The sequence below is a fragment of the Conger conger genome, chromosome 9 (genome assembly GCF_963514075.1).
Source record: "Conger conger chromosome 9, fConCon1.1, whole genome shotgun sequence".
Taxonomy (NCBI): domain Eukaryota; kingdom Metazoa; phylum Chordata; class Actinopteri; order Anguilliformes; family Congridae; genus Conger; species Conger conger.
Genome location: NC_083768.1, coordinates 32,419,450 through 32,563,628, shown reverse-complemented (window position 1 = coordinate 32,563,628; position 144,179 = coordinate 32,419,450). Strand labels below are relative to the sequence as shown.

At 42.8% G+C, this 144,179-nt stretch overlaps 4 protein-coding genes across 7 annotated transcripts in view; 3 read left to right on the top strand and 1 right to left on the bottom strand.

Moving 5' to 3' along the window:
- Positions 1-9,782: 9,782 nt before the first annotated feature.
- LOC133137268 (rho GTPase-activating protein 18-like) lies at positions 9,783-40,353 on the bottom strand. 3 transcript variants are annotated; one of them, XR_009709591.1, is made up of 16 exons: positions 40,112-40,353; positions 21,985-22,172; positions 21,410-21,630; positions 19,181-19,265; positions 18,748-18,875; positions 18,443-18,608; positions 18,233-18,324; positions 17,607-17,684; positions 16,389-16,548; positions 15,922-16,004; positions 14,638-14,835; positions 13,218-13,355; positions 12,075-12,205; positions 11,718-11,776; positions 10,755-11,086; positions 9,783-10,448 (listed from the first exon to the last, which is right to left on the bottom strand). XR_009709591.1 is itself a non-coding variant. In XM_061255441.1 (15 exons), the coding sequence occupies exons 1-15, from the start codon at positions 40,237-40,239 to the stop codon at positions 10,995-10,997; spliced, it is 1,947 nt and encodes a 648-aa protein (XP_061111425.1). In that variant the 5' UTR covers positions 40,240-40,353; the 3' UTR covers positions 9,783-10,994. The 3 variants fall into 3 exon arrangements, 2 of the variants coding, with proteins under 2 accessions (XP_061111425.1, XP_061111426.1); XM_061255441.1 differs by having other exon boundaries at positions 9,783-11,086; XM_061255442.1 differs by lacking the exon at positions 40,112-40,353 and adding an exon at positions 27,114-27,284 and having other exon boundaries at positions 9,783-11,086.
- Positions 40,354-56,862: 16,509 nt separating this feature from the next.
- LOC133137150 (lethal(3)malignant brain tumor-like protein 4) lies at positions 56,863-117,493 on the top strand. The gene is made up of 20 exons (XM_061255222.1): positions 56,863-56,968; positions 61,438-61,514; positions 61,982-62,039; positions 62,504-62,558; positions 62,672-62,763; positions 64,345-64,449; positions 64,893-65,028; positions 65,496-65,587; positions 65,790-65,941; positions 66,132-66,208; positions 67,957-68,042; positions 68,964-69,074; positions 71,098-71,212; positions 73,184-73,286; positions 81,356-81,526; positions 83,953-84,102; positions 87,031-87,107; positions 107,694-107,860; positions 115,085-115,147; positions 115,990-117,493. The coding sequence occupies exons 3-20, from the start codon at positions 61,989-61,991 to the stop codon at positions 116,143-116,145; spliced, it is 1,959 nt and encodes a 652-aa protein (XP_061111206.1). The 5' UTR covers positions 56,863-56,968; positions 61,438-61,514; positions 61,982-61,988; the 3' UTR covers positions 116,146-117,493.
- Positions 117,494-120,495: 3,002 nt separating this feature from the next.
- LOC133136132 (transmembrane protein 200C-like) lies at positions 120,496-129,301 on the top strand. 2 transcript variants are annotated; one of them, XM_061253377.1, is made up of 2 exons: positions 120,496-120,577; positions 127,402-129,301. In XM_061253377.1, the coding sequence occupies exon 2, from the start codon at positions 127,435-127,437 to the stop codon at positions 129,028-129,030; it is 1,596 nt and encodes a 531-aa protein (XP_061109361.1). In that variant the 5' UTR covers positions 120,496-120,577; positions 127,402-127,434; the 3' UTR covers positions 129,031-129,301. The 2 variants fall into 2 exon arrangements, with proteins under 2 accessions (XP_061109361.1, XP_061109362.1); XM_061253378.1 differs by lacking the exon at positions 120,496-120,577 and adding an exon at positions 121,315-121,440.
- A 14,164-nt stretch (positions 129,302-143,465) lies between these two features.
- Positions 143,466-144,179, top strand: part of LOC133136551 (band 4.1-like protein 3) — a 68,350-nt gene continuing 67,636 nt past the window's right edge. Inside the window, exon 1 of the mRNA XM_061254144.1 lies at positions 143,466-143,645. The gene's annotated coding sequence lies outside the window, so the exon portion shown is untranslated. The remainder of the gene's footprint in view (positions 143,646-144,179) is intronic.

Sequence of the window (144,179 nt, the reverse complement as noted above, 5' to 3'; positions counted from 1 at the left end):
GTTGAGTACTGTACTCAGTGGTATAGCAGCTGGGTTCCACCAGGGTTCTAACCACCATCTTACCACTTTGCTGGCTTGTCCCATGACTGCTGTTGGATCACAGTGTAAATCAAGGTATTAATAATTCTCATTTTGAATCAGTCAATGCGTGTTGACAGGTTGCTGTAATGCAGGGAGATTTGAGTATCTGTCTGTCTGTCTGTCTGTCTCATCCCAGAGCCTGTCTCTGATCCTCACACTATGATCCACCAGGTAGTCCCTTCAAATAAATAAAATACAAAAGTAAATACCAGTACACACATTCAGCTTGGCCTTCACTGCTGACAAGCCATATCCAGCTCCAGCCTCACATTAACACTTACCACATCTCACTAGTGTCTTAATGCTGTTTTAAATCTACCTCCATCCACACACTAACACTTACCACATCTCACTAGTGTCTTAATGCTGTTTTAAATCTACCTCCATCCACACACTAACACTTACCACATCTCACTAGTGTCTGTCTTATTGCTGTTTTAGATCCACCTCTATCCACACACTAACACCTACCACATCTCTCTCCACCTCCATCCACACATTAGCACCTACCACATCTCATTAGTGTTAATGCTGTTTTAGATCCACCTCTATCCACACACTAACACCTACCACATCTCTCTCCACCTCCATCCACACATTAGCACCTACCACGTCTCATTAGTGTTAATGCTGTTTTAGATCCACCTCTAACGCCGACCACATCTTAAAAGTGTTAATGCTAGTGTTAATGCATTATGGGAAGGTCTGTCAATGACCACTCTCTGTGCACCTGTCCCCTTGGAAACAAGAACGACCAATGTCAGTCTTTTATACGGCTTGTAATCTTCAGACACATTGCAAACAGGTCTCCAGGAGAGGGCAGCAGAGTGTTAGGAACATGTGTAATGCTGTAAACTGGATTTGCACATTTGTATACAGTATGTATTTACTGTATTAACGGATGGCCATACTAGGCCATACAGCCCATAACAACTAATCATTTCACTTGCTTGCCTAGGGAGCATCTCATGTCCCAGTATGTACTCTGGTTGTGACCACCGGAAGGGTTTGTTTCTACAACCTGTCCAGTTCTTCAATGCATTATATGTTATGACATTACATTTTAGGTGTTTTGTAAATAGTTTTATCAAAAATGTCATACACAGGTGGATGCACTGCAAAGATGCTTTATTGGATGATACAAACATTTTGCCTCAGTTTCTCACACCCATAATCTGACTTATAACCACATGATCTCTGTAAAAGTTTCTGCCTTTGCATTTACAGACGATCTTGTTGGGGTGCTTGCCATTTGATGGGTTAATCTGCCAAATCCGCAAAGTTCATTGTCAGTGCTCTGAATATTTGAGGTGTGTGTTGTACTGTGCAAGGCTGCCTCACAATACCCTGCTTGGCACCCTGAAGTAGACTGTGCGCAAGTAGACCAAAAGGGAGAAATGAAAACGCATGAGCATAGAGTACGTTAAAGATCCGCATTTTCTCTCATATGTTGTCAACAGTTTAGAATTTTGCCAAAAAAACAGTTTTTCCATCCCAAGCAAATTAACTCCCCATACATCTGACATATGTGATGCATTGCAAAATGTGATTACTTGGCAGCTTTAGCAGTAAAATAATTACGAGGGCTTGTATCTGGTATCAGACCCGGCTGCCCATGGGCTGTCTAACCATCTGCGTGCTCCACATCTGAATTACACCCCCGCATCCGAAAACACAGCTAATTCTGCAAACGACTGGCCAATTTGCATTCGCGTTCATGGGCCTGGTGGCGGGTGGGTGCCAGATCAGCTTTGCGGCTCTGGAGGTGCCTTATGGGAAGGATCCGTGTCCTGGGGTCATGCTCAGCTGGAGGACCCCAACATCTAGACCAAAAACAGCATGTGACATCACATCCACCCCACCAAGTCATCCCTAGTTCCTGAACACCGTTAGTTCTGACATTCCTCAGGATCTAATGGCTATGAATGTTTTCTTTTAAGGAGAAAAAAAAACAAGCAAGCAAGTATTTAACCTGACTTGCTCCAGTCAATATGCAGCTGTAAAAATAAAACGCTAATAAGCTTGTAACAATAAACTGTATTATTCCCAGGATAAGGCAGCTAAGCTAAGCACATAAGTGTAATTGGAGCCATCATACAGACCAATTTCTTCTGTTATTGAATGAAGTTAAATATAGCCAGAGTATGACATTCTCCTATGTGAGTTCAGCTCTTTAGGAACCTGTCGCCAGTGTGAGTGTGAGGTTAACAGTATAGTCTTTGTCTCTGTTGGGCCTCAGGTATGGAAAGTGAGGTTCTCTGATGATACAAAATGTGATCCCAGATGAGGGGACTGGGGTGAGAACTGCCACTTCCGCATTGCTGGGTGTGAATCAGTCCGCTCCGGTCTTTGTGAGGGGGTATTGGGGGGAGCTGGAGTTCCCTGTCTGTCACTGGGGCCCATTCTTGGGTCTCTCAGCTCTCCCTGTCCCCTTCATTAAGGGCTGGGTGGAAGTCCCCAGCAGAGATGATGGCCCATTTCACCAGCTGCTGGAGTGAGGTGTCTCTCAACAGGAAGGGCAATGTGGAGTCTAGCAAGGCTGTGGCAGGGCTGCTTTCTTATGTATAGTAGGTTAGTAGGTCCTGGGCAGAGCACTGTGGAGTGTACTTTTCTTTGTTATGTTGTGAGTACACTATTTTCCGGACAGTCAATGGTCTGACTGGATATTCAGCGCCTATGTTCCTTCTGTCTGTACATTAATGATTTAATGGAGCTGCAAATTAGAACCCTTTCAGCATGAAGAGTTCTGACATTTGCTGACATCTGACATTTGCTCAGAGCGTATGTGGTAATGTCCTTCTGCACCTACCATTACATGGGTGTACGTGTGCGTGTGTGCCTGTGTGTGTGTGTGTGTGTGTGTGTGTGTGCAGGCTTGTGCATGCATGTGCATGTACAGTGTGTGTGTGCGTACATGGGTGTGCGTCTGTGTGCTTGTGCATGCCTGTGCGTACGTGTGTATTTGTGTTATGTAAAGGAACATTTGTTCTTTTTGTGGTTTAAGCATTTCAAACTCGTATAGACACAACATTGCTTTTTAATGTTCTTATCTCTAACTGCAGAGTGGAATGTAAAGCAGGGATTTTAAATTGATAGGTGAAGAATTCAGAGCACTGTGGCGAATGCTCCCTCCTGCGGATGTGTTTATGCCTCAGTTAAGCTTCATAGGTCAGGTCAGGTTTATTAATCACTGCTTTTCTTGACGTCTGTAATTGGATTGCATGTCTTGCCCACTTGAGAGGGCCATGTTGAGAGAAGACAGTATCTGGTGTAATATTTCTGGGGCTGTTTTATGATTTATAGTAGGCATGTGTTTGCCAAGGGGAGCTACAGAAGAGAATTGTAAAATAATGAAGGTAAATCTATCTTAGCGTGATTAATTCCACATGAGCCTGCTTGGTGATTTATCGAACCCGCATCCCTGACCTCCGCTGGGGCTGTAAAACAGAATGCATCTGACATCGTGGCGGGGCGCCTGTGAATCAAGAGAGCGATAAAGACAAGATCTCCGAGCGCAAAGGATGCGGGCTCTTGCTCCGTAATGGTCTTGTGAAAAGGGCGATCGTAAACCAGGCCAAAGTTGCTTGTTTTATAGAGCAGAACCCTTTGAAGGCCTGAGCACACTTGTCATCTTGCATGCAGAGCCTTGGCTCTTGAAAGACACCAGGCTTTGGGAAGCCATTTTTGAAATGTGTGTGTGTGTGTGTGTGTGTGTGTATGCATGCATGCATATTGCCATGTGTGTGCATGTGTATGTGTGCATTTTATTGAAAATAAGCCTAGTTTCTTACCCAAAAGCTACACCAAAGTCATTGTTTTAGTAGCATTACTTTGCTACAAATTTACTAGAGTATTCCTCAAAAGGCAAAACGCATCTCATCTCAGTCCTTGGGTGTCCTGGTAGTGATGCATCTGCATCCCCACCTCCCCTGCAGAAATAAAGACCTCCTGGGGGATCTACATAGGTGGGCTGCCCCAGTCTGTATCCACCAGGTACCCAAACACCACCCAACCTACACGGTAAACAGACCAGATTGTACGTCAGCCTGGAGCAACTTTCTAATCCCAGATGACAATTCCCTTTGGGCGGTTGGGCTGGAAGTAATGGCAAACAAGCATCTGCCAGGTTGCTCTTGGCTCCAGATTAGTTTATGGATTAGTCCTGGCTTCTCTTCAGCATGTGCCCAGTAACAGAAGGGAAGAAATAACACTGATTACAGGGACCCTTCACAGCTTTAGTCTAACCAACATGTGCTTTCTTTAGTTTATTATTTTTCTTCATTTTGTGTCCCCACATTCTCTCTTTCTCCTAATTTGGAATGCTCAAAATAGCAGTGGTCTGTGTTATGAAATTCCAAACTGATAGAATTATTTTTTCCAGATGAAAAATGAAAGTACAGAAAGATAATTTTCTGTAAAGCCCATGGATGAGGCCGACATTAAATCCAGACTTCATGTGTTAATTAAGAGCTCAAGGGAATAATGACATCACTTCCTGTTCCTGCTTCTTCAGTGGAGTTCTCAGCAGACGACCATGGGTGTATATAAAGAAGCTAATGAAAGAACACAACAGTATATTTGTTATTTTCTCTGAACTCTCTAAACTCTCACACGATGTGGGAGAGCTGATGAATTTGCAGGAGCCAGGTCATCTCATGGCCTTACCACAGCTGCATAAAGACATGGAAGACATCAGACAGCCTTTGACCTGACAAGACATGTGTTTGGCATCAGCAAAGGCCATGTTTTACAGGGATAATCTCAATCTACCTGCAAGCTGACTAACCCATGTCACAAAGGAACATATGAAATACATGACACTGTATGACATACGAAGGCATAGGGTCATAGAAATACTCTTGGCAGAGTAAAAAATTTAGACACCCCCTACATCAAAGCTTTTACTGAACTTTTCTCATTTTCTATTTCTTTATCAGTAGCACCAGACTCAGTGAATAGCTTGACGCTCCGTATGGCACTTGAAAAAGGCACTTGCCAAGATGTCAGTTTTTCATGATGCCTGTTTCTTTTGATAAAGAATTTGAAATTATGAAAAGTTGAATAAAAAAAGACTTCTAAGCACTGTGTTGGAGTGTGTCCTAATATTTCACAACTACGTGACAGTGCACTTCATTATTCATCTGCAAAAAGAATATGTGACACTAAATCATCATGGCAGGCAAGTATTCAGAATTCACGATATGGGACAGACTGAATACAGAAATCGAAGGCATGTATTATAATTTATCATATATTAGAGTTTTTAATCCCAAAAGGAAGCTACTAAATGAGTGTTCTGATTCAAGAACGATGTCTGCTCCTACACATAATTCCTAGTTACGTTGGGGTTCATGAGCTTTCTTAATGTGGCTGGTATGCCCCCAGTGACTCCCCAATGCTGCAGCCTGTTCATAGTCTGACAGTCTGGAACAGTCTGGAACAGTCCAGATCAGATTCTGCCCCTGCTCTGACACTGGTCTCTGGAAATCCCTTACCTGCTGGACGTCCACAGCACAAACATTGTCCACTGCCTGCTTGAGGTGAAGATAAAGCCCCACCCATCCCCCCTGCCATTAAATCAGCCACCGCTCCCTGGCTGAACAAAAAAAAACATCAAAAAGTCCAATAAATGTGCTGCCAGGATATCCCTCAAGCATTACAAAGACAGTTTAAATCCCTTCCACATTGCATGTTCTTTTACTTGTCCTTACGTGGGGTAATTTCCATGTCTCACATGTACTCGTCCTTTGTTTAAATGGCTATTTAGGGAAGGAATGTTGGCTAGGTACTTTTCTCAAGGGTGAAACTGCATAGCAGAATGTGAACCCGATGCTCTTATGTATGGTATTTATCTCCTTATGCAGTTTGTTTGTCCTGGAAGGGGGGGGAGAGGGTCTCTCGGTATGGCCAGCACAGAGTCTGAGATGATAAATTGCTGTTTCTATGAAGAGCAGAAAAAATGGCCGTCTGGGGGAATGCGATATCGTTGTTGGAAGTATGCTTTGTGCGCTGTTTTCCCTGATGAGGCATTTCTGAGCGACTGTTCTTTATTTTGGAGCAGCAGTTTGGGATGAAAGAGGAGGGTGGCGTGTTACTGTGTGCTGTCCTGCGCTCTCACACATCCACATCGATCCACAGCGCATGTCCGTTACCCAGGACGGCAGTGTCCTGAGACGAGCCAATTTGGCCTGTCCAGACATGTCACATGATTACACCACCAGTGGTCAGCCTGTCAGGACAGGCTGAGTGTTTTACCCATGAGCCTTTTCTCACACCACTCAGTGAAGCTGTGATGCTGGCAGTATTAAATTAAAAGATTAAAATGAGAAAGAAATAACATAACATCACATAACGGTGAGAACGGGCCATTCAGCCCAGCAATACTTGCCTTTTCTTCCCACTGAAGTGTACCTAAAACCATAAATTGTATCTGTCAAGCCTGGTCTTGAAAACCCAGTGTTTCCTCCTCCGCTACATGTCCTGGCAAGCTATTCCACACAGTGACCACTCTCTGTGTGAAAAAATACTTCTTAATGTCTGTGCAGAATTTATCCTTTGCCAATTTCCCTTTATACCCCCTTGATCTGCTAACCAAACTCAGGAATGAGAGTGATCCACAACAGAATGTGATCATACTGGTAAAATTCATGCTTTGTTTACAGGGGCAGTTCATCCAAAAATCTAATTGAAGTATGTTTCCTCTTACCCAGAGTACTATCTATCCATCCAGATAGTTTTGCTGAGATGTGAGCAGTTTTCTCGATCAAATTACTTTTTTTTAGACGCAGTTCGCTGTGATATAATGGACCTCTATGGACCTTTTTATTTTGGGTAATGAATCCACCAAAATACCACAGTTACTTGTGAACATCCACAGAGCTCAAAAAAACACATTTTAATCCAGATCTATTTCTTCCTCACAAACAGAAATTGATCCACCAAAGCACACAAGCATTGCTCTCCCTGATTTTCACTGTGTGCTGTTCAGTATTTTATTATGCTAGCAAATCTAATCACCTAAAATCTTTAAGCTTGTGTCCTATGTGCCTGCGATCATCAGCAACAACAGCTCCCCCACGTGGAAAGCTCATGGTCATTACACCCACTGTCTGAAGGTAAGGGCAGGCTTATTGCTGGGTCAAAGGTGTGGCAGGCAGAGGATGGAAGGGCTCCTGCTACCCAAGGGAATACAACTGTACTATTTATTTTTCTCTTTTCTTTATGAGGCAGTGTTGTACAATGGTTATGGAACTGGACTGGACAGCAACCTGAATTCATAGCTGCCAACTCTCACGCTTTCGGCGTGAGACACACGCATTTGCCTGTTTTCACACGCACATGCAAATGCGTGTGTCTCACGCCGAAAGCGTGAGAGTTGGCAGCTATGTGAATTGCTTCAGTAAAATACCCATCTGTGTACATGGACTGTATGTGAAAGCATGTTACTCTGTGTATAAGTGCTGAATGTAATGTATGTTTCAGAGAATGTGTATTATATTTTCCGCTGTTGGTTCCCTTTTTGATCTGATCTGATGTCTGATGAAGGCTGTCCTGTTTATTCATGCCGTGACCTTTCACCTCAAAACAGATCACATGACACAGAAATGCCTTCCTATCCAAAGTGCATGCGTGACCTGTGACATCAGGGGTCACGTGACTGATCCCTCAACATCACCACGATTTTTGACCTCCAAGGCATCTTCCCCCAATCCTGTCCAGGCTGGTGGTCTGACCTCACCCCATTTTCAGTTCAGCACATTTCCTTACATAGTTAATTAATACACTCACTTAGCACTTTATTAGGTATTTATTAGACTATTATTTTTTCTGCTGCTGTAGCTTATCCACTTTAGAGGTTTGACTCATTGTGTTTTCAGAGATGCTCTTCTGCATACCACTGTTGTAATGTGTGGTTATTTGCATTAATGTCACCTTTCTGTCAGCTTTGACCAGTCTGGCCCTTCTCCTCTGACCTTTCATTAAAAACGTGTCTCTGCCCGCAGAACTGCTGCTCACTTTTTTGTTTTTTGCACTATTCTCTGCAAACTCTAGAGACTATTGTGTGTGAAAATCCCAGGAGACCAGTAGATACTCAAACCACCCTGTCTGACATCAACAAGCATGGTCAAAGTCACTTAGATCACATTTCTTCCCCATTTTAGTCTGAAAAACTGCTGAACCTCTTGACCGCGCCTGCTACATGATTGGCTGATGAAATATTTGCATTAACAAGCTGGTGTACAGATCCACCGAATAAAGTGATCACTGAGTGCATAATGCCATTTAAATCATGCACAAACTATTTCTGAAAGGAACTCTGTGAAATCAGTGCATCAAAAGCACTCCAGTGGGCGTCCATGTCCTAAACCCCACACAGAGTGTGTGTTTGTGTGGCATGAACTCCCATGCCATACTGATTGCTCATAAACTGCTTTAAATCTGGCCTGCTGACTTAAAACAATTTTTTGTAGTGCACTAATCGGTGATGAAATACAGCAGACTTACCCCCAGTAGCGTTTTACAGCATTATTTAAAGGCTTTCTTTATTCTTCAGACAGACGTTCCTCTGCACAGGAGAGAAAGTTCCTACGAAAGAAGCCATGTGGGATCTGTGGCTCTGAACAGCAGGGAAAGATATCATTCTGTGATTACACTGCCCCCAGTACAGAACCCCCAAGTGCTACACATTCAACTTCATGCAGGCTGCAGAAAGGAATCTTTGTTTGAGTGAAATCACATGTTAATGCAGGAGCTCTGGCCGGCTCGCTCTGTAGCGCCACTGTGCTGTGATGATTACCATACAGAGCGAGAACACTGCCAAAAGCCCCGGCTGGGGGGGTCTGACGCACGAGGGCCACCTCCTACTGAGCAACGAGCGGAATTTACCGGAACACATAGGTTCCAGCCACTGGTGAGGAACACCAGGTTTGGGGCATCAGATTTTCAGATTTTTCACTTGATGGTTGAGTGAAATTATTGTGGTCTTACCACAATAAAGACCTGCATTGTGCCAACGATTTTTTTCACAGCTCATGTGCAGACACACATACACCCCCCCACCCCCCTTCCCCCATCAGCCTCCTTCCCCTCTGTGGGACAATAACCTTCAGAGAAAGCTGATTCTTAAATGTGTCATATGGAAATGAGAAGTGTGAAAGACCACCCCTGAAATGTAGTGCATTCCACGGGCCAAAACATTATGACCACACACAGGCGAGCCTTCCACGGGCCAAAACATTATGTGAGTGGTCATAATGTTTTGCCACATCTGTGAGTGGTCCTAATATTTTGGTGCATCTGTGAGTGGCCATAATATTTTGGCTCATCTGTTTTGGCACGACCAGTCCTTAAGTGAATAGACAGCAAAGTCCATTACTGTGCATGTTGGTGTGTGTATGTGTGTGTGTGTGCGTGTGTTCTCTTTCCAGCGTTCAAACAAAGAGTTGGACTAGTGCCCTTCCAACTAATCAGTCCAAGACCACGTCAGACCAAGCATGACAAGTAAGACTGAAACGATTTGTGTACAAATCTCAAACCCACTTTTGTATGTGTGACTCACTGCATGTGATTTCTTCAAGACCTGAGAAATAAGTGGAGCTGATAAGATTACCAGGAGCTGATGAACTCACTTCACTACAGGTTCTGAGAATCCAAATAACAAAATAATAGCACAGCAAAAGAAGAAAAAACTGCTTCTGCAGTATTATAGAAATGTGATTTATACATATATATATGCAATAAACTTTACAAAACATACTGCAATTCACTTCCTAGCTTTGGTTGAAACACTAGTACATTTTCTAGGCAATGTAGTCAATGACAGACTTGCACGTGCTGCCATTATAACTGATACAGCTTGACCAACGGTGCAATACACTTTGCTGAAAACACATCACCCCACTCAACTTACCAGTAATAGCAGGAAACCAGTAAAAGAGTCTCTGCTACATATATGTTACACAGAGGAGTGTCTTGGCTAGTTGAAACCCTGCAATAAATGCATATTGGGCCCCTAAAATAGCCTAATATTGATGGATATCCTCCACTGAATGAGACAGTATTACAAGTGTATAATGGCAGAGTTCATCCATAGTGGAGACTTTAAGTGCTTTTCTTTTGCCTGTTTTCAAAGACCACGGCTGAAAGCAGTGCAAACGAGTGGTACCCCAGTCAGTGGTTCATTCCACGGGCCGTTTGAGGAGGGGACTTAACAGGCTGCACACGGCTGTCCTCAAAGCCTGAAATCAAGACCAGCTCAGTCCAGGCTCCACTCCCACAGCGGCACACGTCTGTCGCCAATCGTCCCATCAAAGGCACCGAGGCACTGCCCGGCGCGTGACCGTCGCAATCACACGGCGCAAATCTCTCTTCAAACGGCAAAAAACGGAACAACAGACTTAAAAAAACATGTTGTTTACACTTCACGGTAATACAAAAAGTGGGATAAATAAGCGGTATAAATATTGTTTGTACACTTGTTTACACTGCTGTTGCCTCGCTGTCGGTGAAAGGTCAGCGGAGCAGCAGGGGTCGTGGCTGCAGTAACACACGCGTGAAATCGTGCTTTTTGGCACCGTAAAAATCCAGATGGCCTTATTTTTGACCGCGGTGGACACGGCTCACCGAATCAATTGCTGTTATTAAAAATCCCTCCGTCAAAAATCAGTACGCACCAGTGCCCCGCTCCCAGAACTTCAGGTTCTCCACAGGATAAGGCTTTTACACAGAGACAACAGCCCAGCTGTTTATAGACCGTGAACGAGGGGTTCGTGGTGGAGTCCAAATTGACATCGAACCACAGGCGCCTTCGGTAATCCCGGCTCAATGAATGCCCTCACGCGGACGGCCACCAGAGGGCGACAGCTTGTATTGATGGTTTATTTTTGCAGTCTCTTACTGCTCCGGGGGCCTCCTCAGGTTGTTTTGGGCTTGAAGACCCATGTGCAGTTGGGATTGACACGGTACAAATCAAGAAGATGCGTCTCAGGGTCCAAGCATCTCTCTCCTAAAAATGATAACAGTCAGATCAGTCACCGTACAGCAATTTATGTCACAAATAAACATGGAAGTATATTTTGAGGACACTTATTACCAGAAATATTACACTATTCATTCAACGGCTAGACTCTGGTCAGCACTTATTCCGATATCATGTAGGAGATTAAATAATTGAATAAATGGGTGCCAGACACACAAGTATATTTGACTGCAGGACAGAGGACGGTTGAGGAGCCCGCATCTAGTGAAATAGGTGTCGCTTTTTAAGCAACAAACAAATGACGAATTAAATTTGCTTCCTGTGTTCTCCAGCACCTGTCCCTTTTCCTGACGGGGGTGCTGCTGTCAAGGCAATATCCGCTCATGCCCTCAGACAGAGTCTGGGCCTGCTAGGCCGAGTCTGAATGTTCAATTCTCAGCTGCACCACTACCGTTTCTGCCCTTGAGCAAAGTACTTAAGCCAAATTACTTAAGCAAATATCCACCTGTATTACTGGATTGTATGTCTTTGTAAATAAATTCCTCGGATAAGAGACTCTACTATTCAACTGAGGACCTGGACTCATAATATGCGGTACAGTGTCTTCATATAATTGAGAGTGATTAATGTGAATTGTGTTGCAATCAGATGATCATACCTATGTTTCCCCCGACCTCAAATAAGAACTGCCTGGGCTTTCTGCCAGAGACACGGGACCTGTAGATAATTAGGGAAGAAAAATCAGCTGTGTCTAGACCAGAGAATACACACATTCTAAACTCTCACACACACATGCACGTGCACATACAGACACATGTACATACACATACGCACATATACACACACACACAGACACACATACATACACACAAGCACACACACACACACACACACACATGTACATACACACACGCACACACATACACATACACACAAGCACACACACACACGTACATACACACACACACACACACACACACACACTGAATGAAATGCACTAAATCTCCACACTGACCCATTCTCGCAGTCGAAGCGAGCCAAGACATCCTTAGCCTTTGTCTCGTTGTCCAGCAGTATCGCCATGGAGACCTTGGCGTGGAGGGGCGCGTGAACGCGGATGACGTTCTCACGAAAAAGTTCTGAGAACTGCAGGACAGGTGCACAGGAGATTAGAGTCACACCAGGCTGGGGTGTGTAATAATCATCATCAGCCACTGCTTAGGGCCCTGCCACCACCAGGGGGCCCCTAATTATTTTTAAATATATGTATTAATGATGTTGGGTTAGTGGGGCCCCAAATCAAATCCTGCTTAGGGGCCCTCAAAGGCAGAATGGCAGAATGCACCAGGGCCACAGTGGAGTATAATGGCTATGGGACTCCAAGGTTGTTCTGTGGGTTTGATTCCCAGGAGGGGCACTGTTGTTGTACCCTTCAGCAAGGTACTAAATCTGAACTGCTTCAGTAAAAAACAAATGGATTGCATTTAATTAATGTAAATCTGTGTAAGTTACTCTGGAACAGAGGCTAAATGGCTAAAATGATAAAAAAAGATGAGTAGCTTCAGGGGGCAGTCAGCAGTGACTGTTATGCAGCTGCAAAGGCCTCCTCCTGACCTCTGATTAATGAGAAATTGTATAATTAGAGACAGGCCAGCAAGGCAGCCTCATTCAGAGCCCAGAGAGCAGGCAGAATATGGAGAGGTTGTGATCTGTGCCATTCATTTAGGAAAATCGTTCCATTCTCCAAATGATTTAATCAATTGAATTAATTGGATTGGCTAAATAAATTAGCGAGGACAATGCAGAAGGGACACAGAAATGAATTAATCAGGACGCAGTGAGAGAGAGCTCTCATTGCAGAAGAGGCTCTTTGTTATAGAGGGTACTAGAGCGAATACCACGACACATGACAATATAGACGGAGCTTCAAATATTTATAATTAAGTTATTAGTTGCTCCCTTTCAATTACTCTGTAATCCATCAACTTTGATGCCTTGCAGTAATTGTGTTTAAGAATGTAATTGTGCAAATGTAATTGTGTTTAAGAATGTAATTGTGTAAATGTAGTTGTGTTTAAGAATGTAATTGTGTAAATGTAATTGATTAAGAATGTAATTGTGTTAATGTAATTGTGTTTAAGAATGCGTTCTGCATTACCTGAGCTTTCTCTCGTTTGTCGCGGTCCATGGTCCATCTCCGCAGCAGTTTCCTTTTGGTTTTCTCTGAACTCGGAGGCTTCTTGGTCACAGACGCCTCGTTTAGCTTCCGCAGGTGAGAGATGAGGAAGCACGGCACCTGGAGAGAAAGATAGAGTACGAGAGAGTGAGTGTGTGAGTATGTGTGTGTGTATGTGTATGTGTGTGTGTGTGTGGCTGTGTGACAAGGCCTGGGCCAAGTTAATGTCCCCACTTTGGCCCTGAGACCACAATCCATTAAGAGAGGGTTTACACTCCATTAAATTTCACAGCTGTAATTTGCTTTGTGCTTCAGGGTTTCAGGCAGCCAAAACCATAAATCAGGGCATCTCAGCCCCCCACCCAGGAAGCCTACAGTCCAGCAGGGATCACAGCACTTCATAAGGCCAGCAACACTCTCAGGACTCAGAAAGCTCACTTCAGTGAAGATCAGATCTGTTTAACCAGGCAGATACAGTACATGGCTTAATATCAGGAAAAGCCTGTTGAAGAGTTGTGAAGAGCGGTCGTTGAGTAGAGCAGTAGTTCAGTACAGTGGTACTTCAGTAGAGTGGTAGTAGAGTGGTAGATCAGTAGAGTGGTACCTGTGTAGAGTGGTAGATCAGTAGAGTGGGACCTGTGTAGAGTGGTAGATCAGTAGAGTGGTACCTGTGTAGAGTGGTAGATCAGTAGAGTGGTAGTTGTGTAGAGTGGTAGATCAGTAGAGTGGTTCCTGTGTAGAGTGGTAGATCAGTAGAGTGGTAGTTGTGTAGAGTGGTAGATCAGTAGAGTGGTACCTGTGTAGAGTGGTAGATCAGTAGAGTGGTACCTGTGTAGAGTGGTAGATCAGTAGAGTGGTAGTTGTGTAGAGTGGTAGATCAGTAGAGTGGTAGTTGTGTAGAGTGGTAGATCAGTAGAGTGGTAGTTGTGTAGAGTGGTAGATCAGTAGAGTGGTACCTATGTAGAGTGGTAGATCAGTAGAGTGGTACCTGTGTAGAGTGGTAGATCAGTAGAGTGGTTCCTGTGTAGAGTGGTAGATCAGTAGAGTGGTAGTTGTGTAGAGTGGTAGATCAGTAGAGTGGTAGTTGTGTAGAGTGGTAGATCAGTAGAGTGGTTCCTGTGTAGAGTGGTAGATCAGTAGAGTGGTTCCTGTCTAGAGTGGTAGATCAGTAGAGTGGTAGTTGTGTATAATGGTAGTACAGTGGTAGATCAGTAGAGTGGTAGTTGTGTAGAGTGGTAGATCAGTAGAGTGGTAGTTGTGTAGAGTGGTAGATCAGTAGAGTGGTAGTTGTGTAGAGTGGTAGATCAGTAGAGTGGTAGTTGAGTAGAGTGGTAGATCAGTAGAGTGGTAGTTCAGTAAAGTGATAAGAGCTGGTTACAGAGGCACTCAGGGTGACGCTCACCGTCCACAGCAGGTCCTGGTTGGTGATGAGGAGACACACCAGGCGGGCGGTGCCCGCAGCCCCCTGCATCTCCTCCAGCTTGGCACTCTTCCCACGGATGATGAACAGGTTGGGAGCCACAATCATGGACACATTCCACAGGCCCATGCGGTTCTTGTCCTCATGAGCCACCACCTTCCTAAGGAACTCCAGCAGGGCCTAAGGACCAGGGGCAGGAATATGAGCACCCTTTAGGCTCTATTGGGGAACCGCAGCCTACATTACCCTCACTGGGGATGTGCTTCAGTTATCCAGGATAACGTTTAGAAATTCTATTCGTGCTATTAATAAAAGTATGTCATTAAATATAAACTATGCCTTAAGCAATTAGCAAAGGCTAACAAATTAGACCAAACATATGCTATAGCAAGAGGTCTGTGATACTTTTCCGCCTTAAACACAACTCTAGGTCTGATAACTTGAGTGTGTAGAGATCAGGATTTAGCAGGGAGTGAAGTGAAATTGAATTTGCAAGGGCTTGAACTTGTGGATTTGCGGATTGTGCTGAACAAGGTATGAACTTCACCTCCCACAAGCCCTTGTTATACATTATAACCCTCACTCATCCAACAGTGCTCCTAAATGAGGGGGGGGGGGGCAAAATGCCCTTAGTTGAGATTTACTGTACATGGGAATAGTTGTTTTATTAACTGTCCTTGTGACATTTCGAACTACAATCCAAGAACCCCCACTCCCTTTGATAAACGGATTGGCCATGTATACAACCTGACCAGTGCTAAAGACTGGGAATGCACAGTAATTAGCTGATATATGATATCTGGACGCCCATATGTTTTCAATGAAATGAAATGCAAAGTAAAATAAGTATTCATCTTGGCTACAAGAGGTTGATGGATGTTAGATGAGGTTAAAGGAGCTTTAACTGCCCTGGACTGAGACTGCCCAGGACTCCAACACAGCCTGTCGTGAATGATCTCACAACACTACAGACATGGGAGCATGACATAGAAATATAGTTACTGCTGATTGGAATATTGCACTATTTCAAACACAGTCTGCTGAGCAGGTGTTTAGAAGCAGCCCATGACCACCAGCATGAGACCGAATCACACAATGCCACATGAAAACAGGGAATTTCCACTGCTGGTCTGTGTGGTGAATCAGTCACTTTTTTCCAAGAATGGTTTCCACAGAGTTTTTCTGGAAGTGATTGTGTGCGGTGGAGAAAGAGGCAGAGCTCTGACCGGGAGGAGCCCTGACGGTGTGGGGGTGTGGAGGCCCTACCTTCAGCATGTCTCTGTTGGGCTCCGGGAGCAGCATGATGAGAAGGTGCAGTGCCTGGATCTGATGTTTGGACAGCGGCATATCTGACCACGGCAGCCAACAGGAGGGAAAAACATCAGTATCACACTAAGAGCTCTCAACACCAGCACTAAGCTTAAGAAAACAACAGAACAATGAGACGTTCTGCAGCCGGAACGTGAATCAACGCAGCCCTTGCAGACAAAGACGTAGTGCTCATAGTCACCAGAGGGTGGCAGTATTTATGCAATAAATGTAAAGCAACTGTGGAGAGTAATGGAGCTCATTAATCTCTTCCTCAGTTTGACAATATGACATTAAATAGCCATTATCAGAATGTGAAAATGCAGCAGCGCAGAGTGAACGGGCAGCGGATACGTGAGCAGACGGGCTCGGTTGGAGACTGGCCCGAGGGTTCTGAGCGGTAATGTGGCAGGAGGAAGACTCACTGAGCACGGCGATGAAGGCCGGGAGGTGCTGCAGCGTCAGCAGGGGGTAGGGCAGCTCCCTGATGAACATCTTCAGTAGCCCGGCCGCGTCGTTGTGTCGGACCTGCTCCCAGTCGAAGCGGTCCTCGTAGAACTTGGTCTCCAACTCCTGCCGTAGGTGCTGCCCCCAGAACACGTGACATTGACATGTGAAAAACAGGCACCAAACAAGCATAAAATGCAAAACTCCCTCAGCTCTTGCTCATTTTAAGGGAACGTGCTATGAGAGAAAACAAACCCAGGGAAAACATTTGGTAGGCCAGACTAGGCATTTCTAAGACTCCTAAAGGAGCACTGTTCAGGAATGTGGTCAGTGCTCTCAGCTCAACTCTTTCCCAGGAATGTGTTTTGCGGCAGCACTGGCCTTTCTGAGGAAAGGTATTCCAGGCTGCAATTAGACACACATGGCGAATGGGAATGGGAACTGTTAGGTGAACGACGGGTGATTTGAACAGAACAGAAGGTGCCCTTTAATGCGTCTGCTGTGGAGTGAACCTCGGCCACGCCAGGGCAGACTGCTTTCCTGTGCTAACCGCTTCCATGTGCCACTTCCTGTCCCACAGGAAACTCAATACCTGCAGGCTCTTTTACTTTCAGATGGGCTGAGCTTCATGGCGACGGCTCTGACCCACTATGGCTCCAGACAAATCAAACTGGGCTCCAAACAAATCAAACCACCCTAACCCTGGTTCCTTTCTAAAACGTATGTTTACAGCGAGGGCGGGAACAGGGCACATGAAAACTGTTCCTAATCTCCCAGAGATTTTGGGTCATTAGGCCCAACCTGTAGGTTCGATTCCCAGCTGCAGCTGTGCGTTAAAAAAAACTTGTAAAATATGCTTTGCCCCCTCTCAAAACAGCTGTGTTAAAAAGAAATCATAATGGGCTGGTTCTGAGAACACAAATTAAGGGCAACATTTTGTGTTCCCTCTTTGTAACATATAAACAGTCAATGTGACCACTTAACACAGTTGTAGTCACATTGACCCAAAATGTGTTGAAATAACACATAAGTAGTAACACAAAGTGTGTTTGATATTAAAACATGCTTTTTGAGAGTGCAATATACTGTACTGTATGTACCATGCTATATTTGAATAATTTATTCATGTTTTCACATGGTTGACAGGCACTGTAATAGGACGGCTAGGTTGGCATGGAGATCCAGTGTGACCTCACCTTGACCCTGGAGGCTGACCCAGGTACTCTCAGAATGCCCTCTGTCTGCAGACCTGTCTGCTCCAGCTTGGACAACAGCTGCAAACACACACACACACACACACGCATACACACACACACACACACACACACATACACACAAGCACACACACACACAAGCACACACAAGTTCAGTGTTTGCTTTGGTTGGTTTGTGCTGCACACATTCCACACAGATGAACTGATATCCGAGTCTCTTCGAAGTACAGATTACTGAATATAGGCTTGTAATCAGAAGGTTTGAATTCCAGGTTTACGGCTCCCATTGAATACCTGACCAGAGTACTCTATGTGCCTTTACTGCTATCAGAGGATATGGGGGCCGGTTGAGAAAATATGTGAAGTTCTGTAATGTCAATGTGGAGGAGATGATATGACACTCAGTGCACTTAGAAACATCTCCTTACTGAAGGAGGAACTAGAGCATACAACCAGTCATGGGGGAAGTGTTTATCTGAGTAGATATCCAAAAATACCAGAGTACGATCAGAGATTTCCAGTCAGTGTTTGTGCGGGGATCTACAGCCTGATTTAAATCCTGATCCGCAAAAGCTGTTCCGGGATTGAGCACGGTGGCAGCGCCTTACCTTTCTGAAAATCAGCGGAACTTTGGACCCAGGGAGTTTTTTCTGGTCGTTTTCTAAAAGCGTTGCTAGGGGAACTCCAAAGATGCCGCTCTCTGAGGACAGGAAGAGAAAGGGCGTTCAGCGCGGATTAGCGGCAGTCACCGAGGTGACGGTGTCTGCGAACAGGTGCGTTTGGACGCACCGCCGCCGGCCCCACCCTCCTGGACTCACCCCGAGCCTTGCAGCGCACCGACCGCCTCCTCTTCAGCTCCAAGCCCAGCGCGTCGTAGAAGGTGGTCAGCTCTATCAGGGAGATGTACCCGACCTTCCTCATGTCTTCAGAGGACAGGTCGTCCACTCGGGTCAGTCCAAGTTTGGGACACGGGGGGAGAAATATCTGAGAGGGTGAGACATGGGAAGAGAAAGAGGTTGGTGAAAAGGGGTAAGGGGGATTTGCGGTTCCCCACCGTGGTGGAGCTGTGCTTCAGGCCTGGCGCTGAGGGCGCTGGGGTGATGGGAACGGGAATGTGACTCACGGGCGGGGGGGAGTCCTCCCTGCTGACCCGGCTGCAGTCCTGGCAGTTCCCCTCCTTCCTGCGGGCAGCGACGCCCTCCGAGTATGGCACATCAAACGCCAGGGTCTCCTTCACGGGCTGGACCTCCCCTGCACACACCCAGACATGAGGAATAAGCACACACACACACATGCACGAGTAAACACATACAGAATGACACACACACATTTACAGGAATACATACAGAAAGACGCACAGATGTGCATATACAAAAAGAAGCCACTGAAGTTCTGCACCCCTTACACTAGACTAAGGGCTTCTGTGTGTTCATGTGGGCTTTCAGTGTGGCAGGAGTGTTCAGCACTGCATGCATTGTACCGGTCAGTGGGGGTGGGGGGGGGTTGTGGTTTAGTTCTGCTCACTGTAACAGACAGGGGCACCTGGTGTGACTCACCTTGCACAGGGCTCCAGTGGGGTATTTTGAGGGGGGACTGGGTGTTAGGGGGGACTGGGGAGACGGTGTCACTGGCACGTCCAGACTGTGAGAGAAAGAGGAAGTAGTACATACAGTAAGTGAGTGCAAAAGTGCAGCCATTTCCCTATGCAAATGAACAATGGCCGCCATTAACTGTGTTTCTTTATTAGGTATAGATGTAGCTATTACTTTCTGAAGTAGCCTTAATTAAGCCAACAAATTCACTGCTGTGGTGGTCACTGATTTCCTAATACTGCATATTAAAGCTTAAAGGCAAAAAGAATACACATGTAATTATAGGTGCCCACATTTATCATTTTCACATTTGTGTATGTTAAATTTAGTTGGAAAATGAATTGCACTACATGTACATGTACATAAACTACATGCGCACAGATAGCAGTATGTTTCGATGTGTGCATTTTTTGTGTAGCATACGCAAATTGTAGGCACAACATTGACCTGATGAAATACAATACAGAATACCATGCTGATAGAATCTACCCCTCCCTGAGCTACAGCCAATTATATAAACCTCCTGCAGGACACACAGCCAATGTTAGCTCTCCCATGGTCGGAGAAGACCACAGCCACATTTCAGTACTACACTTGAGAGCCCCTAAAGAAAGCATAAATTATTAAGCTGTAAATGTCTCCATCCCAGTTTTATTACTCCAAAATACCATTCAACGTTCATGCTTCGGCTTAAATGCGAATGCCTTGAACATGAAGTCAGACCCTAGAGCTTTCACTTGAGCTGGGCAGTGGAGCCAACTGGCTACTACTGGACTCCTACAACTACCACACATTTCACCCACTTAAAAAGGCCTTTTACTGAAGCAGAGAAAGATATGAAACATTTCTGCGTGCAAGAAGGGAAGGAAAAAAAACCTCACATTCTTTACTTTTTACTAAAATGACCTTTTTGTGAAAAATCTTTTCTGGATGAAAAGCCTTTGGTCATCAATCAGGGCTTTTAGCGTCTTATCAAGTTCCAAGCAGCTAACAAGACAAAGCAAATCTGTTTGCCTTTTAAACAACTTTCAGGAAATGGGGGTTTCATTTACACTTTGGTTGCCAATCTCAGATCAATCGATATTACGGTCTTTCACCAGCATGTGTTCAAGCCAGACCTACACAGTCTACAAACTCTCTCCTTAATTGCACTCAGTGTCGACGGTGTGGACCATGAGAATGGGAAGGGAGGGGGGAGTTATCAAGCCCCACTGATCCCAGACCAGCTGTGTGTGAGTGAGTCATCGGACAGTCACGCCTGCCCATCAGCTGAGTCAGCGGTAAAGCTGACTGCTGCAAATACCGCACATGTCTCCAAGCTCCGCCCCCCTGAGCTCTTTCTGTCAGTCTCTGTCAATGAAGACAGGAGGGCCCTGTCAACAGCTTTACCTCAGAGAGACAAAACAAGGGCAACACTCACGCCTCCTGCACTCAGCCACCCCTCTACTGCTCTGGAATTCAAACGCTGTCAATCACAGCAGCAAGTATAGAAGTACATGTTGCATCTGGGACTAGATTCTTTCCCTACTTCTGCGGGATGGAATAAGCAAACTGGATTGGATATAATGAGAATGAGGATAGATACAGTAAGTGGTTTGGATCTAATTAGAGTGAGGATAGCTAAATGGATGGGATCTACAGAGGGCATATATGGATTTGCACTGTCACATCCCAGTGGGTTTCAGAGCAGTGGTCTCAAGCCATGGTCCTGGAGGGTTGGCATCCAGTTCAATTTATTATACACAGAAAGGATAAGACTTCTCCACAACTGCCTACAACGGGATTGTGAGAACGAAGATGCATCAGAGGGAATCTCTGCTGTTTCAAATTAGATTTAGACCAATAGAGTAAAAACTGGATTGAAACGGGCAGCTCCTGACTCTTAATGATGTTCCTGGCACAGGACACAGGTGGCCCACAGCATCCATTACTTTTCATTCCGGTGCCTAAGAAACTAATTTCTCCTCTTATCAAATGAACCTGTCTGAAGAGCAGGTTGGATATAAATGTATGAAACATTACAATAGACATGTAACAACCATGAAAAAACTGAAACGGAGATCACCAAAAAGAAGTGAGTCCATGAGACCTAGCAGTTTACCTAGCAGTAAACTGCTAGGTCTCATGGACTCACTTCTTTTTGGTGATCTCCGTTTCAGTTTTTTGGGAATTTGCCAATGGGCAGGCGCTCACCAGGGGTTCGGGGGTGGAGAAGACATCACGGACATGGCGCATGGGCTGCTTGTTCCTCTTGCGCATGGTCTGGGTGTAGTTATCCAGCCGTTTCTTGACGAGGGCGGCTTGTGTGCGCGTGAGGGTGGAGAGCAGGGCCTCCGCGGGACCGTCTCCCGGCGCTCCGGACACCAGCGTGGACAGCCCCGCCTCGTGGAGCCAGGCCTCCTCAAGCTCAGCCTCTGCAAAGCCCCCACAGCACCCCCTGTGTCAGTTTACCAGCCATGACAGTTTATCAGCCACGAACGACACAAAGCAAATGCCACACATGCAAAAGAAGAAGAGTCTTTCAAAATCTGGAATTTAGGTCAAGGAATAACAGCTGTGGGTGGTACAGTAATGTGCTGACTGCCTCTGAGTCTGGTGTAGAAAGAGACCAGAGCCTATTGCCCCACGGACTGCCCCAGACAGGCATCTCCGATCCTCTCTGAGGCCTCTCTGATCCTCTCTGAGGTCTCTCTGGTACATGTGTACCAGATTAAAGAATGAATGCGGGCTCCCTTTCCCAGAAGCCTGTGGGGCAGGGATCGGCGTACCATCGACGCTGCGTTCCAGGAGCTCCTCCTGACACCCTTGGCCGTTCTCCTCCATGCTCTTCACCTCACTCCAGTAGTCCTCCATGGAGGTGAAGTCCAGGGAATTCTGGGACACTGAGCGCCCCTCGGGCGGAAGGCGCAGTGCCTCCTGGGATATCATCCTGCCGGACACTTGGTAGCACGGTTTCCTGAGGACAACAGGAAGTGGACAGTAAGTGGATGAGCGCTGCTGTAGTTGATGCTTGTGGAGTGGTAAAGAGCAGGAAAAACCTGAGGTTTATGCAAAGGAGCAAATTAGTTACAGCACTGTGTAGCTGATTCAAAATGTTCCCCTGGTGTTAATTCTCCCACACAATCCATCCTCCCTCAATTTCAACCTCCATCTGGTTAAAGTAATATATACCAGAACCAGAAATTATGTCTACAATTATCCATCATTGTGTTTAAAGGATATAAGTATGAGATGCTTTGAGCTTTATGATTGATAACATACGATACATGCAAAACCACCAACATGCATACTGCACGCATGAGTACGCCCACAAACACTGCAAGCAAAGACACACGAAACCAGACACATATGTGCTCACATACGCATGGTTACTGATACTGCAGCATGTCTGTTAAATTTAAAAACAGGGTTCGCCTAATGCTTCACACATGGAGCTGGATATTTATAGCCCCAACCTCCACAGCTCAGCTTTTAAGTGGAAAAATTCCACTTCACAGACGAGAAACTTATTTGTATGGAATTACTACACACTCAGCAAATGAGTAGGTTACAGTTCAGCCCAGGCCCCTGTAGATTAATATTCAACCTTGACCAATATGATGACTTCACCACGGCGCACAAGCACCCTGTCACTGCTAAGCAGCGTATTAAATCACCAAAACTGTGATTACATCGCATGTTTTGGGCCTGAATCATCCTTCGGGGTGTTGAGTGAAAATCAAACGCAAAAGTCAACCCGGGTTGAGAGAAGACTGATTCATATAGGCTGTGTTTCAGCTCTGCCTCTGTAATCTGTTTACGAGAACCTGCCAAAGGCTCCGTGCTCGCGCTGTACAAGATTAGATCTTTTTAAGTGAGAAAATGGCAGTGTGAATCGTAGCCGTGTGCAACAGCACAGACAACAACGTGGTTTGAGGACCCTCTGTGTTCATTGGGTTCCCAAAGCCCTGCTTTCAGGGGTGGCCTGCCACCCATTAAAGAGCCATAATTACCAGGAACACCATGACATCATCAACCCTTTTGTCCTTAATGGGGATTTATGGTTGGAGGGGAGACATTAACCTCCCAAGCCTTACTCCAACGCTCTGCTACAGCTGATCCATTTAAGCAGGAAGCAGACCTGTAGCCAGAGGGAGGGTACCATCTAAGAGCCCCGCAGTGAAACAGAAACAAGTTTAACACCAGGCACCTCAGGTCAGACACAGCGACCAACCCCCATACGCACAGTGTGGACATTCAGTGACCTTACAAGAAACGTTTTTCTACAGTGCAGAACCGGAAATACGCACTGGAAATACGCTTCAGGGTGCATTTCCATTACAAGCTGACGGCTGAAGAGTCAAAGCCATATATTTGAGTGCTTAGGTTCACCAGGCCACTGGGTCAGTGGAGTAAAATGTGCTGCTTAGTTTCACTTCCTCTGACCAACAAGAGAAAAAAATCCAGCACTACCTGTCATATAAACTTAAGCCGTCCTAAATACCTCAACAGTAGTAGAGTGCTGGGGAGAACCACAGGCATAGCGGTTAATTTAAGCAATGCATGATGGGAGCAGGGAAGGTGTTCTGGTGACTGAACTCTCTACAACAGTTTAGAAATAAACTGTTCAAAATTAAATGAGAGGTGCCATCTTAGGCCTGTATTCTTCGTATTTGGTCAGCTTTTGGAAGAACTGGTAGTATCACAAATGCCTTCAAAGGACAATTTAAAGCATGATGAAAATGAAAAGGTTAAAAACACACAATTATATTTGAATGACATCCATTGAAATTAACAGGGAGGGCCCACTTCTCCTTGTGAATCTGGGTAGAATATAACCAGTGCTTATGAACTATTAAATGAACATTCCCTTGGGTGCAGTTTATCATTTTTTATTGCCTATAGCATCTGTCTTGCTTGTATCGACATGGTCTTCCTGACCTCCAGTTGTGATCAAATCAACAAAACATCACAAACATTCCTCATCGAGAACATATGCTGGGGGACAATTAGGATGACCCCTGTGGTAAAACAGAGTAAAATACGATCCTTTTAGTGTAATCAGGAGCGGAAGCTGCATGGACAGGTAACTCATCTCATACCTCAGCTTGGCATGACGCGGCCGCCCACTGGACTTTTTCTCAGATATGATAAGCATGTCACGCTTGCTGAAGAGCAGGTTTGTGAGACCCGTAGAGAATTATTGCCTTAAAAGCAGCTTATCATCAACACAGCAGTACTCTTTTGTTAAGATTCCTGTGGCTTTTGGTTCATTGTTGGTGAACTTCACAGTCAGGAATATAAAATGCAGATTTTTTTGCGCAACTAGGAACTAGGAAGGTGCAGTTTTGGTACAATGTCTGCCCTTTCAGAGTAGAAATCCTCAGTAGCCACACACGTTGTCCCATAGACCCCAACAAAAAACAAAATGAATCCCTCAACCATGTGGCTATAGTACTGAATCACAGTGCTACAACTTGAGCTAAAATACTGTAAACATGCTAGCACTGATGAGTTGTATTCTGGGTAATCCGTAAGGCAAGCATTCCAAGCTGATGTTTTCATCCCTCGACTCTGGACTGGATCCAGGCCCATTCTGGTGTAATTCGCCTGTACTTCATCAAAATCTAAAATTCTATTCTAGTTCAATTTTTCTTGTTACTTATCACTAAGGCAAACCTTCACAAACCTGCACGGCAGCTAAACACTATAGGGCGGCCTGTAGCGTAGTGGTTAAGGTACATGACTGGGACCCACAAGTTCGATCCCCGGTGGTTCCATCCCTGGTGGTTCCATCCCCGGTGTACCCACAATAAGGTTTGTCTCCTGCTTAGTCTAATCAACTGAAAGTCGCTTTAGATAAAAACGTCAGCCAAATGTAACGTAATGAATCTTTGAGAAGCAGTTTCACAATAAGAAAACAGCATAAATGCTGTTTAAATGTAATGATCTGTGGAAGATGGTTACAAAATTGTGGTGAAGCAGTCTATGCAGCTAACTCACAAAACATTTAGTTCATTTTAGTTCAAATGTGACTATATTGTAGCATTTATACCCAATTGGAGAAACACATCAGATGATCTACAGGCAAATATACATCAATGTTGTTAGAAGAGGTTGAGAAGCCCCATCTTCTGTAGCCCATCTTCTGTAATCCAACCCTCAAGATTCATGGTTCTGGAGGCTCATGGTGTTTCCACTGTCCTACCAGGAATGCTGTATCTATCTATGGTCCCATCGCCCAATCAGGCAGACAGACAAGCCTGAGCTAGCAGAGACCACAAGCGTTCACAAAGACTCTCACTTAGAGGGTCCCCAACAGAACACCCACTCTGCCTTCTGTAACTTTTTCACCCACAACTTCACTAACTTCATTAAATATCCTTGTGTGTGCGGGTGTGTGTGTGTCTGTGAGCGTGCGTGTGTGCATGTATGTGTGTGTATGTATGTGTGTGTGTGCGTGCGCATAAACCCAACATAAGAAACTTACTTAAGGACAGATTCAAATCCAAACAATTTAGATTAGTTCCAGATTTTCATGTTGTCCTTGAACAGGAGGTGAGTGTTTTGAGGGAAAATGCAGAACGGACATAAGTCAGAAACACGGACATACACGGACACACACGTAGGCACTCAGGGACACACACATGCGCATACACACAGACACAAAACATTGCTCAAATAAACAATCCTTTCTTTCAGAGTGTGATAAGAGCTTTTACACAGAGGTACGGGCAAGTTGACAGCAGTCAAAGAAAGTGGCAAAACTTAGCGTCACCCTCTGCAAACAATTCATGATCTCAAGAGAAATAACAACACATTCCAGGTGCCGGTCAAATTACAGGAGGACTGACTCACTGCTCACATATGATAAGAACATACCCTGGCACATGATGATGCAGACAGGCAGGTGTGAATGGCATATTTACAACAACTGCACTCATTCTTTACGATCCTTTCCTAATCTGACTGGGTATCGCTACTCGTTTCCATAACAGGACTCCACAGGCAAATACAATGTGGAAAACTCAAATAATTGAGGCTCACAAGATGAAACAGTGAGCTATTTGTTTGGCTTTTCTTTTTCAGCATTAGCCATCTGGTACAGTAAGATCTGAAATGACAATAGATGGTACGAGCACTTTAGTTGGAACACTGCAAGGCTGTGCTGAGGTCATTGGAAAGCTATGCTCGCTGTAGTTTCCTTGCGAATATCCCCCAATCTGTCAGTCATGCCGCAGAGACTTTGAGGTGGGCTACATCGCTGCACGCTACAATGTTGCAATACAGTCTAAAAATGTACTGTGGCTTTTGTCTAATTACTTCAGTTACTTAGTCACTACAAATCAGTAGACTACTCAGAATAACCTTAATGTGTTCAACCAAGAATGAAAAGAAAGCTATTTGTAAAAGTATGTAGACAAATCAATAGTTTTTTCTTTTGAAAAAACCTACCGTAGTTATTAAAACTTACAACAAAAGCCCAAATTATCACAAAGCATGTCCACAAATGGTAGATTCACAACATAATGAGATTACAAGTATACTGGCCACCTTCCCACCAGATTATTGTATTTAATTAAAACACAAATCAATAAAAATTGTTTTACTGTAAAATATGCATGCATTAAATGTGAAAACAATGCAGTTCTATTCTGGTCCTTACAGTAGTTAAGGTCCTTAAACAAGCAAACAGAACTATACGCAATTTTCCACTGAGTTGAGACAAAGAACATTAAGTATATAGCTAAAAGAGATCTGATAGTCTAGTAAGCATAATTATATTGACTAACCATTTTGAATCGCTCTATGAAACATTTTGAAATCTCTCTATATCCCCTGGAAATATTCCCCTTTTAGAAGACCCTGGTCACTGAAAATGGACAATGGGAAACATCCCAAAGGAAAATGTGATTACCTTTCAGTGAGTCATCCAGTCTCTTTTAACCAGGCTGAAGTTCGGATGTATTTCCCTTGTGTGAAGATGTTGTTTAGAGAGGACCACAGAGCACTTGTGTGTTTGTATATGTGTGTGCATGCATGTATGCATGTGTGTGCGTGTGTGCGTGTGTGTGTGTATGTGTGTGTGTTGATACTCTATCTCAGGATATCCTCCAGTGAAGCCAGGATCTGGTCGAAAGAGATGGGTTTCTCCGCCCACATGCTTCCATATGGCTCCTCCCAGGGCACAAGTTTCCAGTGTCCAGCTTTTTCACCCTTCCCTTTATCCCTCCCCCTTTTCACCCCTCCACTTCTTTCTCCTTTCCTCCCCCTGCCTCCCTTTCTCATTTTCCCCTCCCTCTCTCTCTCTCTCCCTTTCTTTCTCTCTGACATCTTTTTCTGTTGTGCCTTTTCTGCCTTTTTCCTCTCAAAACATTGTCCTCTGTCATGTTTCGTGTTGATTTATCTTGACTTTGCGGTGCCGTGCAGCATTCAGGCATGTGTCCGAGACTTTTAAGGAAAAACTAGCTGGAACGATTAGTAGGGCTTGTATTCTGACTAACAAAAAACTATTTAAAACATTCCACCCCAGGACACAAACCTTAACTTGAGATTTTAGATCACTGTGGCACAGAAAGAGCGTTTTTATATAACAGCACTGAACAAAAGATTAATGTCTGCTCATTGGTGCATGGCATTTGATGATAAATTTAACAAAAATGTAGTTACATAATTAAAAAAATAGTTCAACTCCCACTTTTCAATAAGCATTTTCAAGAACTATATCTAGAGCACATTAACTCTACTGCAGTAGTAAAGTATCAGAAGAAAGGTACCTTCAAAATATGGGTCAGTTTCAGAAATGAATGAATGCACAAACAAGAAAAATTACTTTGGCGTTCACTCAAATTAAACCAAAGGACGGATACCCTAACAGGTCTGATTGCAAACGATTCATTTTTGGGGGGTAAGCAGCTTGAAAATGTTACTTTGGAGCTCTGGATTGAAGACATGGCCCCCAAGATTGTATATAGGTCAGCGGTGATTGAGCGAAAATTGGAAACATGTGAGGGCCCCAAAAGAGAGAAAGAGAGAGAGAGCGGTAACCTTAGAAACGAGTCGAGGGACCCTCCAATCATGACCTCACTCCTGCACGTAAACACCAGGGCTCTGCGCACATCCTACAGTCCAAGAGAAACTCAGCTCATCTGAGGCCTGTTCCTCATTCAAGTGCACTGCAGATTAATGTGATTTTCATTTTGGGTTCATGTTAAAGAGTACAGGGTACAAGAAACACCCTGAAAAATATCAGAATTTTTACTACTCTGTGTCAGTTCACACAGCTTTTTTCAAGACAAAAGCCAGAGATGTGCCATTGTCGTGGAAGGTTGCAGGCATCTCATTCTCTTTTGGCTCTTCCTGCCTAGACAGGAAGTGACCTCACCTGGTGTTCCAAGTGTACATCGCTGCAAACTGACAGATAAACCCACAACCATTAGACCGTTGTTTGATTAATATACTAAACAATACGGAACTGCATTATGCTAAAATGTATTATACTAACTTTAATTATACTAAAATATTTACAGTAAACTATATTCAAATGTATTTCATTAAAATGTATTATACTAAACTATAAATAATCTGAAAACGTATATAGATACTGAATGTTTCATATTTTTGCATTAATGTATTTTTAGCAATAAATATTCAAATAGGCTAATGTGAATCTAGACTAGACCCATAGCAACTCACCTGGTCAAGTCTATCAATCATGTTGTTTTTACCACTGACTCTGACACATTGACAAATTGGTACTTCACATTTAAACATGTCAGTAAGGTAAACTGTTTTCTTCCAGGAACTGACTTGAAATTATCCTCTGACCCCAATTACCCTGGGGCAGACAGCTTTAGGGTTCCCCCGTCCCTCCCCTTCCTTACACAGGTGGTCACTGTTCCAAATAGCACACCTGCACTGCAGTCCCAAATCCATACGGCTCTGTTCTCCTGTCCTGTGGCTACATAAATCTGCCTGTGGCCAAGCTAACCTCACAGGTTCACTGCTGAAAGGCCTGTCAGCAAAGTGCTCTTTAGTCTCAACGGCTGACAGCCAGCAGCAAAGACTGCTGAACACTGCCTTTCTTTTTGTCCAATGACACACAGACAAGCCCACAGTCATCCCGCAATAAAAAACTATCTGAAGTGTGTTTGAAAGTCGGAAAGTACAATGTCATGTAAGGTTTGTAACATCTGAGTATTTTTAAAGAATAAATAAAAAAAGTCAAAGCCCAATGACCACAGAGAGTATAACAATGCTATATCACTGTCTATAGCTTCAGCAGTAGACCCATAACATTTTAAAGTGTTTAAAAGGGTGAAAGAAGGACATTTTAGAAGGCAGACGTGGTAAAGAGCAGCAATAGACTGCATTGAAAATCTGATTTTAAGGCCCATAAAAACAGCAAGTTGTAATTATTTCTTTAAATGGCTGTTTGCTTCCTAAAAGCAACCAGTGTGAGAAATAGCCCATGCCTTGATATGATAGCATTACACTCGGGACCCCTTACTCTACAACAGACACTTCCTGTTTTCACAATGGAAGTAAGGAAGGCTTGGCGTGTCAATACGCAGGTTTTTTTTTTATTCTAAAGTGATTCCAAAACCATAGTTAAAAATACAAATGACTTGCAAATACTGTCCACAATCAACACGACGAATAATAATAAGCGTGTGATTGTGGCTGATTGCTCTAATGCTAAGTTGCTCATTAAGGGGGTGATGTTATCCTTGGAACAAACCACTCTCCTGTCATTTAGAACAATGAGCCCAAGATAAAGAGGGAGAGGGGCTCCATTTCACTCTAATGTCCTTGCAGAGTTCTTGAGAAACGTAAACGTTGGAAGCACAAATCACACATCAGGTCAATGGCCGATACAATTTAAAAAGATTTTGCTCTTTTACATATGTCTGCTACAGTGTTATTAAAAACACCTTCCATGTCTTTTGAATTAAATAGAGAAAGTGCAATAACTAAAATCCTAGTCTGAATATGTTACGGAAAGCAAGCGGAACTGAGCTCAATGTATTTAGTATGAACCTGCTCTTCCACACTGAAGAATTACCATCCACTGAAGGCTAACTGTGGAATACAAAGCATGCAGACTTCATCCAAACTAAATTTCTTCTGCAAAAATTATTGAATTAAATTTCCTCAACTCTCTTTTACCGGGCTTTCTGCCCTCTGGACCAGAGCACTACTAGAACATTGAGACCTGTAATTTGCTTTAAGAAATGTGGGGATTATAAACAGAATCAAATGCCTCTCCATGCTGAAGCCACAAAGACATTGGAGAAATTCTGAATAGCTTCCCTCATAATGAGATTGCTTGAAATTAAATACTGTAGATATCATTTGGGGAAAAATCTAAACCTATGATTTTTTAAAGTTTATATAATGCTTTCTAGTCTGCAATAACAGTCTGGGATAAAGGTTTCTGTCTAAAGTCAATGCTCCATTTTCAGTGTTCATGGACTGCAGAGCACCTCTGTAATTCCATATAAAAGTGGAGATAAATCATTGCAAATTTAAAATGGTGGCATTTAAAATGTATAACAGCACACTCTGAATCAAAGGCTGTCTGTTTTCCTCCATCATCAAGCCAATGCAGATCCGTATCAAACTCAAGTTCATAAGCATTTGGGAATCATTATCATTATAATAAGCATGACATTATAGCTATGATATCCAAATGTTACAGGCAAACAGACAAAGCTATCATAATCACAGATGAAGTGATTGTAGTGCAGTGTTTAGTTACTATAGACCCACTCGATTTCCAGTCTCCTAGAAGGCTGTGAAGCCTACAGCTATGAGCTGAAGGATATTTGACAGTGCAATAATGCAAGGAAGGAAGTTTTCTTTTAAAAGGGAGTATCTATTATTGACGACAAAATCAAAAATGAAAGGAGCATTTCACTGAATGTATGTTTTGCATGAGCTGCCTTCAAAGCCATTTCCTCTGAATTCCATCAGTTAAAAAAACCTGAAAAGGGAATACAACAATAATGATTTAGCGCTAAATTATCCAAGCATTTTACCATGAAACTTTTCAAAGAGCAAATGTTCATATGGAAGACTGCATTCAATTTCGCTCGCATTTATGTTTTGAATAATGAATAACGAAAGACACAGCAGCAGGTAGCAAAGAAAATGTGACTTTAGACAATTTCCTGAAGGTAGCACTTTGACTGCTTTCACTGCACAGTACTGCTTCCACTGCTAAAGAGCTGGTTTTTTCACAATGCATTCTCTGGACATTTGAAATCATATGGTTTAGTGATGAAATCAGCCTGTTTTCATTCTTTACGGGTGACAATGCGGAATGCACTACACTGTCTGCTGTCTCCTGTGAAAAGCACTAGACTATAATAATAATAATAATAATAATAATAATAATAATAATAATTATTATTATTATTATTATTATTATTATTATTATAACAGAGACACATTATAGGATCTTGACGTAGAGTTTGAAGACACATTAAATACAGTAATCCAGACAGAAACCGTTCAGTCAATTGTGTGAGTAATCTGCTGCTGATACACTGCCGTCACTGTGCTCCAGTTATTTTCCTTTAAACACTACTGTACATTTGGCCAACATGCAACATATTTGACTTCATAAAGTGACTCTGCGATGAAGGAACGGCTCCTGTTGCCCATATTTAACCATCCAGGTCATTAAGTGAACAAATGAATCATGCTGATCACCCACCTATATCAATGTAAAAATACTGGAATCCAGATTTCTAGAGGGGTGAAAATCATGGTTGATTTGAAACACACTAGGTTAAACTCTAGATAGCTTAGGTTTTACCCAGCTATAGGCTGGCTACACCCTAGTCGGCTAAAAAACTTTCACCTTTCAACCAGTTGTAGCAGAGTATTAATCTGCATGCCTAAACAGTGTTTCACCAACTTTTCATGACCAAAATGTGCACTGGGATACTAGTACTACTTGAAAAACTGAAAAGCTCCCTTATTTTCTTGAAAGCTGGGGTTGACCTTCTGCAATATTGTCTTAAATGACAAACACTGCTTTTGGTGAATAAATGATTGTGTTGTACATCAATCAAGCATGATACACAAAACAGTTTTAATAAGTTAACCCTTTACAAGTTGAGTGGCACCAGGCCAAGTGAGCAAAATAACACCACCACTAATCCATTCCTGTTTGATTATAGTATTTGACATTCAAAAGGAGATAACAGGAATTAATTTACCTGTTTGTGGTATTTTCTCCCTCTCCTGTCATAAAATCAAACAACTATCCACATTAATTAATGCTTTACCTTTGTTTATAAAGTTTGACCTTTGTGTTAACTTCAGCAAACTCTTGCGCACAAGAAATTTGCAGTAATAATATTACTATTATTAAAAGAATATTATTACAAGGACAATCTGTGCAATCTTTTGCCAATAATTATTTTCCTTTCATTAACTTTATATTGTACACTTTCAATGGAAATACATTTCATTCAAGTTTGATTCAAGTTCAAATCCATTCACTTCAAGTTTTACTTGTACAAAAACTTGAATTATTTCCCCAGTTATCTCTGTACTCTGAAAGATAGCCTTAGGAGCATCGTCTTTGAAGCATTCTTAACCAAATAAAGGCCTACACTGCCACCAGCTGAAACCAGTTAAATAAGACCATACTAGGAAAAAGAAATCACTATTCATCTGAACAGCAGATCATTTCCTTCTCCAAAATAAAAACATGTTGCCTTCCTTGAAGGGTAAACATTTTCTGCCGTCTAAGTTTCCTTGCCAAAGCCGTCCTGTGTTGTGGTTACAGAGGCAGGAGTTACAGGGTAAAGGGTTGCCTCCAGCTGGGATGGAGACAGATCTTGAGCCCTGGTGCTGTGAGACACCACTGACTGTACTGGACTTACTCCTGCTCTTAAGAGGAGCACACTGGAATGCTGAAGCGCAGCATTGCTGAAGCTAGAATCAGGAAGTTCTCTTTCCTTTTCACAGTGACATCATTCACCGTCTGTCAGCGGCCCTGCCGTTTATTGGTCTGAATCATCCTGAGCTGGACTTTTCTTCTGCCAGTACTACAAAGTTCTCTTTTCTCTTTGAAGACTGAAATTTCTGCACTCTGGGGGTAAATAAAGGGGAGCTTAATTCAGCATTGCCAGATGTTAAAGGGATTTTGCACATAAACTGGAATAAGGTTCTTGGCTACACTATGACGAGAAGGAAAATTTGTATCAAGTGTCTCTCTCAAGATGTCAAAAGGACAAACAATCAGCATAATTCTTCACTTAAGAAAAATCTAATAGAAATCCATGCTATAATAGTATAATAATCATGCTACAATAATATGTGTCATGTTGCCACAACACTCATATGACTGTCGCTATACTGTACCACACTGGTACTATACTATACTGGTCCTAGGCAGCAACCATACCACATTGTGCCCCAGATTTTTAACACTCGGGCACAGAAACAAAAAATAGCTGTTAACAACAGCACTGCCTGTAGTTTTTTTCCTCAGAGCTTTGTTCATTATTATGTCCCTTCAGGCATTAATTCCAGCTATGGCAATTATATTGAAATATATTCGCCTGTCTGATTGACAGCAGACATATAGCAACAGAAATACCCTCAAAACTCAAATTAAGTGAAACAAACAAGTTCCCCTTGTGTATCACTTAAACATTTTGGTATCTTCTGACACTGTACTTTCATGGACTTTTCATACTGCACAGCCTGGCCTTTTAAAAGTAAACCATGTCTGGAGAAATGGGAAAATCCACAAAAGATTTTTCAGATGTACTCACATGTACAGTATAGTCATACAGTATAGATTAGAGAAATGAGCTCTTCCTAAATGATAGGAGCAGTTATTATCTTGTCAGTATGTTGATATATGCCATAGGGCCAGGTGGGTGTCCTATTTTCACTAATGTAAAATGGGTCACAAAGAACAAGAAAACTTTTTGAAAGACAAACTTCAAGAAACTTTGTTTTCCTCCTGTATTTGGAGAGACAAGAGAGATTGGTTGTTCTACTGATCACACAGTAACCTACATTAGACATGCTGCCCAAGGCCTTTGAATGGCTCCTGCAGACCATGCACATTGCAGTCATTCCACAGAACAATAGGTTATCAGCACACTGATCATTTACAGATAGAAAAACACATCTAGAGGGGTACCAGTAATGACTCAAACACGGGCTTAAAATGTCATGGATAGTGTAACTTGCGTGGCATGGGCCGGTAGGTTCAGCACAGGGTATAGCTGTATGGGTCTATAAAATCACATGGCTCACAGCTAGTTCCTGTCTTTTTCCTCGGGTTATATTTGCACAAAAACTGTGCTATCCAGTTCACCAATCAGGGAAGCAGAGCAGATTCAAACCACAAAGTAACCACACCATAGCGCTGCAGTCAAAGCAATCACATATTTAAGGGGGAAAAAATGGCTTTTACTCCAATGAAAATGTGAATTGTAGATTTGTACTCTTCATTTATTTATTCATATTGAGGAACGAGTATTGCAAGAACCGCTTGCTATGGATTTCATTATCACAAAGGTCAAAGTACTATGATGAGAAAACCACATGAGATTGATCCAAATACCACAGGGATTTAGATAGAAAGCCGAGCCATACGTCTGACTACCGCAAGGCGCTGACGTCCACTGACATGAGCCACTCCATAATGTCTTCCAGAGAGCTTAAGCATGAATCCCTGAGCATGAGCAAATCCAGGGTGAGAGACGAAAACACAGTGTGCTAGTTACCTGTGCTAAATCACTTTTTTATATGCTCTCAGAAAGAAAGAAATACAGATACAAAAGGTGCAAAAAGTGCCTAAGAAGGTACAAATGCTTGTTGCTGTGGTGGTGCCCTATAGGTATAAAATTATACCTCTAGCCAGCAATACATAATTCATTTGTACCTTTTTTGCTTGGGAAATTTGACCCTTGAAGAACACAAATGTACCTCCATTTTCATTTCATTTCCGAGAGTCTGTTTACATATCCAGCCGCACATTGTGATCCGACACCTTTCCTATCACGTGCAGCGTCAGTAATAACAGGCTATTAAGGATCACAAAGCCTCCTTTTGTACACTTGTCACTGAACCTGAAAGAGAACAAACCATCCCCAAGGAACGTAGACAGGGTTTTTTTCACTTCTCACCACAGAGAACTCAGCCCAAGGTAATGTGCCTTTTCATACGGGGGGGGGGGGGGGTAGACACACAGCGCAGTTAGAGTTGTGTGAAAGTAAACCCCCCCACCCCGCACGTGTCTCTGAGACGCGTGTGAAACAGCGAGACGGCCCTTCCAGTCACCGCTGATGACGCCAGTGCGCGTATCTGCCGCGGGGCCGCTGACGTCCTGTGGGAGCGCTGTCACCCGTGAGAGCCGTGTGTGCACTGCGCTTTGTGTGGAACATGAGCTGCATGTTCTCAGATCTTATCCGACACCTCGTGTTCCATCCCCTGTTCACCCTCCCCAAGCTGAGAAATGATGAACTGCTTTGTTTTCAGGGCTTGAGAATCGTCATCACCTTTAAGCACCATCACCTGTAGCCTCTCAAAATAATTAATACGATACAATAACTCGCTTCTAAGACTGTTTGAGGTTCTTATCCCTTCATTCAATTCATAGAACATTGTTTTGTTGTTGGTATGAAGCCATTTCCTTGGGTGTAATTTTTATATGCCTTGACTTTTTTGAATATCAAGTAGGTCTTCTCCAACCGCAGTTTTTTTGAGGCTAATTGAGTTTGAGCAGCTGCAGGATTCACTGCTTGCAACAGTGCCAGATCACAGCATCCCCCTGCCCAGACTGTCAGCTGCACCATGTTTAGATCACAGAGGCCATTGTGATTGAAAAACAATGCAATACAATACAGTACAACCGCAACTGCAATAGAAACAAAAGATCCGCACATTTCTGCCTCTATACCCGAGGAATCTAGCCAATCGTGTGGGGCATTCTAAAATCACCAATGAAGAGTCAACAGTTTGATGCAATCCAAGCAAAACAAGATTTTGAAACATTTCAATGGCTTAAAAATGTTAACAGTGTTTCAGTGTAAGAGCATCAAGATACGACTCTGGGAGTGTGGACTGGTGGGTCCTGCTAAAACACTGCTTTTCAGCATAGCAACATGACAGTATTAAGTCAGGAACATTCCGGCATTGTCTGTCCCATGGGGCAGCAGATAATTTTGGAGAGTGGGCTGCAGTCGGCAAGGCGCTGCGCGTTTCAGTCTGAGGGGAATTCACTGCTCGGCTGGGAGCTTCAGAAAGCAGGGGGTGACGGACGGTGCTTGCAGAGGACAGCACACGCTTGTCTGCACACACGTGTCTGAACAGGCGGAGGACGTGACAGGGAAGAGACAGACCTGACTACAGTAGGGCATTCCAACTACGAGAAAATAGAATAGTACAGGGAGAAGGACAGCTACCAGACCTCTCACCAACAAACATCCAAAATATATATTTTGATTATCTTCCACAGCAAAAAGAGAAAGATCTGAAATGTAGTTGTAACTGATAAATGATTCAAGACCAGAGGAGAAGCTGGCACTGGAACCGTGCACAGATTTGTGAAAGGGGTGTGCAACCTTGGTCCCCCAGGTTTTCTTCAGCTGCCCAGAGACCAGAGTAAGGGTTGTGCTTCTTTGCACACCAAAGTCAGTTTCTGAGCACTGCATGAACAGTAGACAAAGGCCGGATTTAGTCCAAGATTTGAAACACTCTCTGGTCCCAAATTACAGGGTTTCTGCTGGTGGCAGAGACTTGTGGGTTTGTACAAAGAGAGCCCTTTAACACAAAACAGATAAATAATTACAAAGTAATAGTCCAATTCACTAAAAAGAGAAAAAAGTATGATGAGAAAAATTCATTCCATTCTCTCCTAAAAGCATCGCTGTAATTTCAGATTACAAACGTGGGTCAAGGTCTGGCGTCCATCCCGGCTCAGTTTCTCCCGCAGAACTGGGACTGCGTGCTATCAGTGCACATTACTCAGGGAGCTCCGTGTAAACAGAACCTGCCTCACGTCACAGCAGAACACGGGGTTCAGCCCGAAATGCTCAAAGGCTGTAAACACAGGGCAGGGGGGAGCTCTCGGCCCTGGCGGCAGACAGAACGACCTCCCCATCTCCTCTGACACGTAAACATTTAAGGGCTCATCGCCGACAGCCACATTTGGGAAGTCTCAGCAGGCACCCGTGCTCTCCTGCTGCCAGGGAGGGTGCGGGGGTGGGGGGGTGGGGGGGTTCCACTCTCTCACTTGCCCCTTACAGAGAGTCTCTGAGAGACACGGCACAGCTGACCGCACAGTCTGAAGCTACCTTTCAACTGGCCAGCCGTAGCTGTGTGTGGGAATGTGAGTGTGTGTCTGCGTGTGAGTGGCAGTGTGTGTGTGTGTGTGTGTGTGTGTGTGTGTGTGTGTGTGTGTGAGTGAGTGAGTGGAAATGTGTGTGTGTGAGTGGAAATGTGTGTGTGTGTTAGTGGAAATGTGTGTGTGTTAGTGTAAATGTGAGTGTGTGTTAGTGGAAATGTGCGTGTGTGTTAGTGTAAATGTGCGTGTGTGTTAGTGTAAATGTGTGTGTGTGTTAGTGTAAATGTGAGTGTGTGTTAGTGGAAATGTGAGTGCGTGTTAGTGGGAGTGTGTGTGTGTATGTGTGTTTGTGTGAGTGGGAATGTGTGTGTGAGTGAGTGGAAATGTGTGTGTGTGTGTGAGTGGGAATGTGTGCTTGCAAGTGAGTGGGAGTGCGTGATGTCCAGAAGAGTGTCTTGAATTTCATCTGAGTCTCGCCTCCTGCTTAAAAGCAGCTGACCCCCTGACCATTGTCCTCCCCCATAGACGATCTGTAGGAATGCAAATTCAGTCAGGTTTTTCGCCAGATCCATCCCACGGGTACAGAAGGAAGCCCTGGAGCTTATCTGCACGCGTTTCTGCTTTGTAGAGCACACAAAGAAAGGCTGTAGCACACGATGCAGATTAGCATGGGTAATGGCGTGACAATGTGAACCGTGCCAAGCCATGCAACCAAGAGCGGATTAAGCACTCTGTGTGTTTAACACTTTCTGCTACTGGGAGTTTCATGCAGGATAGCCAGGCATGCTTCCATGCCGTTCTGGTGTCTGGGACTGGCTGACACCCTATCAGCCTGGGTCAGTTTGCAGTCAGAGTGCGAGAGAATGTGACCTATAGCTGAAAAGTGTCAGGGTAATCTCAAAAGATTGAGGGCAGAGGGTGAGACCTGTGTGGCAGTCCATAGCCAAACCACCATAGCCACTGCTGACTCTCAAGCCATATACTGCATGAGTCCCCCCATGCAGGCGAGGGGGTTCAAGCCACCTAACATACTAAGCATACAAAAAAGGTGGTCTGTTGAATGATTGACAGCGGAGAAGGGCTGCTGTGAGAGGTCTGTGCCTGCCCTGGAGGTTTGTGGAGAACGTGAGGGAGCTCCCCTCAGCGTGTGTGTACCCCACCCACTTCCTGAAATCTCCGTATCCCCCGTCAATTCCCAACTTGGGACGTCCAGTCCTGGCACGGCATCTTATGTCATTCATTCTCCCTCGATTCAGGAGGGCGGTGAGAACGGCACAACTTCTGAAGCACATACAGCCAGACACATCGGCACTGGGGTGGCACTGGGGTGACCACTTAGTCAACCAAGCCCCTCCCGCTCTGTGTGTCACTGTGGGCAATATTACATCATCATGTGGGACTGTGATCCAAGTTTGGTATCGCCACGACTATGATTCATATTCTCATATGAGGCGCACAACATGGTGCCAAGAGCAGGAGCTGTTAAGCATGGCACCTGAGTGCTCCATCACTTACTTCTCCAGCAGCCATTAGTCATATATTACATAAGATTTTAGGAAATGACCAGACACTTATCCAGAGTGACAATTATACATACATTCAGCTTAATGGCAGCACCCCAATTGGGAATCACATCAGCCACCCTAACAAGCCCAGTTGCCAAACCATTATACCGTACTGCCTAGCCAGGATGCCATGGTCAAGGTGCCCCCAAAAAACCTCTGTTAAAAGATTAACCACAGATTATCCACGGTAACTGAGCATTACTTCAGAAACACGTCAAGCTAAACACCCACAGCAAACCCACCCAGTTTCTGACATACACACAGAAGCTCCCACACAGGACAGCATTATGAAACAAAACGTGTTTTGCAAAATAAATGTTATGTAGCACTCTGGTATTACAAAGTACCCCGTGAGACAGGAATGCAAAGTCAGACAACAAGCCTGTACATGAAAGATATGGGACTCCCTCTGCTGAACTGGAGAGATTTAGGGACAAGGATCAATCACTGGCTAAATATGTGAGTCTCTCTGTGTCCACTTTGTGGAATCAAGCACCCGCGGGGACAACCTCTTTCAAAAATTAATATCACTTTCATGAAATCTTTTAATCTCTTTTTATTACTTTAACCTATATATCCCCTACCCATATGCAGTGAATTGAGAAAGTGGAGACTTTTGATGGCAGAGGCAAAACCCTGAGGTTAATGTTTAGAGAACTGTAGAAGATTATTGATAGCATAGTAATACAGTAGCAAAACGTTAATGTTAATGAAAGAAAATCAGTGTAGCTAACTCTTATAAAATAGATTCTCGGGAACAGTCTAAGAGTTTATTCAAACAAATCACTCCGAAATAGTTTAATAGTTAATATTCACTTAACAGCAAGTACTGCTATAATGTCTAGTCAACACGTTAGATCATCTAAGCATTCCGTCAACACTTAAAAGTAGGCTACAAACAAGTAATTATCAGATATGCTCTGCGGCTGAAACTATCTTTTAAACCGATAACAGACAACATTATGTGCTTTAAATCGTTGGATTCATTCTGATTCATCATAAGCGTGGGTTTGGCGTATCACTCACCTGTTTGAAATACAGGGTCCAGATGACTGAGGAGGCGCAAAACTCGGCTCCACCAAATGTATTCTGGCCGGCGAATGATACGAATGGTAAGCTGTCAGAATGACGCTGCCCGAATCTTTCATGTCCATTGTTATACATACGTTGCCTGTTAAAAGCCGGCTGCTGACAGGGGACAAGGGTTCGTTTACCGGGATCTCCGTCCCGTAGCAGCCCACTAAAATAAATAAATAATCGGCGAGCTTGCCTGCTTCTCTCTTGTGTGTGGGAGAAGTGTACTGTAACTAAACACCACGACCACACACTGCCGAGCCGAACTGCTGGCCAATCACAGCGCGTTTCGATTAGCATAAAAACACTGCCGCCCATGTGGACTGTACACCAAGCACGTTAATACGTTATCTGTCACTATTCAACACTGAGTTCTATATGTTGATTTTGAAAGTTTAGAGCGGTTTGGTTGGTTAATTAAACTAAACGTCTTCCCGACTCAAACCGAGACCAATGCCCTGGCCATATTAATATGGCACATGCTGTGGTAGCCTACAGCCTGAACTTATCCCTGACCAAGGTATAGCATTGCTCGGACACAATCAGTGTAGATTTAATACTGCAAAGGATAACCTCTCAACTGGTAATCACTATTGTGGTGAGAGGGTTTCCCCTAAGCTCAAATAACGGGGAGAACTTTTCACCTCAGAGGAAAATCCTTGAATAATGCACACAGTCTTTATCTTTGTTGACATGTGTACTGTGAGGGTTTTGTGGTGACCTCTCTAACATACAAACACCAGATTTATTTTTCATCAGGGGCTTTCCTGGGGTCTTTCTTGTTCTTGTTGTGAGCACACTGAGCCAATTGGCCAAAAGTGGAATGCTTTTCCTGAATGTATTCACAGCTTTCTAGAATGTTCTGTATGCCCTAGTGCTGAGTGTGCATTTCAGCTTCCGGTTCTAAGTCAGTGGCTATTCATGTAGACTGACAAAAAAGTAATTCAGAAAATAAATTTTGAATATTCATCCGCTCAGGCAACACACAGAACAGGGGAATACCACTATTTGTTATGTTATAAACAATTGAACAGATGTTTATGACCATATAGCCGGTGAGATTACTCACAGAGGTTTATGGAACCACTTGGACTGAGTGCATTGGCTAACTTCCTTCTTCACCTGCAAGCTTTCTACAAGCATAATAAAGCATGTTACCCTGCATAACATTATATTATTTATTTGCTTAACAGATGTCCTCCTCTACAGTGGCCCTACTGGGATGGAAACAAATAAATTTCCCGCATTTATATTCTCCAACTGCCACCCTTCTGCCATAGGGAAATTGTGTCAACACACAGTGCCAAGCCACACAAGGCCAAGTCTCAGTCAGCTTCACCTGAGTAAGGTTCAGGGGGCTGTGGGCGGAGCCAGGTATGCCCTCCGAGTCTGAGAATGTCAGCATTTATCGCCTGATTGAGCTCTGCCAATGTTTATGGCAGGTCTGAGTCAACACAAGATATTCTACTAAAGCTATACATAGCTCAAGATGTTCTCTCACAGCTGAGCTGTACAGGTTAGTACTACTGTTCCCCAGACCTTACTCATATCCTGTACTGTACTAACTGTTCTGTGAACAGGTGAATAAGAAACTGTCATCGTATGCTGTAATTATGACTGTTCTGGCTCTAGTGGCTCTTTGTTTGGGTATATTCAATCCCATAAATGTTTAAAATGTATTTCATGTTAGCGCCAGTACTTGGACGTAGAGCACCAGAGCAGCAAAAGCGACTACTGTATATTACAGGTTTGTCTTCACAATGGTATGGATGTAACCATTGAAAAATAATCCCATCATATTTTCAGAAATTTGGAGACAGAACAACACTGTTAACGTTCTGATTAACCCAGCAGCAATTAGACTTAATTCCCGCCTCAAGGGGAATCTCACTCACCATTTCATTAGCAGATGATGTCTTTTGTGAAGTGCAAGAGAGACAAGCTAAAGATGAGTCACTGAGACAAGAGCCACAGCACACACAACATAAAAGTGACTTAGGGCCTGAGGCATGTTGTTCCAGTGTCACTGATATCTGAGGATGAATGTGATATCCAGATCTATCTTAAGTTTACAGCTGACCTCGGCTTTTTCAATGCAATGCCTGTAGACTGCCAAGCATAGAGAGTAATGCAAGACCACCTACACAGCTTTAATTAAATTTTTTTTCTGTTCCTTTATTGTCCTTCATCTTGGCAGTGCTGAGATTTCCTCACCATATATGGTGTTTTTGGCTGCTCAGAGTCAGAATGATGGCACATTAAATGTTAACCTGGCTATTGGGGGGAATTAGCTATAAACAGAGTGTGGCGTATGCCAGAGATCTCATGAGGCATTGTACCAAACATGGGTGGCAATGTTACACATGCATCACAGATCTCTCCAGAACCTCCCAAAAATATGTCATTCTTGGAGGGATTCCAACACTACCATGAAGTCACTGATAGTATATGAAGACTATTCACACATAACATAAAAATATAAAATGCAGGAATTGTAGTTTAGTATATGGACACTTATCACTGTTGTTATACAATTACAAAATACAGCCCCACAAGGTGCCAATGAAATAAGGTACTTGGTAAAAATGAAAACATAATGAGTAATATTGGATGTATTGGGCAAAGTGATTCATGTTAAATTGCTCATTTATATTGGAAGCCTGTATAGTCGGCACAATTCTAAAAACTGCTGCAATCTTCTTAACGGCTGCAAAACAATGTTCTATGCTACTCAGCTCAAAAATGAGCATTGGACTGTTTTATGATATTCAGGCATTAATTTCACACACCAAAAACAGTTTAGCAAGAGGACCCTTTAAAAGCCCAACAACTAATAAATAGACTTCAACATTAAAAGGAAAAATAATAATCTCGGGGTCCACTTCGAAGATCATGATTTTATTATAGCAGACAGGGCATTTTGCAGATGTTGGCAAAGGTGCATCAGCCCTGATAGCTGAAATGCATTATCCAACTCCAGTGTAGTGAGGAAGGCTTTAATTATGCCCCATCACTGGCCAGGAAGGGTAACCACAGCAGGAAAATGATCCAAAATAACTTTCCATGAACACGCAGCCTCTATGACCCTGTAAAATATCATATATATTAGAGAAATATGATTTTTCAACGTACAGGCATGTAACAATACAAATTGGTGGAAACTATGCTTCTGCTAATGTTGTAGATACTACAAGCTAAATACGGCAAACAATCTAACGAGCACAGCTAACTAAAAAAAGACAAAGGAGTTGCACAGTTGAGTGCAGTGGAGTCAGTTGAGCCAAGGTAAACAGACACTTTGATGTGGCCTGACCTATGACGGTTTCCGTGTAAAATTACAGGCAGCTGTAGTCTTGTGGAAGCAGGAGTGAACGAAGCTAAGAGAGGTCAGTGATTAGCCTACGTTTTCTAGGAACTGAACTGTGAAAAATTTCTCCACACACCCTGAAGGGGTAAAAAGTCAAACTGCAGCCTAGCCTGAGAAAATATTTCCCAAACAGAATCATATCCTTTCCCCCGTCCAGGCTTGCAGATAATGTGACATCGGTTTTTGCTTTCTTTCTTTTCAAAAGAGTCAGATTAAAGTGTTTTCTCATGGCCTGTTAAACTACAGCATTTTACACTCAGAGTGAACTTAGAGAGATGCGTGTATTGAAATGGCTCTTTCCATTGGTTGCGAACTGTTTTTCTAGTTGGATGAAGCCAGGGAGGGAGGTCTTCCCCTGAACACTGCTCTGTCCTTGTCGCTGCAGTTTGGGCCTGTAGGATTCCTGTGTTCAGTAAGAAGTAAGTATTCACTCGCCAAAGCTCCCAGTGGGGCGACATGGCTCAGGCAGTAAGAACAGTCGTCTGGCAGTCGGAGGGTTGCCGGTTCGATCCCCCGCCTGGGCTCGATCCCTGAGCAAGACACCTAACCCCCAAATGCTCCTGATGAGCTGGTTGGTGCCTTGCATGGCAGCCAATCGCTGTCGGTGTCGGTGTCGGTGTGTGTGTGTGTGTGTGTGTGTGTGTGAGTGTGTATGAATGGGTGAATGAGAAGCATCAATTGTACAGCGCTTTGGATAAAGGCGCTATATAAATTCCAACCATTTACCATTCCTCCAGAGTCGCTTGCAGAAAGACACGCACTCCTTGCACCCTCCCCTTGTTTTTAGCCTCTTCTGGAAAGTGCAGACACACGGTTCTCAGTCCAACTCCGTCTGCAGGCCGTGTCTGTCTCTGCCCAGAACTGCCATAGCCAAACACTGGCATGGAGGGGACCTCCCACTCTCTGCACCGTTTGTCCTTTGGGTTTCCACATATTTTCTCTCTCTTTTTCCGTTCTTCCTGTCCTTCCCTTTGCATGATGTTCTGGAGTTCCAATGATCATTGCAATTACACTGTAAAATATATAATCAAGGCTTGAAAGATATACAGTGCAGTTTTTACTTGGCCTTAGACACACGTAAAAAAAAAAACGTTTTGGGCACATGTAAAAAAAATGTCCTGTTAAAATCATTCAAATCAATATTTGTAGCGACCAATCTTCGCCTTTAAAACTGCACAAATTCTCTTAGGTACACTCTCCTGCAGTTGTATAAGAAAATCAGCTGGTAGGTTGATCCAGACATACTGGAGACCATGTCACAGTTCCTCTGCAGACATTCGCTGTCTTGTTTGCTTCTGGCTCTCCATGTAATCCCGGACAGTCTTGATCAAGTTTTTCTATGAAAAGTGGTCTATTACTTAATACACTTTAATTAACAAAATAAAAATGTTATGTATTATTATTGGGAAAATGTATGTTTGCAAATCTCAAATTTGTTCTTTTCCGCTGACACTAATGCAGAAAACAAAAAATACACATCAAAGAAACACATTTATAAAATCTAGAGTGCCTAAGACTTTAGCACTGTACTGTAAACATAGTTTTGTTTTCTTTCCTGGGGAAAACAAATTATTCATATTATCATGGGACTAGCAAAGGTACTATATCAGTGTCAGTGTCACAGAAGAGGAAGTGGTCCGTGGGGTTTCTATGGTCTGTGTCTCATTCAGAAGCCCCTCAACCTAGCGTCAACGATGTGCTTCCGAAGCCATACATGGACTGCAGTTACACATAATGCACCTGGGGAACAACTGACCCAAAAACCAAAAGTAGACCAGTAGTTACTGATCCATCTATCATGCCTTGTGTGCATGCTGCAGAGGGACGCTCTCTGTGAGATTAATGTGGCAGGATGGGCTGGAGGGTGGGGGCAGGGGGTGCAGGTCACCCTGCATCCGTGCAGTGAAGGTGTAATTAGTATGTGCTGTAGGCTTGAGGTGTCCAGTTCCAGTGGCCTGTGTGCACTGTAGTTAAGACAGTATTACAGCCCTCACCACAGAGCTACTCCTACAACAGGGCCCCTGCATCTGAAGTGCGAATTTCATTGTAGATTTCGATCTGCTTTTTATCAGCATTGTCTTAATAGCATCAATCAATTATCCTGGAAGGTCTTACAAGGTAAATCCTTGCACCAAAGTTAGGGTCCTTCAGAGGGATGGATGGCTGGACACATCCACACCCACGCGTTGTTTGATATTGCTATATTTATAATGAAATTAGGTGTGATATGTCATATGTGGGACAAACAGCAGGCCTAACAGCTGTCTGCAACAGGCCCCCTGCAGATTAAAGTGGAGATTGTGGTAGTCTGGTGATCCTGTCTGATAGGTCGCTATCAGGCATGGGACTGGGATGACACAAAGATAAGTCTGTGAACACCCAAACCCAAATTCAATCTAACCGCAAAGTGTTTTGCCTTAAAATAGTAATTTTTCCAATGTCCCAGTTTTCTTAGTCTTGTTCAGTTTCAGAAAGTATAAAGTATTGCTACACTCAGTGAGCACTTTCTTAGGCAGACCTGTACACCAGCTTGTTAATGCAAATAGCCAATCATGTGGCAGCAACTAAATTAATAAAAGCATGCAGACATGGTTGAAAGGTTCAGCTGTTTTTTAGACCAAATGTCAGAAAGGGCAAGAAATGTGACTTTGACCGTGGAATGATTGTTGGTGCTAGACAGGGTGGTTTGAGTATCTCAGAAACGGCTGATCTCCTGGGATTTAATGAGAGAGTTACAAGGAGAATGGCCAGACTGGTCAAATCTGACAGGAATATGACAGTAATGCAAATAACCACACATTATAACAGTGGCATGCAGAAGAGCCTCTCTGAACACACAATATGTAAAATCTCTAAGTAGATAGGCTACAGCAGCAGAAAACGAATAAGTCCAAAAGATATGTGAAATTAATACCTAATAAAGTGCTCACTGAGTTTATGTGATGCTCAAAGCACTTTGCAGATAGGTGGACTGAATCTACCTGAATCGCATATGCTTGGCCAGCAGCTTATGCCATTTTTATTAATATGAAAGCAACCACTTCACATTTGTTTTTTCATAATTCACAAACATACACTAATATTTAATTATAGCAAACAAGACCATTAATCATTTCATTAATGAGATTGACTTTCCAAACTCATTTTTTTAGATTACAGGATAATCCCATTAGAGTAGAGTCCCTGTGGGAGAGACACAGTTTGGGCTGAGGACATAGATAAATACCTTTCCAAATAATAGACTCCAGTGTGTCAGATAATTGATATTGGCAGTTAAAATGGCCTCTGTGATTGGAAAGCTGGAACGAGCATCTCTGGCAAAAGGTTAAAAATAGATGGTCTCCTCTCACACCCTAATTAGCTGTGGAATGCTGATGATGTATGCCCTTAATGAAGGGTAATTACCTCATCTTTTTACCCACAAAATGGGCTGAGGTCATATGTCTTGCTGACCTTGCTGTATAATTTACGCATGGAATGTCAGATATAGAAATGCATTACAGTACGTCTTGTTAAATGTTAAACTGCAGAATGGTCTGAGGGCTCAGGTAGGTTGTGTTTGTTAAGGAATGGTATATTGTGATAATAATATATATATATACAGAGAGTACATAAGTTGTTGAAGTGTGTTTGACTTCATGTTTGCTGATACAGTAAGTGTCTTTTTTAACACTAATGTGTTGAATCTGTAATTTTACCGTGATGACATCATGGATTTGTCTCTCTAGCATTGAGTATTATTCATTTAAACAGCAGTCTACACAGATAAATAATAAATGGGCCACTGAGAATTTCGGCCCTACTTCCAGTATTGTGATATTTCTGATGAATTGTGACTCATACATACCAATCATACAGTCATAACAAATTTGAGGTCCTCAGATCTAAAAGCATCTGTTTCTGATTCTGTGGGACAAATGCAGATCCCACAGCTACCTTTACACCTTCCATACCTGAGGTGAAGAAAAATATCAGGTGTCTGATAGGTCACAACCACTGTCTCTAATATCAGTGTGGAAGAGTGAGAGACAACTCCTTGTATTTTCTGGCCCAAATAAGCACTGGGATTTTTTTCTCATAGAAATCAGTTATTTTGCTCACAGATTAAATATGCCATATTGTTAAAAAAAACTTTAGCAATAAAAAGCCAAGAAAATATTCTGATGAAAATATAAACATGATAAATGAGTCTGTTTTTATGAAAAAATATCTTGTATGACGCAAGAATATTTTGTTTATTTGGCACTACACAGAACTTCCTTGCACATATATATTATATTAAAATAATGTTTGAGAAGTTGCCTTGCTGGACTGAATAACTAACCAAGTTTGGTGTGCTTGATTCCCATGTGTTGCTTGGTCATTCAAGTAAATATGTACACACTATATTATGTTTCTCTTTTCTCAGTGAATGCTAATTAAGTTTCCTGACAGACTTTAATCTGGCTGCAACTTGCAGACCCCATTACACAGACACAAGAGTAGACACAAGCAAAAATGTGTTTCCAAATGTGTTTACTCATATTTCAATCCCATATATTCAAATTCAATTGAATTCAAACAGTTAGTTTATGTGGACTTACTGTATGTTACATTATGTTTTTCATATACCAAGCAGGCTTTGCAGTAGTGATGCTGGCCTCTGCTTGCGGGGCTATAGCTGAATGCAGAAACATTGACAAAATGGTCAACATCCCCCATTTCCTTTGTAGGTCAGAAGAAACAGACCTTGGCTTTCACACTCTGCTGACGGTTGGTTAATGAAGGAAAATAAACGCACTGGGTAGCAATACATGACCACCAAAACATTGTGCGTGCGGATGCAGAACTCATGTAGTATTCACGGAACATTACATTTTTTAGCTGCGTCCTATGAACGCAAAAATCACTTTTCCTGTCACGTGTCGCTGTTCCTTCTCATTTTCCCACTCTTCTGAAATGATTATCACAACATTGCTTTTTATAAATTTGAGGCTCTAACAGCCAACTCCCATATAGTTTAGTAATAGCCTAATTAACCCGATTTCCAGATGTGGATCAGGCCGACTTTATAAAAACCTATTTGCAGGACAATCAATTATTCATCCCAGCAGTAATACCAGCTAATTATAGAAGGCTCTTAAGAGAAGGGCAATTACATACAGTCGCTGCAAACGTAGGCTACTTCGGGTGCAACCCAACCCACAAGAGAGGCCTCTGGATTAAATTGGATGAGCTTCAGCTATTATAAGGATTTTACCAGTGAAAAGAGCTCAAGACTGTTTTTTTGTGAACTATCGATGTAAGAAGATGGCTTCAAATGGATTCTCTGGGGGACTGCAGAACATCCATCTCCCTCAGATATATGCTGGTCACAACAATGTTGTGCTTAAAAGGGTTCGTATTTTACATGAGACCGTGTTTTGAAAGCAGGCACGCATATTCCAAACGCATCTGGACGTAATGTAATTGAATAGAGTAAATTGGATGATGTGACATAACAGTAATTAATGTGACAGAAGCATGCTGCAGATTATATGTGTTAATTGGTATTTTTCTGACAGCGTGATGTCCCACACCCCTTCCTCTCTGCAGGGGCTCGTACTGAGGCACCCGTGACAGCTGTGGAAATGCAGCAGCAGCTGACACCCCTGGGAGGGGGGCAGGGGGGGCAGGGGCATTTTGGCAGACACAGTGGGGGGGTTCACCAGACTCCCCTTTCCCCCCCAAGGACCCCCATAAACCCCACCTCCCCCCTTTCCCTGTGGGACTCCATTAGTCCGAAACATTCAGAAACAGCACCAAGCACCGAGTCTTCTTTAGATATCCTGAACATGAATGATCTCCTTTCCTATCATTTCCTAATGGTACGGTATATCATATTATTTTGTCACAGCACTTCCACTGGATCGGGGTCCTTCCTCTGCCCTGGTGGAGTTGACCTTTGACCCTACTCTGTGTGTTTTAGTTAATTGTTGTCTGACCTTGAGTTTCCTCCCTCTCCCTCCACACTCTTACTGTCCAGATGGGACATAAACATTCAATAACTGGTGTCAGTTACATCCCACCACTTCCTACTCACAAAAGAGAAGGTATTTAAACCAGAATGCATATGGTAAATGTTTTATAATAAAGTGTAACTTTGCCAACAATTTTTGTTGTTGTTTAGCATAAAACAGAGATGAGCCTGTAACCACTGTGGTCATGTAAATTGTTATACCACAATTAGAAAAAGCTATATTGACTGCTGTGAATTCCATTTGAATTCTGTAGCTTTTCTTATTAAAGGAGGTGAGAGTATTAAGTGCATTCTCGAAATTCCATTTCTGAGAGAATGTGTTCTCAACTGAGATAACAGATATTAACAGGCACAAAATATCCACATTTAATGAGCCAGTTTTAATTATTTTCATATGCCAGCCTTCAACAGCAAAATTAATGTGTATTTATTTAACAAACTGGCATTAAAATGTGCCTGTGAACATTCTTTGGGTGTGTTCGTGTGAGTAATGTATAACTGCATGCCTTGATGTGTCTATGTCTGTGTGCATGCATGTGTGTGTGTGTGTGTGTGTGTGTGTGTGAGTGTGTGCACATGTGTGTAATGTTTCCACAACCCATTTACTCTTCCTGGTTCAGTGATATATAAACATAAGGATACCGTTTCTGGTGCTTCCCATTTCCTGTGGTATAAAGGATAAAGATATTCCATCATTCCAAGCGCATTCCTGTATAGAACACAGCGTAAGCCCCCCCAGCCGAACCCCTACCCGGTCCCCCTTAAAATATGTGGTGTCTACATCCTGTTTAGTATACCTCACATCCTGTCACCTTATCAGAGGCAGCATCTTTATGGTTCCAAATCAAACAATGACACATGCTGCCCAGGTCAATATGCCAGCCAATCTCAGAAGGGTGTAAAGTTGTATTGCCTTGGCCCAGTACTCATTCCACTGTGGAGTTTATCTCATTCAAGCTTCCTGTTAACTGGCCACAGCCTTCTTATCCGGAATTGTGTTCATGTTGCCACTAGTTTGAAACATGGCATCTTCGTAAGCTGTTTGTCAATGCTAATGTTTACTCTAAGCTGCTGTAAAGGGTGAGCCCATTATTTTTTAAGTATAGGGGAATTTCCAGGGAAAGCATCAAGATTTCAGATATGTGTTTATTTGCTATTTGCCCTGGGGAAGTTGCCATTACCTGGTGTACTGCCGTTTTGTACCGCTTTGTCAGCTCATGCCACTATAGCTCTCCAACAAAATGTTTTGCCATCTATATTTGACACCTTTTAAGGGTTCAAAACATGGTTCTTTAATAATGCATGACTGGTCAAAAGAGCTGAAATGTTGACGGAGAGAGGAGACACGCTAAATTTCTCCGATTGGCCATCCATATGAGTTAGTGGCTAATGGGTGTCCTGGGCAATAATGGACAGTCAAGGGGTCAACGAATAGCCTCTCGTAGTAAGGAGGAAATGTGTCCAGGGCTTTATTCATAGCAGATGGGGCAGCCACTCAACCAAGAATCCCTCTTCTTGACAATATTGGCCTGGAGGTCACACAGATCTCAGAGGGCAAGTTTAGAAGCAGTTTACATTCAGTGGCTAGAATTAGATGAACGCGAATGACCTTAACATTGTTTCAGCCCTGTAGAGTGGACAGTGGAGGGCCTAACTAAACATGAGCAGCACACCTAGAACAAACGGCAATTCTCACTGAAAAGCAGTAGTAACCCAATAGTAGTATTCGAACCAAAACAAACAGATTAAATGGTTAACTTTACGAGCATGCCCAGAACAACAGGCTGAGGCATGCAGGCAATGAATTACAGCCAGGTGTCACGTGCAAGGATGTTCTCCTCAAAGGTGGGTTGTTCTGGCAGGGGGAATGATGTGCGATGTGGGTATGCATTACTCGGCCACTGGAGAAACCATGCCGAGCCCCAAGCCCCTTCCAGCTAATAGCACCAATGTAATAGCACCAAGCAGAGCAATCAATGCTTGATTGACATAATTGCCAATTCCTAAACTAAACATATCAGGACAATACTCAGGGTCTGATTAGTCATCTTGTTTACTTCTATAAAAGGCATGTAATGCCAGTAGAGAATGGTGCTGCCAATTCTGAAATTCAACATTACTGGGTAAACAGACAGGTTAATCCCAGATTAAGATTTAATTAGCTGAATGAACTTTAATGAACTGATGTAAATTTCTTACTGTACATGTTTGTACGTCTGGATCCCGGAAAGCGGCACGTTTCCCAGTGTAAAGAATGCTGTGAAAGCTGAGACAGAATGGGGACTGGAAAGGCAGCTTTCTTGCCATTTGAGCAAACATTACCGTGGTCATTCATTGACATTGGGAAGAGGAGATATTCGCTAGCAGTTGGTGAGGGAAACTCTCCACCCTCTCAGTGAACAGAGATTCGTGTGAATGTTCCTTTAACGTCTCGGCAGAGGAACAGAGCCTCTGAACTCCTGGATCAAAGTTTCCAGTTCAGGCAACAGAGGCAGTTGTTTTTGGCAAGGTACGGATGTAGAAAGCTCTCCGTGGGGGGTGGGGGGGACTCGTCCAATGAACAACAAAAGCTGCTCAGGAGTTGGGAGAATGGTTGGTTAACAGAGTGAGAGGACTTGGCCAATCAGCAGGGCCGTTAAATGGTTGGATTGGTTTGTATACAGAATGACTGCTGAACATGCCTTAAAAGTAAGGTTATTATCACAGATATATTTGGATCATTGTACCATTGGTCAGCTAAGTGGATGACTCAGATGAGCTGTTTTTATTGCACACATCCTCCAGTTCAATTCAGTTCTTTGGAGGAGCTGAAAGAATTCAGTTTTCGCTGATACATAAGCAGGCATTTCATTAGTTCGGTTGTGAATTCTGGAGAACTGGACCGAAAGGCTTTGGTGGAAGACGTGGTTGGAATGTTTGGCACCAGTGGAAGGAGCTTAGTGCTTCACAACTCCTATAAACTACAGAATGTATACTTCAAATCCTCAGCAAACTGTAATTAAACTAAGAGAGGCATGTTTGAATGTACAATATTTTATATCCTGCATATATTACTATGACAACAGTCTGAAGCACAGTGGAACACAATGAACAGGACATGTAGCTGTAATGCCAATAACATTGTACAGATGTAACCTCTCAACCCTAACCCTAACCCTGCAGAAACTGACTGCATGCATTCACTGTCTTTAGAGGGAGGAGTGAAGCAGAAAGCAGAATATATTTTTCTTACTTAGAGAATGAGAGAAATATGAGGACTTTTAGAACAAGGGGCCTTGTAATGTGAGATATAAATAGTTGAGACCAGAATACTTTATGCTACACACTGGAACACTCTGCTGGATATTATGATGACACATTGAAATGGTGAACAAACCAGCTGCAATTATGAAGGTGACTAGTGGGATTGTACAGAGCTTTGAATGCCAATGCTTTTTCTTAATGCAATATTTTCTGTATTTTGGTCACAAAATTTGAGCTCAATTATTATACTATATTATATTATTATATAAATTAGGCAGATACATAGTAACAAAGATAAAAAATTAAATAAAGAATAAAAAGCATTATTAAAAGTAATGTAGTAGAGCACAGAACTCCATCAGGACATTCAGAAAATGCTTTTATTTTGTAGATCATGATGGGACTGTCGATCAAAAGATGACAAAAGTCAATCTGTGTAGAGGTAAACAATCAAAACAAACAAGAAGTAAACAAGAATTTAGCATGAAAGCAGAAATATACAAACTCAAGCACTCTCACACTGACTTAGAAACATTTTCAGAAATTCCTCTTTTGTTTTTAGTCATTGGGATGTGCTATATGTAGACTACACAAAAGTGGTCAAAAATAATTCCAGTGTCTTCGTGATTCAGTGTGTGGGCAATGTGACTGAGACTGCAGCAAGAACTCAAAATTCTAGGTGTCGTAGTATTTCCCTAGAATCTGTTTTTGGGAAGTTCTCACATGATAGAGCTTGACGTTGACAAGACATTCTTTCTTTAGAAAAATTACCATAGCATTTCAGGCTGAAAGTGAAACAAAAATAAACAAAGAGGTTAGAGAAATTACAATTAATATATCTGTACTGCCACCTATTGGTCATCAGTTATCATAATAGGAGAGAAATATAGACCTGCGAGGTTCATATCGCCTCCTTGAAATCACTGAAGATTGCCATTTTTGGAGAATTCTTTTCTTTTCTTTTTTTTTCTTCAGAAAAATGAGAACTATTGACAAAAAGATATGCTGGATTATACAGTGCAATTTTCTGTCTGAACTTGTCAAATATTTGTAGGTTACTGTAGAGTATGTGTGTATGTGCTTGTGTGGGAGTGTGTGTGTCTGTGTGTGTTTGTGTGTTTGTAATGTTTGTGCATGCATTTTTGTGCATGTTCGTGTGTTGTTGTATTTTTGTGTGTGCTCTTGAGAAGGTGTACCTGAGAAGAAGTCACAGTGAAAATATGTTGGATCTTCATCATGAAGGCGTGTATGAATTACCTGTTACCGGCTAGCTAGTTAGGGTACGTTCACAGTTGTGAGTCTGTCAAGGCATGGCATGGATTAATAATGGCAAATAATGAGGAAGCCATCCATGTGAATTCAACCAATCTCTACAGATTGTTATTTAAGCCTCACCCAAACAGCATCATAGTGCCACCTACTGGTTGATAGAGGGAAAAGTGGTGGAAAGACAGTAGTGACACCAGAGACCCTCAATTTTTCCCTGCAGATGAAATCCAAACATTCTTCAGTATGGACATGTTTCTTGCCTGCTTGCCAGAGGGCTGTAGCAGGGGCTGTGTTAGTCACCCTACTCTCTGCTTTCTCCATGCTCTTCATTGCAATTCCATTCCCAACCTTTTGCTCAAGAAATGTCAAGTCAATATCATGGCTGAGGTCAGTTTTGTAAAATAACTATTATCCTCAGAAGCATTGCTGCATCAGCTGAATTTTTTTTGGTACACTGAAGGCCGGTGTCAGATTTCTGTTTATCTTGGAGAAGGAATTGAGGTACAGTATTCGTAATCCTCTGGGTTTACTGAGGTGTTATCAACTAGAACATTCCACTTGGCAACTGCTTATATGCCTATTATGTTAGTAAATATCCGTGATGTTAGCAATGAATTGAGTGACCTAATGTAAATCTACACTGCAGATCTCGGGGAGCGATTATGTACACTAATTACAGTAATAACTGGAGTGGGCGGGGGCGAGTGTCAGGACATCAGATTCACCCTGACAGTTGTAGGCAGATGTCCAAGTATTACTTTCCCTTTCGATGATCTGTGCTCTTCCCATGCATGCATTCTCGGTTATGAAAATTACACCTGACATACAGTAAAGAAAATCTGTTCCACAAGCAACTGAAAGCTGCCTCATCATCAGCTGATGGTTTCAGGCAACTGAAACACCACATTTCTATTCTGTTAAGTGTAATGCACTTGTGAATATAAAGGAAATGAATGCCTTAGGCTAGCTAGCAATGCAAACCACATTTTGTGTGCCATCTTCATTCTGAATCTGAATACAGCTCATTTTCGTGTCTCACTTAAAATAAATAAATAAACTGTCAGAAACTCAAAAAATAAAACAGGACATAAAATATAGCATATGCTATCAATATTTGAAAATAAACTGTATATAAAACTGTGAATTGCAATAGCTTGTTTCAGGATTAATCTCCATAGCTCCTGCAACTTATGTCTTTATCCTGTGGACTTAAAACAAGCAGCAAGCCAGTCCCCCTCAGTAAGTCACTGAGTCACTAATCCCTGTCAGGGTTGGGTGCGCATGAGTTAGGAGTCGGAGGGAAAACGCCAGAGCTGGAGTTGACACGTTCCAGGGCAGCTGTTGCCGTTTAATATCCCCAGATGGTGAATCTTCATTAATGGCTATTAATGGCTGATGGGCTCTGATGAACGCTCTCACCGTGCCACATGAGCAGCCAGTGATGATTACAGGCTGTTGCAGCAGAAGAGTTAGAAGTCAAGAGTTTAAAGCTAATCACGACACTTTAGGGCAGACAGTGTTTTAACTCTGATCATTAAGATTCTACTACCAAGAGGCTCTTTAAGCCTGCTCCAAGATGGATGCCTCAGGAATGCGGAAACACAAATTGATCCACCCATTCAAGTTGAATGTGTCATATTGTGTTTTTGAGTAAAGCACTGCACTTCCTCCACAATACTTTTCATTGCAAAGCATTTTTCAGTTAAGAATGATCATTAAAGTGAAGCAAAATTTCACACAAATGCATTAATACTTGTGGGGATTTACTATATTTTATGGGATCCTAATGCAATTATATTATCATAACGCACATTGTGTATTTATGCCATCACTGAAGAGTAAAAATTGGATGGCTTGCAATTGAAAACAAGGCAGCATTAGCAAATGATCTGCAGTAAATCAGATTTAATTGGTAATGTTGCATGCCCGACCACGTAAAAGGGCATATGATGATATATTTATGGCAGTGATAGCAGATAATATATTCCTAAATAGTCTGCTTAAAAAGCTGTGGCTTTGGTTCATTCACAGGTTCATGCAGCCAGTGAGGGACTTCTGGTAGACTGGCCCGATATAAATATTCATAGAGTTGTAGTCAGAGGAAGAGACGGTAATTAGCCCATTATATATGGAACTGGAGAAGTGAGCAGACTAATATGTCAAATCACATCTGTCCCAAGGTTCTGATCGAAGTGCTCATTCGACAAGCTACAGACCCTTCAGGGTGTGAATCCACGCTGAGAATAAGTCAATGTGAATATCTTTTACATCAGGATAGGTCATTCCTTTTTAATTCTCTGTCTGGCTGTTCTTTTACCATTACTCATATGATATATGGTGTTGCTGGTAGCTGCCCTGCTTGCAATGCATCAAATATAACCATCCATCCATTAAATTACATTAATAAATGATATCCCAGATGCACACTCAAACCTTCAAAAAACTATAGACATATGTATTGGTATATAGTCATAGGCTGAGTTATAGTTACAGTTGGCTTGGGCCTTGGCTTTCTCAGTAGCCATTGGCAACCAGGAATCTGTTGCTGTTGGCTTTGCTCCAATGCCAGAGTAATTTTGGTAGTTTTGAAAGAAGCTGAGGAACATATCATAGGCCTACAGCCGAAAGAGTTTTTCAGGCAAGGTGTATTCCAATAAACATATTGTTTCGACTGTACAACTCAACAACTGGGCCTCGTTATTTCGCTACGAAACTAAGACACGGTAACATTGTATGGTTAGTGCGGTGTGTTTACCTGTTTCCCGTGTCGCTACCCTGTGTATTTACCTGCGCTCTGGGGTCTGAGCCCCAGGTTACGTCGAGCCGCGCCCCCGTTAGAGGACTGTGACGGCGCATGCGTGAAACAGCCACGCTAAAGGAGCCTTATATTTCCACTGTCAGAGCATTGAGGGGCGAGTCGACTGTCGTGTGGGTAAGAATTTAATAACAATACACACCGCTATAGGTTAGGACGACTTTATTTATCAGTGGCTAAATTCCATGAAAGGAGATTCTGACATAGTTAGAATATTATTCTCAGCAAGGACCCCATCCCGTTCAAATCCGGTTTGAGATGTCAGCGATGTTTTCTTTGGCGGTTAACCTATATTTCGGTCCTTTTCGGTTCTGATACATAAACATGTTTACAAAAGCAGATAGATAACCCCGTTGTGTTCGTATGTTCTCGGATAGAACACGTTCAAAGCTTCGTGCACAACATGTCTGGCAGTGTTTTCGAGAACACCCTAAGTGAAACTATTATTTTCTCTTCTCGGAAATGCTTCCTATCTGATTTGTCGTTGTACGACAGTGGGATGCGTTGCAACTCTTCCTGAAGTGTCAAAAGTATTTTCCGCCGTGCAGCAGTATTGTCACCGAAGTTCGAGGAAATGCAAATTTTAGGAATTTAAGAATATCATTATTATTTATTGTAAAGATTATGATTCCCCACAGAGGCGTTGTTTCCCAATTGCCTCTTGTTGATTGTATTCTTATTTAGTTTATCGTTCTTGGTTTAAATACCTCCGCCATTTTTGTTAGCAACCTTCTTCATTCACAGTAAATCCCATATTTCCTACGAGTTATGAATTTTAAATGTATAATTCAGCATTTCAACTTGTTGGCTGCACGTGTCTGGTGTTTTGCTGTATTCTGATCAGTTCATTCCTCCCGAAACTGGCCTACATTTGTAATGCATTACATTTTATTTGTGTTTATCTAATACTAATTTGAAAATAACATTGACACTGCTACAATCCACTGACATTTGTGGGATTTATTTTGATGAACTCGAAACAGGTAACGTTTATTTCAATATAGAAGATGCTAATGTTAGTGTGAATGTAAGTTGAACATCAGCCGTCTTCACGCTAATGCACAGTTTCTGTTCTCTGTGTTTTATATGGCCTTTGGATCAATTTCTTGAACTTCACATATCGTCACTCACATAAAAGTATCCCAGCGCACCATGCTTTATAATTGCCGTTCACATAAAGGTGTCCCAGAACACTATGCTTCGTTGTGATCCACTGAGTAGGTCTGAGATAAGAGAACTGAATGAGCATTGTCTATGTAGACTATGCAAGCACAAGCTATACAGTATATATAGTACTCAACTGCCGCATAAAATACAATTTTACCACATTATGAATTCCGTGTTTAATTATGTGTTACTAGTTTAACACATTGTTAATTGCCTTGTTACCACGGTGGTCATATATTTTTCCACAAAGTTTAGATGCAGTTTTTGGTGGTGTCTTTTTCAGACACAGAAACCAAATTATGTGGGCCACAGCATGCATTCCCCTGCACTTCCTTGCAGTCCATCTGTTAGTGCACTGCCATTAATAACACACCTGCCTGAGACAAAGTATAGCTAGGACATTCAGTTTGAGTTTAACCCAGTGTTTTCCTCCTTCAACACATGGTTGGTGTGATTGAAAGTTACTAGACTGATCTGTTGTTTTTTTTTTTAAGTGGGACTGTTTCTGATAATTTATGACAGTCATTATCATTACTATATAACCCATTCATGTACAGATAATTAGCAGTGAAGAGATGTTTATGCCGAAAAAGCCTAGAGATTTATATCTGCTGCACGGGTCTGGTGTTTTGCTGATTCTGAACAGTTCATACAGTCTCTCAGATGCTAGCCTAAATTTCTAATGCATTCTTATAATCCTTTAATGAACTGAAAGCTTCTATATTGAAACCTTTATTTCAATGCAGAAGATGCTAATGTTAGTGTGAATGTAAGCTGAACATCAGCCGTCTTCACACTAATGCACAGTTATGTTTTCGGTTCAAGTGGTCTTTTGATCAATTTCCTGAACATCACATAGTGTCACTGACATAAAGGTATCCCAGTGTACCATACTTTATAATTGCTGTTAACATAAAGGTGAAGTTTTGAATTAGGGGCAGATAAATGCTAGATGACTTACTGTAGCGTCTGTACATCTCTGTAATGATATATTCTCGGTAGGAATGTAACTCTACAATTCTGCCTCTTGTTACAGTATGCTTGCTGTGAAGCACGCAGGTGAAGATATTAATAGAAATAATAAATTGAGTCTGTATAAATAACAGCTATACAGTCATTAATATGGGATTGATCAGTGGGGGCACAACATTTATAAAAGCTGCAGTGTTACTGAGTAAGAGGTAGGCTGTTTAACTGCACCTGGTTTAAAAAGAAAACTGGCAGAGTTCATCAGCCCTGAAGAGCCAGGCTTGGCACATTTCTTCACTGTTTGGAATGCTAATTCTCTAAATCATTCAGCCAGGCTTTTCACTCCAATTAATCTCTTTTCACTGGAGCTTTGTCTTACAAAATGGGTTGTAAATATATTTCCATACAGATATGCATGGGTACACACACACACATAATCTATTTCCGCACAAATGCATGGGTACACACACAGACATACACACACACACACATTATCTATTTCCACACAAATGCATGGGTAAACACACAGACATACACAGACAATCTGTTTCCAGACAGATATGCATGGGTACACACACACACACATGCACACGCACACACAATCTGTTTCCACGCAGATATGCATGGGTGCACACACAGATGCACAACCCATACACACACTGGCCATGAGATGATATGCGTCCTTTAACTTTGAATTAGAAATCAAAGTGTTTGTTTGTTATTTGCCTTTTTCTTCACTGTCATTTCACTGGCGAAATAGCGAGCAGTGAGATGGGAGGAACATTTGGGAAAGTCTTGATTCTATAAACTGCCATTAGCTACAGAGAGCGATGAAAAACATCCCTGAAAATCTGTCCTGGGATCAGTCCTCATATCTGATTTTTTATTCCTTGCTGTCGGAATGTGAAGAGAATTTCACCAAATATTACCAAAAGAAATTGCCTACCCCAGTTTTAAAGAAAAACTGTTTGTTTTGCATTAGTTCTGTAGCATTTTATTTTAATGATGGGAAATAAGCTTGGTTCATGTATAATTCTCGCGGTTTGTGAGAATTACTTGTTTGGCTTGAAGATGGCTCTGGTTGTTTTGAGTAGAATTCTCCCTGATTGTGGGAAGGGTTAAAGCTGAAGATTTCTCTAATTGGTTGGTGTGGAATTCTCTCTCTTTGTGACAATGACATAGATTTGGGCTCATCAATCCAAGCATTGCTTTGCAGCTGTGTGGCTTGAAAAGCTGTTTGATATTCTGTTTGATATTTGATGTTTTTCTGTGGCAGCAGCGAGTCTGCTAACCAGCCTGCATGTTATTCAGACTGTTGTAAGCCTGGATGTCTTTTTCAGTGTGTTGCTTCCCACTGTGAGGATCCTTCAGGCCTTTGGAGTACCTGTCTGATGCTGGTAGTTTCATCATCTTAAATCGGGAATAAAAGCATCACTGTGTTGTGTGTTTCCCAGGCTGCATCTGTGAGAAGTTGACCTGTAAACATTACATAACCCACCATATTGGGGGGGCTGTAATTGTGATTCATTTCTCTGGGTGGTTGCAGCCTGAAGCTCTTTATCTTTTGCATATGTGTGCTTCTGACTGTTTTGATATTATCATAATTATAATGTCAATATTATGAACTGTGTTCATTTTTATAATACGGTATTTGCTGAATAGATTTAGGTCATGGTATCAGTTACTCTGTAATATCTCTATAATCCAGAGTGGTATTTGTAAGTCCTGTCCAGTGTCCACTGTGTTGTTGCATGACTTTCTGGAGTATTTCTATTGGCTATTGCATAGTCTTAGTGTTTTTTTATTGGCCCAGACAGTGTTTTAAAAAGATATTGTAGTTACTGACTAAAGTTAGCGTTCTGATGACCTGGCAGCATTATGATGGCGAGTGTCGGGGCATTCAGGGTGATTTGGTGACCAATACCTCAGGGAGAGACTGCAGGAACCCCAAAGATGAGACAGCAACAGCACTTTGTTATCAATTCTAATTGATTACTATTTCTACCAATTCTACCATTACCACGAACAGAAGATGTGAATCATTCTTTGTTTCCCTGGGGATGGCCATATTATTATTATTTTGACATTTATAAAAGAGCAGCTAACTTTTTTGAGAAAGTGGAAGTTAATGTGAGCAAATCTCTGGGGAAGCTATAAACTGGATATTGTACGCACAGCCCAACTCAGTGGTCCTTGCAAAGCAGATTTCGAAATGTTTCATCCAGCAACATACTCTCCCTAAGCTTTATGCTTCCAGAGAACATCCCATGGTGTCTTTCTCTAATGAGCGATTCTGAGCGTATCGCCATCTCATGTCTTCATTCCTCTAGGGTGAAACCATCCTGCTGCGTACGAACCTAGTGCGCTATGATTAAAATATGAGAAAATATGAGAAAATATAGCTACTGTAATGATAAAAATGATGTCTTTTCCTATACTTTTCTCCTCAGACTTGGACGGATCAGAGCAGAAGAGAAAGAATGTTTGTTTCCATGGGGTCCAGGCATCCCAGTTCCTGGTAGAGAGGGTGAGGATCTGGAAACGGAAATTTATAACACACTAATGTGAAACTTACTCCCCACCCAACTGGAGCTCGCTGATACAGCAGAGACCAGGCCTGCCGGCCTTTTGAGTCATTGAGTTGAGTCATTAGGACGGGTATAAAAACCTGCTGCTGTTTGGGAAATGTAACACAATTTGCTTGAATTCATGTTCCCCTTTCATCTGAAATGGACATTAAATGTATCACTAGTCTGGGCTTTCAGGGGTTTGAGGAAGATAAAATTCAACAATGTCTTAATATCACATTCACATTCTTTCACTCCACACACTCTTCTGATTAGATATGTTAAATTAAAGTTCCAAGGTAAAAAATAATGATACTTTTCATAAAACAGCAATAATATGAGGAAAAATATTACTAGACATAAATAAACAAATGTTAGTGAAAATATAATTTTCAACAAAAATGTATTTTCATCTTTTTATCTGTAGCAGGGCAATGGTGAACGGAGAAGAGGCCAAAGGGATGTCGGATGAGTATCACCTCAGAGTACGTACATCTGCACAGGCACAGGACCAAACTAATTTTCCTGCATTTACCACGTGATTCCAAATACAGGCCTTTTCATAATATACTGCATAAGCATAACCCCAGGAAATATGGTGGTGTGGAGGGGAAACAGGACATCAATCTTTCCCAGGAGGCTGGGGGTTCAGATCCAGGGCCAGGCACTGCCATTCTGTTGGATGTAAAGTCATAGACATATTTTATGTTGATTTGAACAAGGTGCAGCTCATTATCTGAGCAGCTTAGATAAACACTCGGCAAATGTAATCTAAGCTTTTTATAAGGGCCTGGATAAATCATGCAGAGAGAGAAAGAGAGAGAGGGGGGTGAGAGAGAGGAGGAGAGAGTGGAGGAGAGAGAGCGCGAGAGAGTGAGAGCTTTAGTTTGACAAACAGCCTTGTGGGCTCAGGGCAGATGCCCTAACCTCACCACCGGTTCTCTTCCAGGAACGACCAAGAGAGGAAGAAGCGAAGATGAAGAACAGAGTGACCAGCTCTCACGGTGAGTTGCCTTTCAGACCCCTCCCGATCCTGCCCCCGGGTTAACGCTCATGTGCTGTAGCGTGTGTAGAGCTGCCATCTGGTCTTAACACAACGCCTCTGTCCCCTGGACAGGACCTGGAAATGTCAAGAAAAGGCTGTGGTCTTGGAATGAGTACCTGGATCAAGAGATGGCAGTAGCTGCCCCAATCAGAGCATTCACAGAGGTAACTTACCACTCAGCTGTGATACTCCATATAGTATGATGTGTCACAGATATTTTTTTTGTTACAAAATTAATTTAATGTCAAACCCCGGCTTAATGACTCCCAACATGCTGACTCAACACATTCTCTTCTGGGTTATTCTTATCTCTAGTTATCTCTAAAAGGTTATGTATAAAAGGCCATGCTTTACAGGGCAGGATCTCTGAAATGTAAATTAATTCCCCATGCACAATCACTTTCCTTCCTCAGCAATTCCACCCATGTATGTTTTGGGGGTGCTATGGACAACATGTGATTTATGTTGCAGAGTCAAATTATCAGACATAGGCTAATCAATAGCTTTACCCAAATAAACTGTTTTGGATGTCATTAAGAAGAAAGTGAGCACTGGTAAACTCAGTAATTGCAAAGGGGCTGGTAGGCTAAGGAAGGTCTCTACAGTTGACAGAAGAATTCTTACCACAATGAAGAAAAACCCACCCACACTTGTCTGACAGATCAGAAACACTCTTCAGGGGGTGGGCATGGTTGTGTCAGTGACTCCTTAGAAGTAGTCTTCAGAAGACTTCACAAACAAATGTACAGAGGCTTCACTGCAAGATACAAACCACTAGTGAGTTGCAAAAACAAGATGGCCATTTTGCAGTTTGCTAAGTAGTACCTAGTGTCTCTTGTGAACAGGTAAGACCTAGATTAACCCGTATCAGAGTGATGGCAAGAGAAATGTGTGGAGGTTTAGATGTTCCTCATTTCTAGTTTATTATTTTGGTCCATTGAGACTGGTGTCCTGGAGAACATTTCTCCGATCACATTGGGCTCTGTAGAGTAGGTAAGGTAAAACCATTAGCCTTTCTGTGGCATAGAATGAAAGCCAGTTTTAGGGTTTCTGGGTTGTGTGGTACCACGGCTAATTAATCACCACATGGAAACAAGTTTTCCACCTTTAAGATAAAAAATTCCAAAAAGATTCCAAACCTTTCCTTTTTGCACTTCCAGTGAGAAAGTTCACGCCTTGAAGCATTTGTCTGACATCTTCAGATTTAAGAAGCATCATTTCTCTCTAGTGAATCATATTTATTTCACTGTGTCTCTGACCTAAGGGGATCCTGGAGAGCTTTATAAATTCAACAAAGGCTACGGAAACTTCTGCAGGATCCCCTGAAGTCTGAGGCACAGTAAAATAAATACGATTCCCCAGGGGAAAAAAAAAAAAAACAGCCTTATTTTCATTTAATTTTGTGTGCTCTATCCCTGGAGCTGAGAGGATATATGTCCTGGGCCCTTCTCCATTCCTCTCACCCTAAAGCCAACGATTCGCCCTGGAATCAGTCTGCCTGGGCAGCCCCTGGCTGACTTCTCTTGTATTTCCGTGACAAGATTTGACGAGACATCTGTTCCCTCAGAAGCAGGAAACAGTGGTTTCTATAGTTACCAGACCGCACACACATGCACAGCTGAGCAGCAGTGCTTGATGAAAATGCAGCGGCGTTGTAATGGCAAGCAGAGTGTATTATGCGGCATGTGGATTAATTTATTTTCACCGTTTGTGATGTCGACCTCCGTGTGTTTGTTTCCCCTCAGTTGCAGATCGCCCCCCAGGGCAGGAATGGCTTCAAGGCTGGGATGCTGCTGGAGGGCATGGACCCCCTCCACCCCTCCAAGTTCTGTGTGCTGTCTGTGGTGGAGGTGAGTTCCTGTCCGCAGTGAAAAGAAGTGGGTTGTGGCAAGGGGCGAAAAGGCCAGGACTGAATTCTTTTTTTTTTAATGTTCTTCATTATCAAATCAGAGCCATCTTCAGCCGAAGCTGCATATGACGTGTCTTCCTCCAACTCATGTCTGTGCAGCCTGGATCATTGGCCGCAGTGTGAAAAGAAGCAGCTGGTGACATTGTGTGCGTCTGAGGAGAAAGCATGTTTGTTCTCGCCCAACCTACCCGTGGAGGTTGCATCATGAGCGTGGCTGCATACGATTGGTCATTCCAAAACCGGGGGGGAAAGGAGGAATTAGCACTGAAAATGTGGAATTGCTAAGTACGGTGTCCGGAGGCACCAGCCAAGAAAGTAAATTATGCAGTGTAATCTGAAGATGGCATGCAAGGATGTGTTGCATTTTAACATTCTGTCTGAAAGGTGATCGGCTACCGGTTACGCCTCCATTTTGACGGGTACCCGGAGTGCTACGACTTCTGGGTAAATGCTGATTCTCCAGACATAAAGCCTGCTGGTTGGTGCGAGATGACTGGACACAAACTTCAGCCTCCCAAGGGTAAGCTTTATCTCTGTAAGCTGCAGGAGATCTGAATATCCTTTCAGCGTTGCAGGGTTGCATTAACATAGTTACGTACTTAACTTACTACACTGCTGTAATGTTTCAGTAACATGCTTAAATGCTGAAATAATGTTGCAATGACATTCTTAAATGTGGTAATAATGTTGCTGAAATAATGTTGCAATGACATTCTTAAATGTGGTAATAATGTTGCTGAAATAATGTTGCAATAACATACTTGAAAGTTGTAATAATGTTACAATAACATAATAAAATGTTATACTAATGCTGAAATAAATGTTGCAATAACATACTTAAATGCTGAAATAATGCTGTAATGATGTACTTAAACTGAAGATTTACATAAGGTTTGGCTCTTTTAATGTTATTAAACCCTTTGAGACACATTACCTGTATCATTATACTTAACAGTACTGTGCTAATGTACTTTTGTTATATTTCAGGTCATAAAGAAAATGGGTTTAAATGGGAAAAATACCAAGAGGCCTGCAACTCTCAAATAGCACCAAAGAATCTGTTTAAAAACCAAAACAAGGTACGTTCACTGGGAATATGCAGCATTTAGGCTGCAGTTCAGGTTAAGTGCCTTGTCCAGGGTACAATGGCAGCACAATGGGAATTAACACTAACCATCATACTACACTGTTGCCCTAGATTGTTGGCGGAAGTGTATCGTATAGTTGCTTGTGTTTTTATTTATACCACTGTCCTAATTTTGTTATTCTCTGTGTCCGCAGACTGTGACAAGCTCCAAGTTTCAGGTGGGTATGAAGCTTGAGGCTGTTGACAGGAAGAACCCGTATCTGGTCTGTGTGGCATCTGTCGCCGATGTCATAGATGATCGCTTCCTGGTTCACTTCGACAACTGGGACGACACGTACGACTACTGGTGAGAAAAACATAAAACTGCCCTGCTATTGTTAAAAGGAATTAATTTGTGTATTTATGAAAAGTGCATTGCGATTTGATCTCTCCAACGTGGTCCTCTTGGCCTGTCAGTTCACTGAAACATGACCGTAACTCTAGTCTAACTCTAGTGTGTTTGCTGAACAGTGGTAACAGGAGCGGTTCTGTTTTAGGTGTGATGCCAGTAGCCCACACATCCACCAAGTGGGCTGGTGTCAGGATCACGGCCGACCCCTCACTGCACCTCAGGGTGAGTATACTGCCCTGTTCCTCTGTAAGTTTGTGACGCTGGCCTATGACCCCTGAGCTGCACCTAAAGATTTTCACTTTGCTTTCTCTGCTGGGAGTATTGGTAGTACACAAATACAGTGCTACCTAATTGCTACCTAATTCCTGAATAACCATTAAGAAATCTTATCAGTTATTATAGAATGGAAATTGGAATACATGCATACATTTTTGCTGTTTAAAAATTATAAAAAAGGGAAAGAGCCATGTACAAAAGTTTGGGAATATGTCTGTGTTCGTATGTCACCCAACTAATTGTAGGATAGCTAAACATTTACATCTTCCAGCATCTTTTTTCTGTTGATAGAAAATGGATTTATGCAAATATACGTGTACATATATATGTATATATTCCGCTGTTTGGTCTTGCCACTTATACCCTGGCTCTGTTCATGTAACCTGGCAACAGATCATATCCAGATTAATTTGTAGAGGCCAGCCTGAGGCCCACTCACCACGGAGGCATACAAGCAGCTAACCGCATTAAGGGTAGAATGCCGTTACTTCAACAAATTCCTGATTTATGTGGAATTCAGGTCAGAGCTCTCGAAAGCCTTCCCCCTCACATTTGCCTCCAGTCTGCTGGGCCCCTGTTCTCCAATGCTGCTTATGCATGCAGTTAATGCTCCCCTGAAGTGCATCCATTGGCTCTATCCCCCTCTGAAAGGGTGAGCCGGCTTTGTAGAGAATTCCCCGGCAGAATTGTAACATCAGGTAATGGGAGGAATAGGATAGAGGGAAGGTATATGGAAAGGGACATTCCTTCCACAATCGCAGGTATTCAGTGTGGTGTTTTTGTGGCACTCAGGTACAGGTGTAGCAGGTGAGCGTGGGGTTGTGTTCCCCTAAAGGTGGATACGGCCCACCTCAGACAGTGAATGATGCAATGTAGTGCGGGAAACAGGCTAGCTGCAGATAGCAGCACTCTCAGCGGAGCAACAACCCAAACTAGATTCGACTGATGTAAGAACAAACCGGCAGTAAAACTCTGCCCATTTCTCATAATGAATTCCCTGGGAATCCATGGGATGCACTGGTAGTCAAATGATTGTGGCCTACATTATTTTTCCGCAAAACATATGATCCCATTTTTTCAACCGAACACACTTGGGTATTGTGAAGTTTATCACATTATATTTCAACTCGGTTAAAATGAATTGTTTAAAAGAGGAAGATAAGCTATCTATATCGCACGCTATCTTATGCACCCAAGTAATTTATTGGAAAAACCAACGTTTCGACACACATATTTTTCAGCATACACCCTGAAGAACACTCTGTGTCAAAACGTTTGTTTTTGCAATAAATTACCTGGGAGCATAATTGATTGTGCAACTATCTTTCATTTTTTATGATGAAATATCATCTGGCACTGCTGTCTGGCAGTCAAAGGTCTGCCGGTGAGAATACATGCCGGTTAGAATACATGCAGAGGATGCAGTCATACATTACAGGCCTTCTGCCTTCTCCCACAGGAGGCGCTGCTGTTCTAGTGTTCAGCCATAGAACATTCACTTAATTTGGATTGTAATGCTTAAGCACTAATCACGTAAATGTCTGTTTGCGAGTGGCGTTTGGATCACTTCCCAGATCTAACCTTGCTGGCCTGGTCCTGACCCAAACAGAAGCAAACCATTCGCTGGCTCAGACCACGCACCGGCGATACACAGCTTTATCAGCTGTAGAACAACAAATACTCTTTCTTTTCAGGACACCCCAATCCAGAATGTTTCTTGTGGGAGGAGTATCTAGAAGATACCGGCTCCCTGGCTGTGCCAAGTGAAGCTTTCTGCATGGTAAGCATCTATGCCCATGTTACAGATCGGACGTTGTCCTGCCGATGTCGATCTAATTGTCTGGCCATGCATTACATTACATTTACATTATTGACATTTGGCAGACGCTCTTATCCAGAGCGACGTACAGTTGATTAGACTAAGCAGGAGACAATCCTCCCCTGGAGCAATGCAGGGTTAAGGGCCTTGCTTAAGGGCCCAACGGCTGTGCGGATGTTATTGTGGCTACACCGGGGATAATAATAATAATAATAATAATATAATATTGAAGTGGCGCCTTTCTGGACACTCAAGGTCACCTTACATTGTACAAAATACAAAATAAACATGGTAAAAACATGATACAAAATATCCCATTTAAAGTCATCAACAAAAAAGAAAACATGATACAATATATCCAATTAAAAATAATTTACAATGAACATACAATTAATATCAAACAAACAGACAGCAGACAGAGATAGACACAACAACAGTGTAGCGTAGTGGTTAAGGTAAATGACTGGGACACACAAGGTCGGTGGTTCTAATCCCGGCGTAGCCACAATAAAATCCGCACAGCCGTTGGGCCCTTGAGCAAGGCCCTTAATCCTGAATTGCTCCAGGGGAGGATTGTCTCCTGCTTAGTCTAATCAACTGTACGTCGCTCTGGATAAGAGCGTCTGCCAAATGCCAATAATGTAATGTAATGTAATGGATGTGTATGGGTAGAGAGTTCCAGAGCCTGGGTGCTGTAGAGCTGAATGCTCGAGCACCCATAGTAGAGAGTCGGGTGGTGGGGATAGACAGGAGGCCAGCTGAGGATCGAACCACCGACCTTGCATGTCCCAATCTTGTACCTTAACCGCTATGCTACAGGCCGCCCTATTGGATTGCGCTTGGATTGGTTGAGATTTGAATGCAGTTTAATGGGCTTTGCAGAGAGCGCCGCACCAGTTCCAGGTGAACATGAAGCTGGAGGCTGTGGACAGAAGGAACCCCGTTCTCATACGGGTGGCCACCATTGTTGAGTCTGAAGACTACAGGCTGAAGGTGAGCGGGAACCTTCGAGAGAATGGCGCAAGCTAAGGTGGAGGCAGATGTTCATCTTCATCAGAAAAGTGTCCCTCAGAAAACATTCTGGGTCGCGTTTCCCGATAAAGGTGTCTCTTAGCGTTTTACAAAGACTCGAAAGGTATACCTGATTAAAGTTGTTTACTTTTCTAGGCATGTTCCACAAACTATGTCTTAGAAGGTTGACTAAGGTATAGCTTCTATGTGCTACGTTACTAGGCCATCGACGACTCTAAGATTGATTATTCACTCCATGCTGCGACTGCTTGACTGTGTTAATAAAACACTGCAGGAATACTTTAAAATATATGCATTTATCACAACTGGTGGGAAGTTGTTAATAAAATTAAAAACTTACAAACTAAATTATCCAACCGTATATATAATTTTCGCCAAATGGATGCACGAACCCAGCTCATCAGATTGTGGTATCGCACCTCGGCCCGCTATGCCACCTGACAATACGCCTTTTTGGCATGTCATGTTTTATTTACATTATTTTAATATCTTTGTCAGGACATTTTGAGTCAGTTTCGCAGATAGAGATTAAGCCTTGTCCTAGACTAAATATTTTTGGAATGGATATTCTCCATACAAAACTCAATTTAGTCTGGGACGAAGCTTAATCTGTGCCTGTGAACCAGGCCCTACGGTATGTGTTTTACAAAGATAATCATGCAGGTACACACAAAGGACAATTGGTGTTGAGCTGGTAACTGGGAAAAGCTACAGTTGGATGGGAATATGGGAATTGGGAAGAGGGGGATTACTGTGCTGGCAGACCCTCCTGAAGTGTGCTGGAAGAGTGCGGCCCACTGGTTCAATATCCAGACCCCAAAATCCTTGTTTCCACTCTCAGCCCTTAACTGTGGGCAGAGAGGCATGGATGAGTAGTGTATGCCTGTGCTAAGTGATTTATGACCGTCTCTCAGTGTGATTAATTCTCGCTTATAGGATCAAATGCTGATCATTAACCCAGAATGGCTTTAAACCATTATTTTGATTGCATTGACTTGCCCGCAGTACACCGTTGCAAGCATGCAGCGTGCATCTGTCAGTCTTAATCAGCTCTGTGTGGGCCGCCTTAGGAAGCGCTGGCGTTGGGTGGAGGTGAGCTGGAGATGAAGAGCAGCCATCTGTTCAGCGGGAATTAGAATTCCACTATCCGTTACAATCAATAAAGCCTCCTGACCTTCCCGAGGGCCTCCCTTACCGGCTGTGGTGGAACACCAATCCGGTCGATGCTGATTTCATTTTTCTCCCATTTTGCCCTAATGTTCAAGCTAAACCCAAATCAAGCTTAACAACAAGAATGACATTACAGGCCACTGGAGAACTCATTAGTGCCTATGGGTTACGAATTGACTTCTTTGGATTGAATTGCGTAGAGGTGAAGTGGGTTGCGGTGGGCTGCAGGTGCTTAAGTTAAACAATTAAGATGATTTTCTTCAGTTAATGTCCAGCTGTGTAAATGTATAATAAGGCTTCTGCCAAGTGAAGCATTCATATTAATAACAGTTAAATTAGCAGGTACGGTAACATTCATATAGAAATGTTGCCTACCCACCTGAAGACAATGGGCATTACATTTTTACGAGTCTTTTATATGCAAAGGGGAGATGTCACATTCATATGCTCTATGCATGCCTGTCTGATCCCACCAATTATATATCTTAATCAGGATTAATATTTAATAGTAGGCTTCCATGGACACTTGTGGCAGAGATCCTGAAAGGTTATTGTAGAAAGATAACTATGTGCAAATGTATATGTGCAGTTAAGTTTCAGCAAATGACTTCATATGAGGAAGCCAAACCCCAAGGTGAATACTTTTATTATCATGTTCCTTATTACTGATTCTAGGCTGGTATCGAGATAATCTTATTTTACGCAATACAATATACTGTAAAATGCTATGAATTACAGTTTCTGTGAAATAAACACAGGTTCATGTTAATAAGACGGGATTTGTAAATTGGGCTGTATTTCTCCATCCGAACAGGTGCACTTTGACGGCTGGCATCAGAAGTTTGATTTCTGGGTGGACTCAGACCATTCGGACCTGCACCCCGCAGGGTGGTGTGCACAGACAGGCCACCCGCTGGAGCCACCCTTCCGTAAGTCCCGGTCCGATAACAAACAGGAAGCCAAACATTCCCACGTTTGGTTTTGTTTTTCTCACGGTTTTCTGTACAGGTGGTTCTCTAATGCAGCCTCTGGTGGCTGTCTAAAGGTCAGCAAGCGATTTCTCAACTGGTGAATTGCGCAGTACAGAGAAATATCAGATATAATTATTTTCCACCCATCACAAATAACTAGGTTGTTTTTTTCTTCTGGTGCAGCATTTTTGCAGTTTCAACAAACAGTGATTTTGTCCCAGTACTCTGTGCACAGAGTGACCCCTGACTTCTGGTCAGATTGAAAAGGGTAAAAGTTCAGGAGAAAACCGCATCTTAATTGAGTCTGCTGCTGTAAAGGTAAAAGTGACCTCACTGACCTACATTAAACTCAATGAATAACTGCCAAGTACTGCCATGAAAACTACAACACATGTTTTCAGGAAAGTGACTAAGAATGGTGAGACATGTAAACAAAAATGTATGTCTGCTTTTCGAACGTACCAATTTACGTCTGTGTCTGACCTGTGTGTATAAACGTTTATGTGTTAGGCTTGGCAATTGATTGCGATGTTTGAGAGACCAAATAAAACAAGCAAAGCATTCAGCCAATTCGCACAAGGACTCTCCTAATACACATGCTGCCTTTGAGGATATGGGCTTACAAAAATCAAAAGCACTCTTCGACCTTCTGACCTAGTCTTATACCTCAGAGAAACTGGGGGCGAAATAAGTTCTTAAAACAAGACATTTATAGGCTGCTTTTTCAAGATAGTGTTTTATTCTAAAGCAATTACCAGGAAGGTTTTCAAAGAGGTAAAAGGCTATTACACAAGTGAATGCATGCTTTTTTTGTTGAAGTCAGTCACGGTTCGGGAATGCACTGATTTAAAAGCAGTATTAATGCGATTCATGTGGTTGAAGTTAGTTATTGATTTCTCTGTTTTGATAACATTGAACCGTAACCCATAGTTACAGGGGTTCACATTTGAAATTCTTTCTTCTAACAATATTATTTAAAAACCTTTACCCAATGGATATCGACAGTTTGTGGTGTTTTAGATGCAGAATCCTACTTGGGTGTCAAGAGTGACATCTAATTGCATTGTGGAGCATGGAACAGACTCTGTAGTTGTACATGGGCTGAGTGGGTTCTGTATTGTGTTTACACACACACACACACACACACACACACACACACACACACACACACACATTTTAAAAAGGCATTAATAAACGGCACCCTGGCATGAAGTGTCCCACTTTTCATCAACATGAAAGCGGTGCCCTTGGTGAATAATTAGTGGCTGTGATGCACTCAGGTAAATCCAGCAGGAGTGTTCAGTGAATTCAGACTCGATTAGCTTGCGAGAAATGCTGAACGTAGCAGCATGAAGCTCACATTTATCCCGAGTGTGGCCTGTGCCGCTGTCGTGCGTGTGTGCAGAATGATTTAACAACGGCGTTTCCTTCACCCGCTGTCACTGAGGTCTTAGCCTTTATTCCTCACCCACTGGTCCTGAGCGGAGCTTCTGACCCCAGGTCAGTGCGCTGACCGAGTCCGCTCTGAGGACCGGGGTGAATTGAGTAGGATGAAGACTGACGGGCACGTTATTTATTGTGCTGAGCAGGTAGCTGAGTGTGTGCTATACACGTGAGATCATCCGCTCTGTTTTGTTAACTTTTCCTTTCCTCAGTGGATGAGCATGTTTTTTCTCAGAGGATGAGCGTGTTTGTTTTTTTGTTTCCACGTGTCTCACACTGTTCTCTGCAAAGTAAACTCAGTAATTTACCTTGCATTTGCCATTACATACAGATTTGAGCTCAGAATGAATTGAAAACTTTTTCTGAGATGAGTGAATTAGCCTCAGTCCAGAGGATGCCCCAAGTGTTTACCAAGAGGTTGTTGAATCTGATTGAATCATGAATGCAGTTTGCTTGTTTGCTCACAGAATGACCCTTTATTTATAGGTCCCACAGACATCAAGTCCTCAGCCAATCAGGGTGTGTGTCCGACCCCAGGATGTCGGGGTGTGGGCCACATCAGAGGTCCACGCTACACAGGCCACCACAGGTGAGTGGGCCACTAGGCTGTCAATCAAACTATGCTCAGTACCATGGTGGTGCACAGTTAAGGCATCAGTTTGATGCAGTTGCGCACTGAGGACCGGGGTTCACCTGCCAAAGCCAAGCACAGCCGGCACACGAGGGAGTGGCATAGAGGGCACGAGGGCCACCGCCCGGGTGGGGGGAGGGAGGTTCGCCACATACAAAAAGCACCCTGATTGCCCTGGAATCATGGTCCGGTGCATGAGATGATGCATTCTGAAGAAGGCTTGTTGATCTCCTTCTGGGCACCAGGGGACGGGGTTGTAGCGAAGCATGGGTGATTGAAATAAACTGAGTACAATTGGCAAGTAAATTGGGAGAAAAATTGGAAAAATCAGAAACAAATTTTTAAAATGTAATCATTACCCATGCAGGGATTTTCAGTAAAGAAGTTGTGCAAGAGTAAAGGCCTCTACATTCTACTCTGATGTGCCCCAATTCTCTCCTTACATATGGGGTGCAGTGTACCCACCCCCAGATGATGACATTGAGTAAGTGGATAATTGCCATATTAGGGGCTCTAATGGCTGGTTGCTATGAAGTAATGGCCGGCTATGATGACTAATAAACTGGTTTGTTACTGACGACCAGCCACCTGACATTAGCTCATTAACATAAATGACATGTCACTGGCAAAACAGGAGTGTAGTTCTTTCCAAGAAAGGTTCATATTTTGGAAATACTCAAATACTAAAGATCCCTGTTATGGCTTATAATTTAAGCGATTCTCCTGATTGACAGAAACAGCAGATACTCTACTGTAATGAAACAAAACGAACACGTGAATAAAAGACAAAGCCATGTTTGCAATTAACAATTGATTAATATACATGTAGTGATGTTCTTGGAACTGACATAAGCAATAGAAGCAGTCACTTGTGAAGACCTCCTGTGGTTATCACCAGCAGACTGATTTCTTGCAGCTCAGTCATATTGTCCAGACCAAAGCCAAACGATTGAATTTTAATCGATATCTCTCAAAGCTGGAGAAGTGAGATGTGGTATGGAAGCATAATCAGGTCTGCCTTTTAACGTCCTCACACAATCCAGCAGAATTAATTTTTTAGCATTCACGGAGGCTGTCAAAGATTGCCTGCCAGGCAGCAGTGGTTGCATTGCTGGATTGGTTAGCTTGCTGTTCAAAGACCTGTCTGGGGAGGCGATCTCCTGATCATGTTAAAGTTTGCCTTCAGGGGCGTGTTGATAAATGTCATCCTGTCCGAAATCAATTTGGATTATTGTCCAGTTCCTTTGATGTGAAATAACTCTGAAAATCACTCAAAAGCACTGGGGATAATTCCACAGAAGCTCTGTGGAAAAAAAGAAATGAAAGACACCCTAAAATTAATTATCATGAAGTTTGAATTATATTTGCATATCATTTACATTCTATTGACTGGCTGACCTTATTGTCCCATTTAAATGTGCAACTCTTTTTATTTAACCTTTCTGGCCAATGTTTGGTCAACGCACAGTGTTTGGACTGTGCATTTAATTAGCATTTTGTAGTGTGTTTGGGTAGGATTAATTGTCTTTGTCTAATTTTGCTTGTGCTTAAGGGGTCTTATGAAGATTTATCTGATAGATAGCTGCAGTTCACAAGCCTTACACAGCTTTTTAATTGCAAGATTAACAGACAATTTACCATTCACATCGCCACAAGCTTGGGTAAATGGTGTACTAGTTCATTTCTGAGTCTTAGGGCGCTTTGTTTGTTGTAGAAATGTTCAACTCTGAATAGCCTTGCAGTTAATGAAATAAATCCAATCTTACTGTCAGGCAAAATATAATAAAAATAACATAATTGCCTTAAAATTAACCGTATCTAATCCAGATTACATTCCGATGAAATTTAAGGACATGGTATTACGAGGAGATTGAATTGAGGCCTTGAGCTCACGGTATCTCAGAAAGTAGTTAAGTACAGAAAGGGGCTGCTGAGGTATGCCATGTGGATGTAATGCATGCATAGCCAGGGCTAAATGCACAGAGTGACTAAGCAGCTTTTTACACAAACGTGCACACAAACTCACACACACACACCCACACGAGCGCTTACACATGCACACACACAGGCATTTTTACATAAGTCTGAAGAAACAGACCATGAAGAATTATACCCATCAAGCCGTTGGAAGTTGAGAGGTTCAGAAGACTCTTATTTTGAAAGACGCACCTGCTTCTCTCTTAGGCTCATTCTTAGTGTTGAGTCTCAGTCCTCAGTTAGCAGTGGGGACGGTGTTTTTCTGCGTGTATTTGCAATATGCTTATTTAATTAGCGGGGCAGATTCCTTCATCCTGGGAGAATTGCAGTATTTCTGCGTCTTTTTACATGCTGGACAGTTTTTCATGTTACGCAATGTACATTTGAAGCATCTGGGTGTTTGCTGAAGTATTCAGGTTAAGTACCATGCTCAGGGCTACAGTGGCAGTAACACATCTGTTGATCGAGTGGAGTGTTTTGGGTAGAAGCTCAGTCCCTTAAGTGCTGCGTTACTGTATGTGGCGGTGGTGCCTTCAGCAATGGAAATGAGCTCAGCTCCAGCAAAGTCAGAAATTAAGCATGTTTGAAGGTGGGTTGTGCGGTAGCTAGCTGCCTTATACCCAGCTTAGGAAGACTGGAATATAAATGCATAGTGTGGTATTTATGGCTCCAGGCTGCACTCAGAACATACAATATGTAGCAGAAAGAAAACCACCTGAAATATTTATATCTGCACAGGTTTCATCTGGAGAAAACTCTTGTGTAATGATGGGAAGATCACAAGAATTGAACTGAATACAGTGAGCTATAATCCTATTTTCTATTAAAATTCATATCCAGCATGGGACTATATCAGGGGTGTAGAACCATGGCCTAGGACAGCCACACGGTCTACTGCTTTATGTTGTTAGTCAGCACATAATTATTTAAAGGAGTGGATTAGACAGTTGTCTGTGTACCATCTTTTAATTATTCAGATGACACAGTGATTGTGGACATCTCTGAAGAATAGTTGAAAACTATGGTCAACCATTTTTTTCGACCTGAATGCAGAAAAGACAATATTAATGGAATGAACACTGGAAGAACATTGTCCCATCTGACACACCTTATTATCAGAGAAAAAAACAATATAAAGAGTTGAAGAGTTCTAGACTTCTAGACACCATTATAGGCAACATTATACACAGTATATACCAAATGGCAGTGAAAACTGTTCTTCCTCCACAAACTCAGGAAATTGTGAGTCAGTCAGTACTGAAAACATTACACCTACTTCATTGAATCAGCGCTGACCCTCAGCCAGCAGCTTGGTTTGGCTCTCTAAGTAGTAAGATCAACAAAGAACCATGAAACGACATCAGGAGGAGTGGACAGTCAAAAAAGGAGAAAATATAATGGTCTTTCGCTCTCATAATGTGAATAATTGGTTTGAGAACTTGCCATCAGGAAGTGCTGTAAACTGAGGTCCCTTTCCTTTAAAACAAGGGGGGCAAAGTTAACTGGGTCTCTGCCAAGCAAATAAAGAGTGAAGTAATGTAAGAGACAGATTTATGTCAGCATTGAGGTTTTATGAGAATGTGCACCAGGCTGTTCTGGGCTGGGACTGATAGGAGAGCCTGGTAATGATGGCCCTGGTGTTCCTCTGCAAGGCCAGCAGTCAGACGTGTGAGCTGAGTGCAGTATTTGTGGGTACTGGGGCTCATCGAGCACTTAAGTGCAATAAAATTTACAAAGCGCAGCCTCTTAATGCTGTGAATGAATTTGGTTGGGATCATGCATGGGACATTCTGGTGTCCCTGTGCATCTCAGACATGCGTGTGCCAGGGCTATTCTGCTAGAAATGGTCAATATGTTCATCGTACAGCTATCACAAAGCCCCATATAACTGGAGCTTAGAATATTTCATCTAATTTTCTTGGCACACATCTTGCATAGTCCTAATGAGGGTGTGTTAATAAATGCTTTATACTTCAAGCCACACAGCTCTCGGTCGATGTCATGGTATGTTAAATACTGTTGCTAGCTGTCAGGAGAGCTGTCAGCCGTACGCTGGGGTGGTGTGCAATGCCATGACAGCCTGATGTACAGTATTGCAGTGCAGGAATTGGCCAAGGGGACTGTCGCCAGGGGGATTCACGGTGGGTCTGTGTTCACTCGGCTGCATGTTTTTCCACGGGAGATGTGGGGGTTCAGGTCAGCGAGGGAGCCGGGGTTGATGGTGTGAGAGAACAGCGGTAAACCAGCGAAACGCGGGGAGCTCATCGGTGCGTGAAGTGTCCTACGCAGCCGGTCCTCCTGCTTTAGCCCTCCCTTCAGCCCCACCCCCACGTGCTGTAGCCACGGCGATTCCGTCAACCTCCGGTTAATGTCATGTGTGCAGTGGGGCCGCCTTGCCTCACCTGCGGGGAGAAATGGGGGGAGGGGGTGGAGCAGGGGGCATCTGTGTCAGCCACATCACACCCCGAAGGGCAGAGAGGGGCGGGGAGGGATCCTTCCCTCGTTCCTCAGTCTGTCACCCTTTCAGCGTTGTTCACAGGGAGGTTAAACCGACGGCTTCCTGACAGTGACAGCTCAAAATGGATGTCTCGTTTAATGCGATGAGGAATGACAGATTTCGAGATGAGATCTGATGAAAGTAAGTGAGTATGACATGCTGTGTAATGAAAAGCGTGTAATACATACTGTCGCTGAACGGACCAGGCTTTGGAAAGTGAATGTATTGTCATGTAATGTCATGCATTTCTTCAGAAGACCTAATGACAGATAACAGAACATCGGATACCTGACCTGGGTCAAACACATAATTGTTTTGGATTCAAATACTTTTCTATGCTTTACTGAGCTTCTCTAGTGTATTGGAACCTATGAAATAATCTCAGAGTGCAAACCCTGTCTTCTTGTTTGGCTCAACTGCAGCAGGCAAGATTAATCAAACACAAAAAAGTATTTGAATGCAAAACAATCACGTCTCTCTTACTTACTCTCACCTGGGGAGTAGTATCTGGTCTCTCTTGCTCACTCTCACCTGGGGAGTGGTATCTGGTCTCTCTCGCTCACTCTCACCTGGGGAAAAGTATCTGGTCTCTCTCGCTCACTCTCACCTGGGGAACAGTATCTGGTCTCTCTCACTCACATCTGAGGAGCAGTATCTGGTCTCTCTCACTCACATCTGAGGAGCAGTATCTGGTCTCTCTCACTCACATCTGAGGAGCAGTATCTGGTCTCTCTCACTCACATCTGAGGAGCAGTATCTGGTCTCTCTCACATCTGAGGAGCAATATCTGGTCTCTCTCACTCACATCTGAGGAGCAGTATCTGGTCTCTCTCACTCACATCTGAGGAACAGTATCTGGCCTCTCTCACATCTGAGGAACAATATCCGGCCTCTCTCACTCAGTCTCACCTGGGAAAGATATCCGGTCTTATAGCCGAACTGCATAATTTCACATAGACGTAACTGTGAGTCCAGCCTGTGCCTCTCCTCGCTGTCTCCTGTGCTTGTGTATCTGTCATTCACACCCACAGCAAGCCCACGCTCCATTCAGGAAGTGAAGAGCCTGGTGTGAATGTGTAGCATCCTGCTGCGGAAGAGCCTTTCATTATTAATATAGAATTTCACCAAATCCGCAGGCAAGGCTTCCGTCTAATTATTATTCTTATGTGCATGCTTAACAAGCACCCAAATATTTTGTTTCCATTTTAAACTCGTGGTATTTTATCTGTCTTAAATCGAAGCAAGCACTCTCTGAGAGACCCTGTAGTTTGTAGGTAAACTGTGAGCGTTGATGGGCTGAGAGAGCATTTCTCTTTATTGTTTTATGTTCTTATAAGTCTGATATTTTCAGGCAGATGAAATGGCTCCAGATAATGATTCTCCAGGTAATTTTGCGAGCGGAACACAAAGCACTGTTTCTGCTGAAATTTTCACACCAGTGCAAACGGTGGCATCACAGAGTCTTTATTTTTGAAACAATGGAGGATTTAGCTTCGGTTGTGCTACGAATTACATCAGCGTAGTGATGTTAGACACTCGTGGCTTGACTGCTGCAGTTTAACTTTTCACGTACAAGGGAATGTATCTCAGGAATCATGGGAAAAAGTCCAGTTACTTTTTCAAATGTTAATCTTAGGATGTCTTGGGACACAAGCAGCCAGATGTCATGCTAAAACCTGTTCAGATGCATTCACGATATTAAAAACAAAATAAACAAAATATTTGCACATATGTTAACTTATATTTACCATACTTTTGCATACAGCTTTAATATGCAGCATATTTGCATGTAGTCCGCATAGCTATCCCGGCTTAAAGGAGCACATACATCACATTTATGCTAATCTTGGAGATTTTGTTTTTCTGTTTTTCTCTAGCACGGTTGACAGTTTGCTTAACACATACGCTCCTGCCGGTGACCTAACACACATTACTCACGCTGCCTGCCTTTGCCAAGCACTCTGGGAACCGCACGCACCTCCACGGCAAGCTACCAGGAAACCAGCACTGCAGAGACCCCACGTAGGGAAGCGTCAGGGCGGCATTAGCATTAGATACAGCTCCGCTGCTAAGGGCCAGTTTTTAAATAGAGTGCAGCCCCTCACAAATTAGCCTCCAAGCACCTGGACCCCTGGGATTGTGTTTTAAAAGCTAGTCGTTTTTAAATGCTGAGTCAGAAATGAGGACGGTTATTATAGCGAGTGAGGGGGGGCGCCTCTGTGGAATTCCTCTGCAATTTCTTTCAATGTTTGCGCTGGTCGCTCTACGCTCACCCCCCAAACCCTTCATCAGACTCTCCTGCTCCTCTGTGGTTTAATTGGCACTTATCTCTGTGCCTGTCTGACAGGATGCCCCCTCATTTCCTCTTCTATCCTGGCCTCTGTCTTCATCACTCTACACAGCCTCTCTAGGGGTCTAGGGGGGCATGGCGCTTCGGCCTAAACCGAGCCCTGTCCTGACCGGCCGGGTGTGGTGGGGGAAGGGGAGGGGGGGGCGGGAGCAAAGCTGGCTATGGAGGAAGGAAGGAGTGAAGAACTGAAAGGATTGAAGGGATTTGTTATTGAGAAGGAGGTCTGAGGGCTGTGGTGGTGTTGTGTCTTAACAAACGCACCTGACAGCTCGTACGCTCCCACGTTCATCTCCCCTGCCGGAAGTCTGTCTGTTCGCATCGATTGCTCTTCACGCCGTCCTGTGTGTAGGGACGGGTCAGCTGCCATGTCGGATAATTGTTTGTTCGTTTCCTTGATAGCTGTTTGCTACTATGATGTTTGCACCGGTTTCCTCCTTTAGCCTTAGCCAAGGGAGAGGCTTTTCTCTGGCCTAAGTGCGTGAGAAATATGAGTCCCAACTTTCCAGGTGAATGAATATTTTTTTTAAAATCCTACATCATAACCCCGAATAATTTCTGCAAATGTTCTTTGGCTATCTCTGTTCTAATTTTGTATTATTTTGTTGGTTGCATGCATTAACTTACAAAAAATGATACCGTATCAATTGTCATGTTTATACTTTGATTAAAGAGTAGAAAAGAAAAGGCACCTGTCACTGATTGGCATAATCTTTCTGGACAAAGGTACTGGAGTCAGCTTTAGCATGGTTAGCTTCTGGTTAGACCCAGGTCAGTGTTCAGATGTGGTCAGTGCTCAGCAGATGTGGTCAGTGTTCAGAGGTGTCAGTGCTCAGCAGATGTGGTCAGTGCTCAGCAGCTATAGTCATTGTTCAGATGTGTCAGTCTTCAGCAGCTGTGGTCAGTGGTCAGTGTTCAGATGTGGTCAGTGCTCAGCAGCTGTGATCAGTGTTCAGATGTGGTCAGTGCTCAGCAGATGTGGTCAGTGCTCAGACGTGGTCGGTGCTCAGCTGTTGTGGTCAGTGTTCAGCAGCTGTGGTCTGTGTTTAGATGTGGTCAGTGCTCAGCAGCTGTGGTCAGTGTTCAGAGGTGTCAGTGCTCGGCAGATGTGGTCAGTGTTCTGATGTGGTCGGTGCTCAGCAGTTGTGGTCAGTGTTCAGCAGATGTGCTCATATTTGAATGATGTCCCATGGTGCTGTTCCACAGTGCCTTCGGTTGCCCGTACTCAGAGATCAACATGAAGAAAGAAGCCACGCTCCCAGACCGTCTGGGAGGAGAACGCTATGTCACCATGGTCCCCGTACAGTTCGTCCAGAAAACCAAGACGCTGTGTCCCGCAGAGGAGGAGGAGAAGGAGGACTGCCTCACAGAGTCAAGGTGAGAGGGGGCAGAGCCTGCCCATTAGGGCTGTCAAACTTAGATTTTGATATTCAAATACATTTTGAATGGGAAGGATACTAAATAATCGTAAAATGAATGTATGAATTGAGTCACATGTGTATGCTGCAAATATGACTTTCCTGTTTCAATAGTACCTCTTGCTTCGGAATGTCCATGCTTTTTCACTTGTGCATAGCTGCTTAAACTAGAGCTTGCTCACACTGACAAACTAGGTAGTAACATGACTTGGAAGCTTGTTGTAATGGGAACTTTCATTCCTTGGAGACACACGCCCTGCCAGTGAAAACACACTCCTTCAGGGTCAGAGACACACTCCCTTCCAGTGAAAACACACTCCTTCAGGGTTAGAGACATACTCCCTGCCAGTGAAACCACACTCCTTCAGGGTTAGAGACACACCACCAGTGGAAAAGCACTCCTGGCTGTGTGGTCTGGCTTGTGGTCTTTGATGTGATTGGCAGATTAAAGGCATCAGGCTGAGCTCCCAGTATGCCTCGCTTCCTATGTTTAACAGAGTCTTCCTTTACTGCCAGTGTCAGTAACAGGGAAGTTGTCAGCAGTCAGACGATGTGCTGCACATTCAGACCATGGGATTGGCTCCAAGGACTGGATTCAGAATGATACAGCTCAGACAAAGAACGGAATAAACTACCCACACACACACACACACACAAACACACACAGGCCCACACACTCAGAGGAGCACTCGCACACACACAGACGCACGCACACACAAATACACACAAACACACAGGTGCACACACAGAGGAACACTCACGCACATACAGGGGGGCATATACAGGGTCATACACACATAGACACAGGAGCGCACACACACACAGGCACACACAAACACATACATAGTCACACACACAGGTACACAAATACACACAAACACAGACTCCAGCTTGTGCCATATTAGTTTAAAAATAGGATGAGCCAAATGGCTGTAACCTGTATGTAGCCAATTGTTGTTGTTCAGCTCACCAGATAAATCTAAATAATAACATTTCTAAAAGTGGCATCACCAAAATAATGTGGAGCGTCGTTATGGGAACGGCAGCTGCTACGTCATTGGCTCGAGATGAAACATTAATACACATGAGAAAGATTTGAGAATGCGGGAGTTATAGTCATAGCTCAGCCAATGGAAGAAAATGATTCTGCCTTTTTCATGAAAAGGCAATGTGATGTTGTGCATCTGTGCAGAAATAATTTATAAACAGGATGCAGAAAATAGCAACTGTGACGTTGATGTGTGGAAAAGTGTGAAGAGAGAAAACCGTTTGAAAACATCAGCAAGTCAGGGCATGCTTCCCTGGGGCTTATAGCACAGGGGCCAATTGGTTTCCTCACATATGAGGTAGGGACCAATAGAATAGCTTGTCTGATGTTACTGTCACCCTGGGCATGTTTTTTCTGTGAAAATGGGCAAATGCTGCGAGCTGTAAAAACAGCCGTGGTCCATCCATCTCTCATAACGGGAATGCTTTGGGACCTGCATCCCTCCCTGCTGTAGATGTTTCATACCAATTTCTCACCTTTGCAATTCGACTTGCCTGCATTTGACAGCTTTTCTGTGTGCCCTACTGGATATTTACAGCTCTGCTTAAACGGTTGAGTTGCAGTGCCCCTGTTGGGATGTGAACCCATAACCTTCTGGTTTTGCAACCACTGTGCCACACACATGCTGTTAGTCAGAAACAAACCAGCTCATTCTCAAACGGACCTCTCTCGTCGGAGAGGTTAATTGAAGTTTTAAGAGATTTTGCAGGCCTAACTGCTCGTATTGTACGGAGAACTTTATGCTGGGAGAAGATCGCATTTGCTTGTGGGAGATTTTTGCCCTTTAAAGCCTCTCTCTCTCTGTGTGCTGGGATGAGCTCTGGGACAGGCTCTATAAATGATTGACTCAGTGTCCCAAATCAGCTTACTTAAAGCCTGGAATGATGTTCTTAAATTAAACGTGCTCCCGCTCTCGGGCCCTGGCACTGTCGGAGCGGGGCCAGCGGTCAGGAGATAAAGCGCCGGTTATTAGCGCTGTGATGAATGTTTTTCAGTGCAAATCCACTGGGGGAGTAGGCTGGCGGTGTGGGGAGTTTTCACCACGGTCGTGTTACAGACTCTCCCTTTAACGCGGGAGGACGAGCGGAGCTCTGTGTTATTAATTTAACCGAGCTGCACCCTCTCCCTGCGCCGCTGTGGGCAGGGCGGCGAAGCCCTTTGGAATAATATCCTAGTGCTTAGCAGGGCGATGTGACGTAGGCACAGCTGAGCCCCTGCTTTATGAAGTTTATGGAGCTTGAAATTGTTTCGTATGGCGGAGGCTGAGCTGGGCCCTGCCGTTTCAGGTAAATACGAGTCAAATATGAGTCATGTAAATATGAGTCTTTGCATTTCAGGGCCGTGGTGTCAGAGAACGGCGGGGCGGGCCGGCTCAGGGGTCAGTACCCTCGGGCGCCCGGCAACGCGCCGGCAAAGAGAGGCCACAGGGAAGAAGCCATCACTCAGGGACTCTCCTCGGCCAGTAAGAAAGCCAGGCTGCAGAGCAGGTAGGTCCAAGCCCCTCCCTTATTCAGAAAGCACCTCTCACATCCCACAAGCCCTGCCCCTATCCTTTAAGCCCCACCTCTAACTCTCATGCCTCTACCCTGTTTATCAAGCCCCTCCACTATTAATTAAGCCCATCCCACATACAAGCCCCTCCCCAAACACCTCCCCTGTCCCACATGACCCTCCCACATTTCTCAAGCCCCTCCCTTATTTCTCCCTTGTCTCCATGATAAAACCGAGCGTCTGTATTTCTTCCAGGCTTGACAATAACATCCTCTGACCATGCTGTCTCGCCGTATGAATCATCTCCCATCAGTGTTTCATAAAGACGTTTACCACTTTTCCTTCATTTGGTCCCAGTCAGTACAATCGTCACGAAGAACGATGCCTTCTCTTACAGTAATCGGGAAGTATAACAATGGGCGAGCTCGTCAGATTTGGCGTCTGGGTGGAAACGGGCCGCATTTGCATTCTTGCTCCGTGCGTGTGTTTGGACAGGCGCGTTTCTCGCGATTAGGAGCACGCTGAGCGAGTCAGACGGTCGCCCGCGCGTCTCTGTGTGCTGCTCGCAGCGCGGGGCTGCCTGTGCCTTTCATCTTCCTGTGCAGCTTCCTCTCGCCGCCAGGCTTACCCGGCTCCCCGGAGCTCCCCTTCCCCCCCGCCGCGGAAGGGCGTCGGGGAACGCGCTGCTTCAGATCCGAATGAAACAACACGGGGACAGCGTCTGGGTGCGCCCGCAATGACTGTCCTCAGCCTGGTTCTAAGAGCCATTACGTGCTTACGGAAGGGTGGTTTTCATATTTTTACTTTGAATTCGGTGCCTTCAGTGTTGCCATTTTTCCCATGAAAGTAGCAAAAGCGTGCTCAGAATGTCACTAGAAGTTGCTCAATGATGTCATGCACTCATTTGCATATTCATGAGATCATTGCAGACTCATTGCAGTTTCTGTTTGAGAATGTGTGTCTGGTGGACGGTGGACTGTAGCTTATCTCTGCTCTCACTGAGGCAGCTGCTGTTACGCGGCTGTAGAGCAGTAGCGAGCGCAGGAAAGATTGCAGACCCACGAGCAGCGTTGGCGTTTTCCAAGGAGGCTGATATCTGCAAAAAAAATGGCTGGATTTGTCGCTAGGCTCTTTTTTTATAAACTCACTAAAAGGGTCTGGAAACTTGCTAAACTTGCTCAACTTGCTAAAACTTTAAGGGCGATATTAGCTCAGGTGGTAAGAGCAGTGATCTGGCAGTGGCATTGTTGCTGGTTCGATCCTGCCCTGGGTGTGTCGAAGTGTCTCTGAGCAAGACACCTAACCCCCAAATGCTCCTGACGAACTGGTTGGTGCCTTGCATGGCAGCCAATCGCCGTTGGTGTGAGTGTGTGTATGAATGGGTGAATGAGAAGCGTCAATTGTACAGTGCTTTGGTGCTATATAAATGCCAGCCATTTACCATTTAAATCTAGCACCAAGGTCACCAAGTCAGCAGCAGTGGGTGATTAGCTTCACAGTTCGTACGTGAAAGTTATTAAACAAAAAAACCAAAGCAGCACAGCTGGAGTAAAAACATAATACAGCTGTTTGGAGATAGGATGTGCTTCAGTCGGTAGCACATGATGTACTATGCAGCTTCTTAGCCTGTGTGTGCTGGGAAAGTTTAACGTGTCTACGGGAAGAGCCTTCTCTCTAAATGCATCTCTGCACGTTTGCTGCTCTTGGCCCAGAGACAGAGAGCGCAGTGTTCCCGGGAGAACACAGCCGGACAGAGAGGTCACCTCTACTTTCTCACCGAAGCCTCAACCCTGTTTATGGGATGAATTCTGGCAGGCTGCATTTCCCCCACAGATCAGCTCTCTGCGTGCCATCAACCATTTAAAAAAGTCATAAAGTCATACATTCTATCCCTTATTATTTCCTGTCATATTACTCTAGTACAAACAAATTTCCCTGGCCCTGAAAAACAGGCTTTGTTGATATACGAGGTATAAGATAATGTTATCATTCACATGCTCTTTCATGTAAAAATGATATTTCTACAGCATTGGGACATAAACATGCTGCTCATATGTCAGGTATGAAAGGAACTGCTGGCCAATAAGATTTAGAGAGTCTAAATTTCTGGCAATCTGATAAAGGGAACATTAACACTAATCTCTTAATTAGGGAATAAAAAGCAAGTGAGGGTGCTGCAAGCTAAAAGCTCTCAAGGTACTCCAAACCTATTTTGTGCAAAACCAAAGTACCTCTTTACTGAAAATGGCAGCAGAGTTACATTTTACATGTAAGTCTGAGCGCAGCTTGATCTGGTGCCTTGTTTCATGTCTTCCGGAAAATAAAAGGTAATAATTTGACAAGCAGTCCCTTGTAAAGCATAGAGTTAGACATAAAGATTAATCTACGTAGCCAAAAAAGGCTGATTCTGTGCCTGAAAAGTACAAACTCCTGCCGTTCCTTCCTTCTTCTGATCTATTAAACATAGCCATGTGAAAGCATTGTGGCAGAAACCTCAGCCACTCACTCAGTTGTCTCTTCAGATCAGAGAAATGGAAGTGAGGTTGGAAGAACACAGACCGGCTCTCACTGCGTATAAAGGCACAGTATGATGTCCATGTAGTCTTCCTTCTTGTAGCATTGTCATGAGTTCCTTTTGAACTGCAAACTTCAGTTAAACATCTGGGTATGTGAATACTATGCAGGCTATTAATAAGACTCCAGGATTGTTGACACTGTACAGTATATCCCGCTCTTTGATGTGGGGGATCTACTGAACGGTGAGGCCGATTCTAGTGATAGGGCCCTGTCCGGAGAGAATGTGTTCTGTGTGTGGTACTGTACTGTGAGCCTCGCTCTGCTCTGCTGCAGAGATTTATGTCCACTCGACAGGATAACCACCCTGAGTCCCTTTCTTCTGTCTTGTCTGTCTCATCCCTGCCCAGGCAAGCCCAGTCAGCCAAACGTCTGGAAATGAAAGAGGACGAGGAGGAGGATATTGACATGCAGAGTTTGCTCAGAGGTAATCAGTTCTACACGGATTTCATTTTGTTCTCTGTATTGCAATCTCTGAGCCAAATGCCAGTTTCTCTGTATTAGTTGGATGCTACAGCTAGAAACTTGATGGTTGTGGAAGTTTCCCAAAAATGGGATTATTGCACCATGGGAAATTTAGTGCTTTGTACTGTGAGGAACAGTTATGCTCAAAAATTTAAGCATAAAGGAAAAAACTTTCTCGATTGCCACATTAGTGTGCATTTACCATTTCTAACGCTGTGTGAGAGTTGAGCCTTTATGAGAAATTGTGTTATTGTCCTTCTTACTAAGAGCCTGTGAATGCTTATTCAGCATATTCATCCTGACATTTTGGACTGAAGGTGGCTATTTAGGTTTGAGAGGATTGTGGTAGCCCTGGTACTTGCAATTCAGCAGCAAACCAGAGAATTAGCATTACAGTCCGATATTAAGATTTTAAAACCTACAATCTTAACTTAAATCTTTGACTTCATTCAATTTAAATTGCAAACCTCATTCTGTTTGTGCAGCCAAGGCTGGAGCGTACTAGCACATTTTGAAGGCTTGGAATAGCATTGTGTGTAAAGGGTGTCATTTTGAAGCCTCAGTACGCAAACGCTTTCCTACTCTAAATTCTGGAGTATTTTTTTATACGTAACTCTTGTTGACCCCAGATAAGCAGAAAAAACGTGTTATCAACAGTTACTTTGGAATGAACAGTTTTAACGGCCGTAAATACTCTGAGTTAAAGCTGTGCTGAGATCATGACTCAGTGTCACCAGCCCGCTCTCAGTTTCTTCTTATCTGCCTTATGGTGAGCTGAGCAATGGCCGTGTTTACAGTGGGTATGAAACATACGCAGCTCCCTGTCCTTATGGTACCACTGGGTTTATGCTTCATGCTGTGGTGCCTTATGAAAAATCCTGTTAGAAAGAAGACCAACCATTCAGGATAATGCGTAGCTCTGTGTCCGTGACTGTAAACTTGTTTGAGGACACCGAGTGGCATTATTTGTCCAGTGTGTAATAATTAAAAGTACAGACCTGTGCCACATGCCTTTGCCCAAGCAAAGTACTTAAGGTGCTTTTTTGAGGAAATAATTGGGTGTGCCTTGCAACTGCTCAAGGCGGTTTGATTTTGGCTGATGGGTTTGTTCCTGTCGACGGGAGCAGGAAGCGTGGCTGCTTTAGATTTTTGTTTCCCTCTGTTTTCTTGCGCAGTACTTTGAGAAACGCCGCCCACTCGCTCACCCTTTAGGAGCACGCGAGTTTGTTAGCGGTTCATTCAAGCGGCAAGCTAATTTTAGATCCATACCAAGATGTTTGCTAGGAGGAGAACAGAGAGAAAGAGAGTGAGTGAAAGAGAGAGGGAAAAAGAGGACGGTTTGAATGCGTGTGAGAGAGTAAGGGGACGGTGAGGGTGGAGTGAGGAGAGAAGGAGGGATGGAGAAAGAGAGAGATGATGTGTCCACCGTTATTGTAGTATTTATTTTTCCAGTTGTGTTACTCCTCACTGTGCACAGTTATGTGGGTTCCATGGGGATGCTATTTTAAATTATTTTTTTATTCAGGTTTCTTTCCTTGAAGAAGAGGCATATTTCTTTGCAATAAAACAATGAAACGGTCAACATTACCCGACAGGAAAGTGTGTTATAATTTCCTATGTTTTTAAAAGAGAATATTTCAGAAAGATATACATATACATCTGTAGACATTCGCAGCCAAGCCAGACTTGTGTATTACTTTTTAATTGCTCGTCTGAAGCTTTGATCACCAATGAGACAACCTGCAGTGATTTGTGTGTCCTGAGAGACAGAATGGGCTGCTGTCCAGTGTTACTCTTCACACACTGTCACTCAGCCCTATCCCCATCCCCGGATTGGCTTTTATGCAAGGGGGGGCGGAGACAAGCATTGATTCACCAATCAGTGGCTTCCCTCTCTTGGCAATGCGAGCAGTTCGACAGGGAATGTAGGCTATATGGGTTTCTCTGTTTGGATGAAGCTCTCGGAGATCCCCAGTGTGCGTAATTAATCTTTCATGCAATGTTCATGTGTGAGACTGAATTCAGTGGAATGTGCTCACTGTATACAAAAATGTCTCCTTTGTATTCCCTTGAAAATAAGGCATGCAAATTTGGGCCAACATGTCTTTATCTAATTTTAAAGACAAGACAATACCTTGTAAAAAGGAAAAAAGTTCAGCAATGATGAATTATAAAAATAGCATTTTAACTGTGTTAAAATGGATACTCCATCACACTTTTGCGACTGGAAGCATCCCTGTGGGAGTTACAGATCTGACCTATGGAATAACATGGTTAGATGAGCAGAGCCTTGCTAATGGGCATCCACAGGTCTCCTATCGATTTCCTGTCCAGTTCTATGATCATATGCGGATATTAGTAATGTATATGTCAGAGTCTTCGCTGTTTTGATTTACATTTCCAATGGATCCACGGCTGTCAGGAAGCAGGCATATGTTTTTAAACCCAGATATTTTTTCCTCCACCCACAGATAGCGGGACACTGCTACCAGGATCAAACAGTTTCATCAATATTCAACAACGATCTGTTGGTAGACATAGCCTTTCTTCCTGGCACTGAATCACCGGCACTGTATCTCCTATCTGACTGCCACTGTCAGACAGGAATGGTGGATTTTAAAAACACAGCACAAAGTCTTTTATTCCCCAGACTGTGGGCTGTACCGTGGTGGCCAACTTTCTGAATACTTCTGGTTCAAAACTGTGTACCTCACTCAACCTGTTCGAGGGGTTCCTGTTGTGAATATCAATTTCTGAATTTCTTTTGATCGCAATGACGACTCCGTTTTGGGGTGCTATGGTAACAACAGCCCTTGTACGTATAATATGTTTGTTGCCATAGCAGCCAAGGAGCTTTCTTGCTTCTTGCTTGTCGGGTGGTAACCAGTGTAAAACAACATGGCTCACCTTCAAGCAAGGGTCTTCACGCCTGCGCCTGTTGCTATGGAGGCGAATTAGGGTAGCTGTTTTTGTGCAGAGAGACTGTGGCACTGTGTTAGACAAGAGGCGCTCTCTCACACCAGGGGAATGTCGCAAGATTAAAGGGTCTCTCGGTCACACATTACAGCTACAGCTATCAGTTGGCTGCAGGTGGGTCCCTCTGCGTTTGCCTAAAATTGCAGAAGATGCAGGGCAGCATTAAGACATGCCTGCATAACATATTAGAACAGGGGTGTCAAACTCCAGTCCTGGAGGGCCGCAGTGTATGCTGGTATTTGTGGTTTCCTTTCAATCAGCAGCCAATTAAGGCCTTGAGAACTTGAAATTCATCTCTCTTGTTGAAACACCAAAAACCAGCTGACACTGCGGCCCTCCAGGACTGGAGTTTGACACCCCTGTAATTAGAAGAACAGAACAAAATGAGTTAAAAAAAAGAAAAACACCCAAACAGGAACCAGGTTAAGGGGTCAGATCCCAGGTGGGACAGTATACTCTTTATTAAGGGGCTCAACCTGAAGTGGTCCAGTGAATCAGGAAGAATGTTAGAAGATGCTGCATAAAATACAGCCAATACTGAGCTGGCCATCGAAGCCTGCTGAATAAATGCTAACGGCATAAGAATCAGATATATTTCAGAATAAACTTCCTACATAGTAACATGTTCCATGTTAAAATGCATATGTACTCTGTTAGAGTTGAATTAACACTGGACATTTTATTGTGTAACAGTGGATGCCCAATTTAATTTAGTGCACTATGGGAAGCCACTGGTAAATGACATGCACCATAATAACACAGATTAAAATGACAGTTGAAGCAGAAATAAATGTCCCTCAGCCATCGGGATGAGAAAACGTCCGTGTCAATAAAAAACAGTAGAGCACAAAGAGGGAAATATTGAAAAACGTAATTCAAAGGGGAACAGAAGCTAGCATTAATTATAGTAGAGAGTATTATAATGAAATCTTCTTGCAGGGCGAAAGCAATTTTCTATGGCTTTGCCAAAGAGCGCGAGGACCCAGAGCAGAACGAAGCCCAGCGTCCTTTATTTAAAGAAGTCTGAGTACTCCCACCGACATGAAGCCTTTCCCGTTCTCATCACAAGCAACCCTGCGGCTACACGATTTCCCATCAGCCCATGTGCATTTCTCCCCCTTCACAGGCCATTTACGGTCAGGTTCATTCTAACCACAAGCCAGTTTTATAGCAGCAGAGTTTAGCAAGTGTTAGTATTTTTCATTAAGCTGACAATGGTGTTTGTTCATCTCAGCAACCGCCAAACTCATGTATTGTCAAGCAAGTAAATCACGTAAAGCAAAGGAAAGGAGCAGGTCGCCATATGGCACACTGCAGAAAATGAAAGCACTAGTTTGTCAGACTGATTAAAAGTCTCGGCATGTTGATATGAATATGCATTCTTCATAACACGCATTGGGTTTTTATAATTTGACCTTTAGAGGTCAAACAACGCGTCTAATAAAGAACAGGTACCAACAAAGACGAACGTGCACAGGGGACCCCAGGTGCTTCAGAACTAGTGATACTTGTTTAAGGACACTTCTAGATATATTGTGCTCATATAAAATTTGAGTGTTATTGTTCCCATTGTTGCTATGGTTTCCAGAATGTCAGCCCCACAGCTGTTTCAGCTGTTTATAAACCTTTTCACATATTAAAAGGTGTCAGTTTCCCGGACAGATTGAGCGAAGGTAACTGCGCCTCCTGAAAGCCTTTGTTGGCAGTTTGTACTGTGTACATCAGGCAATATGCTGAGTGTTCTTTGCTCAGTGTAAATTACATCCTATCATCTGATGTACTGAACCGATAGTCTTGTGTACATGACTCTGCCCGATGAGATTAAACGGCTATAACAAAACATAAAGATGAAATTGGCTTACATTCTGGATCAAAATGCTGTCATGGCAACGACCACCCCCCACCCCCCGCCAAAACAAAGGAGACTTATGCAAGGAGAGATCACATGACCCAGGACTCATTCTTTCTGTGCTTTCAGTGCACAGACTACACCTCCCATCTCCCTCAGCCCTGTCACCTCTCAGGTTATAGCCTTGTCTGTGGAAGGTTCGGTCATCACCTTCACAGGGCTCACTACCTGTTTAACATGGTGCAGAGTATATCTTTACCCAAAAAAGCTGAGAACAAAAAACACTCATATTAGAACCCAGAATATAGGTCCAGTTTTTATGTGTTTAGTTTTTATGTGTCCAGTGAGGGTTTAAACAGTTCTTCATGACTGTGATGGTATGCAAATCTGGCCTAAATTCCTTCCTAAGTGTTATTTTCAGTGTAATCTTTTGTTTATGAAATTCCAGCTCTTGTCAGTCTTTATTCCAGCACTTGACCATGGAGACCGAGAGAACGACCTTTAGAATGTTTTGCGTTCTGATCAGACAACTTCAGAAATGGTGATCTAGGACTCTCAGAATCGCTTTTGACATGAAACTCACTCGTCACAGAGTATTTGTGCATTCATTAAATAATAAAATATGAGAATTGAGGGTCTCTATGGTGAAAATTAGGATAATTATTTGAAGTCTTTTGTGGATGAAAGGTGTAGCTTCAAATGTTGCATCACTGATATCAGAATATAATTCTGTTCAGCCCTCATTGACTTTTAGTTACCATAACAACACTCTTTGATAGTAGGCAGAATCCATCAACAGTGGGGCATATGTGTCACAATCACTGCAAAAGATGTTCCCATGATTGACATGCCTATATTTAGAAAGCACAGACACTGGTATCAGCCAGAGTCATTGGATTTTTTGCAGTACAGTCACATTATAGACCGTGACGCAGTTAACAAGCTATGATTCAGATATTATCTGACAAGTTACCACCACCTACCATGGTTTAATATTACGTGCACCCCTTTATAAAAAAAGACAAACTAAAGAATAGAATAGAATATATGAAATGGATGAAGTAAGAGTAATGTTTTGAATGACCAGAGTAGGGAAAATGTTTCGGATATATACACTCACTGGGCAGTTTATTAGGAACATTATACTAATTATACAAGGCCTCCCTTTGCTCTTTAAACAGCCTCAGTTATTTGTGGTATGGATTGCACAAGATGTTGAAAACATTCCTTTGAGATTCTGTTCCATATTGACATGATTGCATCATGCAATTTCTGCAGATTTGTCAGCTGCACATTCATGCTGCGAATCTCCTGTTCAACCACGTCCCAAAGATGGTGTATTGGATTCAGATCTGCTGACTGGGAAGGCCACTGATGAACATTGAACTTATTGTCATGTTCATGAAACCATTTTGAGACGACTTTTGCTTTGTGACATGGTGTATTATAATGCTGGAAGTAGCCATTAGAAGATGGGTACATTGTGGCTATGAGGGGATGCACATGGTCGGCAACAATACTCAAATAGGCTGCGATAATTGATTGGTATTAACGGGCCCAAAGTGTGCCAAGAAAACATTCCCTACACTATTACACCACCGCCACCAGCATGGACTGTTGACACAAGGCAGGTTGGGTCCATGGATTCATGCTGTTGGTGCCAAATTCTGACCCTACCATCTGTATGCCTCGGCAGAAATCGAGATTCTGTGAGGCTGTTTTTCTTCAACTGTCCAGTTCTTGTGAGCCTGTGCCCACTGTAGCCTCAGCTTTCTGTTCTTGGCTGGAAGAAGTGGAACCGACCTGGTCTTCTGCTGTTCAAGGTTTGACGTGTTGTGCATTCTAATATGTTTTTCTTCTCATCACAATTGGCCTCTCATCAACAAGGCGTTTCCCTTCGGAGAACTGCCACTCACTGGATATATTTTATTTTATTTTCACCATTCTGAGTAAACCCTAGAGACTGTTGTGAAAATCCCAGGAGATCCGTAGTTACAAAAATACTCAAACCAGCCCATCTGGCACCAACAATTATGCCACAGTCGAAATAACTGAGATAACATATTTTCCCCATTCTGATGGTTCACGTGAAAATTAACTGAAGCGCCTGACCTGTATCTGCATGACTTTATGCATTGCACTGCTTCCATATGATTGGTTGTTTAAATAATCATTTGAATAAGTAGGCGTGCTAAGGGTTCCTAATTAAGTGCTCAGTGAGTGTATATATCATGATATACTGATATTACTATTGCCATGATTTTACTTTTACTTAATGGTTGATGTAATAAATTTCTTATATGCCTGGAGTCTATGGAAAGAATGCCTTAGTGTTTCAGTTCTTTGATCATTGCAGATTGCCGCTTTCTTTCATGTGTTGGGATCAGAGAGCAGATGAGAGGTGCGTGAATCTCGCTTCCTGCCTCCAAGCCCTGAATCCAAAAGAGAAGAGAGATATATGGTCCAAATACATCACTCTAATCTGAGCAGTGATGTAGCTTTACCCAGGGAAAACATCACTCTAATCTGAGCAGTGATGGAGGTGTACCCAGGTAAAACATCACTCTAATCTGAGAAGTGATGGAGCTTTACCCAGGGAAAACATCACTCTAATCTGAGCAGTGATGGAGGTGTGTACCCAGGGAAAACATCACTCTAATCTGAGCAGTGATGGAGGTGTGTACCCAGGGAAAACATCACTCTAATCTGAGCAGTGATGGAGGTGTGTACCCAGGGAAAACATCACTCTAATCTGAGCAGTGATGGAGGTGTACCCAGGGAGAGAGAACCAGCTATAACACAGTCAGGATCTTAGCTCATAGCACAGTCAGATCTGCAACTACTGGAAACAGTGCGGGGTGTGAGGGATTGTGACCCCAATAGCCAAAAGAGACCTTGTCTCCATGGAGACAGGATGCCTGGAGCGCAACAAGGGATGGGGGGCGGGGCGTTGTGGTGTATCTATGGCAACCGCCTCGTGCGGTACCTTCGCATGCTCCACAGACCCAGGCAGTCAGAGGAGTCTGAAGGAGAACATATCTGTGCTTAGAGTGAGTTACCATTCAGCCAGTGATTCTCATCACTGATTTCTTCTGTCCGTCCCTCCGATCACTGATCAGGAATCAGTCCCTGGTGTGCTGTTACTGCGACAAATACAAAAGCCTTCCAGTCCCTGATTAATGACAGGGACACTGTCGTCAGGAGGCTTCTTGTATCTGGCTCTTAGTGACCTTCACCTTGGCCTCCGACTCCATGGTACAATCAGGTATCCGTTTCAGTGGGGTTAGGTGACTGCCATTAATAACCGCGGCCTTTGCTTCTTGACCGTGGAAATAAATCAGGCAGTTCTCCTGAAAGGTGTGCAGGAGCACTCTGAAGATGGATGGGTTATGTCCTCCTTCTGTGGTTGTGAAGCTGTCATTCCAGGTGAAATGTAGTGGTGAGCTAGGGCACCAAAAATGATTGCATTGTATGGACTGCACCATTTTTCAACCAAAGGAATTTTATACTAAAATAATTTATGGTGCCGCAAGGTCTCTAGGGACGAACCTTACAGTCTCGCAGTTGGTGAGGAAAGAGTATAGATACACAAATGGAATTATGGAGCATGGTCAGGAATGAATAACTGAGAGGATTACAGGCATTATAAGAAGGGTTAGGTTTTTGGGTTTGAATACAAATACACTAAGTTTGAGAATGAATAAGGAAGACATATGCATAAAACATGATGTTCCTTAGGATTAATCTCTTTTACCATTAGACATGTCCCTTTCTCAGCCACAAGAACAGAATGTACACCATGCTGAAGTCTTCATTCATGCTACTTTTATCCACTGCTGAAATGTTTGTCCCATTCAATGTGTCAATGTGTTGGGCATGGTTAGAAGTTTTCCCTTTCATCCTCCTGTTTTGAATGTGTGTGTTTGAGAAATGTTCCAGTGAGCACTTAATCCATGTAAGGAACTCAGATGGGTCACCTTCAGTTTTTGAAGTTGATTCTGTGGAGCTGCATGCAGAGTGATAATCTAGACAACCATCATGGGCTAGTTAGTATGCAGTTTAAGTTTAGTCTAGTCCTGTTTATTCAGTTGAGTTGAACAGACGGCATTGAAAATGATAATCTCCAACGGAGTTTTGTTTACTGTTTGAAATGATTGTTTAGATCCTGATGCCAGCTTCATTGTGATGGATGAAATCTGTCCTTCTAGGTCTGCAGGATAATTACTTTGTTAAGCTTTTAAATGCACTATTGATTGTCATTTTGATGAAGCCATCCACTTAATTAGCTTGACACGGTTGGGTGACTTCATTTGCATTTGAAAAATCCTGTCCGTTTGAAAATGTCAGCTTTTGTGGAAATCCTTTCCTGCGTGTTCAGGAACATCTTTCAATCAGCATAATTGTGTTGATAGCGAGAATCATGTTTAAATAATAAATTGTGTCATTATCATCACAGAGAATTACATTTATTCAACAACACATCATTCAAGAGATGTTGTATCAACTAGTGGCCCTGTTAATCTTCATATGTTGTGCTCATAGAGACAGATTATTTACCTATTTTGAGTAGCCACTCAGAACATATTAAACAGGAAACATGGATGGGTCACTGACAAACAAGACCCTGAGATTCTTATCTCATGTTGTAATCAATAGGTGTACCAACTCACTACCTAAAAGAGTTATTTGCGTGTTTCATATCCTTCTTGGTTTACCAGTGACCTTCAGTTATGACCTTACTTTCACTGATGTCTTTCCCTTCCCATCATATCAGTGTCAGATAGGTGAGCTCTCACTGCCGTTCACATGGAGTACATCAAGGCTCCACCTTGGACCTCTAAGCTTCCGGCAGTCAATGGCATGAGATAATAATGAGTAATAAAGACTAGAAGTTAAAGAAGTAAAGACTATGAATAATGTGGTGTGTGACTCTCCCCTTGCTTGGTAGACCAATGAACAATACTTGGCTGATTTAATGATTCTGCTATATGTTTTAGTCGGTATTGCACCACAGACTTCACTGACCTCTCATTTTTCTCCAAGGAAAGGGCTTCACCTGAAAATTTAATGAAGGAGCCCAGGCTATTTCAACAGAGCAGGAGAAAGAAATTTGAAGTGCACCAGCTCTAATCCACTGCGTTCTTAGCTAGCAATTTCAGGAAATTGCGAGTGCCAACTACCAGAGGGCTCATCATTCTGTGCTGGCTGTAATGGAAAAGCTGTAATTATGTGGGATTCTGCTGATGCATTGCAGCCTATTAAGCAGTGAAGAAATTAGCGCTAATAAATTATACATTTGGGTCAGGTGTTTGAATTGTCCATAAAAGACTGATGGTGAGCCTGTGACAGAAACGATTGTCTTGCACTTTAGTGCTTTACATTTTATAAATATTAAATAAATATATTGTGATTCAAAAAAGATGCTTTTTTGTTCGTAAGGTTGTACATGTTTTTTTGTGAGCTGATGGGTTTGGTGCGGTACCTGATCCAGGCCTTGTTATGTAGGTCTGCTCGGCGAACATGGCAGTGTCTAATGGACGCTCCTGTGACCTGCACTCCTCTCTTTGTTTTCCCATCTGTCACAGACAGCCGCCTCCCCCCTCCCTCTCGAATAAAGAGTTTGGTTTCATTATTTCCAAAGCTGACCTTTCTGCTGTGCCACGCTCATTCTTTTCCCCTTCACATCACAGAAAAAAACCCAGTCATTATTTTGTTCGTTAAACTGAATAATTAATAGTCCTTTCTGTCCAGGCCTTGTGAGAACAAAGACAGCTCCTTGGAGTCCTTCACAGGGGCACGTAATGCCTCGTAATGAGCTGCAGAGGTGGCAGGTCTGTGTGACGCGTGAGGAATTCTGGGTAACGAAAGCCCACTCTGCGATGCACTCAGGCCACAGCTGGCTTCCCCTGCTCTTACACAGATTTACACTTTTGCACGTTAGCAAGCAAAAGGTTCGAAACATAGTTCTAAATGGCACTTAGATGTGCGATGCCTTACCTGGCAGGTTTGCCTGTGCTGTGATTGGCTTGTTGGGTTTTTTCGCTGGAAATGTGAGGTGCGTTTGGATTTGGGGCGTGTCCATATGTTTGCGGTGCCGCTGCTGCTAGAAAGTGTGCCAAGCCAGCTAATCATGCTGAAGGATGAGGGTCACGTGACAACAATGGGAGCTATATAGAACACACCATCGACTATGGAGTGTGAGGATCTTTTTTCTTTTTTCTTTTTTTAAATTGCCCATTGTATTGGAAGGCATGTGCTTCCACCATCTCCGTAGAGATTTATGCTCCTGGAAACAAACATCTTGTAATCGCTTTGGTTACTGTTGTAATTGATGCTTTTCTACATGAGGTCATTCCCTTCAAAGTGAGATTTTTACACAAGGGAGATTCCATTAGATTCCATTGTCCGTACAGTAGATTACAGGCCAGCATTTTCTTTTTCTCAACTTTCACTGCTTGTCCTAGTTTCATCTATATTACCATGATTTATAAATCTTTAGCATGTATGAAATATTCATGCGGGGAACTTTTGCTGGGAGGCCTGGAACATTGCTTATTATCCATGTGAACCCGTGCTCACAGACAGGGACCACATTTACTGGAAATTCTCCCAGAATTCTTGTTAACATTGGCAAGCCAGGAGAGTGTTTTTGTACATTGTGTCTGCATTTACAGTTGTGGTATACAGTATTTTCCTGTTGTGCTGTAAGGAATGACACAATAACTCAAACACTTAATGCTTTGTCTATACCCGCTGGTGTTAAGAAACATTGATTTGTTTCAACTACACACGACAAATGAGTCACCTTCATTTCTCATCATACACAACCCCCCCTGGGGACAGTATTAATTAAATAAGTCCCTAACTGTGGAGTTAGAAAATCCTTACTGACCACAAAGGATTTCAAATCACATGACTAATGCTCTGCTCTAAACAGTGGTTGTGTCATGAATGTGGCAATTTTGCTGCTTGATAGATGCATTTTTCCCATCCACTGTGCAGACTAGTCGAAGGTTAGTGCCCAGGTTTTTTCTGTATGTGATGCAGGTACTGCAGTCACACCCAGGCAACCAACAACCAACACACACCCAACTCAACCAGCACTCTGGCAGCACACACAGTTGGAAAGGACATGGTCATTGAACACCAGGGTAGCCAGCACCTGAAGACTGCTGCCATCTAACAACACCTGCTTGGCTCACGTCTCGGTGTGATAATGGGGTCTTTTTCACTTCAGTCCTGAAGTGTTAGACGGATTTCACCTCGATATTAGTATTCACTTTGAAGAAGGAGCATTTTTGTGTTGATTGCACCATTTTTGCAATTGACACTATGTGAAACCACAGGATGCGATTGGAACCTATCAGGATACACTGCATTTATTTACTTCCTTTCTATGACTCTTTGATGTGAAATAGACTCATTAGCTGACTAGTTATGATGAAATATATACTTCAGTTACGCTCTTGTGCTGACTTGATACGGGCTCAATGTTGTTTGAGGAGTTGAGTGTGGCTCAAGATATTAGCATTGAGATTGTGTTGTATTTGCGTCATCCACAGTGTAGTTTTGTTGTGGGTTTTTTGACTCACCTTGGGCATGTGGAGTACCGTGGGTGCAGCCGAACGTTGGAGCAGAATTCACGTCTGCGCATCCCGGCTCTCTGGGGCAGCCAGCCGCTCGGCTATTTTCAGACTCCGTTTAGAAGGCGGATCCACCGGAGCCCAAATAAATGTCAGTATTTTTAGCCGTTCGTGCTGTTTGTTGATAAGTGTGTTTTTCCCAGCGGGGACCTGCCTGGCGGCGTATAGCCCAGGGACGAGTCCAGCTTTTTCAGGCTTTCACATCTGCTGTGTCCTGGGCTGCCCCCCCCCCCCGGAAAGGCCCGCCGGATATCGGTCTGGCCATTTTCACTGGTCCTGCATTTTGGGCCGTGTACCGGACCCTGAGAATTAAGGCTCAGCCTAGTGCTAGCAGTCCAGCTTTCTTAGCGTGGCCACTCTGTCCTGTTGCCTCACAGAATATAGATGTGTTTTTGTGCTGTTTGACATGTTTCATATTCACCTCATGTTCCCTCGCTCTGTCCTCTATTTACTTTTTAACCCAGCCATTCATTTTATTGTTAAATGAAATGTCTCTTTTGTTATTCTTGTTCATATTTGATGTAATAATTTCAGCTGGCTCACCTTTATAGCTAATGGTCTGCACAGGGCGACTGGTTATTACAGGTTTTGATTTGCTATTGATTTCCTTTTTCATGTCTTGAAGATTGCAGTCCCTCACTGTGCCATCTGAAGTCCTCTCTTGTCTTCACCCTCAGCTGACTGTGTGAATAACTGCCGCTTCATTCACGGATCCTGGTTAAAAATCGAACGGCACCCAAAATAAACGTGTCCTGATTACCTCCTAGGAAAGCTCAATGGGTGTTCTGCAGCTGCTGATATTTTAAGACCATGTGTTCACTGTGCAGGCATTATCACATTTGTACTGCCCATTTCCTTTCTCCCATAATTCTACCCTTTTGTTCCTCTTTCGGCTCAAACGCACACAGGGGCAGGGCTGTGATGCTGTGTGTCTGTTGCCGTGGTGACCGCAGGTGGCCAGGTGACACGGTGTGGTGTGGATCTGTCTGGGCGGTGTACCTCGTCCTCTTGGAGGACAGGACACCCTGCAGCGCGCCTTCCCAGCATCCTCTGGGCCGAACTCAATTAGCAGTGACAGGTTTGACTCATTGAGGGTTCCTGCAGGACCGTGTTGCAGCACATCGTAGGGTTGGCCAGGGGACACCTGAGAGTCATTACCGTTTATTTCACAGCCTTATCCAAGGGCACTTTCACTGCTTACATTATTATGGTTTATTCATTCAATATCTGTCCAGCTTAATGTTTGCGGACACTTTTTGCTATAACTGCCCGGACCTGGGGTGCAAATTTTGCGTCCCATCTGGGAAAGTGGGCTCCAAAAATGTGCCATCCCTCCGCTGTCTGGAGTCCAGGGCTGGACAGAGGAGCAGGAGAGGGGCGCTGAAGGCCACCTGTGCATTCTGAGGGGGCCAGCTGGATCTTGTCCTGCCTGGCTGAGCCTGCAGGATGGGCCAGGTATCTCCGGTGTTGCCGTGGTGTCGCTGCCGGTGACCGGTTGACCTTCAGTGCAGCGCTACATCACACAGCCTGCCTGTTATGAGTAATGGCCATGTGTCCTGACCCGTGCGAGTTCAGCTACTCAGTCCTCAGTCCACTGAAAGAGATGGATTATGGGTAATGGCCCTGTGACTTGTGTGTGTTCGGAGGTGTACGGGTTCTTCATAACTTTTCGCCACACAAATCCAGTGAGCGGCTTTCCTGTGAGCCGTCTACTGCCGGTCTGTTAATACACTCGCTAGTGCTGCTAAAGCACGTAATATCCCGAAGGTTACGATTTCCATTTTATCTACATTCAGCCTGTTTTTGAAGTCAGAACGGCATTTTCTGAGCCCACTGTTCCATATTGCAGTCTTTGTTCGCTATATTCATTACCCGAGTGGGCTGGTGTTTTGTGCCTTTAGGGGAAGGGAACGTCATACTGAATCTTTTGAACCCTGAGTGCAGCGGTGACTCATTGTGTGGCCCTTTACATGCAGAGCGTTTGAGCCGTAATGGGTTCGCCTTTTGTCTTTGCTTCCGCGCAGTTTGCTTCATATTTAAAAGCCAAAATGGGGGGGGGGGGGGGTGTTCGTGGATACGGCGTGAAAGTGGCTGTCGAGCTTCTCGGCGGAGAAGTGTGAATGTGGCGGTGAAAATGTTCATATCCCTCTGCTTGGAGAGAGTCCCGCTGCTCCGTCTGCTGATGGGTTTACAGCGCAGGTCTGCGGAGGTGGGTTGTGCCGGCAGGGCCTGGCGCTGGTGTGAAGGCCGGTTTTGATGTCCCGCCTGCCTGTGTGTGGCAGTGACAGGCTGAACTCCGGGGGGAGGCATTACTCAGACCCCCCCTAGCGACAGATTCACTGTTGGAACTTTGATCTAATTACGTTTGTTCTCGTTTATTGTGACGTTATGCACTTAAAAAAAAAAAGAACAATAGGTTGTTGCTGGATGTCTGTACACATAATGTACAGTGCGGTTGGGTAGATGTGTGAGAAATATAGTCGCGTTTTAATTGTCTTTTTCCATCCAGTTGTATTACGCCTTACCCACCCCAGCTCATGCATAAAACAGCGGCTGTTAAAAGACTATGCTTTTAAAGATAAACCCGACCATCTTAGTGCAGCTGAATCCAGAGCGTACGGATGAACCCAGCGTGTTTTCCAGGACCTGCTGTTTCTGCTTGGTCCCGCAGGGTGCTTCACGTCAGGCGTATAATAACTTCACCTTCAGACAGCAGCTCTAAAGATGCATCCATTTGGAGAATAGATCCAGTCCGCAACGTGTCATATTCATATAGGCAGAGCCTTCCGAGGGGGAAAACATGCATCTGCCATTGTTATGAATAGAAAGCCGCTGTAGATTGTTGCTATTTTAGTATTTTAATGAATAATCATTCCAGCAAATCGTATTCAATCGTTATATTTAAAGACCAGCAGAGGTGTATAGACTGAAAATAAACCAAACGGGTAGCTGTACTTATGCAGTTTAAGAGTGGGCAAATGATTGAGGAGTCACTTGCCTGAGGGTATCACTCCCTGACGTCTTTTCTGTCTTATTAAATCCCACGACAACTGCATTTATGATCCATAACCATGTAAAGTAGGCTAAGTAGAATACCTAGTTGATCATAATCGTTTCATAACATCACGTTTTAGAAGCGGTGTTAACGATTTCATTTTCTAGGCTAATGGTGTTAGCGGTTTAGACACAGGCTTCTTGGCAATTAAATAAAAGTCTGTTGTAAGCCACACAGCAGCTTTCTGATATTTAGAAATTCTATATGATTTTAATATACAGCTACATTTTGTGCTCATTGAAATACTTTTTTTAACCACCCGCTTTGTTTATATTTTCTTTGGAAACTCTGCTGAACTTTCCCCCTCGGTGGTTGAGCCTGGAGAAATTATGACGTTTTTGTGGCTGTGTTCACTCTTGTCGACTGGATCTATTGGGAGGTGTTCAGGGTTGATACATATGAATCACCTTAAACTATGTTTTAAGTTGAATGTTTGCATTTGTTGAAAGCCTCAGAAGACAGGAAATTACATTTAATTTAATTATTAAATCGATCCCCCGTGACGCTAACATCAGCCTGCTCTGCATTAAGGTGTATCAGCTCAGATCTCTGACAATTGCTACAGCTACATATAATGTCCACTGTATGTCTCACCACTGGGCAGATTGTTTAAGATTCAAACCTTATTAATTGTTATTTGAGGGTAATTATTGATTACCTTATGCTGCAAAAACATTTGGCTGATTTTAAGTCATCAATCACACTTCTTTTTCAGTAATCCACATTGCTAATCAAATGCTAAAACAGCTCCAGCTAATCGAACCTATGGATATGCACAGAATAATATTGAGTGGTTAAAAACTGGCAGGCAGTTTATCCCTGCAACACGTTGAGTGCTTTCTTAGTGTTTTCTTCAGTGGATCAGTAAATAGTTTTTAACTTAATGTTAATTACACTTTCGTTCCAGTGGTGAAATTCAATCAATGAAGTAATGAAGAGGGGAAAGACTAGGGAAAAGGGAAGGTTCTTGTGTGGTAGCCATTTGTGCCGCCCGTACTGTGAGTGTAACGGTTGGTTAATTTGTGAGGAACAGCCACTGCGTCACAGTCGAGCTTAATCTCACTCACTTATTCCACAACGCGATTTATCGCGCCGAAGACCACGCAACACCCGATGCCATCCTCGGGGAACTGTCTTCCAGGGAAACGGACTCGCATTCCTCTAATTCCGCTGCGTTTTTTCCCACAGCGAGCAGACAGCGGCTCGTTTTGGGCGATTTGCCCCGTGCCTTCTGTGACACGGCCTTTAATCGGGGCTGGGGTAGAGCGAGCAGGCACAGGGACGACAGTGAGGGGGAGAGCACGCTCCCCTAGCTCCCCTCTGGGAGGAACGCTGCTCGTCTCGCCGCTTCAGGCCTCTGCTAAAATGTTTATGATGTGCAAATCCAGCCCGAAAAGGCACCCTGGTATTTTTAACTTCACCCTTTTTCGCGTCGTCTCACGATGCCGTTCCATTTTAATCAAAAAGACGACATCAATGCCCTGTTCAGGAATTGGCACAACGAAATCTTCAGCGGAACTGCATCCTATGAAAAATCCAAATTTAGGCCTTTATTAAATCAAACTGTATGTACTAACTGTGTGTACAATGTACACTGCAGTGTTGACGATGTGCATTTGAAGTGTTATGTCCTTCCACGTGCCCCCGCCTACAGCATGTGTCCGTAATCGTATATGGCTGTGAGTGACACAACAGCATTTTCCTCCGGTCAGACCCCTTTGTTCTGCATTTCCAACCTGAATTTCCCTGCCCTTTCTCTCTCTCCCACTTGGGCTCTTGTGTTTGAGAGTCACAGCCACTCGCCTGTAACATTTGACTGAGATGCTTGGATATGTCCTGAGGGCTTAGTAGCACTGTTTGCATGATATTTCTAGAATGCCATGTTTATTTCTGTAGCATTTCAGTGCTGAAATGTCAGTAGATTCATTTGAAAGAGTGTAAGCCGGCCTGTTTCCCCGCGAATGCACATGATTGAAGTCATCTATCCTGCTTCACTGGCATCACAGAGTGTATCTTTCTGCATGATTAAAGTATTGCCAATTCACGTGGTTACTTGTCTTTTTGAAGGCCTCTCTATCACAATATGGTAAATGGGCAATAACAACTCACAGATGTGTTTGCTTAAGTAGACACACCTATGTACACTCACTGAGCACTTTATTAGGTAAACCTGTACACCAGCTTGTTACTGCAAATATTTACTCAGCCAATCATGTGGCAGCAACTAAATTCATAAAACCATGCAGACATGGTCAAGAGGTTCAGCAATTTTTCAGACCAAATGTCAGAATGGGGAAGAAATGTGCAGCTGAAAACCAATTAGTAAAAAATAATCCCTGACAAAGTGCCCACTGAATGCATATTAGTGAGGTGAACCCCACACAGTGTAAAATCTGCAGATGCCCTTTCTCGCCTGGTTCAGTAGTGTTGTGTGCTGTAATTGTGTTTTCCACATTACCAACTCATGCTCTTTCCTCTGTTAAGACCTGGCCGTAATGATCAAAAGATGGCTGATCAAAGCGGCTGCAGCTCACGCTGATATTAAAGCTTCCCTATTGTTAGCAGTGTGTAAGCCCGGAAGAACAACAGCAGCCCTGGTCACAGCGACCGCTCTCTTTAAGGACAGCTGTGGAAACAGAGGGGTATATTAAAATGCTTGTGGAATGGATACTTTGGCTACACACTGTTTAGTCGATGCCCTCAAAATCCACACCGTCACCACATCAAAGCCCTAATAATACATTTTGAGCTACAGGAAACTCCTCAAGTTATCCTCTAGCACGTTAAATGCAGTGTTATGGTTCCAATAAAACTACTAATTAGGTTAAAAAAAATAGATGATGCAACATTGTCGCACGCCGTGATACACCCCGGGGCGGACAGAAGAGATGGACTCAGGGAGGTTGAGCGATGTTTTCACCACCGTTTTATTTTCCACACACTATGAGAGAGAGCGAGAGCAAACTTATAAACAAGCAAAACGATTATCGTCCTTCCCCTCACTGGAGCAGGGTGAACACAACAAACTAAATTAACAAAGGCAAACAAAACCAAACTGTAGCTTTCACTTAGTAGCTTTTGCTTGGTCGCTTTCAGCCTTGTCTCTTTCGCATCATAGCTCCTTCGTCCGTGGTTCCTCAGACGCCTACTGCGGGAAAGAGCTCACATTTTATATCCTGGGCTAACGTAGCCCAGGTGTGTGTCTACTTAACCAGTAGGTCTGGTTAAGTGTGTTAACCTGTTGCCTCCCTCCTGCAAACTGAGCCCCACCTGTCACAAACATATTTCAGATTGAAAACGTACTTGTTACTTGTGTGTTGTGTATTTTTGTTGCAAGAACTAACAACAAAATAGTATTGTATCAAAGTCTGAAATTAAATACTTGGCATGAGAGTTGAACTGTCGAAATCTTCTATGCCATAGAAGTTCAACAAGGGTAATTAACCTTCTAAAATTGAGATATGCGTCGATGTCAGAGGCATGTTATCAAATCAGACCTAAAGCTTACAGCCATTTTCCATCCTCAGACAGCTTACATTCCCCTTTGTGAGAGCACCGATACCTCATACTTCACCTCATCCTGAAGAAGTGAACTGTGTTAAACCAAATGTGATTGACTGGCCCAATGTCATCATTATTCTGGGCGTCTTGCGTGTTGTCTGAGGATAAACGTCGGCGGAGTTCTAAGCTGTAATTATCCCATAACCCAACCCCATGTGGGCCAGAATTATTCATCATCTCTGAGGAGAGCTTCATTCTGGCAGCCATGGGAAAATGTTAGTCGTCAGCCAAACAGACTGTCCTAACACAACCCAAATCGCCATGAGCAGTGCTACCACTTGTCATACCATTTACTGTTACACTGAGCAAGCCAGTGCAGTTGGTCATCCCTGCTTTCCACAACAACACAGTAACATTATTTCCTCTGTAATGGCACTATGGATAGCCTCGTTGTAATATAAAAGTTTCTCCTGTCATTTTTGTGTACCTTAAAGAACCGTAATTTTGTAGTGTGCTTTTATGGGCTTGCAAGACATCAAATGTCTGAAAAAGGGCACCAAGCTGAAGTATTTATGGAGCATTTTTTCAGCGATGATGTAGTGGGGCCTAAACACGGAATGGCTTTGGCGGGAAGCGGGTCACACCTGTTCGTACGCCCTGGGACCGTACCTCACCTGTCACCAGGTTCCCCTGCAGAAACTCTCGGCAAAACTGTCCTCCGCCATTCTGCCCGCCTCAGTCTCTCCTAATTACGCCAGAGATTCATGACGGTGACCCACAAAACAGAGCGCCACCACCTCAGAGGGTTTCCGCACGTTTCCACCGCCCGCTTCCTTCCCCACTCTGTCACGCGCCTCATTATCGCCGTGGCGTTTTGAGCCCGAGCTCCAGGGATGGGATCGGCGGGAGACGGCCCGATAACTTCTCCCCGAGTTCCACCTCAAACACAAATTAATCTTCTCCCTCATCCCGCACATGCTAAAGCGCAGCGGAGCCGCTCGTTAGCACCGTCAGGTGATTTTCAATCAAGCCGCATTAATCCTGGGAGCTCTCCAGCTCCTCGCCCTCGCTCCTGTGAGCTACGCCGCCTTACAAATCCATCACTGATAAAGCTCACAGAGCTCCAGCGCTGGCGTGAGGATATTTCTCTTCTGCGTTTTGCTTATTGGTGAAAATGTTCCTCTTATTTTTGACCACACCACAGTTACTTGCTGATAATTTGCAAATGAAAGCTCATTATCACTCAAGGAGTGGTGAAGCGGGCAAAAGTGGCTGTCCTTTGCTGGCATTAAACCTAAACTGCACTACCTCATCAACTCTCACACCAGCTCCTTCCTTTCCTACAGTCATGACTGTTAGCCCTTAACTCTTGTCAGGCTCACATTTGTTTGCCTCACTCTGTTGCCATAATGCAGTCATGATGGCAGCACTGAAATACTGAAATTAATTGGTTGAGGAAGTACATTCATCGGTATATTTCCAAAGTTGTAAGCGGGACAACAAATGTGTCCTCCTCTCCTGCAGGGGGCGACGTGGACAGCTTGGAGCGAGCGCTGCACCAGTCCGTCTTCCTTTCGGCCCCGGCCGAGCCGGGCTGTGAGCTGACCCTGTGCTGGGAGCAGCACTGTAAGCTCCTGCCGGGCGTGGAGCGGGAGCCGGCCAGCCGCGTGGAGCACTGGACCGTGGAGGAGGTGAGTCAGCCGGGGAGGCGCCTGTTTTAGTGCTGCTCCCGTCTGGAAACACCTGGGTCCTTACCTCTGTGCGTCCATTACATTTGGAAACAGCAGCTGAGTTTCTTAATTCTGTTACTCTGATCCTATTCGGAGGATTCTGAAAGTATACTCTGAAAGTGCCTATTTCAGAGTAACTTCTAGCTTTGTCTGGGCAGAAAATGTATCTACTGTTCTTCTGTTTTTACTGGTTCTGTCTCCCTGTGATGAGTTCCGCAGTTTTAGTCTGAAATGTGGGATAGAGACAAAAGCACAGGGCCTCTGCAGTCTGCTACAGGATTTCAGGGGTTAACGTCATCACAGGAAGAGAGCCGTCTCTCATCTGACTATCAGGAAACAACACATTGTATCGGACCCTGGGAGAGAGAGCCTACCGCTCGGTAAACAGTTTCACGGTTCGGGCCTTGGATTTCCTTCTGTTTGGCTCTGTTATCTCCCGCTGCTGTTTCACCGTCGCAAGGCAGGGAGTGAAGCGGAAATCATGCTGTCATCGGCAGCCAGGTGTGCGGGTGTTTACCGTGAACTCAGAGCAGCAGTGATTACAATGATGATGGCAACATGGATATAGTTGGTTGATCAGATGGAAACCTGATTTATTCCTCTGACTTGCATTTTGAATATTAATAATTCGCTTTAGCACCGTGAGCAATAATATCACTTTGTATTTACAGACCCAAAATATTATGAACGGTACATCAGTGGCCCTATCCAGGATTTTCTCTTTTAGCCATCTGCGTATAAGTCATCCTCCTTCGTTCATTAACAGTGTCAACTTATCATCAAAATGGGACTTGGCGTATTAAATGTTAAAATGTTAAAAATGTTAAAAGTTTGAAGGAAGATGAATTTCTGCTTCATAAGAGTCGCTTTTGGACATGCTGGCGCCTGCCTGATTCACTGAGGAAGCGTATCTCTCTGAAGGCAGACGGTCATAAATGGGAAGGCGCTGCTATCAGTTTCAAACGCTAGCTGCTATACTGATACAGCTTTTTCAGAATTGAGGTTGTAAAATACAGGACGTGGCCAATTAGGATGAAAGTGGCTTTACCAACCAAAGCAGACAGATCCATCACAACCACAAAAAGAGACCTTTCCGGCTCTTCGAATTGACAAGAAGGACAGACACAGGCAGCAGACAGTCACCTGACCTTGTGTTATTTCAGCTCCCAGTTTACTGAGCTCTGTAGCACTGAATTCTCCCAGTTTACTGAGCTCTGTAGCACTGAATTCTACAAGTTTACTGAGCCCTATAGCACTGAATTCCCCCACTTTACAGAACTCATAGCTCTGTAGCACTGAATTCTCCCAGTTTACAGAACTCACAGCTCTGTAGCACTGAATTCTCACAGTTTACAGAACTCACTGCTCTGTATCACTGAATTCTCACAGTTTACTGAGCTCAGTAGCACTGAATTCTCACAGCTCTGCAGCACTGAATTCTCACAGCTTACAGAACTCACAGCTCTCTAGCACTGAATTCTCCCAGCTTACTGAGCTCTGTAGCACTGAATTCTCACAGCTCTGCTGCACTGAATTCTCCCAGTTTACTGAGCTCAGTAGCACTGAATTCTCCCAGCTTACTGAGCTCTGTAGCACTGAATTCTCCCAGCTTACTGAGCTCAGTAGCACTGAATTCTCCCAGCTTACTGAGCTCTGTAGCACTGAATTCTCCCAGCTTACTGAGCTCTGTAGCACTGAATTCTCCCAGCCTACAGTGATAGATGGGAGACAGGGTGCAGGGCTGGGTGTAATTATCACTCTGCCGTCGCTCTTCATTAAAACGAGTGTCTCGGGCGCTCCAGGCCCGGCCTTCTGAACCGTGTCCGATCATCAGGCTAGCGAGAGTACACATTCCGCACAGGGACTGTGGGATCAATATCCTTCTCCTGAAACACTGTAAGATCTCACGTCTTCCTGCTCCAACACAGGAACATCTCAAACCCTGAAGCAAAGCAAATAAGATCCCCAGAGATTCAGCCCCACTAACTGAGAAGTAATAAGAGGATGAGGTCTTCTTGGTCAAGATTATGTTCTCCTCACAGTTGCATCTGTGGTCTGTTTGAAATAAGGAATTCTCTTTTTGCGGAATGCATGAATATGAATTGTCTATTCTTCACTTGGACTTGTTGATGAATATGAAGGTCTTATCTTGGCCTTCTCTGTGGTTCATTGATTTAGTGGGTGCAATTGAGCTCTACAACGAGGAGGTCGCAGGCTCCTGACTAGGTGCTGCTGTTAAATACATTGAATACTGACACAAAGATACCTCTGCATATCCAGCGATATGAATGGATGTTTGCATAAAATATTACAAAACATGTAAGCTAACGCTAATTGTGTTCAGCAACTTAAAACAATACAACAATATAAAGCCAATATTTAACAGGTTTGCCAGGTTGTGTATAAAATGTAAAAAGTGAAAAGTGCATGATTAAATGAACAGCATTCCACCGATATAGTCTGTGGCTGGGACCGCCGTCCTGGTGTTCCACAGCAATGAAAATGGCCTCGGATTTAAAATGGCAATCATCCGAGTAATTAAAATTCTGTTTTGCGTGCATTCATTGACTGATATTTTCCCATACTGCCTCAGGCATCGCTGCGCACTCATATTTAAATGTGCTTTGACTTGAATTTACAGCATCAAATGACTTTTAACTGGGGGCTCTGCAGTGCCTGTTTAATTACAGAGGAACAACAGCTTCTTTGAGGTCAGCCCTCCACTAGAGGAGTCAGTCTGCCGTGTCTGTGTTCAGCTCCTGTGTGCCCAATTATGCCGTGGCGATGGTGTGGTTCTGGGCTGTTTGGGTGAGCCTCACACAGAGGCCATCAGTGGAGCCCTGTGGGGTTTCTGTGATTGCAGTCCCAGCTGTGACTGGCACGGTGATGGTGGTCTTATGGCTGTGGAAGTGTGGATCTGTGCTGTCAGAGCCACACGCTCATTTAAAAATTAAATAATAAACTCGTCAGGATGTTATGGACACATCCACCCTTGGAGCGTGATTAGTCTCTCGCTGACCGGGGCTCCCGGGCTTGACGTAATACAGGAGGGCTCAAGCTGATCCCAGTCAGGGATGCCCCACCCTGTGAGGAGAAGCCCTCCGTCACACAAGCTGAAGGCCTCTTCCACTGATGCTGTTATTAGGTGCTGTAATGTATGTGGTGGCATCAGCAATAGCAACATGAGCGATAGCGGTCTGATCCATCACAGAGCGCGAGCGTAAGCACCATGAGCGATAGCCACAGAGCGATAGCCACAGAGCGATAGTGGCATGAGCGATAGCCACAGAGCGATAGCCACAGAGTGATAGCACCATGTGAGCAATAGCGGGGTGGGCAATGGCAGCGTAAGCTATAACTGGTAGCTGTGATAGCGGGATGAACATTAGCTGTGTGAGTGATAGCAGCATGAGCATTAGCTGTGTGAGTGATAGCAGCGTGAGTGTTAGCTGTGTGAGCGTTAGCTGTGTGAGTGTTAGCTGTGTGAGCGTTAGCTGTGTGAGTCATAGCAGCGTGAGTGTTAGCTGTGTGAGCGTTAGCTGTGTGAGCGTTAGCTGTGTGAGTGTTAGCTGTGTGAGCGTTAGCTGTGTGAGTGATAGCAGCATGAGCATTAGCTGTGTGAGTGATAGCAGCGTGAGTGTTAGCTGTGTGAGCGTTAGCTGTGTGAGTGTTAGCTGTGTGAGCGTTAGCTGTGTGAGTGTTAGCTGTGTGAGCGTTAGCTGTGTGAGTGATAGCAGCATGAGTGTTAGCTGTGTGAGTGATAGCAGCATGAGTGTTAGCTGTGTGTGTGATAGCAGCATGAGCATTAGCTGTGTGAGTGATAGCAGCGTGTTAGCTGTGTGAGCGTTAGCTGTGTGAGTGTTAGCTGTGTGAGCGTTAGCTGTGTGAGTGATAGCAGCATGAGCATTAGCTGTGTTAGGGATAGCAGCATGAGTGTTAGCTGTGTGAGTGATAGCAGCATGAGTGTTAGCTGTGTGAGTGATAGCAGCATGAGCATTAGCTGTGTGAGTGATAGCAGCATGAGTGTTAGCTTTGTGAGTGATAGCAGCATGAGTGTTAGCTTTGTGAGTGATAGCAGCCTGAGTGTTAGCTGTGTGAGCGTTAGCTGTGTGAGTGATAGCAGCATGAGCATTAGCTGTGTTAGGGATAGCAGCATGAGCGTTAGCTGTGTGAGTGATAGCTCTGTGAGTGATAGCAGCAGCAGTGGTTTGATCGATAGCACCGTGAGCAACAGCAGCGTTCACTGCCACAGGACCTGCATTGGGGGTCACAGCTTGGGTTAACAAGCTCTCCTTCAAAAATTTAAAATGAAACCGCTGTAAAATGTTCCTACATTATGGCCTTGTTTTTCTTTAAAGGCAGAGCCTAGGATTTTTATTCTGATTGGAGAACAACCTGCTAACCAGGCCAGGAGAATCTGAGCATGCCTATAGGATGCATAGCAGGATGGGGGCTATATATAGCATGATGTATGTACGATGAACCCTCAGCATGATGGGTGGAGGTGGGTTGGGAAGGGAAGGGTAGGGGTGCGTACAGAGCTGAAGTAATTCATTGTAGCGCTGCACTGTTTATGATTACCTGTAGCCCTCACAGAGTAATGAGGGACAGGAATAGTGTGGACCAGGCTGAGGTCGCTGTGTGATTTCACCAGCTGTGGCCAAAGACAAGGATCCGAGTCCAGAAACGCATTATTCCCTCTCTGTTTCTAGCAGTTGTTGTTATAGCAGTTCTTGTCAATACTTGGCAGGATTTGGTCTTACCGGACAGATGCTAGTTCAAATCCATGGTGGCATTTCTGAGCTTAGTCAAATAGGTTCAGCAAATATCCAACTGTTTAAATGGATGATACGCTGAATAGTCTAGCACTGTTGCTCTCCTGGTTTCTGTTAAGATTCCATTATAAAATCAATTCCTTTGCAAGACAAAGAAAAAGCTCTATAGTGTGTTTTAGCTGACCTGGATCTGCAGTACATTAATAGATTTTGGTAGAGCGTGATATCCTAGGGGCCCCAGTAATCTATGACTTAATGTGAAGTTCAGTTATTTCAATTTTTAAATTCTTCTGCCCATAGAGTGATAAACCCAATGAAGAATTCTGTCACATTCTGAAATAAGATCAATAGAAACCTTGGGTGGGAAATTTGAAGTGTATCAGGTTTTCCAAAATGGTGCAGATTTGTTGGTCAGGGCTGGTGAGGACCTCTGTAAGAGGAAACAGTTCATTACAATCAGTCACGCCCAAATGCATGTGGATTATTTTGGAAATAGAAATATCAACGCATTGAGAATCTCAATGAGAATTTTGCCCAACTGACAGCGTGATGTGAATGTTGAGCTGGAGATTTTATCTTTTTTTGAGATGTTCTTTTCAGTGCGTTGAGAAAAAAAACCATTCCATATCACACCTTTGAGAGAGAAAGTCTGCCCAAGCCCTGAGGACTGTCTAATGACTGTGGAGGTGAGATGGGTCTGTAAGGCTAATCTGCACTCCGTCCGTCAGCGTCTGCCATTCCAAAAGTGATAGCCTCTGTTCACTTACCCATGGGAAGCTCTGTGTCTTGCATTGCCCTTCACTTATATCTAGAATGTTGGACGGTCATTGTACTAACCACCTGGTCTGGTGACTCGCTAAGAGTCCTAGCTTGGGCAAACCTTTCCTTCTGTACTCTGCTGTGTGTCTACGCATGGCTGGTTTTTCTCATCCTTTTGCAGTCCTCTGAGGGAATGTAGTCTACCTGCTCCCTCTCTCTCTCTCTCTCTCTCTCTCTGTTTGGAGGACTGCTTTGAATATCTGCGAATAAAAGCCTACCCTCACTGCTACTGCTACCCTCCCCTCTCTCTATTTCTCTTTGTCTATCTCTCAGCCTCTCTGCTTTATCAGTTAGCTTTTCCCCTGGTAGCCTAAGAGATGCTGTAATCCTCAAGCAAGAGGGGATGTTAAAATGGACGTGGCGCCTCCAGCACTCAGGAGTTCACAGCCCTAAAATGACCCGCTCTAAGCCATCGTAGAATGCCATTTCCGGCCCTGTGCATGGGGTCTGGAGGCTGGCGTGTACGTGGCCCTGTCCCGGAGATCATCATTCAGATGCGTTACTCACGGGGTCATTATGGAGATCTGTCTGGCGCTTCGTAAAAAGCCCTTGCTTTGATTCTCCATTAAGATCGCCATGGAGACAGCCCTTTGGAGTTTATTTAAATTCAAACGTGGTCAAACTCTTTTTCAGTCTCCCGCATGCTGTCCCGAGGGCCTGCATTGTGTGTACAGAATAATCTTTGTGCATAATGAATGGTGAACATGAGTAAGGGTTACTGGACCACTGTTCCTGAGGTTAATGTTAAATGGAGCACTTGCTCAATGTACGAGTGTTGTAGTAATGAAAAATGCAATGGACCTGGAATGGATCAAATCAGGGCCAGTATGAGCGATGCAAAAGAGGTTTGACTAAAGGAGCGCACTTGATTATTTGTTTTATGTTCGGCATTTCTCAGGATAATTGTTTTGTTCCATGAGATTAATTATATATAGATGAACAGTACATTGATGTAATCGCAGGTTTTTTTTTATTATTATATATAAAATTATTTGCATCAAAGTAATGCAGATTCTAGGTTTTCAGGACATGGTTCAGCTGCTCAGTTCTGCATGTATTTTAGTTGATGGAGGCTCAAAAGCTGTCAATACAACAAAAAGGTCATCAGCCATTAAATGTACAGCCTCTGTGTCTGTGTGTGTTGTGTGGGTGTGGTGTGTGTGTGTCCGTGTCCGTATGTGTGTGTGTGTGTGTGTGTGTGTGTTGTGTGTGTGTCTGTGTTGTTTGGGTGTGTTGTGTGTATGTCTGTGCGTGCATGCGTGTGTGTGCGGTGGTGTGTGTATGGTGTGTGTGTGTGTGTGTGCGGTGGTGTGTGGGTGCATGCATGTGTATGGTGTGTGTGTGTGTGTGGTGTGTGTGTGTGTGTATGGTGTGTGTCTGTGTGTGTGTGTATGGTGTGATGTGTGTGGTGTGCATGTGTATGGTGTGTGTGTGATGTGTGTGTGTGTATGGTGTGTGTGTGTGTGTGTGTATGGTGTGTGTGTGTGTGTGTGTGTGTGTGTTTGTGTGTGTGTGTGTCTGTGAGTGTTTGTGTGTGTGTGTGTGTCTGTGTGTGTGTGTATGGTGTGTGTCTGTGTGTGTGTGTGTGTAGGTGGCCAGCTTCATCCAGTCCCTCCCCGGCTGTGAGGATCCAGCGGAGCGGTTCAGAGAGGAGGTGAGAGGAGCAGGGAGTGCTGGAGGAGGCTCTGCTGCACACTAATAAACGTTAACCTCCTCCTCCCGCACAGCACAGCCACTTCATTAAGCCCAACAGGTGTCGCCTGGCCTTTTCCTCCCAGCACACCCGCACACTTAACTGCAGGACGTGGCCAGACACCCACATACACTTCACAACTGGTTTGCTACAATGTTTGGGGGAAGCAAGGCTTTGTCAGGGTAGAAAGTAGAGAAAATATGAGGAATCTCTCACTGATTGAAATTAGCGTCTAAGCCAAATGAGCTATTTTTGAAACTGCCTGTTAGTACTACAGCAATGCTACCAGAGTAATCTCTATCAATTATATCATTCTTGATACTTGAGCACTTCCTTTCATTATTTTCCACATGCCCTGGCCATATTGTAGCAATATATGTGATGCAAGAACATTCAGTAGTCTACTGAGTAGCTAATCACACATATTGCAGACATTTCAGTTAGCTGCCACCCGTATAACCTTCCTCAAAGGAACACTGTGCAACAAACCAGTCAGTATAAATCATCCAAACTACATGTAATGGCTTTAGACCAGTGTATATGTATGGTCTACTGTAGATGTAATTGTGGTTGGCCTTTATTCTAAAACAGTTTGGCTTTGTCCTACTGTCCACTGCTATAAGCACACACAGAGGTCTCTATGATGAATGATTTGATTAGTGGTGGTTAGTTCTGCAGTAGGAGGCTTCATACTGGGATATCAGGAGTAATTTATTTCTCCCTTCCATACTGTATGCATGCAAGCAGTCATAGCCACACACTGATTGCTTGGAGTGTCATCTTGATTTGTTGTCTCTCAACAGCAGATAGACGGAAAGTCCTTCTTGCTGCTGACGCAAAGCGACATCGTGAAAATCATGAGCGTGAAGCTGGGCCCAGCTCTCAAGATCTACAACTCCATCCTGATGTTCAGGAATGCAGAGGACAACCAATCAGGAAGCAGTGATGCCAACACATGAGGTCAAAGGCACTTTCTCTCTCCGAGTCTGAGGATGGAGTTTTTCCTGCCATATTGTGGTTTTGTTAATAACGTTGAACTATTATTTTTTTTCAAGTGCTTCAATTTTTTGTTACTGACACAGGATATAAAATTTGGCAGTAGCTGAATATGACTTAAAGTGTTGTGTACTGTGACAAAAGATTAGCTATTTGTACAATTTGTTATTAAAAGTGTAGGGCAAACCACTGTGCTGTTATATTGAATTCCTCTGCGTGAGACTGAAGAATGCAGCTGACCTGTACTAGATTGTCAATGGAACACTCCAGTGTCTTTGTACACTTGGTAAGGCTTTCTGTTTATTGACTGGCCAAATCCTCAAAGGTTTGTCTTGGTAATCGTGAAGGGCTGGTCTACTCTGGTCTAATGTCTTTATCGATTTCCTACCCCACCCCCCTCACTCCCAAACACAGAGGACAGCAGAAACGACAATCGTGAAACACTAGGTGTAACGTTGAGGTCTGGAGGTTGGTAGTGTTCTCTAGGTGCTGTTTCAGAAACGCAACAGGTGGAAAGGATACGGGTCTGATAAGGTGTATGAGCGGCTGCCCCTATACTGCACATGCCCTTATTTGTTGTCTGATTTAACTTAATTCTGTTTTGTACAATTGCTATACGATTTCACTATGACGACTGATTCACTTTTATTTATTGTGAAATGGTTGTGAATTGGTGACGTGTAGAGTTCCAGAAAATAATTAATATATGACACTGAAATACCAAAAGTATTTACATGTTAAATTGTGACATAATTTATTTTATAATATATTACATATTCAAAGAACTTATTTTTAAAGTATATTATAAGGATGGATACAACTTGTAATATAGCAGTTTTGAATATTAGAAGTCAGCCATCATTTAAAAGTGACAGCGTAGGAGTAACACATCTTATTCAGTCTTATTTAGTTTTCTAGCAGATGCCAGATCTGGCAGAAATGATCAACACAAATGAAAAGAAGAGCCATCCAAATAGACTGATGGCAAACTTTAATTAATCAATGTGTCTTTGTTTTTGTGAAGACCCAAAGTACCACACCACTTATTATTATAACTTTTCATAATTAGAGAAAATTGACAAATGTTTCTGTTAAATGTCATTTTCATTGTTTTTTTTTTTTCCTATTTGTCCACATTTCAGAGTCGAGTGTGGATAAGTTGTTTTGTAACTGGTTTCATTTCTTTCTGATGGCAAAGATCACAGTTGGAGTCTGTCATTACCTTTAGGTCATTGAACTTCTCTGAGTAACCAGGTTACCATATCCACTGTACATATATTGGATTACAACTTATTAAAGAAATAGAATCTACGTATATATCTCTGTCATTCTTCCAAGCCAATGTAAATATCATCATATACAATCTTACTGTGCAAAAGTCTTAGGCACCCTCTATTCTTTATATATTATATACAGTGGGCTCAATAATTATTGGCACCCCTCACCAGCAATGCACAAACAAGGCTTAAAAAAAAAGAATAATATAATTATAGAGAAAGGTAATACACCAACATGTCCCAAATACTGTATTTATTAATGTTTCAATGGAAACAACCAAAATCATAACAATCATTTAATTAAAAAATAAATTTCAACAAAATCAAGGTTTCAGAATTATTGGCACCTTTCACCTAGTACTTAGTGCAACCACCTCTGGCAAGGATAACAGCATGGAGTCTCTTCCTGTAATTTTTGACAAGATTAAGGAACACATTTGGAGGGATTTTGGACCATTCCTCTTTGCATATCCTTTCAAGATCCTTCACGGTCCTTCTTGGGTTTGTGCTTATCAACTGACCTCTTCAACTCAGCCCACAGGTTTTCGATTGGATTGAGGTCTGGTGACTGAGATTTTGAGGTGTGTTTTGGGTCATTGTCCACCTACAACCAAGTCCCAGACTTCTGGCAGAGGGGAACCAGATTTTCAGCCAAAATTGCCTGATACTTGCTGGAGTTCATTATGCCATCAATCCTAACCAGTGCCCCTGGACCTCTGGAATTAAAACAGCCCCAAAACATGACTGACCCACCACCATATTTCACTGTGGGTATGAGGTGCTTCTCTTTGTATGCATCTCTGTTCCTACGCCAAACATACCGATGCTGTATCTGACCAAAACGTAATGTAAATGACTTTGGCAAACTCCAAGCGCTTTCTTCTGTGTCTTGTGGTCAGAAAAGGCTTTCTTCTGGCAACCCTTCCAATGAGGCTGTGGTTATGGAGGTGGCGTCTGATGGTGCTTTTTGAAACCTGGTGACCCCACGATGCCACCAAGGCCTGCAATTCTTTCACTGTGATCCTTGGGGATTTTGTTGCTTCTCTCACCATTCTCCTCAGTATCCTGGGGGGCAAGATGCAGTTGCGTCTTCTACCCATGAGATTTTTAACTTTTTTATAATTGCTCTGATAGTGCTCAGTGGTATATTCAATCGTTTGTGAATTTTCTTGTAGCCATTACCACATTTATGAAGGTCTACGACCATCTGCCTCTTTTTAACTGCCAATTCTTTTGTTTTCTTCATGGTGTTGGATGACAAAGGGATATTGCATGTGTGTTACCTCATTTTTATACCCTAGTGAAACAGGAAGTGATGTAATCACTCAATACAGTTCCTTAACACATAGATAAACTTAAATAAGTGGAATTTAATACCTGGTTTAATTTTGGTAGGTGTTATTTACAATAATCTTTAAGGGTGCCAATAATTGTGAAACATTGATTTGGAGGAAATTGATTTTTAAATAAATCAGTAAATGATTTTTGTTGGTTCCATTGAAACATTAATATAGCACAATATTTATCACATGTTGGTATTTCGAGTTTGTCTATAAATATATTTTTTAGAATTTTTTTGAGTATTCTTTGTTCATTTTCTGTCAGGGGTGCCAATAATTTTTGAGCCCACTGTACTTGCTCTTAATTTTTATATATTTGTAACATTTACATTTATTTTGGCATGTGAGCTGAAGCTGATATTAATTTGGAGCATCATATTTAACTGCTTATTACTGCTACAGAAGTTAAATCATTTTACCTACATTTGTGTGACTGCTGACAAAAAAATAGATGAGATTATTACTTTTGTACCTCAAAATCGTTTTATTTTTTGTAATATTGAATATAGAATCATCGATCTTCTTCTGTGAGCTCAAAGGGGAATATGGGTATAGACAAAAGTGATCACATTACCACAACTCATCCTTTATTGGTCAAATTGATTGTGTTAAAACTAACCCATTGTTTCAACCATCCCTGGTCTCCCCTACTGTATATTCTTTCATGTTCTGAGGGGTTTCAGGAAGTATATCTTTCTGTACCTGTGCACACAGGGATGCGTTTCGGAGGCTACCGTTTGGTGATCCTGCCTTTATAATTTACGACACTCAAAATAGTGTTTGTTCGAGCTGGTTTGTTTGTGAACTAATACATTTTCCTTGATCTTTGCTCTAAGGGCGTCTGCTAAACAGTAGTAAGGTTCTGTAAATCTACCCTAATTGACGCCCTTCGCTTTAGCACCTGACACCTGTAGCCTATGTTTCAAGCTTTATTGCCATGTATCCTACTATGCATTCAGCACATACGAGCATGGTGCACTGCATCAAATATGGTCTATTCTGAAACCAGCTGTGCCACAAACGTACCGAATTTTCATATTACTACGTGATGAAGTGAATAGCCTATTGTACTGTAAGTAGGCAGCGCCTGCACCCGGCGGGGCGGTGCATCCTATGTGAATGGTGAGGTAGAATCTGCGTATATATTTCCCCTCGTTTTCGCTTTCTGCATGTGGGCATGTTTTCGTAAAATGTAGCCTCTTGTGATGTGATTTACTTATGAAAACCATACAAAATCACAGGTTAATTTTAGCAACTTAATCTCACTGAAGAATTGGTATATTGTCAGCTTTGTTGTTTGAACCAGTTGCTTCACTTTTTAATGCAGGTTTTTTCTAAATCCATTATGCATATACGGCTTCTGTCTGCTGGTCCTTGATTGTGCTTTGGCTGCCAATATCTATTAAAATACTGTGTTAGTAATTATGTGCTAGACTAGAGACACACATGAATGTACTGCAATAATGTTTACATCACCATTTGGAAAATAAAAATAATAAAATAATAATAATAATCTGTCAATAATATGATAGAATTGTCGATATATCGTGGAAAGTAACATTGGGCAGCCTATCCGAGATCCTCCATGAAATTTCCTTCAGAGCGCAAACGCACATGCCCCCCACCCCCACCCCAAGAGGAATATTGCCAGGTCCCACGCCGCTGGAGTATTTAGGCTATTCTGCTTCAGTTTTTAAAGCTGTGGATCACTGTTAGAGAGGAGGATATACCTACATGTTGGAAGATGAGTGGTCCTGGAGACTGGAGTTCATTTTCTGGTAAGGCTTTGTACCCGCGGTTCTTCCACGTGCAGCGATTGATAACGCAGCGACGTTCCACAATATGTCCCTAGCTCGTGTTATAAACTTAATATTGTTGATGTCATGGAATTTTATTTTTAATCATGTAAGCTAAGTCTCATGAATTTATGTTTAAATATGGAGGTTTGCGCATCGGTAAACCATATGGATGTACACACATTATTAAATCAATATGAATATTTATTTAAACAACCATTTGATTTGTGAATGTTTAACACATTTCCTACTTTCAAATGTGAGTCTGGGGGCAGCTGCTGAAGCCGGGCAATACTTTCCCATGTTTAATATTCTTCATAGCAGTGTTCTCAGCGCAAGTCGCGATGAGATGTCTTTCACGTTTTTTGGCCATCGTTTGAAGAGGAGCTATAGCTACTGAATTTGTAGGGATATGGTCGAATTTCGCCCCTGGGAGAACGCTTGTCCTTCCGAAATTTCAGCTTGTCGTCTTTTGTGATACCATAGCAACGACTGCCGGGATTCAGAGAAGCGCTAGCAGTTCCCCAAACATCTCTGCCTAATGGCACCAAAGTCACCATCACAAAAATCATGGCACAGTCCTGTGATAGCAGTCAGAGCGCACCGAATAAATGTGAGCTGTCTGCGCTGGATATAGGCACTTATTCGGTAAATAACTGGAACCTCCGTGGAAACTACTGCGCGTTGGCTGAAGAGGTCCAGATGCCTTGTCAAGTGGAATACAAAGCTGACTTTTTATTGCACGAGGTGGCTGGATTGGAAGAAACTTTATGCTGAATTCATATTTTTTCATATTTTTAAGCCCTTGTTTTTGTATCCTTGATGAGTTTATGGTTGGGTCTTTGGTAAGTTCACGTGCCCGTTATTGTACTCTTGAACGCTACATCAGATTTAACTCGAAGCGCAACAAAAGACCATTTGATTCATGAACGAAATCGTCGAATTGAAAAAAAAAACTTACATACAGCATCTGCTATTTTGATCCTGGTGAGATATCAATTCTCATTAAAATGAATGCCCAATAGAGGACAGCGGATCTTTATATGACAGCTTAAATGGTATCTCAATTATACGTATTCATAGATTTGGCAACCCAAAATCAATGTAGGCGATTGGAGTTTGCAGGAAGCTATACATGCTCTGTCTATAGCAATACCTGATAGTTGCCCGCATTTCAGATTTGGAAAATGGAGTATTGCTTATTCATGTAATACTGAACGGATTAAAGTATATATCGTGACATAGACTACAGGGCGTACTATACCTTCTGCATATTTACCTTTTAAGCCTGCCATTCTTCTCTATTAGCCACGTATTCTGCAGGTCTGTGGCCAGAGACAGGTGATGCACAGTTGGTATGCAGGAGTGAATAAATGTTGTAATACTAAACTGAGCAATTGCGCATATATTTTCATTGTGACGCATTATTGGGTAAACTCGCCAACACAGTCTGTTCGTAAGTGTATTTCAATCTCAAGCCTCGATTTTAGTCGTAGCCTAGTCGTGACAGTTTGGACCCTTGATCAAATGTGCTCATTGTGTAGATTACAACACACTCATGCGAGTAATTATTAGACGCGGACTTATTTTTGTCTCCAATATTCAATGCACGAAAATCATATTACAAATGTAGATTGATTCAAGTGATTAATTGCCAACTGGGCTACTCGGTCTTTCAGTCATTTTTATTCTAGCCAATATTCCACTGCATTGTGTGTTACCATTCGACCTTTGAAACACAGGTTGAGTTTGTATTCGCTACTGATTTGCTCAGTTTCCAGGACTGCTTTGCATAGCTGCAAATAATAGCTTACCTGCTCTCTCTCTCTCTCTCTCTCTCTCTCTCTCTCTCTCTCTCTCTCTCTCTCTCAACCTCTCTCTCTCTCTCTCTCTGAACTACACCCCTACTCACAAACCTGATTGGGCAGCTGTCGAGACGATCTCTATTCAGTTGATCGGAGGGTGCTTTCTTTTTCTTTTTCTTTTTTTGTGTGTAGTTTAATTTATCTTTTTATTTTGTAGTAAACAATTACATTGTTTTTTTTGTTTTTTTTACTTATTTTATATATGAATGAGAAGCATGCTGTACTGTAGTCAGTGCTTGCATGTCCACGGTGATGTTTCCTCCCACATTGTACCAATAGAGAAGATTATTTTGCAGACCATTATCACTGTGTGCCTTCTGTGAAGGTATTCATTATCATTGTGTGCCTTCTGTGAAGGTATTCAATGTCATGAGAGATCACATGTTCACAATTCTTCAAATGTATTCTGAAGGTAAATGGGTTGTATTGTGTTTGAAAGTACTGTATTCTTTATCTCTGGATGAGTATGGTTAGTGTTCCTATAATATAATACACTGTTCAATTTATAGGTAAAGGGACTGCACAACATCCTTACAATAGAACAATGAAAAATCAGCCATTGCAACTGGTTTAGTTTTTGGACTTTCCACGTTATAAAGCTGAGCCACACACTTCTGTAAACAACACATTTTCGAAAGTGAAAAGATTGTGTTTGTAACAAGCACTATACAATCTGTCCTTCCTTGGTCTTGAACCCATGGCCCCTGCTTGTTTGTAATTTAGCAGGATCAGTCCTAGGAGGCCCTGCTACAGGGACATAGCAGGACCGATGAGTCCCTGGATGAGTCCCTGCTCTGAGGTCCCTGAAGCGCTTGCTGCAGAATGGCACATCTGGCAGCCCATCCTCACAGGCTGGCTGTTCTCCTCCTTACCCCCCGATGGTGGAACAACCTTCCCCAGTCAGCCAGCAAGGCAGGCAGACTGACTTGCTGGCTGCTGCAGCACATGTTTGAGAGCTCACTTATTTAGAATACACCTTGTTGTTTATATTTACTTATTAAATCAAAAATAATTTTAGTGCCTGTGGGTTGGTGGTCATATTGTGCACTTTATCCAAACCTTTCCCCGGCTGTTATATCCCTTAATTACATTACATTCTAGGCATTTAGCAGATGCTCTCACCCAAAGCGATTTATACAGATTGCGCGTTTACATTTCAATCTATTTAAGCAGCTGGATATTTACTGAAGCAATTCAGGTTAAGTACCTTGTTCAATGGTACAACAGCAGAGCCAAAGCTGGGAATCAAACCGACAACCTCACAGTTACAAGCAGTATTATTTTACACTGTCACCCTGCGACACACACACAAAAATGCACTCGCACACACACACACACACACACACACATTTCCATGACACTGGAATGTAGCTGACATGTGAGTTGGTGCCCATTGGATTCCCCCCCCCCCCCCCCCGGGAAATGAAATGGATCATTCTGACAGTGAGATCTAAAGGTCGTTTGATTCAGGCAGCTACCAAAGGACATGGGAGAGGTCAGCACCACAGGCAGTGTCAGAACGGACCCTTTTGTGTCCAAACTGATCAAGCAACCAGTAAAAAGGATTCAAATTCTGTAGTTAATAAAAAATTTGTTTTACCTTTCATGAAAACATTCGGCTCCAGCTGTTTCAGTAACTATATATAAAACTATTGTTGTTCATATTTTCTATTTATACTCTGGCAATAAAATCCACACTTTATTGACTCATGAAGCTTGGCAGCTTTGTAGAGGGTGATGAATCATATCAGATGGGTCCCTGTACATATGTCTGGATCACAAAATACAATGCGGAGAGCAAAGATCATTGTTAAAGAAAATGTTCCAAAACAGACTGCGTGCATACATATTCCACATCTAATATTTCTTTCACACTGACATAAGGTTTCTGTCTAGCTGCATTCAAAAATTCTGCTGATGTCCTATGATGTTGTTGTGTAAACTCTATCACATTATGATTGATGCCACCCTTTCTGTGTGTGTACAAATGACCTGTAACAGATTGAACCATTCAGCCTTGATCGGGGGAAAGCATTTCACCATTCCGTTATTGTCATAGCGACGCCTGAACAGAGGGGAGCAGGGCTGCTGTTGATAAATTAGGTTTCTGCTGAGAAATGGGATCAGTTCTAGCCTGTAAAATAATGTTTGCTTCCAACAAGCAACGTTTATGCTAATGCACAGCATTAATCACAGTCCCCCTTGCTACAGGCTAACAGTGCCATGAAATAACTAACTCTCCTTTTGGGATTGCTGTGCGAATGGGATCTTCACCTTTTCTCTGATATACCAGATATGTTTCTCTATATCTAACTATATCTATATCTAACCCCCCCACACACACACACGCACGCACACACGTGCATGCACACGCATCCCCTCAAAGACGTAAGTGAACTGATTGAAGCTGTTCAGGCAAGCTTCAGAAAGGGGAAGTAGGTAAATTGGGCAGAGACCCATTTGTATTTCTTTGCAAACTTGACCAGACAGCTGGTGATTCCCCTGATTCCATCTTTCATAGGCAGGATGAAGCAAAGACTTCTGCAAACCATAAACCACGAGTATGCTTCACCACAGCAGTGACAGCATACTCGTTGTTTGTGGTTTGAAGAAGTAATCACTGCTTCATACAGTGCCACTGCTTCATACAATGCCACAAATGCTTTGGGTTTCTGCTGTAATACAGGCAATACAGTACAATTACCTGGATCTTGATGTATGGTCTTTTAAGATATTAAATATTGAAATATTGTACTTTTTTCTGTTGGAATGCCCAATTCAGTTTTTGCTGTGACATGGGGAATCCATGCTGACAGATGACACGTGTGCCAGGCCATGTGCAGGAATCCATTCTTTCAGAGGAGTCTTTTCTGCTTAATGAGACCATCCTAACAACTGGAAACTCCCTCAGCCAATGTGTATTATTGTTAATGCTACTGTTTGTATACCGGTTAAATGATGTGTTGGATTGGATTTACTCTGTGTTACTAAATATTCTCTCTCTCTCTCTCTCTCTCTCTCTCTCTCTCTCTCTCTCCCTTTCTCTCTCTCCTACACCCCTACTCACTATCTTGCTTGAGTAGCTGTTGAGAAGATCTCTACTCAGTGTTCATTTAGTGACAGACTACTGTCTGTGACAGCATGTGTCCTATTTCAGTGCGATCAGGGCAAGAAGTGTCTCCTACGCTGCTACCCTGAGTGATTGGAATGCTCCTGCTTTTGCTTTCATAATCTATTAATGATAAATAAATCAGGCAAGATGTCTTTTGGGATTGTTTTCATTGGTGTAACTGTGATAGTGTACATGGCAAATTACATTGGGAAATGTGCCTTTTGAACACCAGTTATAATTTAAGTGCACAGATTTTGCAAAAGCCTACTTGCATATTAGTCCTGCATATTTGCCATTTTCTTTCTTTTTTCAGAAAGTGCAATTTATAGAATTTCTTGTCCCAGAAATGTCAACTGTCAAAGTATATTTTTGATGGCATATTGTTTATGCATGAGATTTCAGACTCTGCATCCCCACTCATGATTTATCCACATAGCTTTTTTACAACAGTGATAACAGTTTCATTATTTCATAAACTGTACACAGTCCAGATAAATGCCATTCCTTACATTCTGGGGCGACATGGCTCAGGCAGTAAGAGCAGTCGTCTGGCAGTTGGAGGGTTGCCGGTTCGATCCCCCGCCCGGGCTGTGTCAAAGTGTCCCTGAGCAAGACACCTAACCCCCAAATGCTCCTGACGAGCTGGTCGGGGCCTTGCATGGCAGCCAATCGCCGTCGGTGTGTGAGTGTGTGTATGAATGGGTGAATGGTGAAGCATCAATTGTACAGCGCTTTGGATAAAGGTGCTATATAAATGCCTGCCATTTACCATTTAGACTATAACTGTGTTACGCTCGCAGCCAGAAGCCCAAATGCAGACCACAGTATTCCAAAAACGTTGTCTTTATGCAGTCCAAAGGTCAAGGCCAGGTAATCCAATAGACACAGCGCCAAATGGAGAAGCAAAAGGGAAGTCACAAAAACAGTCCACAGGTCAAAATCCAGGAGATCAGAAAGGCAGAATTATAGACAGTAGGCACAGGGAGAGTCATAAACAAAGTGGGGATCAAAAAAACATAAAGCACTGGCAATCAAAACGGAAGGGCATAGGAAAACTTGCAGTCAGGCAAAGGGTGTCTCAGGAATCTAAAAAATAACAGGCTTACAAATAATCGGCACTGAAATTATGATCAACGTTCTGACAGGGGTGAAGACTCCGACTGGGGTTTAAATACGCAGAGGAATGAGACAAAATAGGCGGGGCATGGGAGTGAGGGCGATCTAACAAATAGACGAAATAGAATAGATGAAAGGGCAATCATTCAATAACAAGGGAGGAACGAAGACACAGGACTGGATTCAAATCTACACACATATAATACAAAGGTCTCCAGATTAGGGAGTAGACAATTGCACAGATTTAAGGAATGAAGTGATAGTTAGAGAACAGATGCAACATTTCACAGAATTAAGGCAGGCAATCAGAGATAGAAGAGGGAGGTGGAGCTACAGCACAGTACAGAAATAGGGAGAATGTCAATGTTAGTTACATGATTAAACCCAATGCCCAAAACTAGTGAATGTTAGTTAGTTAGTTAGTTAGTTAGTTAGTTAGACAAACATATTAGTGTGCTAATATAATTAGTACTGTACAAATTCTATGTTAGTCAGGATTAGTAGATTAGTGCTATCTACAAAGGTGAATGGAGAGAAAGCGGGAAGCAAGTAAAGCCAGACGGAGAAGAAATCATGGGAAACAGTATAAACTAACGGACAGAATACAGGATGGTTACAAACTGAATATAACTGGAATACAAGGTAGAATATAGCTGTCTTTTGTTTACACAAACCATCTCAATTTGACCATCTCCTTTGACTCTGCTCCCCAGGTTGAGTGACAGCCCCGTCGTCCAATCCAGATCATGATCGCCACCGGGGGTCTGCTGCGGATCTCAGCTAGGCGCCAGGACTCGCTCCGGGCCAAGAACCGGGCCGAGAACAAGCGGAAGAGGAAAGCCAAGAAGAAGAGGAAGAACGACGTGGTGGTGATCAAGGGCAAACTGAAGATCTTTTCCGTCTCGGGCCTGGTGGCCGCTGTGGGCGTGGTCATCCTGCTGGTGGGCGTGGCCATGGCCATGCTGGGCTACTGGCCCAGGGAAAGTCCGGCTTACCCAGAACCTCAGCTGTCCGGAAAGGTGGAAAAACACCAGAGCAGCAACAACAGAACTCTGCCTGGGTCCCCCGACTGGACAGTAAGTGGTAACCTTGGGTTCTCAGTGAGTGAGGACCTGGTTAACTACAGCCAGACTAATGAAACTGCCACTGCCACACCTACCTTAGGTGTGATTGACAGGTTCTTGGCCAGGTGCTTGTACTCAGATGACCTGAAGGTCTTCGGCCCTTTGGTAATGGGCATTGGCATCTTCCTCTTCATTTGTGCCAACGCAGTGCTTCATGAGAACCGGGACAGAAACACCAAAATCATCAATCTGAGGGACATCTACTCCACTGTCATCGACATCCACAGTTTGCGCACCAAAGATTGCACGCCGCTCAACGGATTTGTGAACTACGTGCAGTCGAGAAGCATCGACGGGAAGCCGGGCCCCTCCTACAGTGCTGCCGTGCTGGCCCATAGCTCCTGGCCCTCCACCGTTTCGGGGAAAGAGCGAGGAGGTCCCAGGCCCTTCGGCCAGAAAAGCAGCTACTCACGCGAGAGGCAGACATTCACAGACACGGTCTACAGCATCTACCGTGACCAGAACCGGACCGTAGACCGGGCCCCCGTTCCCAAACCTTGGGAGACCAGGACCATAGTCGCTTCCTCGGTGAACGCCTTCACTCTTCCGGTGATCAAACTGAACAACTGCGTATTGGAGGAGCCCAAGCGCTCTGGGGGAGGAGAGGGGCGGCGAGGAGCCGAGGACCCATCTGAGGAGGCGCGGGCGGGCAGTAGCGGTGGCGACGGCATTGGAGCCAATACCAAAGCAGAGACCTCGAGGGCCGGCCCCTTCGCTCGCCAGGGCTCGACGGAAACGCAGGAGGGTACGGGCGGACAGCAGGGTGTGCCTCAGGGTACCCTGCAGGGGTCACAATCCCAGCTCCTACCCCCCTCGCCCGGACTGAGGGCCATAGGGTCGCACCTGTCACTCAGCGCCCTGTCGGATTACTGCAGGTCCACGGACCCGGGCGCCTCCCCGTCGGGGCAGGGGGACAGAACCCGCCGTCTCAGCTGCCCCCGTCTGGACCGGTCCTGCAGCAAAGGCTACATTAAGCTGGGAGACCTTGGAGGGGAGTCGTTCGAGTCGACCGACACTGGCGCCCCCATAACTGTGGTCACAGGCGAGGGTGTATCTCAGGGACAAGCACCGCAGCCCACGACCCAGCCAGGGGCGGGGGCCTCAAACAAGCCACCTCGAGGGTCGCCATGGAAATACTTCAACAGGGAAAAGCTGGTAATGATCTCCCAATCAAACGCCACTGAGGACGATGGGGAACTCGAGAGCACTGGCATTTGAAGTGTCTCTCCAAAAAGTTTATTGCACAATTTTGTAAAAAGGGTAACAGTTTTGGGACCTCTAAATGACGCAGTGTAAAATACCCATTGATGCATTGACTAAAATTATTCGTTCATAAATAGGTTGTCTATATACCTTTGCTCATGAAAATGGCCCAATCGATATGAAATAACTGTAACTGGAAGGCTAAAGACAGCTTCCCGTATATTATTTAATTAATTGAATTTTGAGTTAGCAATTACTTATCTAATGTTATCATTTGATGTTTTTTGTGGTAATGTACTGTCTATCAGGTAGAAATCATAGCCCAAAGGTACCCCCTGCAAAAAGTAATGTTCAAATAAACAGTATATATTGTAAAATAAATCCAAATTATTGACTTCATATATGCAGTTTTATACATATGCTGTATTGTACAATATATGTTGTAATACATATCATTTTACAATATATGTTACAGTATATGTATAAAATTGCTCATACCAATGTCAGTAAATAATATGTTTTGTAACATTTACAATGGATGTTCACTCACACTATAAATAAGTATTTGCAATATTTTCACCCCAAGTGACTATGTATAAGTAAAATGTATGTATCTAAACTTTTCCATAAAGACCAGGATGGGGTCTCTGGGCATTACTGTTCGAACCTCAAAGCAAAAAAAATTATTATTTGAGAAAATAGAGGCAGAGTATGTAGACAAGTTTTTTTGCTTGTTAAAAGTGTAATGTTCTCATAAGATAGTAATAGTTTTTATCATAAGGACTGATTCAGTCTAAGGGCTGGAATAATTAAAATAAAATCAGTATCTCATTGAAGGCGCGGGATTGTCACTAGTTTTAGTACTTCGATTGAACCAAAACCAAGTCTAATAGAACGTACTGTGTCTAAAAATACATGTTTTTTTCTTATGTTTGTGCCAGAAGGCAGATTTTTGCTGCCAGTTGCTGTTTTTATATGTTCAAAATGAAACCTAGCAATATGATATGTAACAAATAATTACTGCTTGTGGAAGCAACATAGTATTTTTGTCACTGCATAGTGATTTCATTTTTAAATGATTAGGTTGTGTCATGCTTTCAAATTATACGTATATTTTCCCTTTTAAAATGCCTGGCTTGCTTATGTATAAATCTATCTATATTCAGACTTTGGCCTGGCCATTAATATTTTACCACTGATAGATTTTCCAGTGGGTCAAAGTCTATATTTAGTCCCATCCTTTGGTACTAATGTATGAAACATGTATGTATAATGTTCTTTCCTGGGGGTCAAAAAATCGGTGTTCTTTACCAACAATTCAAAAGAGCCAGGGTGTTTTGAACTACAATTATCAATTTGCCTGTTCAATGAAATACTCCATTACCTGTACAACTCACACTTTGGTCAGTAGTGTGTTTAATCAAACAGTATTCAGTTTGAAAGAATAATATGTTGAAAAGCATGACTTCTCTGCTTTTCATAGTACCTTCATGGGTATCTGATATATGTAAATAATTTATTGAAGATACTGTGAATTTGGATTTGTGCAGACTGGTCCCTTGAATTGGCTAATGTTAGTGTCACAAGTGTGAAAAATGGAGTGTCATTAACAGGTGTTTCTTGACATATTACTGGAAGCTTCTGTATTTAACATTAGTTTACCACATCCAGTGTCAATACATTGATCTTTCTTTGTTAATGTGATACAATTCTTGAGCCTTCCACTAATATTAGATGCTAACATAGTTGTTCCTCTGTGAGTTAAACAATTAGCTAAAAAATTGCATTCTTAATACAAAAAAAATGGTAGCAAGTTTGACATTTTTAAATGCTTGACATAATCTTGGTCAAGGTTGTTGATTGGAAGATATATTAATTGCTACAAGTTTTACGAGCAAGTCCATTGAGATTGAATGAAATAAATGTTTTTATGCAAGATGTGTGCATAAGCTAGATATACCCCCTAAACAAGTTCTAGTAAATTCAAAAATTGGGTTGGCCTCTCTGTCATGGTTCTTAGGTGTTTCAGATCATATCTGACTGGTCAAGGGTTCTTCATGACCATGGGCAACCAATCCTCAAAGAAGTTAGTCCCTCAAGGTTCAGTCCCAGACAAGACTGCTGAAGTGGGCCTAACCCCCTCAAGATGTTAACACACTAAGACGCACCTTAGGTAAAAGCGAGGCTGAAAAGATGTGTCTACAAATGTCTACGGATTAAGAAAGACCAATTTCTCTGATATGTTACTCAAAAAAGGCAGGATATGGATATGGACCTGTAATTACTAATAACAGAAAAGTCCATGTTGCTTTTTTTGAGCAGTGGTTTAACCATTGCAATCGAAGTGCACCAGGGAATGTGCCTGCCAACAAGTAGTGATTCATTATAGCTAATACTGAAAAGACAGTCAAAAGGAGTTATGAAAAATGTAGTGGGGATGGGATTGAGGGAACAAGTAGAGGATTTCAACTCCGGAAGCACTTTTCCACATCAGCCAAAGTAAAAGAGTGCATAGTGGATTCACAGTGTGGAGTAATACATTCTGAAATATTTTTTCCGACCTTGTTTGACTAATGTTCATTCTGATTGTCGTGATCTTATCTCTGAAGTAGGTAGAACATTCATTACATTTAGTATTTGTGAAGAAATCACGAGGGCTTGTAGTGGTGGGATTTATCATGCTGTCAACAGTTGAGAAAAGGACCCTTGGATTGTTCAGATTTTTATTTATAAGTTTGGAGAAATGAGCCCTTCACCTTGTTGCACTCAGCTAAATGATCCCATAGGATAACGTAGTGGACCTGTGGTTTTGTCTTTCTCCATCTACGTTCAGCGTTATGACAATGATTAAAACATTGCTTCCATGTCTTTCTTCCATGTGACCACAATGCGGTTCTTCTTTAGCAGTGAATAAAAGGAGAAGCTAAAATCAGCTGTGAATTTCAGAGTGTGTTCTCAGAGTAGGCAAATGTTGTTTGTTTGTTTTTTTCTTGTGTTTACATTTTGAAATGTTCTCATTAGAAAGGCTAATTACTGTAAACAGTTTAAAATTTGCATCCAGTAATAGTACTGTACACAATTACTGGATGCAAAGCCATTACAGTACATTGAAACAATTAAACCCCCAGTAAAAAAGGTAGGATTACTATTGCCATTTTGAAATTGGTTACAGGTTACAATATGTTCAGAATTAACTGCACATTTAGAATTAATAATTAAAAAGCACAATGCTGTAATGTAGTATCCTCCATCTTATTAGTACATAATAAGAATGTGCAATTTAGTGTTCGATTGTCAGCAAATTTCCTTGCTGTTTGAAATGTGTTTCTTTTCTTGAACCTGCAAATGCTGGTTTTCATTTGTAGGTTCAAGAGTCTGCTGCAGGCACTGTTCTAGGTATAATAAACTAAAATGTACAAAAAAACAAATGTGTGAAATGATATCATGATTGTGAAATGGCTATAATGGGCTCTATGCAAAGCATGAGTCAGCAATTTGAACAAAACTGTTTCCACTGCACACAGGAAATGTTTTTCAGAGCTGTGCAGTATGAAGTGAGGGTGTAAAGTCTGGCAGTAGAGGAAAGATCCCACCTGTGAAAGGGGGGTGGGGGTGGGGGGGGGGGGGGGAGCTGTATCTTTATGCAGAATAACAGATTAAAATGCTGCCAATAATATTCTTCAAATGTGTTGTTCCATAATTATAACCATATGGTTATGTTTGTTAATTATTCATATTATCTCATTTATTCTTATAATTCCACCCGTTTGACCTCATGCATACAACCAGATGGAAAATAAATATTAGCAAGGAGATATTAAGTTATAACTTACCCAGAGATTGCTTCAGTGTTAAAGGGACTATATAGGGTGCTATATGTGTCCATATAGCAGTGTAGATTGTAGGCTATTAATGCTTTCAATGATTAATGAAGATAAACACTGTCTTGAATATTTTCTCCAGATCTGCAGTATTGCTGTTTTTTGTGCATGAACTAATGATCCAACAACTCGACTGGAAACAGCTGAGCAGCCAATTGTCCAATTAGTTTTGGCCCCTTGAGGACTATGGGAGGACTATGTATAGAAAGGGCTGTAACTCAACCAACATGGATGCAAATACCAGCAAATTAAAGTTGGCAGTCTCATATTCATTGTTTCACTTCAAATCCAATGTGCTTGAGTAAAGAGCCAAAACAACAAAAATTGCATCACTGTCCAAATACTTTTGGACTGCACTGTATTTGGGGCCCAGTGAGAAAACAAATAATGATATGCATCATATTACCATGGATACATAGACATAGACAGATTTTATGAATAGATCATAAATAATAAACAGCTACCAAATAAATTTTTTATGTATTATTATTTTTCTCCTGGTTTATACAGTATTTATCATCAGCTGCTAATTGCTGCAGCCTCTGTAATCAACCCAAGAGAGCTTAGATAAGCATGTGCTCTCAGCTCTCTAAAGCATGTGATGTCAGCCACCACTTCTTACAACACTGCAGTCTCTATGGCACGCTCACACAGCCATGAGTCAGTGGAAGACATGTAATATGCCTCATCAACCAGTATGGATCACTAGTGCATATTTACATGTTGTCATCCTAGTTCACGAAACCCTCCCAATCCACAGCGACACTGCAGTAGATCCAATTGTGCATTGCCTTGTGTGTCTGCTGCCAGTACTGGGACCAGAATGTGGGGTCCATTCATGCATTAGAAGCCAGTCTTTACAGGATGAGCCATCCAGTTCTATAGTCAGTATATTTTGGGGCCATCCAGTTCTATAGTCAGTATATTTTGGGGCCATCCAGCACTATAGTCAGTGTATTTTGGGGCCATCCAGCTCTATAGTCAGTGTATTTTGGTAGATGGTGTTGCTGTTACAGTACCCAGATCATATTTATGTACTGAAGCTGAGCTGCAAAGCCAGGAGGTCAGGCTGTTGTTATTGTTTGCTGTGAGTCTCCGCCACTCCTCTCTCAAAGACAAACATTAGGAAACAGGCCTTCTTAAGCCACCTCATCTTCAGAGCAGTGCCTGGACTGCCTTTTCCCCAAACACTTTTCCTGAAGATCTCTCAACCCGCAAGCATGAGTGATTATTTAATGCCTTCTCAGGAGGACAAAGTCTGGATGAACTATGATAGTGTATAGTGCACATACATGATGTTATGCATATACTGTGAGTGTATAAGTACCTAATTCTAAGATCACCACTTCCATGTTAATCTGATCAAAGTCTTGTAGTCATTGGTTTTCTTTTTATTCACTATAAGTTGTTTTTGGAATATTTGATCACAACTGGACAATAAGGCTATCTTCACAGGCAAACTTAAGTGTCTTCTGTGCTGCAGTTATAGCTCTCGCATGTTTATTTATCTGGTTCATAACCAGACCTTCCAAACAGTGAACACAGACATACAGAGAGCATGTTTCACTTACCTTAGTGTGCACTCACCTGATATCACTCTGCAGCTCACTGAGTACAGGTCACACTTACCCTAGTGTGCACACACCTGACATAAGTGGCTATACCTCACACTTACCCTAGTGTGCACTCACCTGACATTACTCTGCAGCTCACTGAGTTGATGAACCATTGTAGAAGAGGTCTTCGCGCTGTAGGTTGGGAGATTTAATTGGCTGTACAGTGTTTTGCTGATTGTTTTCCTTAGATCTAAGCTCATCTTGCTGATTTACATTTCAAGGTGTGTACCTTGGTGAACAGCACTCTGCTTCTCACTGTGGCTGTTCCTTTAGGACCTCCCTGACTCACCCCTTTATTTCCACACTCCTGTTTCTCTAAAGAATGCCTGCCATTACTGTAGCTCTCTGTAATTGAAGAAGCAGTTTGTTTGTCTGCTCTTGGGAGTGCACAAGAGCGATTAAATGCTCCTGACAGAATGAAAAACCCTGTTTGTAATTAATAGTTTCATTTACAAGTGATAATTTGTAGGTCTAATGAATCTTGACGGATGCCGGGCGCTGCACTCTGTGGGAGAGGCATTTGCAAATATCTAACGATCGGCAAGTAATTATTCCTTTTTTTTTTGACATGTGGAACTCAAGCCATGCACTTTTATCGTGGGTCACGAATAGAAATTGCATTTTCAACAGACGAAAAATAAAGATTTTTGCCTCTGGAATAAAAAATTCAATGTTGCAGATGAGTCAGAAGACTTTTTTCTCAGAAGAATGGCAAAGGCCATCTATGCATCGATATTTCAATAACTCTGACAACAGAATTATCAGTCAGAATATCAACAAAGGTCATGTCATCAAATATCAGCAATAAAAGTCATTTCAGGGCCGTGAAAAACCTGTCAATAATGTTACAGGCCTCTTTCTGTGCCTCTTCAATGTCCAGTCCAGCCTTTCTTGATTCATCCATACCTTCAGTTTTTGCAAATTGATTGTAGAATATTTCTTGTATTCATGTAAGATGATTGTATCTTATATTCAGATGTACTTTTTGACTGACTTTTTTTTTTATTGTAGGCACTTATAGTTACACAGTTTAAGATGTAAGACATGTAAGAGCCGGTTTCGCGGACACAGATTAAACATAATTAAGCTTTGGAAAGGGGGCATCTCTTAATCTGTGTCTGCAAAACAGGCTCTTACGTGTGCCTGGCCCTTAATGTTGTGTTTAAACTGTACATTTATATTGAGCAGCATCGCACATCAAAGTTGTTGTGATATCACTGTGTTTTCACAGTAGCATGGTGGTTAGGGATCTGGGCTTGCAACTCCCAAGGTTGTGGGTTCCTTTCCCAGGTGAGCCTGTGCTATTATGCCCTTGAGCAAGCTGCTAAACCATTTGGTTAATAGCATCTACTAAATGCTGACAATATACTAATGATACTGAATAATGTTATTAATATTCAGCAATATAAGATATTATTTGCATAAATGTTAATGTAAATTGCCTTGGATTAAGGCAATTTATCATCCTATTTCCCCTTCATGAAAATGTCACCTCCCATGGTCTAAAATGTCAGAATCTGTGTAACTCTGGAAATTATTTCCATTATTAGGTGTCATATTCATGCATATAAATGTTTTCAAAATTGTGAGTCAGGTTTTTGCTGCTGGGAAAGAAATCTGATTAGACCCATTCCAAATAAGATTACAGTCTGCTGATTTTTTTTTTTTTTTTACATTTCATTAATTTATTTTTTACATCTGCAAAGAAAATAATCTCATTGGACTGCAGTGTTATTGATGCCAGCATATATTTATCTCAGTGGAAACATTTTTGCATGGATTTTCTTTGATAAAGAGCCCAACCGTAGAGCATCATCACACATCAAAGTTGTGAACTTGGTGTTTTCAAGGTTGCCTTGACATTAATAAGTGGCACATATAAATATAATGAATGGGAACCCAACTGATTAAATCATAAAAATCTCACATTTTAGAATGCCAGATGATTTCTGAGTTGATTTTGTTTTAGTCTTAATTATAACAGCATTTCTAATGTGAGGAATTGCATTCTACTGTATATATTCTCTTGGGCATTGCATATTAATTTATTACATTGCTACAGTGAACATCTTAAAATGCAATGTATGTGATGCTTTAAAATAATATGAAACGTCAATGTAGTTTTTCAGTGATTTATGAATGTACTGCACTCAGTACTTTGATTCGAGCACTGAATATTATTAATTGTGGAGAAGACCAATTAGAGAACCGCATAGACCTCGATTTTCTTATGTAATCACTGACGGCATTTGTATAACTTAGCCTAAACATTCAACCTCCCCATCCCCTCCCCCATCAGCACAACCATTCAGCATCCTATGCAAACACTAAGATCTAAGAGCTACTTCAGTCCAGAGACCGAGTAATTCTGCATCCCACACAGATAACTTGAGCAAACAGACATTACCGCCTACACCTTACTTCAGCAACAGAACTATGGGCCTTTATCGTTATAAATAAGTCCATGTGCATGCTCACGTTCATGTACGTGTACGTTCGTGTACACCCCAATGCTGATTGTTGCTCACACGTGGACGCGAAACGCGGAATGCGTTCATCTGAAGTAATGGAAAACCTTAAGTGAAATTTATGAAACGGGGCCCGCTGTAAATGGCTGCTTCTGGAAAAATATTTATTCTTCATTCAGGGGGACCTCTGCTGGAAAGACGTGGTATTGCATACGGCTCATTGCCAAGTTAACACAACAATGGCTGCTAATGAACGTCTGCTGACTTCCGTGTTCATGCCATGGGAAACCAAGCACCTCATTACCGCACCCTATAGTAATACGGTGAGTGACAGATGACCAAAAACAAATTCTTCAATTATCGTCATTTAGTTTTTTTGGTGAGGATAACCCCAGTAGGCAGAGGCACCGACAGACATTTTCGGCCCCAATGAAAAGATCTCACATTGGGCCCTACAACCCCAGAAAATCCTATGTTCTAATATTTTTTGAGGGGTCCTGTCAGTCAGGGCCCTTGGAACTGTCCCAACCTATCCCTGCCTATAGGGCTTCCAACATCTCCAACACAATAAATAAATAAATAAATAAATAGTCTTATTTAGACAATAATGAGTAGTCACTATTGTCTCAATATAGGCCCATTTTTTGTTTTTAGAACTACAGTGGCTACACGTGACATTTGATACTCAATCTTCTCAAATGGATCCACATCTGTGAACTAATTTTGTTCCTTATATCATAGTAATGAGTGACAATCAGTGGAGAAAAAAGTACTTCACTTGTAAATAGTTAACACCTGCTTAAATAAATTTGAGAGCAGCATTAAAATGTATAATTTATTTACAAAACAGACCAAAACCTGAAGTCATCTGTTCACAAGAAACATTCCAAGAAAACTACTGCACATACCCATATCTTACAGGTTATTCAATTGCCTATGAAGATTAGTGAAATTTGTATTTATGCCAATGCAGCATTAAAAAAGGATGCAGCCTGACAAAAACACTAAAATAATTAACATCACCTTTCTCCCCACTAATGACGGTGCTGAACCAAGCACATTAGGATCATGTATAACTTCAACAACTTCAGAATCACAAAGCTGCAATGTCAGGATCATTTATGATATGGATGAAAAAAAAAATCATAATTTACTGTGCAACTGTCAGATAACATTTTCCTAGCGAGTATTGCACTATGGAGATGTCACTTCTGATTTTCAGCTGAAGGGAGAAATGCATTTTAAATCACAGCAAGTGGAGACAGTATAAAGAATATCCAGCATAAACAGTGGCATTGAGGGATAGATGGTGACTAGCTTTTATTGCAGAGTTATATTGAACAATAAACCAACCGCAAAATGAAGCCTTTTCCTCGCTGTCAGCATTCAAGATCACATGACCAATCAGAAGTGAACTTTAATCAGCCTAAGAATAGCCTACAAGGAACAAACTCGGAATTATAAACCCACAAAAAGCAGCAGCTTCTCGGCACCTACGCCTTCAGTGATGAGTGACGCCCTGTACAGGGCGTTTTTTCAGTGTTGTGGTTTTCTTTTTCTTTTTTTGCAAATGTATTTTAAAACAGCACAATACAAATACCCTTAAAAATAAGTTACTTGAAACAAAGCTTCAAATGCTCCTGTATTTTCAGCTCTTCCTGTATTTTAAATCCCAAACTATTGCAATTCTGACAGTCTCAAGCAAACTGCTCTTATACTTTCTGTAAATTATTTTTGCATGTATGTTACTGTATTTGTATTAGTATTTTATAACACCTAAAAACAATGTTTATTGTATTTCAAATACAGATCTGTGTTAAAAATACACAACAGAACATTTTTCACTCGTAAGAAAAGAAATAAAAATACCTTAAATGTATATTTGGCCCAGATGTGATCTGCTGATTAGATAAATAATCATATTCTGAACACAAACCTGCATTATCTGTGTGGCCCATAATACAGGATGTGTGTGCAAAGACTTCATCACAAGGTGGCAGTATCTCCACAGGAAGAGAATGGAATAAAACTATGCCCCCTACTGAAACGTGCACCGTATGTTTGTAAGAACTCTACATAATTTTTCAGTTTCTCAGTTTCAGCTGATGTAAAATTTAGCCCCTAATGAGAGTATATAGACACCAATTTGGAGATATCACACCAATTTTGGGTATGTCACATTGGTAATCTGTTGCATACAGAATTGGTTTCAAACGTATTATTTTTACGGCAAGACTTTGAATTGTTCCTGGTTACAATTCTGACCTTATGAGCACTTCAAAATGACTGCAAGGCCCTTTTCATGTACCCCAGTCAACAGACCAAACAAAGGGACATGGGGCTTTTCAAGTGAGAGCTCCTAGCTGCTGTGACAGTTTTCTAAAATCCTGTTTTTCTGTTTTAGTTTTTTTTCTTTATTATTTTTTATTTTATTATTTATTTATTACTGGATTGCATTGTATATATTTTTTTTATACCGGTATATGTAAAGAATATGCATTGTTTCTGCATTTAGGCTTTTAACACATAAAACAACAATAGTAGTCTCATGTACCAGTACCATACATGGAGACCAAGGTGATTTCCCCAACCATTCAATTACATTAAGCAGACCAATAAAAGGAGCTGTTTTCAACCATTGCGTTATATTTACTGCCTTCCTATTTTCCCGAAGCACTGGAAGTGCTCCCCTTATCATATTGATGTACACCAGCTTATTGCATTCAGAGGTCATTCAGGGAAAATGTCATGGGCTGCAATGTGACCTGGCTGACTGTCCTCTGCCTCCTGGCATGACCCCCAGAATGGGAGCAGCGTCTAAGAGACGAGGACATGAGCAAGCCCCGCATGCCACAGAAAATTCCAATCATACAACCAGCCAGCATGTGGCTGGATACTCCCAGGGTTGACTTCTTCTGAAACACATTTAAATGAACCACCTAACATTTCAGCCATACTGCTAAACAGGTCATGCTTGTCTTTGTTTTTGAAAATAGCACAATAGTAGTGACACAAGGTCCAAGCGTTATTTAATCTGTGAAGCCAGCCCAGAACCCGGGCTTCTGCTGCACATGCATCAGGATGTTGGCGATATTTTGGTGTCGAAATGCACCACAGGCTCAAAGCCAAGTGCTATTTATTGGGCAGTGCTGGGATCACAACTGAAAGCCTTTTCAGCATAGGCCTTGACAACATCATCAGTGACTGCATACTTAATGAGAAATGCCTGACAAACCTGTTTTTGCAAAATCCAGGGGAATCCTATTGTTTAGATACTGACACACATTAGATGCGGACACATCCTGAAGAAAATTATACTACCCATTAATGCAAGTACACGTGTGTTTGCTGCAGTGATGGAGACCATATGTGCTGACAGTTGACAACAGCATCTTTTTATTAATAACTTTCTGTTCATTCTTGGACATTTCTGGGTGCGAATATAATAATGAGGTTAAGAAGGTAAAGGTTTTGAGTATAGCTTTGCTTGCAAGCCATGATTTAAAACATTACTTTGGTATGGCAAGGCAAGGCATGGCAAGTTTATTTACATGGCACATTTTATATACAAAGACAAAAAAAGGTAAAAGAAATTAAGATAAAAAGGTATTTAATAAGAGGTTTAAGAACATTTAAGAAAAACATGGCTTGGTCTCCAGCCCTTTGCATCAGCCATCAAACTATAAATGTTTACGAACATGAAGATTTTTCACCTGATGATTCCCAGTTCCTTGGTGGAGTATTGTTGTTTTACATTTGAACTGCTTCAGTAAATATTAATCTGTATGAAGGTATTGTATGTCAAATGTAACCTGTTAAATCCATCCATCCATCCATTATCTGAACCCGCTTATCCTGAACAGGGTCGCAGGGGGCTGGAGCCTATCCCAGCATACATTGGGCGAAAGGCAGGAATACACCCTGGACAGGTCGCCAGTCCATCGCAGGGCACACACACCATTCACTCACACACTCATACCTACGGGCAATTTAGACTCTCCAATCAGCCTGACCTGCATGTCTTTGGACTGTGGGAGGAAACCGGAGTACCCGGAGGAAACCCACGCAGACACGGGGAGAACATGCAAACTCCGCACAGAGAGGCCCCGGCCGACGGGGATTCGAACCCAGGACCTCCTTGCTGTGAGGCGAACCTGTTAAATGCAAAATTCTAATACATATCTTTATTTATTTATTTTTCATAACATAGAAACGTGTAACTTTCCAATAATATTGATACAGCATATGTTGTATCTAGTAATGGAGATCATTATTTCATAGCTCAGTACTGGGGTCTTTACATAATTGCATTGTAATTAGCTGCAGGGCTCTTGATTTGGAGAGCATTGGATTAATACTGTGACCTTTTTCCCCTGTATACTGAAGTCTGATGGGAAAGCCATGCAAATTTTGATTGTTAGCATCCATCAAATGTTAACGGAAGCAAGGGCATGGTGAAGGTGAGGTTTATGTCTATCATAGTTTATTTTCACCGGGCTTTTCCTTCCATGACTAAGTCATCCCCAGTGTACACAGTGAGAAAGAGGTCGGAGGTCAGAATTGCATTGGGTTATTAATCACAATAAAGGATAGCACTCCCGACTGACTTCACGCTCAACAGGAGGAGTTACCCACAGAGAGAAAGCAACACTGAGCTGTTCTGTACTTGTAGCATGTTCCTTAAGCTCCTTATCCAGTCTCTGCCATGATAAAATAAGTATGCAACAGCCAAGAAATGTGTTTAAAAAATGCAATCCCATTGCAACAGGTGAGACATGTTGGCATTCATCTTCTGCTGTCTTACCTGGAGCCATTCGTTCAATTAATTAGAAGTTGAAGCTATGTTTATCTAAATTGGTTGTTTCAATACATATGCAGAAATTGTGAGAGGAAAACACAAAGGCACCTGCTTCCATAGTGACTGTTGCTCTGTGATCTATCTGCTAAAATATGGCAAGTGTATCTGATATTGACATACATATGCCAATATCTGACTGTTACACAGTTGCAGAGGCTAGTATATTCTATTTATATATTGGTGTGAAGATTGCAGTTATCCTAAAGGACAGCTCATTGGTGCTAAGTATATCAGGAATGTGCTTTGTACTAGATTTTAAGGATTAATTTCCGCTTAAATCTGTATTCATCTTAATGGCTTATATTTACATGTGATTTATTTAGGCCTTTCCCCCCATCTTTCACCAGGGTATTTTTTTATTTTACAATAGCTATATTTCAGATTTCCATTTCAGGCCTTTAGCAGACTCCCTTATCCAGTATCCACAACAGCATTGCCCCACTTTAAACTGGTCCAGTTGGTTTTAGCTGGTCAAACTGGTTTGAAACTAGTTTGGAGATGGTCAGCAGTTACATTTCCCCTGCTTAAAGTATATTAAACACACATTCTTCTGACCTGTAGCCAAGTAACTGTGATTTGTCACTTTATCAACAGCATAGTAGTATAATGAGTCATCCTGTGATTTAAAAAATAAATAAATTCACCTTGATAAGCAAAATGTGGATGTTGATTACATTTTTCATGTTCCGTAATTCAATAGTGGATTCAATTCAATTGTCCGATTCAATAGTTTTGGTAGCTTTTTATTTATTTCAATGGAGGTGCTGGCTGTTCCGTAATTAAAAATGAGAAGCAGTTCAAATGGTTGGGAGACTGACTGGTACACCGTTTAATCTTGGAACAGACAGAGAACAACATAGCACTGAAAAGACCACAGCACTGAAGATTGGCTTGATGAGCTTTCCTAATGCATTTATTCCAAGGCTGATCGTCATTAAAATTCTTCTTTTTATGCACTGAACATGATCTAAGTAACCGTTGTGTCCTTATAACTACCCAGTTGCATTTTTCAAGCATACTGTTGCTTCACGCGAGGAATGCGCATCTGCTCTGCTTTTTTTATTTGCATGTCTGTGTTCAAAGAAAATTGATGTTTCTACAGTGACTTCAGTGACTGGAATGGATCAATTAAATGATAGGCTAATTAAAGATGAAATGTATGTGTAAAGCAATGTATTCCCTCATAAAGCTGGGTGAGAACGAAATTCTTCGGTTTTTTAGTTATCTTTTAAAATAACACATAAACAGGTTATCAGCTGTATTATCAGCCTTGGTTGTTGCCTTCTCTCAGAAAAATTGTTCACGCTGTTCGTACTGACAGCGCCTGGCTTCTGACGGGATAGCCAAGGTTAAGGAAGAAATACGATGTTACGCACACATAATGCTTCTTTACCATATCATTATACATGCACAGTGAAATTTTGACCAATACGAGTCCACATTATGCCCAAGAGACTTAAATTGACGGTTATAGTGGCCAATGGGAATGATTTTCTCTGTTCTTAATGTAACAAGTTTTGCCTTTAGTGGGCGTGGCTTAACAGATGGCAACGTCTGGCTTGAGTGTAGCCAATTGTACACAAAGGAGGCGGAGTGATATCTAAGGGTTCGGTTGTGGACGGGGGGGTTACGAGGGGGCTCGTACAGAATGAAACTGGAATGTTTTGCAGGTGTGAAGTTCTTTTACCTCTTTCCCGTGAGGTGGGCTCCCGCAAGTCTCGCGGCACTGCTTGCTGGGCGATTGTAACATCCACGTTTTGCCCCCACTGATATATTCCAGCGGCTTACCACGGAGGACCAGAGACAGGTATACAAAAACGCTCGCGTTTGTCGCTTAAAGTGACATCTGTATGATTGTACAGTTGGTATACAGCACTCGATGCACTGCAGTCTTTTGTGGCTTGCACTGTTCTGGGACGATTTTTTTAAAAAGTAACGAATAAACACTTGCGCTTCTGAGTTATTGAGCGCTCCATATTCTTTAATTGCCACATTTTAAGTTTACCTATGTAAAGGAATTATTTGAATTTTCGACCCCTTGACAAGTGTTCCGCTAATAGGAGGGGGAAGGGTTGGAGACCAACAATGCACATTTCGAATAGTCTTGCCGCTTAATACAGTTATTATTAGTATATAATACATTGTTGTAAAAGCAATAAGTAATTATTGAACAGTGTATGTTTTTACCGCTTATCATTGCTTTGTTTTATTTCAAATATGTTGATTTCATGGGGGACCACTTCGCTGAAATTGCGATCTACAGTAGACAAACAAGTGCCTTCGTTCACTCACTTGGTTAACGCTCGCGTCCCTCGCTTTTTGCTTACTGTAATTACATTCT

Excerpts from the sequence above, each read along its gene's own strand:
- LOC133137150 (XM_061255222.1), top strand. The coding sequence starts at position 61,989 with ATGGTGAACGGAGAAGAGGCCAAAGGGATGTCGGATGAGTATCACCTC. Across the intron at positions 65,942-66,131 it reads GACGACACGTACGACTACTG|GTGTGATGCCAGTAGCCCAC; the intron begins GTGAGAAAAACA and ends GTTCTGTTTTAG. Across the intron at positions 84,103-87,030 it reads AAAGCCAGGCTGCAGAGCAG|GCAAGCCCAGTCAGCCAAAC; the intron begins GTAGGTCCAAGC and ends ATCCCTGCCCAG.
- LOC133136132 (XM_061253377.1), top strand. The coding sequence starts at position 127,435 with ATGATCGCCACCGGGGGTCTGCTGCGGATCTCAGCTAGGCGCCAGGAC.
- LOC133137268 (XM_061255441.1), bottom strand. The coding sequence starts at position 40,239 with ATGGACATGAAAGATTCGGGCAGCGTCATTCTGACAGCTTACCATTCG. Across the intron at positions 21,631-21,984 it reads CCTGGAACGCAGCGTCGATG|AGGCTGAGCTTGAGGAGGCC; the intron begins GTACGCCGATCC and ends GGGGCTTTGCAG. Across the intron at positions 16,005-16,388 it reads GGCCTTCATCGCCGTGCTCA|ATATGCCGCTGTCCAAACAT; the intron begins GTGAGTCTTCCT and ends TGCCGTGGTCAG.